The sequence below is a fragment of the Nicotiana sylvestris genome, chromosome 10 (assembly GCF_000393655.2).
Source record: "Nicotiana sylvestris chromosome 10, ASM39365v2, whole genome shotgun sequence".
In the NCBI taxonomy this organism is placed as follows: Eukaryota; Viridiplantae; Streptophyta; class Magnoliopsida; order Solanales; family Solanaceae; genus Nicotiana; species Nicotiana sylvestris.
In genome coordinates, this window is record NC_091066.1 from 107,683,293 (window position 1) to 107,827,471 (window position 144,179).

A 144,179-nucleotide genomic window follows, 5' to 3' on the forward strand; every position below is an offset into this window, starting at 1 on the left:
CTAAAGCAAGAAATGTGAGCAAAGTTCAGCTTAAGGGACTATATGTGCCAGTCTTAGTCACCCTTGTGAGTAAAGAATTTTGTTATCCTTGGTACAGAAGGATTACCACAAGGTGAGTAAGGGTCATCGATGATGTGAAAGGACGCCAAAGATGAAGAGGTAAAATATCTATAGGTAGGTCGTCATAGCTCTAACTCTTAGTACTCCCCTAAAGGGGGGAATATGGAGTGATGTGGCAATAAGTCAGAATTAAGTGATTCTAGTAACTATGGAATGATAAATGGAGAATACGATAAAACTGAGAAAGGGATGAGATTGCACTTATTCAAATCCTATAGATATGCTACAATTCCAGAACATTGTGCAAACACGACGGCATGGGGAGGCAGTAAGGGTTCTCGCCTAGATGTTATTAATAAATAAATGCGAATGAACACTTGATATATAAGGAGCCGGTGCAAGAGGCACGTTAAGACAAAGGAAATAACCCAAGAAATGTTACGCGGAATATCGATATGAGAATGAGCCAACGAGTAGTTAGTAGTTGATTCATGAAGAGCCTAGTTATGGCTAGACAAGAGGATACAGACAAATCAACAGATTGTGCAAGATAAACATAGTGAACCCCAACATATGAATTGAGTCTCGCAGATATAGCATCATGATTCTTGAGAAATATTCAGATAAGAGTTGGGATAGTAAAAGGTACCATATGAGTATTACGGAAATAATAGAGAATGGCATTGGGAAGACAGTCGAAGTATTAGTTCAGAAGCGACCCTACAAGCACAAGGGTGTGGAGGTAAGTACCTACGGATAATTAGAGGTGAGGAAGAACGTCAAAAATTCCATCAGGTATACGATGTAATAAGCTCGCATCTTTACAAGAGTCAGAGTGATAGAAACCAAGCGTCCACGAGACTGTATAGAGAACCAGATTCTCTATCAGTTCCCACTGTAAGCAATATACTGTAAAACCAACCAGTATAGGGAATCAAGTTCTTTAATTCTTCCCACAGTAGCTCGACAGTAAATAAAGAACACAGAGGATTTTTACGTGGAAAATCCCACTCAATGGGACAAAAACCACGACCTATACTTGTAGGCTTTCAACTTCACTAACTTGTAATCTCACTATTACAAGCCACTTTGTAATGACTCTATTACAAAGACTTCAACTTAACTAACTTGTGATACTCTAACCACAAGCCACTTTGTCACTCTCTAGTTACAAAGACTTTAACTTAACTAACTTGTGATACTCTTACCACAAGCCACTTTGTTACATTCTAGTTACAAAGACTTTAACTTATGACTAACTCTAGTCACAACACAAACTTAGAGGGTTTGTGATTTTGGGTTTCCTAAAACACAGCTTGTAAGAAAGCAATATAAGAGTTACAAATGAAGAACAAATAACAAAGACTCAACAAACCTAAGGACTTAAGATATCTTCAATCTTGGATCCGGTCCTTGATCTTGAGTGATGTTGTGGCAAGCACTTGAAATAATATTTTCCTTTTGATTTTGCAAGTGTTGGGGAAACTGAAATCCTTTGCCTCATATTGATAATATGTGTGTGTGATGTCATCAAGGATGATGCAATAAAGTGCCCTTTAGTTTGACCTTAGTAAGCTACAGTTGTGTTGTTGTACTGCTACAGACGGTACAATGCAGTAGTCTGCCAGACGGTACAGTGCAACAGCTTTTATAACTATAGAGTTGACTGTACAACGACGAGGGAAACTGATCCCTATCTGGTCCCTCTGTTGTTTCCTTATTTGATTTCATTGAGAATTGAACCAGACATCTCACTGATTATTCTGAATGCAAGGAACTGAATTGTATCAGATTACTTATCTTGTTCGCTCATAAAGTAAGTTGTTTTACCTTCATTGATTGTATTTATACATGTGTGACATCACTTATAATGATGTAAGCAAGGTTGGTAAAAAGCATTCCACAAAAAGTTGACTGTTGCATTGTTCCTGTATAGTAGCGTATGCAGGCAACAACTTTCCAATTGGAGAGTTGACTTTATACAGTCTCCTCGAGAACTGGTAGGGACCTGTTCCCTCAGCTGTTCCTTCCACTCTGAAGAGTTTAGTTATATCTCACGCTAGATCCCAACCTAGAACTTTGTAATGTATAACAAGTTCCTTATCTGGTTCTGGATGGTAAGTTTGTTAGATCATCAAAACATAAAGTAAAGTACTTATGCCCAAAGTACTTGTAACCTATCAATTTCTCCTTTTTTGATGATGACAATCATAGAATTGATATTCCCCCTGAGAGCCGGATCTCCACATTATTCCCCCTATGAATCTGCCATATCCCCCCTAAGAACCAAACCTAAGGAACTGATCATAACTGGTTCCTCAAGACTGTTTGGCAAATCATCAAAACTCAAGATACCATAACTTATCATTTCCCACTTTTTGATGATGACAAACCCAAAAATAGTATTCCCCTTGAGAACCAGATTCCTTAATGTTTCCCTGCAGATCAGAACTATAATCAACATATTATCAGCAGCGTTCCCATTGCGCATTCCCCCTACGAAGCAAAGCTATCTTTAATGCACAAAATAACATATCAATTTGATTTTGTTCCTCCCTCGTGTTGACATTATATAACTTCCCCCTTTTGGCATCATTGAAAAGAATAACAGAAGAAGCACAACCAGAAAGAAGTTCAGCAACATTAACTCATGCCACTTGGGCAACACAGCATAAACAATAACAAGAACAACAAGTGAATGTCATTGCACAAAATAGAGTGATTGCCCATAGTATAGTAACTTCAATAAAAGCACAGTAGTTTCAACAATACATAATACGACAATTTAAACAACCAAAGTACTAATGTCATCAAATATATGAATCAAAAGAAGATAAGAATTCAAGGGACTTTGGAAGGAGTGAAAGACATGGATCACTAGGCAGGAGGAAAAGTAATGGGATAAGGAATGGACAAGCTCATCTGCTCTCTCAATTCCTCCACTTGTTACCTCAAACTTTCATTCTCACCCTTCAACATAGCATTCCATTCTGCCAAGGGTCCACGAGGACCCGGTTCTTAACCTATCTGAGTAGGCTGAACCATCAATCAAAGCACTAAGAATCTCCCCAAGCTTCTTCTCATTAAGAACAAACTCAGTCCCATGCACATATAGCATCATAATATCACATAAAACATAGAAGTTTTTACTTCTTCTTCATAAATGTTGGGACTTGGAGGAACAAAGAGGTGATTCTATTTTTGGAACTCAACAATGTCAAGAAGTTCCTCCATTTTTCAGCAATATCAGAGTCAACACTCTGCCTAACAACACTTTTTCGAGACTTCAGAGTCTTCTACCTCTCCAAACCTGATAACTCAACCTTTTGCTTCTGTAAGGAACCAGGTTCCTCATTTACACCACCCTTTCTATCCCTGAGCAGTCATGTCTCCCTCTTTTTCTTCTCAATATGTTTACCCTTATCATCTGCTGTTCTTTCTTAGTCAACTTTCTTTTCCCATTTTTTTTAATTCACTCTTTCACAATCACATCATCAAGTCACACCACTTCATCATCAATTAGCCTACTTTTCTGGATTGGAAGTTCGTTTAAACACAGAACTCAAAAAGAAAAAGATCATCATTAAAACTGACTTCCTGAGAAGGACTTGAGGGATTAGGTTCCTCATTCAGTTCTCACATTTACCAATTTCTCCATCCTTCAAGACTTCCACAAATCCAGCAACAATTTCAGCCTCACGCTCTAGAATATTAGATCTACCCTTTTCCTTTTCAGTTAAACTTCAATCAAAATCTACCAAAGACTTCTTGGGGTTTCGATTCAGATGGAGTTAGGATTTTGGAAAGTGACAGAGTTGAGTTCACTTCTGGCATATTTAGAGAGAATGATTCTTTTGAGACAAGGTTGATTTTGGTTTTGAAGAAAAGAATCGGTTTTGGTTGGGTGTAAGATAAAAGTGGTTTTTGGGGCAACGGGTCAGTTCAGAAGAGGTTTAACATTTTGGACTTCAAAAATTAGGAGCGAGGGAGGAGAAAGGCGGGAATAAATTAACGACATGACACTTTAGTAGCTTAAAAAGGCATATAAGTATTGAAGAGACCACTAACCTGAGTCGCAGGAACCAGGTTCCTTGATAGTTTTTTGAAAATCTAAGCAAAGACTTCTAGAAGTGCAATGTCACTCTTACTTGTTTTTATCCTGAAACTACCATATGTGTATACCTGTAACAGTATAGATTTGAGTTAGATGTCGTCGAAAAACACTTTTTAGAATTGTACTTTCTTCTTAACATAGCCAATCATCGAGGGACCGGGTCCTTAGTTGAGCTTGATTAACCCCAACTCCAGACGATTTCTTTCAAAATGTTCCCTGGTCAGCCCCTTGGTGAAGATGTCTACTACCTGGTCCTCCATCTTCCAGTAATTCATACAAATTAGAACCTTTTATACATTATCCCTCAAAAAGTGAGGTCGCACATCAATGCGCTTTGTCCTCTTGTGTTTTACCGGGTTCAAGCTGTAAATGCACCAAAGTTTTCAAGATGTTGCTTGATCAGTAGTAGTTGAGCACAACAATAAGCAGCAACCACGTATTCAGCTTCAGTAGTAGAAAGAGCCACACAGTTTGTTTCTTTGTACCCCATGAGATCAAGTATGACCCTAGAAAATGTGCCATTCTAGAAGTGTTTTTTCTGTCCACCAGATATTTAACATAATCAGCATCAACATATCCAACCAAATCGAAAGAATCTCCTGAACAATAGACGAGGACCAGGTTTTGCGTTCCCTTAGGATACCTCAAACTTCCTTTGGCACCCTTCAAGTGAGAGTGTTTTGGGCCAGGTTCCAATCACTATTCTGTATAAATGCCTAGGGACCAAGGGCCACACTTGGTTCCTCTCAACTGATGGAGTTCTTCTTGCATAGCAGCTATCCAGTTAACATTTTTCAATGCTTCTTTGATGTTCTTAGGCTCGATTTGAGACAAGAACGCTGAGAGAGGAAACATAAAATTCAACGAAATTTTCTATGGGGATCCACCACTACTAAACATAAAATTCATCTTGTTAACTGGGAACAAGTTACGCTACCTTGTGCCTATGGTGGATTGGGGATCCACAAATCCAGGGGTAAGAATTTAGCTCTTATTGCTGGATTAGCTTGGCGTTTTTACCGTCATCCCAAATCCCTGTGGGCCCGAGTCATAACTGCTAAATATAATCTCCTTTCTTCAAATTGCACATCTAATCTTCTACAGCGAAGAACCTCCTCCATTTTGCGAGCTCTTCTTCAAGGAAACTCTTTCCTTGCACAAGGCCTTAAATGGCACATCGGCAATGGCACAATCATTAACGTCTGGAATGACATTTGACTTCCAAATTCTCCTCTTCGCAATCTTATTTACGGTCCTTTACTCATACTAAGCAATCTCTTACACTATATCACCTTCTTCATAATGGAAATTGGAATATTTTTGTCCTCTCCTTAGAACTACCCGCAAATATCTCACTTCTCATCCATAATACTTGCTTTAATCCCACTTCATCACACACTGATGACTTTTGTTGGTTTCCAAACCATTCAGGTTTCTTTTCTGCTAAATCCGCATATCAATTATATCTTAACACCCGTTGCAATATGCCTGCTAATCCACCAAATATTCAATGGGTTTGGTCCCTCCATATCCCACCTAAAATTCAAACTTTTCTTTGGCTAGTACTTCTAAATAGACTACCGATTGTTCCATACCTTTCATTTATTAATATGCTTCCCCACCCTTTCTGTCATTCGTGTCCTACTAAAATCGAATCCCTCCAACACTTATTCTTTGAATGCATCAATTCTCATATTGTATAGAACTTTTTCCCTATTAACTTGCATGCAACATCTTTCTCTGAATGGCTTAAAGAGCAGTTTACACGCACCCACCTTCCATTTATCTACCATGGAATTGAAGTTCCGACAGCTCAACTTGTCCCTTTCATTCTATGGCACATCTGGACTACTGGCACATCTAGACTACTCGCAACCATAAGCTTTTCCACAATTTATACGATCCTGTCTCGGTAAAAATATTATGTTCCATGTGATAGAATTTCACTATCTAAGAACACCCACTGCCTTACCTCATATATCGGCTGCTCAATATATTAAATGGCACCCTCCCACCCACATTTACTTAAATTAAATATTGATGGTGCCTTTTACTCCAACACCAAAATTGCAGGTGCTGCGGGAATGTTTCGAGACCATCAATGTCAATGGATCCGAGGTTTTATTACTCATCGCATTTGCTCATCCGCACTTGAAGCAGAACTACATGCTTTGTTAGTAGGATTGCAAATTGTTTAGGACTTTCACTTCTATCCACTACAGATAGAAACAGATTCCCAGGTACTGCAAATAATGATTGACACAGGTTCTGATCTTTACTTACCTCTTATTTTAGATTGCATGTTATTGATGATACAATTGCGACAACCGAAACTTAAGCATATATATCGCGAAGCAAACAATGTAGCGGATCTTCTGGCAAAACATGGCATGACCTTAGCTCCTTGTACTTGCAAACACCGTTGTCATCCGCTACACTACGAAGAACCACCGTCTTATGCTTTACTTGCTTTCAATAAAGACTGTTCAAACACTTGTATAAGAAGAACTGTCCCCACATGTACAAACTATACTACCTGTTTTTCTTAGCTTTTAATAATATTTCCATTTTAGCAAAAAAAAAAAATATTGCATAAAACTCATAGCCGAGGTGTGATTCGTTTCTCATTTTCTATGTAAGGTGGGTATTCTTCATGTAAAATATATTTGCTTTTAAATTCAAAATTTCACAAAATTTTGTAATCATCTAATAAGTATTAATGAGGTGGGTGGGCTGGGGTGGGGTGAGAAGATGCCGACGGCCTTTTCAACACCAAAATGAGCTAAATCGTAAAAACCAGTAAAAAAGAGGAATTGGGAAATTTCTTGACACACCATTTTCTCTGAAACCCTAGAGAATCACTCTCTGTCATGGAAAAACCCTCAAATTAGGGTTTGGGTTTTCTTTTCAATTCTCAACGGCTTTATCTTCTTAACCAGCAAAGCTAGTACGGAAAGAATGTCAGTTTCAGGTTTGGAGTTTTTGTACGTTACAGAGGAGTGCATCAAAGAGTTGAAAAATGGCAACAGCAGCTTCAAGTTCTCTGAACCACTTCCCACTCTTCGCTTTCTCTATGAGCTCTGCTCCGTTATGGTATTCTTTTATTCATGTTTGCTTTTCTAGCCCCCCAAAAACTTCCTCATTATTATGTAATTGGGTAAAAATTTCATCTTTTTGTTTTGTTTTGAAATATTAGTTGCCTTTTTGCTAACAAACTGATATTTTACGAATGAAACAGCTGATTATTAGATAATTGATTCTTGAATTAATAGATGGTTATTTCCTACAAAGTAGTATTTTCTTTTTGTAAGTTTACTGATTTAGAAACATACTGATTAGATCACGTAAAAGAATTCAAACCAAACAGGCGCTTAAAGGATATTTTTGTTAACGTTGATGGACTTTGGTTTATTACTTTGAGGAGGTTTGTGGATTGATTGTTTTGGGCCGTTTTAGGTTTGTGGTGAATTGCCCATTCAGAAATGTAAAGTGGCATTGGAGTCTGTGGAGTTTGTGGATTATGCTTCCCAGGAGGAGCTAGGGTCGAGTTTGGCTGATATTGTTAGCCAAATGGCTCAGGATGTGAGTTTTCATATTCCACTTTCATCTTTTTGTTCTACTGTCTTAATCCTGAAATTACTGTCCTTAATTGTGTACCTTTTCAAGTCAATTTGACCATATTTTGGACTTGTTTGACATTGATACGTCAGGTTAGGAAATGAAATGTTGCGATCTCGAAACTAAATGAGAAGTCCTATTAGTTCCAAGTACTCCAATCCATTTAAAATGATATGTTAGTACATTTAAAAAAAAGATATCTTAGTACATTTTAAAACCTTAATGAGCACTAACCCTACCGTAGATAAAAGTCTGGTATTTAAGCGGAGAAGGCGTAGAACCCTGGTCCCGTTATCCACCGAGTTTAGAACCATACCCCACCCAGCTCTTCGGGATTTCTCGGTTGTAAAAAAAGTAAAATCTTAATTATCACTTTCTGTGACTTAAGAAGCGAAAATGGATGAATAAAATGCGATGAAAGGGTTATCTTTATATGCATCACGTGCATTTTCTCTAACATTTATTGCCGCATATTTACTTAATGCTTTAGACATTAAATAAACACCACTTGATTTTGGCTTACAAACTTCAAACACGAAACATAAAATTTCTTATAAGAGTTCTATGAATTCTATTTCTTCGGACTAGCTTAGTTTGATGAATAGCATATTCAGTCGAATATCGGCTTTATAATGGCATTATATATTATTCTGAAGGTTCTGCGTTATCCCAACGAACTCCCCCCTCCCCCGCGGGTAATCTTAAGCTCCCTTGTGCTATATCTCCATCTCACTCGAGAAACTGCAGAAGGGACTGCGAGTCTCAATATCTATTCCTTGCAAAGGTATCTGATTCTGCTTCCATCCCCTCAATTTCGCTACTTTTACCATAGAATTTGGTTGCTACTTTGTCCAACATGAGGAGCAATATCTTGGGCTAGCAACTCTGTTTGGTTAAATGATTTTCTTATTATTATAACACAAATTTCCGGTATTCCTTATCCTAATTACAAGAATAAAATAAAGAATGCAAGTGTCAATGTCTATCTCTTGGACGGTTAACTTCTTCTTGTTCGAGATACTGAAATTTGGGAATTCTAGTCTCGATTTCTATTCCCCTCACAGTTAGCTGATTCTTCTTACACCCCCTCTATATAGTGCTACTTTTACCACAGAAATTGGTTGCTACTTTGTGCAACACAGGGAGCAATATCTTGGGCTAGCAAAGCTGTGCTTGTTGAACGATTTCCTTATTAAAGTAACACAAACTTCCTGTATTCTTCATCTTAATTATGAGAATTTTCCTTGATTTTTCATACTATAATAATTGCCACATTTTAGGTTGTGTAACTTGACTAGTTTTGATGATGTGAATGGACTAATTTTTCTGACATTTGAAATGCATAGACATTTTTTTGAAGGAAAATTATTCAAATTTCACTTGTCATAGTTTCTAATAAAGGATTTTAAACATATAATTTTTCTTGAAATACAGTTTTATTATATAGTCACTCTACTTTAAAAGGTAGAAGATTTTCTGAAAAATCTCTTTTCAATAATGTTGCTACAATACATAATTTCAATTGAAAATTATTCAAGGCAATCATGTAAAGGACTTCTCGGAAGAGCTAATGCTCTCCCATATCATTTCATTTCTGGTAACTCCCCCCCAACAAAAAAAAACCCTTCAATTGAAATAACTTCTATTTTTCTATTTCTAGCGTTGTTTCTACATAATAAACTTTCTTGCATACATCTTTCATCCACATGTTAGAAGGATATTGAAATTATGGACTGCATGTGAAATCAGTTAATTTTACTTTTTGTTAAAGAGCCCTTAATGAATTTAAGAGGAGGTGGCAGACCTACTTTCATAAACTTCTAAGTGAAGAAGGGGATCAGGATATTGTACTAGGGTAATTGAGGAATGCCGACAGTCCCATGAATTAAGTAATTGTAGGGACATTGAGATCGATGAGGTCATGGAGGCAATGCGTAAGATGAGAAGAGGCAGAGCTACCGGGCCAGACGAAATTCCAGTTGAACTTTGGAGGTGTGTGGGTAGAGCAGGCTTGGAATGGTTTACTAGATTGTTTAATGTTATATTCAAGACTAATAGGATGCCTGAAGAGTGGAGGTGGAGTATAATGGTTCCGTTGTATAAGAACAAAGGTGATGTCCAGAGCTGTAACAACTATATGGGTATCAAATTATTGAGTCATACCATGAAAGTTTGGGAGAGAGTGGTAGAAATGAAGTGCGAAGGACGATGTCTATTTCAGACAACCAGTTCGGGTTCATGCTGGGGTGACCTACCACAGAAGCTATCCACCTTATTAGGAGAATGGTGGAACAATACAGGGATAGGAAGAAGGATCTCCACATGGTGTTTATTGATCTGGAGAAAGCGTACGACAAGGTTCCTAGGAAGGTCTTATGGAGCTGCTTAGAGGATAAAGGGGTCCCGGTTGCGTACATTAGGGTGATTAAAGACATGTATGCTGGAGCTAAGACTCGGGTTAGGACAGTAGGAGGCGACTCCAAGCATTTTCCAATTGTTACGGGGTTGCACTAAGGGTCTGCGCTCAGCCCATTCCTATTTGCCCTGGTGATGGATGCACTAACTCATCATATTCAAGGGGAGGTGCCATGGTGTATGCTATTTGCTGATGACATTATTCTAATTGACGAGACACGAGGCGACGTCAACGAGAGGCTAGAGATTTGGAGACATGCTCTTGAGTCTAAAGGTTTCAAGTTGGGCAGGCCGAAGACGGAATACCTCGAGTGCAAATTTGGGGTTGAGCCGACGGAAGCGGGAGTGGAAGTGAGGCTTGACTTTCAAGTCATTCCCAAGAGGGGTAGTTTTAAGTACCTTGGATCGGTTATTCAGGGGATCGGGGAGATCGACGAGGATGTCACACACCGTATAGGGGTGGGGTGGATGAAGTGGAGGTTAGCGTCGGGAGTCCTGTGTGACAGGAAAGTGCCACCGTTACTAAAAGGTAAGTTTTATAGAGTAGTGGTTAGGCCTGCCATGTTGTATGAGACTGAGTGTTGGCCAGTTAAGAACTCACACATCCAGAAGATGAAAGTAGCAAAGATAAGGATGTTAAGGTGGATGTGCGGACATACAAGGATGGATAAGATTAGGAATGAAGTTATTCGAGAGAAGGTGGGCGTGGCTCCCATGGAGGACAAGATGCGGGAAGGACACATTCAAAGGAGGAGCACTGATGCACCGGTGAGGAGGTGTGAGCGGCTGGCTGTGGTGGGCACGAGAAGAGTTAGACGGCGACCTAAGAAGTATTGGGGAGAGGTGATCAGACAAGACATGGCGTGACTTAGGATTACTGAGGACATGGCCCTTGACAGGGAATTGTGGAGGTCGAGCATTAAGATTGTAGGTTAGAGGAAAGTTGTGAATATTTCTACAGCACAATAGAGTGAGACTAGCCAGTTAGGAGTTAGTCTGAGGATGCTACTGGTCGTCTACTGATGCAGGGCGTTATCTGCTGGTTTTACTATACCATTTATCTATTTCGTATTTCGTATTCCGTATCTCGTATATTGCTGTTATTTTATTATGAGTCTATTAATGGTACTCATATATCGTCTCTTGTTGCTTTCTTGAGCCGAGGGTCTCCTGGAAACAACCTCTTTTCCCCTCGGAATAGGGGTAAGGTCTGCGTACATATTACCCTCCCCAGACCCCGCTTGTGGGATTATACTGGGCCGTTGTTGTTGTTCTTGTTAAAGAACCCTTAGCTCTTGCAAAAATGCAGGGTAAGACTGCGTACAATAGATCCTTGTGGTCCGGTCCTTCCCCAGACGAGCTTATTGCACCGTGCTGCTCCTTTTTTTTTTTTTTAGAGAAGGCTTCGTAGTGAAAGTACAAAATAAATTATAAATTCAAATGACAAAATGATAACTCTAGCCAATATTTGGTAAATCAAAAAAAGGAAAAAAAAGTAACATGCAGTACTTGTAAAAGTAAGACTAGCATGATATCGGATAGTTTTGTTACACATTTAGAAGGTACGAGATGGCCATGTACTTTGAATTCCACAGAGTTATCTGCAGAGGAGATTTAAGTAACTAGTCCCCATAAGTATAGTGCAGCATCTTGGTAACCATAATATCTACCATATATAAGATAGAAAAGCATTCAAAAAGTCCGCTATGTGATTTTGTGTTTTTTTTTCCTATTGTCTATTTGTACTCTAAAGCCTTGCAAATCTTTTATATAGAGAGTAGTGGAATCTGTGCTCCGGATAAAAGAATGAAGGAAGCATGATTAGTAGTAATTCAAGTGACACTTTTCTTTGAAATGTTCTCAAGATTTGTGACACGTATGTATGGGCGATATTCTGTACAACTCCCACAAATTACAAGAATCAGAATTCATTTAATGATACAGATGTAGACCGTGATGATTTTGGTATTAAACCAACTATCAACATGTCTTATTCTTTTATGGAAAATTTGGCTTTCGGATTCAGATGGCCTCTTCATCTAAGGATCCTTTTAATTATTAAAGGGACCATTTGGTTCAGAAACCAAAATTTGGTTTCTAAACAAACCTGCAGCTTGGCTAAAAACGAAGGAGTCGTCCATTATCCAAAGAAGGCCCCCTTTTCAATTGCAATGCTGCCTGTCTTTTTTGACAATTGCAAAATTGCAATACTATCCTGATTTTTTCTTAAGCTAAAACCTGTTCTTCTAAAACTATTTCCAAATGCTTAATTGTTTTCCAAGAAAATCAATCCTTCGAAATCAATCCAGATTCCAGAGCAAAGGTTCTACAGTTCAAGTTCCGACCCTAGTTTCGACATAATTTTCATAAAATTACTCTACACATGTTAATATGGCTTATATAATTCTTTTGGTTTCACATATCAAACAAGAGAAAAATTTGGATAAGCCTCTTTTTTTTTTATTTGTATGGGAGATCATCATTACTTCATAGTATAGTTGCCTCTTGTTCCTTGTCAATCCACTTGCTAATTTATGCAATGAAATTTTTAAAGTTCTTTTACGGCACTTATCATACTGATATGTTGGGAATATTTTGTTTGCAGCTTTTGATGCCGGGAGAAAATCGTCAGCGTCTTATCAAGCTGGTTAGCCAGAGATTTCTCCCTTTATTCTTTTGTGTGCCTTAATCGTGTCTTTTTTTTTGTTTTTGAGACGGTTTAGCATTTGAGGCTATAATTATTATTATTTCCTTTTTTTTGGATAAGGTAGGTGAAATGTCTTCAAAATGCATCAAGAAGATGCTTAAATTGCAAAAAAAGAAAAATGTCAGCTGTAATACAAAAAAGACTATCATAAGGCTAAGGAGCTGACAAATCCAGAAACATATCAGAGTAATTTACAGGAGAATGATTCACCCAACCAAAAAGGTTAACCAAACATCAAGCTTTCAGATAGCTTGTAGGAGTTGAAATACCATCAAGACATCTGTGGTTTCTTTCAATCCAAATGCACCAAAAGATATAGGCTGGCACCATGAGCCAGATGTGCTTGATGGCTTTGTCAGCTCGCCTGAGACCCCATGCTTCATAAAGCTCTCCGACTGAATTGGATATAGACCAGTTCAGTACAAAAATGGTTAAGAACTTCAAGATATCTGCAGCTAGGTGGCAGTGAATGAACAATTGTGGGATGGACTTTGAACTTGTGTGGCACATGTTGCATCATTGGCTAGTTGGAAACCTCTTTTAGTTAGGTTATGCTGGGTTAAGCATGCTCCATTTAATACTTCCCAGCAAAAACACATAACCTTAGTCCTCCCAATTAATTTCCAAGGCCATAGGTATGTTAGAACTTTGTTGTAGCTCATCTCTGCATCGACTGCCTTAACTGAGTATACTCCTCTAGTATTACCTCACTTCAATCTATATATGAGACTCCAAAGTTCCAAGAAGAGCCATTAAGTCATCAATTTCCCAATCCTGCAGATGCTTCTCAATGATGGGCTCCGAGTGTTGCCCTCCCTGTTTTGTGCTATGGAGGAGTCAGGGTTATTTACAATAAGAAACAGACTGGGGAAGGTTTCTTTTAGTGGTGTTTTTCCTATCTATTTGTCCTTCCATAATTTTATTTTGACCCCATTTCCCGCCCGGAAAGAGTTGTTGGATGAGAACTGATCCAGAAGGGCAATTATACTCTTCCATAGCCCAGTACCATGAAGTGTCCCGACAGGTTTGGTACACTAGTGGTTGGAGCATCCATACTTAGCTGTGGTTACATCTTTCCAAAGGCCAACCTCTTCTTGATTGTATCTCCAGTGCCATTTCATTAGCATGCTTCTACTGTGAACTGCCAAGTCCTTCATTCCAAGCCCTCCCAGTGATTTAGGAAGAATAACCTTGGGACATTGCACCGGCTGAAACTTGTGACCCTGGTTATTATCTTCCCATAAAAAGGATCTCCTGATTTTGTCTAGCTGCTTCTGCACCTTAGCTGGAAAAGGGAAGAGTGACATAAAATAGGTGAGGATGCTATCCAAGATATTGTTTATGAGAGTCAACCTGCCACCTAAAGATAGATACTTTCTCTGTCATGATGCCAACCTTTTTTCCATTTAACTTGTCAAAAACGTCTCAAGCTATCGAAGTGGGTCAAGTCTCCGGATGGAGGAAATAAAGAGTACTACATCGTTATTGTGTGCTATTTTGTTATGAAACCCATTCTTTAATTTAAAAAAGTTAGAGGTTTGCCATTGTTGACTTGGGAGAAGTATGGTGCTAGATAGGATTGAGACTTTAATGGTGGATGTGATTGTTTTATCTTTGTAAGTTTCAGCAACATAGTGGTTGCTGTTGGTACTCTTAGCTGGTACTTGTTTAATAACACAATTAACATCTATTATTTCAGAGACCTCCCTCATGGCTCTTGAAAATGAATCCTCATGGCTCTTGAAAATGAATCCTCATGGCCCTTGAATCAAATTTGTGTTGAGCTACTTTATGGAGGACATCATCTCTATCATTGAAACTGACTTTGCTTGTGTAATTGCTCATTTTGTTGAGGAACGTTGACAACACAAAAGGATGGGAAGATGCACGAATTGAGGAAATAATTAAAAGGAAATGCGGAAGCGGTAGGGGCAGGTACTACAAAGCAGCACCCAGATGAAAGTCAAAGTTCTCGGTTGGAACATTAGGGGACTTAATGACAAGAATAAAAGGAGCACTCTCGGCTCATTAGTTCGAGAATGGAGAGCAGACATTGTGTGTCTTCAGGAAACTAAAATGGAAGACATTCCTGCAAGTATGTTTTATCAAATATGGGGGAATAGATGGGTTGAATGGGCAGAACTAAAGGCATCTGGAACCAGGGGTGGTATTGTAGTTATGTGGGACAGAAGGCTTTGGAAATGTAATGATTCGCACCAAGGCAGCTTCTCAATCACATGCTTTCTTGATAGTTTACAAGAAGATTTCAGATGGGCTTTCACAGGTGTGTATGGTCCACACACCAATGCAGAGAGGAAGGAATTGTGGCATGAACTAGGAGCTGTTAGAGGTATATGGACTGAACAATGGGTGATTGGAGGGGATTTTAACGTATGTAGATTCGAAAATGAAAGACTCAACTGCACTAGAAGATCTAGGGCTATGAGGAGTTTTTCAGACATTATTATGGACCTGCAGCTACTAGATTTACCTCTCCAAGGGGCACAATACACTTGGGCAAGGGGGGAGGATTGTTTACAGGCCTCTAGGATTGATAGGTTCCTTATATCCTCTGAGTGGAATGAAAGCTTCAAAGCAATCAATCAGTTGGCCCTCCCAAGAGCTCTATCTGATCACAAACCTCTTCTGCTGGAGAGTGGGGAATGGGACACAACACCTTCTTATTTCAAGTTCGAAAACATGTGGCTGCAACAAGAAGGGTTCATTGACATGGTGAAGGAGTGGTGGCAGAGTTACGTCATAAGTGGCAGCCCAGATTTTATACTAGTACAAAAATTGAGGAATTTAAAAAAGGACTTAAGCAACTGGAACAGAGATGTCTGTGGCAAAGTGGAAGCAAAAAGAACCAAGGCCTTGGAGGAGCTCTCAATTTTAGATCAGACAGCAGAAAACAGAGCTTTAACACAAGTTGAGAAGCAAATGGTAGTGAACCTGAAAGCGGAGCTAATGGAATTGGCTAAAGCTGAAGAAATCTCATGGATGCAAAAATCAAGATGTTTGTGGCTCAAAGAAGGAGACAGGAACACAAGATACTTCCAAACAATTGCAAACTCACACAGGAGGAACAACAATATTGACAAGCTCAAAGTGGATAATGAAATAACAGATGATAAGGAAGTGATCAAAGAAGAGATTTTGAACTATTACCAGAACCTGTACACTGAGAGTGAAACCTGGAGGCCCAGTGCTAATTTTGATGATGTAGCCAGATTATCGAGTGAAGACAGGGAGATGTTAGAAAAAGCTTTTGAGGAAGAAGAGGTGCATGCCGTTGTCCAGTCATGCGCTCCAGATAAAGCACCTGGTCCAGATGGATTTACTATGGCCTTTTTTCAAAAGACATGGGACTTTATCAAGCCAGAGGTGATGGGGGCGCTCAACCACTTTCACCAGCAGTGTTACATGGTGAGATCATGTAATGCATCTTTCATCGCTCTGATCCCCAAAAAGAAAGGAGCAATTGAACTCAGAGACTATAGGCCAATTAGTCTCATTGGAAGTGTTTACAAGATTACAACAAAGATACTAGCAGAAAGGCTGAAGAAGGTAATTGGGAAGCTAGTCTCCAACCATCAGAATGCCTTCATTAAACACAGACAAATAACTGATGCAACTCTCATTGCTAATGAGGTACTAGACTGGAGGATTAAAAGCGGTGAACCTGGGGTTATGTGCAAACTAGATATCGAGAAGGCCTTTGATCAACTTAATTGGTCTTACCTTATCTCTATTTTAAGGAAGATGGGATTTGGGGAAAAGTGGATCAAGTGGATCAGATTTAGTATTTCAACAGTGAAATACTCAATTATTGTTAACAGAGGACCTGTGGGTTTTTTCTCTCCGCAAAAAGGGATAAGGCAGGGAGATCCACTCTCACCTTTCCTTTTCATCCTAGCCATGGAGGGACTGAGCAAAATGTTGGAGAAGGCCAGACAAATGCAATGGATTCAGGGTTTCAGAGTTGGTTTAAATGCTGAGAACACTGTCAAAGTATCACATCTACTGTATGCCGATAATACTTTGATCTTCTGTGAGGCAGAAAGATCTCAAATTCTATACTTGAATCTGACTCTTCTGCTATTTGAGGCTTTATCAGGGCTACATGTCAACAAGTTGAAAAGCATCATCTATCCGGTAAACAATGTGCCAAACTTAGAGGAATTGTCTAGTATCATGGGCTGTGCTATTGGAGCACTTCCTACGACCTACCTAGGTCTCCCATTGGGGGCTAAATTCAAGAGTTGCGAGGTATGGAATGGAGTCATTGAGAAATTTGAGAAGAGATTAGCATCATGGCAGATGCAATACCTATCAATGGGTGGTAGGTTAACTCTCATAAATAGTGTGCTCGATAGTATCCCTACATATCACATGTCTTTGTTCCCCATTCCCAAAAAGGTGCTAAGTCAACTAGACAAGATCAAGAGGAATTTCTTATGGGAGGGGAACAACAACTCTCATAAGTTCCACTTGATAAAGTGGAACAAGGTCATGCAACCAAAATTCAAAGGAGGTCTGGGTATCAGAGACTTAACCATCCACAACAAAAGCTTGCTAATGAAATGGCTATGGAGATATGGCACAAGTGATTCAAGCCTCTGGAAGGAGGTAATCAATGCCAAGCATGGAAAGAGAGATAATTGGAGCACTAAAATTGCCATTGCACCTTATGGGGTTGGGCCATGGAAGTACATTAGCAAACTTGGACAGGACTTTGTCCAGAATGTTCACTACAAAGCAGGGAATGAAGCACATATCAAATTTTGGAAAGACAAATGAACGAGCAACACCCCACTCATGTTTGAATACCCCACAATTTACCAGATTGCCCTTGATAAGGATTCCTCCATTGCCCAGAACAGAACTGGCAATATTTGGGATGTGCACCTCAGAAGATCTATACAAGATTGGGAAATGGACAGCTTGATGGACATGTTAGCCAGAGTGGAGGTCTTCACCATCGATGAGAATCTACCCGACACTATGAAGTGGGGGAACAAGGGCATCTTTACAGTGAAAGAATGCTATAAGCACATTTGTACTCAGAACCAGGTATTTGACGCAGACCCTTGGCCATGGAGACTTATATGGAAGACCAAACTACCCACCAAGGTTATTTGTTTCAGCTGGATTGCTCTATATGAAGCCTGCTTAACACAGGATAATCTCAATAGAAGAGGCTTCCAACTGGTCAACAGATGCTACATGTGTAAGGAAAGCTCTGAGAATGTCAGTCACCTGCTCTTGCATTGCCCAGTTGCCACTGATGTGTGGAACATGTTTTTTTGTCTTTTCGGCTTGAACTGGGTCATACCATCGCATATTAGAGAGGCATACACAAGCTGGAGTCTTTGGGAAGTTGATAAGGCCATCAAGGAGATCTGGTTAATGATTCCTGCAGTTATTTGTGGGAGTTTGTGGAATGAAAGGAACCAAAGATGCTTTGATGGAATCTCAACTCCAAATCACACTCTTAAAGCTAATTGTTTACTTACCCTTTTTAGGTGGGTGAAGTTAACCCCTGTAATTAGCATTGATCACCTTTTGGACTTTGTTAGCTCCTTAGTTATAGTTTAGCACATCTTAAAGGGGCTTACAAACTCTTATTTTTCTGTAATTCTGATTTTGTAACTATTGCATCTACTTGATGCCTTTCTAATGAAATACCTTACTTCATCAAAAAGCAATGGGTTTTTGGCTAAAATCATCCTTGATCTATGCCCCAAACTTAAATTACATGCGTGTATTAACATATTGAGCAAAAAAAAATCCTTAAACTATCAAAAAACGAACAGCTTTCATCCAATGGTTAAGAAATGGTAAAAAACTAACGGTGCACAACCAAAAGCTCCTAAAAAGCCACCTTCTCTCGTGTTGCTTTCAGGATTTTTAGGAATTATCCATGGCTTGTCTTCTGGTAGTGAAGGCTAGAAAAAAACCACCCAGGTATTTGCCGAGAAAGCATAATGAGCATTAGACTTTTAGAATTCATCGCACTCTATACGAGCTGCACAGGAAAGAAGGTCGCGTTGAAATCTGTCAAAGCAACAATAAGAAGCTCTTCATCTTTCCAAAAAACGGCGTGTTCCAACAGAAGCAAAGGCAATAATAAAGGCTTTGTTCCCTCTCAAGGTAGTACTGGTGTAACCTCCTCATCCTCTAAATAATCTCCCCATATCTCTTCTTCTTCACAATGAAGAGCAGTGGCGGCAAATTTGTTTGTATCTAGATTAGTTAGTCTTAAACAGTGCTGCCTTCAAATATCCATCTTCCCCTTTTCAAAACATGACATTGGAGCATCGAATATGTTCGAAGTCCAGAAGGCTTCTCATATAGACGTAAAATACGCTGAATCATTTTCAACAGAGAAAAATACTCGCATCCTTTATTCTGTTTTTTGTAATAACAAGATTTGAATGGCTTTTTTTATGGGAGAAGTTTATTAGTTTCGCCGCGCTGCCACTGGTGAATTCCGTAATGGTCGAACCTTGATGTTCAGATATTTCAATTACATGCCAATATACAATCGACTAACAAACTCCATGACATAAAGCAATTCGACGTCGTCCCTTCAACTGTTATTTCTGTCAGCAGGGAATAAATCTAACACGATGGTCTAATGTCACTTTATCTAAAAGGAAAGACTGATTAAGATAGTTCTTGATACTGATCAATGTGTTCTATTGCCATATTCCTCAGAGATGGAGTAGAAGAAGGAAAGATTAATATAGTTTTTTATGCTGGATTTCTCGCTCTTTTTTTTTTCTTTTTTCTTTTTTCGCTTTCATGTTATCTCTGTCTCAAATCAAAGAAAGAAGAAAGAAAGAAAAATTGAAGGAGGAGAAAGGAAGGAAGAAAAGAAAGAGATTTGTCATAGTGATGATCCCCCAGAAGGAAATGAGAGAAGATGGGTTTACGAGTTAGGTTTTTGTTGTGTGCTGTTTTTAACATTTTCTAACGGTAGATGAAAGTTGCTAAATTCTTATATAGTTTAGGGATGTTTTTTGTTTATGTGATAGTACAAGGATGTACCTTAGATTTAGGGCATAGTTCAAGGATGTTTTTAGCCTAATACTCTGGAAGCAATGAAGTAATATAATTAAAACAAGAGGATGTGTGGAAATTCAAGCAAAAAGATCCAAAAATTCCAAGAAAATAGTTAATTTAGGGTTTGAGAAGATCCAAGTACGACGTATTGGTTATCAAAGGAATCAAACGCCTTTATTTGAGAGATGAGCCAAAACTTAGATTCCGACCTTGACAGCTTCGTGAGTAACATTAGAAAACAGTTAGTAATGGTGCTACTGCCTTCTAAGAATACCAAGAAGAAGGAATCAGAGATATCAAACACGAATTTATCTTAAGAACTCTAAATGTAATATCATTCACCGAAGTTAAGTTTTTACACTAAAAGAAAGCACTCCTCTTTATAGGAGAAAAAGAGGTGGTTGCCAACCCTATTAAAAAGACAACTAAAAAATACCTAGAAGGATAATATAGAACTAGGAAATAAAAAGGGCTTTTTCATTTTAGTCCCGTCAGCCGAAATTAAATACAAACGCCTAGCCAATATATACAAAATATATACACTAATTATGTACTCTCTCCGTTTCCTATTAGATGAGGTAGTTTGACTCGGCACAGAGTTTAAGAAAAAAGAAGAAGACTTTTAAAACTTGTGGTCTTAAAAGCTTAAGGGGTAAAAGGTTTGTGGGGCCATGACATTTGTGTGGCTATAAAAGCATCTCATTAAGGGTAAATGAGTAAAATGAAAGAGTTTAAAGTTGAATTATTTCCAAATTTAGAAATGTGTCATTTGTTTTGGAACAGACTAAAAAGGAAAGTACCTCATCCAATATGAAACGGAGGGAGTATATAATATATGTATTATATGTGTATTGATGTATGCAATATGTATATTATATGTGTATACAAGATGTGTATTATATGCATATTTTATACTTATTATTCAATACATGTACATTTTTGGCTATTATTTTGGATGGCACCCAATATGGTATTTATCCCAAATATTTGGGTGGCTCCAATTCCCTAGGTAGGTGGCTTCAAATCCATGGGTAGGGTGGCTCGAAATTCCTAGAGATCAATATGAGGGTGAAGATCAACTATTGAGTGTGAACTTCAGTTACAATGCTGATTCAATTATATTTGATTATCTTCTCTAACTATTAAATCACTAAATTGATATAAGAAGCGAACTATCACAAAGTTAATTCAAGTTGGGAAAATACCAGAGTTGTGTCTCAGCCACGAGTTCTAATGTCTAAACCAATATAACTAGTTGCTTAAATCACTTGATGCTTCATCAATGGTTATAATTCCTCGTTACCCACTCCCACTGTTGACTTTCCAATTAATAGTGAGTTTATCCCCAAATTAGCTTTCCCAACCTCAAATGAGGTGCTTTAAAACCAATGACCACAAGGAGAGATTAACACTATTCCTAGTCAGTTTCAACAGATTGGTTTTGCCTATTCCTAGATTTTCCCAATTCCCCGTCAATTGATCAATATCCAGGTCCAATATTACCTTCCCAAGTAATTATTAAGATAAACGGGGTGTAAATAATTGTGGCCCTCACTCATTCAACTATCAAGCATAGAATCAATTGATTGAAGATAGAATCAAGCATAAACAATCAATACGTTATCAATTTAAACATTAGCATTTGGTGTTGGGATTTCAACTCTAGCTAAAAGATTAACTACTCATACTGAAAATGAAAAGAAAACACAAACTAGTAATGAAAACCTATGTTGCACAGACTCTCCAAAATGTAGCCGCACCCGTGTCGGATCCTTCAAAATGCACTACTTTTGGAGGATCCGACACGTATCCGGTCACATTTTTGGAGAGTCCGAGCAACATAGATGAAAACATAATGGGTAAATTGAAAATGAATCAAACTAGTAAATGAAGATCAATTTGCTATGAAGCTTTATTAAAGATGAAGAATAAGTGCTCCTTTTAGCTTTCGAGCTGAAGAATCACCTACCAATTTATATATCTGCTATTTATACCCCTCCAAAAATCCTTGGTCGAGTTTCCTAATCTGTCCTTCTAAAATTCATTTGAACACAAGGTACGATATCGTCATGCTCTGGCAATCACGATTTTAGTAACTTCAGCTCATTGGTTTGGCCAGTCTTTAGACACACAATCGCATATGTCTCTCTGGCAGTCGCAAATTTGAGAACTTCATTTGTTTTCCAATCTTTCAGGTACTATCGCATATGTCCATTCGTCGATCTCGAATTTTAGAATTGAAGCTTACTGTTTTCAACTATTAGCCCTCCGCTGATTGCGATATTGCTCTGACATTCGCTAATTTTTGAAACTTGACTCCATAACATCTGATTTCAGCTTGTTTTTACTTTAATCACTCCTTCCAACAATCAATCACTACAAATACCTGCATAAAACATTTAGTCATCAATTTATACTTCATAACGTTGCTCTTAACATTAAATCCCATAGATTTAGGCATTGATAAGGTGATATAAAATCAACTTATCAAGGGGTAATGGTAGTAGTAGCTGTTGCTGTATCTTTCTTCCTGTTTTTCTTCTTTTCTGTCAATTCTTGTTCTTCAGATCTTAGTTCGAAGTCGAAAGTCATCATGAATTATCATGCTTCTTTTTTGTCTTTACATAAATTTGGTTTGTCTTCTTTATAGGCAAAATGGCTCGTGGAATCTGCTTTGGTTCCTTTGAGATTTTTTCTGGAGCGATGTGAGGTACCTTTTTACTTGTTGCCAGCTTAAGTATGTGAGCCATTTTGCTCCTGTTAAATACTAGCTTGAAAAATAAAAGCTTATAAATGCTCTTTAATGTGTGAAGGAAGAGTTTTTGTGGGAATCTGAGATGATCAAGATAAAGGCTGCAGATTTGAAGTCGAAAGAGGTATAGTTTTCTTTTTATTTTTTCAAAATAAGTAAGAGGTGCATTATGATTAAAACAATTTTTAGGTCTAGCAGGTGGATTGTTTATTTCAGCATCTCTAGCCATAGCAAAGTTGCTTGCTCTGGGTCATCCCTGCTGGCTAGTTTTTAATACATCTCGTACTGCAGTGTCTTGTCAGTTGGTGATTTATTTTTTATGGTTGAAATGCATAAAAATGACTCGGAGTGTTGGCAAATTTCCCAGCCTAATATGAGTTAGTATGTATGAGACCGACAAAATGAACCCTTCTGTCCTTTTCTCTCTTCGCTTGTGTTGGTGAATATTCAATAGACACCAGCAAATTGCTTTTGTGGCTGAAGATACTTTCCTTTAACTGTAATTTCATTTTGTAATGATTTTCAGGTTAGGGTAAACACTCGTCTTCTTTATCAGCAAACAAAGTTTAACCTTCTCCGGGAAGAGAGTGAAGGCTACGCCAAGCTGGTAACTGTTTCCTCTCCCTCTTATCTCTCTCTCTCTCTCTCTCTTTCTGTGTGTGTGTGTCTGTATGTCTTTCTAGTTTCTGTCCATCTCCCCTACTACCCAATCACTGTGTGGATGCTCTTTCTGTGCCTCCTTTCGGTGTTTTTATTGCCATTAAATCTAATTCTGCATATAGAGGAGGCAATAAGAAAAAAAGGAGCTTGGCTTTGAGCTGGTTATGGTAGCTTCAACTTTATCAACTTCAAATTCATAACATCCATATCTCTATGGGAGGGTAAGCAATAGCTAGCGCATATCTTAGCATGTATAAATGGCCATTCATGGCTGCCGTATGCTTAAATTGAAGGTCTCCAGTGGAGCATCTTTTTTCACTTCATTCTTTAGGTGACATTGAATTGTTCTTTCACATCCATGTGCAATTTTTGGGGTTTTACTAATAAAAGATGTCGTAAATGACTTGTTTTTTTTTTGACTCACTATTCTGTTTTCTGATTTATCTTAAAATGTCTTGATCCCTGACTTTCTATCCTGATTCACATTTTATTGTTGGTTTAATTTGTTCTAATGAAAGTGCCTCAATTTAAGGAGCCATATTTGTTTGTTAGTCACTGATTAATGAACAATTGTTCTAGTCCCGGTTAATACTTCCCTAATAATTATATAGTTGAGCAGGTTGTTCCTTTTGGGGAGCTGGTCTGATTGGTGTGTCGTTGGAAGTGAGAAGTGACTATTGTATTGTAGTATTCTTGATAAAATTCTTAGGACTCTTGTTTGCTGCTTGCAAGTCACTAATAGATATGCCTTTTTGACTTTTTCGATTAGTCAAGAACGACCCCCACCCGAAACCCAAAATAATTAAAAGGAATGACTTGCATTCTGACCTCCCTAAAGGCCATGTTCTAGTGTCAGAATTTTGGATAGCTTCAAGTTATGATTAAAGGTCAACACATGAGCAAGATCATCTTTCTTGCTACTTATTTTTAAAAAAGAATAGCACTATCTTCCTTTCTATCATTTAAAAATCTGAAAGGTGAATGTTCCGAGATGAGGAATTTCCAGTTTGAACTACATAATACAGAAATTGGAGCGCTCCTAAAAAGGAGAGGCTCCCAAGTTGGAAGGTGACTGGAGGACTTTCACCTATCCACTGAAAGCTGGTTGCCATTAAACACTGATGGTTGCAGATGCAGGGAGTGTCTGGTGCAAACTTTCCTCCTTTCCCCTACAGCTCCGTCTCATTTTCCCTTTGTTAGGTGTTCTTTGAGGGTGATGAAATTATCAAACACTCCTAGTATACGGATCAAAGCAAGGGAAGAAAGACCGAACTCACACTTCCCATTCGGTTTAAAAGGATTATCCCCACTAATTTTTACTTTGTACAGAGCAAAGTTTTCAGTGCGCTTGTTCTCCGAATAAGGAAACTTTAAGTAGTTCATGCTCGCTGTTGGCAATGTTGTCCTCTTGTCCTCCACTTCTTTGTGGCTCAGCTTTTGTTTTTTCCTTCACGTTGACCCTCCTTTTTCTGTAATTGTAGGTCACGCTCCTTTCTCAAATGCCAGAGGGGTCTACACAAAATGCTTCAACCGCTACAGTTGGCATAATCAAGGTTTAACTTCAACTCAGCTCTCTAGTAGTTGAATTATCATTTTTCTGTATTTCTAAATCGTGGACCACATGCAGTCATTGATTGGGCACTTCGATCTGGATCCAAACCGAGTCTTTGATATTGTATGTTCTTTATCCATAATGATATCGTACATATCCAATCCTTCTTATAAGTTTTTTGATGAATTCTATTCCTTTTATACTTTTGAAAGCTTAGTGCAGTTCTGTGTTTGGCTGGTGATTTATTTGACAGGTTTTGGAGTGTTTTGAACATCAGCCTGGTAATACTACATTTTTGGACTTGATTCCCATATTTCCCAAGGTACAATTGTGGTTGTCTTATTGTCTTGTTTCATTGTTGAGCTCTTCCCAGTCTTTATTATGCATATCTTTTTTCATTCTCTCAATTATTTGCAGTCCCATGCCTCCCAGATTCTGGGGTTTAAGTTTCAATACTACCAACGACTGGAAGTAAATGATCCTGTTCCAAGTGGTCTTTATCAGCTAACAGCCTTGCTGGTGAAAAGAGACTTCATTGATGTTGACAGCATGTGAGTATATCTTGAATACCAGGTTACCTCACCCCACTTTTTTCCCCTTTCCCATACAACTTTTCTTAAGTACTCAAGTTTTTCCCCCAAAAAGGGTTACTTAAGTTGCCTATAAGCAATAGGCTTTGATCAAGGTCTGAATAGCTGGTGTGCTTGAAACACTGCACGGATATCCATCTTTCTCGCTAGAGAGTATTGTCTTTCTTCCTACTTGAGTACTGTCTCCTACAGCATCGTGAACCAAAATTTGGGAGTTGGCAATAATGGACTTTTTTGTTTATTTTGCTCTCATGGAAGTGGTTTTTGGCTATTTAATCTATTTCACTAACAATAGATGGTAACTAAATTGTGTTATCAGAAATCCTCTTTATGTATAAAAAGAATTGTTTTTTCCTCTCTAAAACAAAGTAAGAGTTTGACTACTGATTTTGTTTATTATCTTTTGCACATTGACGCAAGTAAAATCATGAGATAAAAACACCTTTTGATGCTGGTGACCAATGTAAAATATGACAGTGATAGAGAAAAGGTAGTCAAGGGCAGCTGGTTTTCGTTGGACCAAATAGTAAAAGTTTTCTTTAAGAAGTTCAGGAGCATCTCATGCAGGGGTAACATGGATGTGATCATCTAAAAAACGTTTAATATTTAAAAAAGAGGTTGTTGCCCCGAGATTGGTTATGAAAGTTTGGTATCAAAGTGTACTAGATAGGTAGTGTTAAAACTTAAAACGCAGACTTGTAAGCTTCTCACAGATTTCTTCTTGAGAAAACAATACAGGGAAGTAAGTATGACTTATGTGTCCTCCCCTGTGGGAAAATAATAATCGATCTTTGTATCCTCTCTTCTTATTGATATAAGAAGATGCTTATTCTAAGCAAAAGCATATACTGCTTAATTTGAGTTGCCAAAAGCCCAAAGCAAAATTTGGCTTTCTTCGTAGGTAACTGGACTGTCGGATTTAATTCAACTTATGGTTAATGGCGACCTCGTTTTTGTTTCAGTTATGCACATTTACTTCCCAAGGAGGAGGATGCTTTTGACCATTACAATGCATTTTCAGCGAAGAGACTTGATGAGGTTCCAACTTTTTTGTAGTGTGGATACTTCCGTTCAATGCTGGTATTTTAGCTTAGGAAGTTATTTTAGCTGTCCTCTTGCTCATGTAGGCTAACAGAATAGGGAGAATAAATCTTGCTGCTACTGGGAAGGATCTCATGGATGAAGAGAAACAAGGAGATGTGACAGTGGATCTGTATGCTGCATTGGACACGGAAACAGAGGCAGTTGCTGAGCGTTCCGCGGAGCTAGAAAATAGTCAACCCCTGGGCTTGCTTATGGGATTTCTTGAAGTGGATGACTGGTAAGTTTGATTTCAAAGTACCATGATTATCATCTAACCTTTGCATTTGCTGGTGTGCGTGTTCTGGCTATCGTTCACCTTTACTTAGCTCTGACTGGTATTATGTATGTAATTATTGTTCAACCATCTGTTCTCTTAGTTGGTTTTATATTTTTACTATAATTCTTTCAGTCTCTCGTCATCTTCTAGAAAGTAAATATCAGTTCTTTTGTCCAGTGAGACAGCAGCTTACTTTTGTCATGGTGTCAGCATTAGGCATATAATGTGCATTCTTTAATCTGTCTGTTAATCCTTATTCGTTATTGCAGATTTGATCTTCGGATGGGACATATGCTATTTCTTCTTGATTTATTACCTCTTACTTCTGTGTTTTAATTAATTTCAATCCTTTCAAATGTGATTGTATGGTCAGTATGCCTTTATTGTAGATGTGTGGGTAGAACTTACCTTCAGTGTTATATTTTTTCACTGTTTTCTTATCTGGTGAGAGTCTCCATTCTGGAAGCCTTCTTCAAATGAATACGAGGAGGCACTTTGTTATTCATTTATTTCCAGCAGCAGTTAGATAGGATGATGCGTTTCACTTGGCTTGTGACAGTTTATCGGCAAATGCTTTGTATATTTCTTTTGCTTTTCGAATTTATCGTTAGTAATCATAAAACTTCTATATCTTGAACATCAAGAATGACCATATGCTGGATTTTCATTGGTGAATTAAGATGTTAACCCAGTGTTGTGAAGAGTGTGAGGCGAGGAAAAGCGACAAGCCCCTTTTTGCTTAAAGCGAGAATCGAGAAGCGAAGTGCTCACTTTTTTGAAGCGAAGCGGAATTTAAAAAAAAATATTAAAATAAATACTGCATAGACAACACATGTAACGGTAAAGCCTCCTTCTGCTTCTCAAAAGCCTCAGTAATGCTCTAGATCCATTTGAATCCTTCCTTTTTCAGTAATTCTGTGAGTGATTTACTAAAGATCCCATACCTTCCTGATTATGTATTCCATGTAATATAGACGCTCTCAGGCACACTCCCCGAGGAGCCTGAGAACCCGGAATTTTGAGTTTCTACAAGCATCATCGGAGGGCCCCCGGAATCGCGAGCCTACCCCTGAAAAGAGCTCCGACAATCAGCCACACACGCGCGGCCAAGCACCGGCGAGGCTACATCCACGCGCCGGCGCGTGACACATCTTCCGGGCCAGATTTCAACTTCGTTCTTTTGGACAGCCTGTTTGCGCAGATCTCCGACAACATCCATCCTTGAAGTTCAAGATTCCGACCACTATTATTTTTTCCGGCGACCGGAATCACTATTCCGGCCAGATTTCAACTTCGTTCTTTTGGACAAACTGTACGTGCCATATTTCTGACTGCATCAATCCTCGAAGTTCCAGATTCCGACCACTTTTCTTTTTTCCGGCTACTGGAATCACTATTCCGGCCAGTTTACACTCAATTCCGGCCAGTTTTCACTCATTATTCAGTCAGGACAAAAAAAACTCTCCTCTTCCTTCTTCTTAAGATTACAGATTCCCGAGGAACTTTTCAATGTTTGTTATTACCCCCCTCTAATTTTCTTTACCATGGAAGCCAAGATATTTTTTATTTCAGGTGAGAAATCTTTTGAGATCATTGACTCCGGCGAGGGGTGGTTTACTATAGTTAAAAGGGGAAGAAGATTTTCGTGTCATATTAACATAGATGAGGAAAGTCTCAGGCGAGTTTGCACAGCACTCAGACAAGCAACTGAAAGAGAAAGAAATTATTACAGACGTTGGGGGTGGAGTTCACAGTCCTACTATTACAGAGCTTTTGTCAATTTCAACAGTTATGGTAGATTCATACGTATTGAAGCATGTTTGGGGAGCAGGACGAAAGCAGTGATTATTCCTGAGGTAGATTACAACTTGGGATGGGCAGATATAGCAAACAAAATTTTACACTTTCTGGGGAAACAAAGTACATGCAGATCTAGGCTGCCTCCTACACTTCAGTCTTATACAGAAACAACAAGAATTCATCGGTTGCCTGTGACAAAGCTCCCGGCAAGGATGGTTAACACTGTCAAAGCAGTTAACCAACGCACAGATGACGGGAATCACTATTTCCTCTCAAGGTGCTTAGTCGACACGTTCAACGATCCCTTCAACTATAACCCCAACCATGAGGTGATACAAAAATGGTTTCTGAATAGATGGAAGGTTTGCGAGGGTCTGAAAGTAACTCCAATGTCTCACAATCAATTTCTCTTTGAACTCCCATCAAGGAAAGAAGCAGTGAGAGTCCATGCTGGAGATTGGTTCTGGAACGGTCGACGTCTTTCATTGGAGTGGTGGTCGCCGGTGGCGGGCACTGAGTTAGCCTCGCAAAGATCTGGTCAAAAATGGATTAAGGCTTTCGGAATTCCCATTAATGCTTGGCACCTCGAGACATTTAGAATCATTGGCGACATGTGTGGTGGCTTCATAAACATTGACGAAGATACGAGGCACCAGAATCACTACCTCTGGGCAAGAATCTGTGTAAACAATGGTAATATTGAATGTCCAGATAAGATAGAGCTCGATGTGGAGTGCTGGTGTTTCGGAATTTCAATTCTGAAGGAGGTAGCAAAGTCACCAAAACCTTTCCCGCCAGCAAATGCAAAAACAGCGGCCAAAACTAAGGCGGGGTGTTTGGAGGTAAATGATAGGGTTGCAGTCAATTCAGAGAACGTGGAGGGACAACAGTCAAAGGGTCACCTTTTGGGCCCTCTGCCATCTCTTCTCCACACACGGGCTAATAATAATATTAGCCTATGCAGGCCCAATAAAGAAAGCACCTCAGGAGTCATCAAAGAGAAGATGGTCGGCCAAGCTTTTAATTACTACAAAGCCCCAAAAAAGAAGTTCCAACAAAAGATGAAGGCAACTAAACCCACAATCATTCAGGAATGGCGTGCTAAAGAGCCTCTACAGGATCAACGCCTTAATTCCAGCATTGCTAGTCCTTCTTCTTCTTCAACCTTTTGTCAGCAGTCTCAATCCTTAGTGCCATTCCATGAAGCAGTAACGCATGAAACACCTGTGACACACTCAGAAGCTGATGATGAATCGGAAAACTTTCTTTCTGATGTTAGTGGTCTTCCTCAACAATTGGGCTGGTCCGATGCTGCCTCTACTGCATTAATGTGCTCAGGAATAGATTCATACACAGAGTCACTTTATCTACCATGGAATGATGATGAACATCTGGAATTACACGGATTCCAACAAGGAATTCAACAGCCTACAGCAGTAGAAACCTCGAAATGGACCAAATTGGTGTTGGGTAAAGTATGCAAGGCGTTCGGGATCAACAGTGCTGGATTTGAGCATGAAATTTTTGACTTAATCATGAGAATGGATCAGAAAAGACAGGTTCAACTACAACAAAAGGGATCATCCTCCTCAACTAGTAAGAAGGGGAAAGGGAGAAAAAAAGGGAAACTGAGGTCCACAACTTAATATGTGACATCAACTATGAGGGAAGGAATAAAAAGGTAAGGGGCAAGCAAGGCATGACTCTTTCCAGATGAAAGTTAAAATTCTTAGCTGGAACATTAGGGGCCTCAATGACAGGGATAAACGGAGCACTATCACATCACTAGTTAGGAAGTGGAAAGCTGATATTCTGTGTCTTCAAGAAACCAAAATGGAGAATATCACAAACAATATGATTTACCAGATTTGGGGAAATAGGTGGGTTGAATGGGCAGAGTTGAAGGCTACTGGCACTAGGGGTGGCATTCTTATTCTATGGGATAAGAGATCGTGGAGGTGTATTGACTCTCACCAGGGGTACTTCACTACATGCTTTCTTGAAAGCCTCCGTGAGGACTTTAGATGGGGGTTTACGGGTGTTTATGGTCCTCACTACAATGCTGCAAGGGAAGAATTTTGGCAGGAATTGGGATCAGTCAGAGGTATTTGGGAGGAGCAATGGGTTGTTGGTGGGGATTTCAACGTATGTATGTATGAATCTGAAAGATTGAATTGTTATAAAAGGACCAAAGCTATGAGATGTTTCTCTGAAGCAATTGAGGACTTACAACTAATGGATTTACCATTGCATGGAGCACAATACACCTGGTCAAGAGGGGAGGATATTTTCCAAGCCTAAAAAATTGACAGGTTCTTGGTCTCCACAGAATGGAATGAAAGTTTCTGAGCCATCAAACAACTCACTTCCAAGAGTCATCTCAGATCACAAACCTTTATTGCTAGAAAGTGGAGAATGAGATTCAACAACATCTTACTTTAAATTTGAAAACATGTGGCTTCAAAGAGAAAGATTCATTGATATGGTGAAAGGGTGGCGGCAAAATTACACAATAAATGGCAACCCAGACTTTGTGCTAGTTCAGAAGTTGAGGAGCTTGAAGAAGGACCTCTCCAAGTGGAACAAAGAAGTTTATAGCATGTTAGACACTAAGAGAAGCAGGGCCCTTGATGAACTCTTAGCCTTAGAACAAGCAACCGAAAGCAGAACTCCAACTCAAACAGAAAAACAAAGATTTCTGTCTCTAAGACTGGAGTTAGAAGAGATTGCCAAAGCTGAAGAAATTTCCTGGAGGCAAAAATCTAGATGCTTATGGTTAAAAGAAGGGGACAGGAACACTAAATACTTTCAAACATTGGCCAACTCTCATAGGAGATGCAACTCAATAGACAAGCTCAAGATAAGCAATGAGATTACAGTAGATAAAGTATTGATCAAAAGGGAGATATTAAACTATTACCAATCTCTATACACAGAAAAGGAAGAGTGGAGACCATCTTCCAATTTTGAAGATGTTGCCAGACTATCAGAGGATGAAAGTGAAATGCTTGAAAAAGGTTTTGAGGAAGACGGAATTTATGCTATGATTCAATCATGTGCCCCAGATAAAGCCCAGAAGTCTTGGGATTTCATCAAACCAGAGATTATGGCAGCTCTAAATAATTTTCACCAGTACTGTTACATGGAGAGATCATGCAATGCCTCTTTCATTGCCTTGATACCAAAGAAGAAAGGAGCTATTGAGCTTAAGGATTACAGACCAATAAGCCTTATTGGTAGTATTTATAAGATTGTGGCCAAGGTGTTGGCAGAAAGAATGAAAAAGGTTATTGGAAAGCTGGTTTCTTCTCATCAAAATGCTTTCATTAAACACAGACAGATTACCGATGCAACTCTCATTGCTAATGAAGTGTTGGATTGGAGGCTTAAAACTGACACACCTGGTGTTATGTGTAAACTGGATATAGAAAAGGCATTTGATCAATTAAACTGATCTTACTTGCTTTCTATTTTGAGGAAGATGGGGTTTGGAGACACATGGTTAAAGTGGATCAGATACAATATCTCGACGGTCAAGTACTCAGTCTTAATCAATAGAGGTCCTGTGGGTTTCTTTTCACCTCAGAAAGGAATTAGGCAAGTATCCCCTTTCCTATATATTCTAGCCATGTAGGGTTTAAGTAAAATGTTGGAAAAAGCCAGGCAAATGCAATGGATCCAAGGATTCAGTGTAGGCACAAACACTAGATACTCAGTCACTATCTCCCATTTATTATATGTTGATGACACACTGATCTTCTGTGAGGCAGATAGAGTCCAAATCCTGTACCTGAATCTTACACTCCAGCTATTCGAAGCATTGTCAGGACTTCACATCAACAAGCAAAAACGTATTATATACCCCGTCAATCGGGTGAGCAACATTGAGGAGCTGACAGGGATCATTGGTTGCAGTATAGGGTCGTTGCCTACCACCTATCTGGGTCTTCCACTGGGAGCCAAATTCAAAACAGTGATATTTGGAATGGTGTAGTGGAAAATTTTGAGAAAAGACTAGCTTCATGGCAACAACAATACCTCTCTATGGGAGGAAGACTCACCCTCATCAGTAGTGTGCTTGACAGTATACCCACTTATGTCATGTCACTGTTTCCCATCCCTAAAAAGGTACTTAACAGGCTGGACAAGATCAGAAGGAACTTTCTATGGGAAGGAAACAATAGTTCTCACAAGTATCATTTGATTAAATGGGATAAGGTATTGCTACCTAAATGCAAAGGTGGATTGGGGGTCAGAGATCTAGACAAGCACAACAAAGGTCTGCTAATGAAATGGCTCTGGAGATATGGCACATGTGAACCAAGTCTATGGAAAGAGGTGATTAATGCAAAACATGGGATTAAAGACAATTGGAGCACCAAAACTGTCACTGCATCCCATGGAGTAGGGCCCTGGAAGCATATTAGCAAAATGGGGAACGAATTCTTTCAGAATATTCATTTCAAATCAGGCAGTGGATGTCATATTAAGTTTTGGAAGGATAAATGGCTAAACAACAATGCTCTCACGGAGGACTATCCTAGCTTATTCAACATCGCCTTGGACAAGAATTCTTCTATTGCTCATAACAGAGCAAATGGTAATTGGGATGTGCAACTCAGAAGATCTGTTCAAGATTGGGAGATAGAAGATTTGATGGAAATGCTAGCAAGATTAGAGGCCTACAACATTGATGAGAATGCTCCAGATAGCATGAGATGGGGATCTAAAGGTCTCTACACTGTTAAAGAATGCTACATACAACTTAACAATCAGAATCATGTACTACATTCATGGCCTTGGAAACTGATATGGAAGACAAAGCTACCTGTGAAGGTGAAATGCTTCAGCTGGATTGCACTTCACGGAGCATGCTTAACGCAAGATAACCTATGCAGAAGGGGATTTCAGCTGGTCAATAGATGCTACCTGTGCAAGGGACACCTGGAAACAGTTAATCACCTACTTCTACACTGCCCAGTAGCAACAGACCTCTAGAACATGTTCTTTTGTATTTTTGGTCTAAGCTGGGTAATGCCACAGTCCCTGAGAGAGGCACATATGAGCTGGACTCTTTGGGAGGTTGATAAGATCATTAAGAAAATTTGGCTTATGATCCCTGCAACTATTTTTTGGTGTTTATGGAACGAGAGGAATAGAAGATGCTTTGATGACACCTCAATACCGAACCACTTACTGAAATCCAAATGCCTTCTCAGCCTTTTTTGCTGGACAAAGTTGTCACCAATAAATAGTACAGGACAACTTTTGGATTTTATTAGCTCACTTGTCCTAGTTTGAGACTTTGATTTGGGGCAAACAAGTTCTCCTGTAATTTTTTGTTTATGTAGCTCTTATGCTTCTTGTAACTTTGCATCTTCTTGATGCCTTCTTAATGAAACATATTACTTCATCAAAAAAACAGATCCCATACCTTTTTGTGAACCTCCTGCTGTAGCCAGCCAACCAAAGGAAACCCCTCAACTCTTTCACAATTTTGGACACAGGCCGTGATTGAACACACAACTATTTTTTTAAGATCAGTGGAAACTCCTTATGAACCAATAAAATGTTCCAAATACTCCACCCTATTGGCCTCAAATGTGCATTTTGACTTCCGTACAAATAATTGATGTTTGACCAATAGATCAAAAGTCATCCTTAGGTGTTGCAAGTGCCCTTTAAGGCTGCTACTGAACACCAAATTGTCATAAAAAATGACTAAAATGAGCTTCCTTAAATATGCTTTGTTTTTTTTTTTTTGATGAAATAAGGTGTTTCATTAGCAAAAGGCATCAAGGAGATGCAAGTTACAAAAGTAATGAAATGCAGAAAAAAGAAAAAATAAGAATTGTAGCTCCCTTTACAGTGTCAATCTAAGACCAGGGAGCTAACAAAGTTCCAAAAATTGGTTAGCGCTAATTACAGAAGCTAATTTAGTCCAACAAAAAAGATTGAGTAGGCAATTAGCTTTGAGAGTGTGAATTGGAGTTGAGATTCCATCAAAACATCTTCTATTCCTTTCATTCCATAAACACCAAAAAATAGCACCAGGGATCATCAACCAGATTTTTTTGATGGTCTTGTCAACTCTCCATAAACTCCAGCTCAAGTGTGCCTCTTTCATATTCTGTGGCATGACCCAAATCAAGCCAAAAATGCAAAGGAGCATATTCCAAAGGTCAAAAGCCACAGGGCAATGCAAAAACAGGTGGTTGACAGTTTCTGCATCTCTCAGACATAGATAACACCTGTTGACCAACTGGAAACCTCTTCTGTTGAGGTTGTTTTGAGTTAAGCAGGCCTCATTGAGGGCAATCCAGTTGTGGCAAATGACTTTGATAGGCAGTTTGGTCTTCCATATTAACTTTCAGGGCCATGCATCTAACACCTGGTTCTGGGAATCAGTTTGCCTGTAGCATTCTTTTACTGTGAAGGTGGCCTTGCTTCCCCAGCATATGGTATCTGGTTGGCTCACATCAATATTGTACCCCTCCACTTTTGCTAGCAAATCAAATAGGCTATCAATTTCCCAGTCTTGCACTGCTCTTCTAAAGTGAACATCCCAGTTGCTACCATTTCCTTAAATATGCTTTGTACATATGGTTCATGAGTCCCTAGAAACATGACGGAGCATGGTAAGCCAAAATGGCATTACCAAGTACTCAAAGTGGCCTGAATGGTCTGGAAAGCTATCTTTTGGACATCTGCAACATGCATCCTTATCTAGTGGTAACCTGATCTAAGGTCAAGTTTAGAGTAGATCCCTGGACCCTTCTAGTTCATCCAACAATTCTTCAATTACTGGAATTGAGAACTTGTCTTTAATGGTAGCCTTATTGAGTGCTCTGAAATCAACATGGAGTCTTCAAGACCCATCCTTCTTTCCAATTAGCACCACTGGAGAGCCATATCAATTGGAACTGGGCTGTACTATTTCCTAGTCAAGCATGTTCTGCACCATGCCTTCAATGACATCTTTTTGCTTGGAGGAGTATCTGTAGGGTCTGACATTAATTGGATTCGTGCCAACTTGCAAAGGGATCTTATGATCAAACGAGCCCCTGGATGGTGGTAACTCCTTGGTTCTTCAAACAACTGATGATACTCTATTAAGGCCAAAATCTAAGAAAGAATCTCAATTAGACGAGGTTCTCTTCCATCTCAGTAGGCAGAACTCTGATCATGAACATTTATGCTCCTTCTCCCACCAACTTGTCTAACCTTTTTGCACCTACAATCTTTCACTTGTCAGTGGTTCCCTGCAGCACCACTTCTCTGTCCTGATAGATGAACCCAAGGGTTAATTCATTGAAGTTAAGCTCGAGATCCCCTAAAGGCCACAACCACCGTATACCTAAAATCATGTCTACTGACCCAAAAGGTAACAAGAACAGATTAGCTGTGAATGTCACTCCTTCCAACCACCATATGATCCCCTTATGCAACTAAGAAGTCTGCCTGTTGCTACCATCATCTACAATAACATTCCGAGGAGTAATTGCCATTATATTACCCCCTATTTAGATTTTACCTCTTTATTGATAAACTTGTGAGTACTGCCAGGGTCGATGACATTACTCTAGGGTTTCTTTTCATAGTATTCTGTCACCCTTATAGTATGGAACCTAGTGATTCCATTCAGGGCATGAACTAAGATCTCACAAGCTTCCTCATGCTCTTGTTCCACTTCTTCCACCTCTTCCACCTCTTGATCATCTGGAGCTTGTTCTACCACAGGTTCATTGTTTTCCTGAACTTCTGATAGATGCAACTGCTTAGAGGAATTGCATTTGTGACATGGAACAAATTTCTTATCATAGAAGAAGCACATCCCCTTATGTCTTTTCTCACTCATCTCAGCGGGAGTAAGCCTCCTGGTAATGTTCCTTCCTGTTTACATTGGCAATTGGTTCCTTCCTGAACTAGACACCCTCCTTTTTGTTCCCTACATCTCTAACCACTGGAATTAGGAAGCACCCTTGACTAAGAGTACCCACCACTATACAAGGAACCCCTGCTTTGCTTTAGTTGTGCATTCACCTGTGCCGCAGTGTTTCTAGCCAGTTGGTATGCTTGAGGTAGTGAGTATGGTATGTGGTTTTTGAGTGAAACCAATCTCAGGTTTAAGCCCAATAATAAAAGTAGTAATGTCATATTCAGGGAGGGTAACCAGCTGGTTATGATTCTATCAAACTTCCTTTGTAGTCTTCCACTAATCCATACGACTTAATCAACTTAAGATCAACCATGGGGTTTGCATACTCATACCCAAACCTATCCATCAAGGCTTGCACATACTTTTCCTATGTAGGATAAGGTAAATGTGGTCTCTTCTTAAATAAGCAAGATGTCATTCTATAGCTATGTCATCAAAATATATGGAAGCTACCTGAATGTATTCTACTTCGTCAAGAGAGAAAAACTGTTCTACCTTATTCAGCCAAGCCCTCAGGTTAGTGCCATTGAAATATGAGAACATCATATTGGTCATGTTAGTGCCTCTAAGAGAGCTAGCAATATGCCCCCCTCCATTAGCACCGCCTCCTCCTTGGTTACTAGCTAACGTTTGCCCTTGAGCATGACCTGTAGGCATCTGCACTTGAGGAGAAGCAACACCAATAGGACTAGGAGCATGAGATTGAGCATAAAGCCTAGTCCTAAGTGGTAACCAGTTGGAGTTTGTTGTGGAGCTGAAAAACCTCCTTAGCTGTTAGGTACCTAAGCTACTGGGTTGCCTGAAGGAGTGTAGATCTCCCCTGGACCACCATCAGCTTCTCCACATTCTTTCTTCGGTTATATTTCTTCACAACATCTATTGATTCCTTCAGTTCAGCAAAGGCCGTCTCGTGCTACTTTTCAAGTTGAGCTTATCTGACTGCGAAATTTGTGATTTCAACTGTCATCCTTTCGGACATAGATTTAATCTCGTCCATATTTTCCATAGATTCTACCCACAAAGCTCAAGAATCTAAAGTGCTCTGATACCAAATGATACAAAACCAATGAAACTGTGTAGAAAAAGGGAGAAGACGACAACATGCGGCTAAGAATCTAAAGCTTACTATGCTAAGATAATACTAGGTTTGATTTCATTGATATGCTACTGAAATGCAAAAATTTACAACTTATACCTTAGCTAAGCTACTACAGACAAAATAAAGGATAAGGTTCATACATTGTCCTCACAACTTTGACTAGGACTAGATGATGACATTTCGGAAAATTAAAGGGGCTAATCTGAAATAAAGAAAAATAAACTGAAAACTATTGAGAGACTTAATTATTTAGCTAATAAACGTTTTTTAGAAATAACTCCCAATAGTAAGGCACAACTCTGGAAGCAAAGAGTACCATTTCCATAACAAGTATCAACTCGATTTGTACCCCAAAGTATGAAAGTACTACTTTAACGACCTACCTATATGCTAGATAATTTTTTTGGCGTTTTCCCCTTTTTTGGAGGCACCATATTTTCAGCCTTTTTACTTTATCTTAGTTCTAGTTTTAGTAGATTATTTACAGCGTGGTCTAGCTAACAGCCTAAAGCTCTTCAGAGGATTTCACAAACTTATGAGGCTTAAATGTTTTTCTAATTTATCTTGGTAGATTTGCGAATTTTACTCTTGAGGTTTGCTTCGGGGGCTCACTTTTTGTTTGCGTTCAAAAAGTAAGAGTTAAGCAAATTCAGGCTACATTTAAGTTTTTAAATATTCACCGTTGCTAGAAGTCTTTTTAAAGTAGGGTTATATCCTTTGATTGTTGTTAGTGTTGCTTTCTTTCTCGGATGTTTTCCTAGATAATATCATCCTATGAATGTACATGATTGTTGAGTCCATTTGTAGTCTTATGATCTCTGGCCTTCTCTATTTTCTGTTTATAATTTAACAGATCTCGATACCTTTACATATAACATTTAAAATTGCCAGGTATCATGCTCATGTGTTGTTTGACCGTCTCTCACATCTTAATCCAGCAGAGCATATACAAACATGCAATGGATTATTCAGGTAAATTATTATTTCTTAGAAAAATTTTAGTCGTTGAAATTTTGGGAGCTAATGGGGATAAATGCATAAGACAATCTTCGTAGTCTATCATCTTTTTGTTAGGAATATTATATAATTTATATTGTGTATCAATTAAGATTAATTAGATTTGATTCTGTCCCGTAATTATGTAATATATTTATTTTCTTCTCTATTTTCGACTTTATTGCAATAAGAATAATCATCCCAAAAAATATCAGATATATAATCAAGATTTTGTTCCTTCTTCGATGCTATATGCAGAAAGGAGATCCTTGTTGCAATGCGGGAGATTATTCACACCTCATTATTTATGCCACGTAGATTGAGGGATTAAATTGAGTTTTCGCATCATTGTTCCATTCTTTTTCATTGTATGAGAGCCCTTGGGTTAAAATTCATGTTGCGCAATCACCGGAGCATAAGGGAGGAAAGAATGACCGTCAACGCGTATTTTTCATTGAAAGAAGTAGTTCGTTGAGTGGCCTTAAGTTTCTTGCAAAAATCAATAGTATCACAAGGCGCGCAACCCTTCGGTGGACAAAACCCAGTTAGACTCGCCAGACTCGCCGGAAAAGCGCACGTGCTGATAGAATATCTATCAACGACACTTCAATTCACGTGTCTGGGATCGTGAGACATTCCTCCATTTTCCAATGAGATATGTCTTTTTGTGTGTGGGTTTATCTCTTTAGTCTAACTAGACACATACATTTTCTGGTGCATTCTAGCCATCAGAACCGTAGTTCAAGAGGGCCAATCTATTTCTCGGTGTGATTTTTTTTGGGACATTTCACTTTATTTTTGGCACTTGGGTTCAATACAAAACTTTGGTAACGTTTTTCTTTCATTGCTTTTGAGGATATTTAGGACCTACTTGGACGATACTTAAGTGAAGTTGAAAAATAGATTATTTGAAGTTGAAGGAAAAAAGGAGCATTTGAAAGTTGAAGTTGTGTTTGACATGAATTTCATTTGGAAAAATTGAAGTTTTTGAGTGAAAATAATATTTAACTTGAATACTCAAACAAGTTTCTCAGACTTAGTATGTAAAAATGGATACTAGAAAGAGAAACTCTTTTCTCCAGAAGCAGATAAATTCAAACTTTAGTCATACAAAAATACTTTGGACTGGCCAAAGCTTGACACAGAGGGAAGCTTCTGGAAGTTCGAAGTTGGAAAGGATCCCTAGTTTAGAATGTTGCATGAATACACATAGAGGAGAGATTTTATGATGACATGCCTGGTGGGTAAGTTTGCAAGATGGGTGGGCTCATTAGAGATGATTTTTGCTTGGGTTGCTGAGGCTTGAAGTGTGGACAAAGGTTGAAGCTGGTGCAACTTTGGGATATCACTTTCCCTTTTCATGTTAAATTTGAGATGGAATCTACGAGTGTTCAAAGAAGGGTCAAAGTTGGATGCACAATGATTTCTTGAGTTTGGAAAGGTGCTAGATAGGTCAGGTTGTGTAGAGGGAAGTGTTAGGGATGGGATTGTTGTGATTAATATCGCCGGCATCCTAATACATTTCTGGTGCATTGATTTGCTTAGAAAGGTTGTAGACATTTTTGGAGGATTTGTGGATTTGTGGATTTGTCGTGTAGTATAAGTATCACTTCAACAATTAAGGTATATGTGAGGAAAGGTAAAAATATTCTTGTGTCCATGGTTTTAGAGGACGGAGATGTAAGTTTTAGAGTTTGGCATTATCCTGAATCTTGCCGGGAGGTGTTAGAGGCGTCGAGGGAGGATTGGGGAAGGGGTGAAATGAGGGGAAGAAGGGGTTGGGAGGGGGAAAGTAAGACTGAAGCAAGGAAGGCGAGAAAAGAGATGGTTTGGCCAGAAAGTACGACTCCATAGCCAATAACGAATAGTTGCAATGAAGAAGGGGAATTCAAATTTGAAAGGAATAGTCAATGAAATAATTTTATTAGGATGAAAAGACCAAAATACCTTTGAATAAATGAAATTGTATAGAGAAGAAATCTGAACTGGTTCAAAACGGGTGAACTTGCTTGCTAGACCAAATCAAATCATATGAGACCCTCTCGGACTTTAGATAGCGGGAGTGGCTGGACAAATCAATTTAGTGCCTAAGAAATTATTCTAGAGACGATGAAAACACCCCTTGGTGGCTCGTAATCCATTTCTAAGAGAAATACGATTAGATTTCTAATGAAATAAGAAATGAGAAAGGGTAAAAGGGGCTGAGAACTTGTTACAACATTTTCGACAACTTTGTAAGTCGAAAATATGGTGCTATTGACTGCGGAATGGATGGACAAAAATGGGTACTGGTTGAAATGGCCCGTTAGGCTTGGAATCGAGTACAAACATGATAAATATGAGGGCTTTGTCACCACAACATATCCGGCGAGCCTGCCAGCATCGTAAACAATGCTTCTCAGATTTGGCAGTCGGTTAATGGTTTAGAAAACTAAGAATCAAGTGGAGATCCCAACAAGGAGATATAGGGGGAGCCAATTTGCGAGAAATAATTGTTGAACCAAATGTTTCTTTGTCCGTCATAGCTGTGGGATCTGACATAAGCTCTGGTGAACTAAGCCATAAAAGAATGAAGGAGGGGCTAAAAAATGTTAGGATATGACGGGCAAGGTTTGTAATGGCTTGAGTAAGGTCAGATCTTCAATTATTGTAGATGTTGATGTCTTCGGTACTTCTTAGGTAATCTCGTTGGCGACAGAAATAGACAATCAATCATCCCAAGATGATTGTTTCAGTTCTTGATCAGTTCGATGAAGCGGGAGGGGAGCGGGGAATTTAGGGGTGGTTGTAACAAAGACGGGGAGGGCAAAATACTGGTGTACGAAAGAAGAGATAGGGAGATAGGAATGTGAAGTAATGTGGGCAAGGGGAATTGGGGGGGGGCAAGAAATTATTGATGGATATTAAGATCATTGGTTGGAATATGAGGGGGATGAATGACCCAAACAGAAGGGTCACCATCAACACATGGATGAGAGAGTGGAGGGTCGACTTAATTTGTCTGTAGGAAACTAAAATGGAGTCAATTGCGGATAGTATTGTGGGAAAGTGGGTGAAATATGACAGTATATTGGCTTGGAAAAACACTAGAGGAATCCTATTACTTTGGGATGAAAGGAAGCAGTATTTTTATAGAGGTACAAGAAAGGGAGTTCATGTTAGCTGCATGATTTGAACACCGGGAATGAGATAGATCCAGTTTTGAGGGTGTTTATGGTCCTCTATGGGGGAAGGGTCTAAGGTGCCAGAAACGGCAGCGGTTTTGGGAGAGTGGAATATCCCATGGGTGTTAGGGAGAAATTTTTTACACCATTAGATTTCGGGGAAATGATGAATGACCCAAGCAAAAAGGGCCATCATCCCGACAAGGATAAGAGAGTGGAGGGTCGACCTAATTTGTAAAGAGTGGAGGGTTGATCTAATTTGTTTATAGGAAACTAATATAGAGTTAGTGGCAAGTAGTATTGTGAGAATCTAGTATTGTGAGAAATGTGTGGGAAGGTGGGTGTAATATGATTATATATTGGCTCGGGGCGAGAGGAATCCTACTACTTTGGGATGAAAGAAAGTTGGAGAGTATGGAGGAGATGGAGCTTATGTTAGTTGCATGATTTAGAAAACTCGAGAATGGGATAGAATGGAGTTTTGGGGGTGTTTATGGTTCTATAGGGGAGGGGTCAAAGGTGCCTTCTTGGAAGAGATGATGACGGTTTTGGGGAAATGGAATATCCCATGGGTGTTTGGGTGGTGGGGATTTTAATATACCATTAGATTCCAGAGGAGATGGTAGGCGGTAAGGTGATGTCTCGGGCAATGGATGGGTTCTCTGAGTTTATTAGTAATTTACTTATTAATCTCCCATTGACACGTGCTAATTTCACTTGGACCAGATCTGAGGACTCAACTTCAAGTTTGAGACTTTATTGATTTTTAATGTGCCACATGGGAGTAGTTGGCTTTTATTGTGTTACTGATTCCCCTCCCGAGGCTGACATCAGATGATTCACCTATTATGTTGGATGGAAGAAGAGGAAGAAGCACCAGATCTACTTTCAAATTTGAGAATAGGTGGTTGCGAGCGACAGACTTTGGTGAAAAGTGACTAGTTGGTGGAGTAGCTACAACATGTATAGAAGCATGTTTTACATACTTGCAAAGAAGTTGAAGCTGCTAAAAAAAGACATAAAGGTGTGGAACAAAGAAGTGCTTGGAAGGGTAAAAGTGGAAGATGAGTTGGGTTTGGGGACATAGAAAGGGCAGAAGAGGGGAGGGAGTTGGAGGAAAGTGAGAGAGAGGAAAGAGCGTTTGAAGAGTAACTAGCTTTTTTGGCATTAGCCCAAGAAACTAGTTGGAGACAAAAGTTGAAGGCATTGTGGTTAGAGGAAGGTGATACAGACACTAAATTCTTTCATAGGGTTGCCAATAGCAAATTCAAGGAGGACCTGCAGAGTCTGTAAAGGTTAATAGGGATGTATATATGAGGGGGGAAAAAGGAGTAATAAGGGCGATGATAGACTTTATGATGTTTAGCGGGTTGAAGACCTAATTATTTTTGGGGGGGGGGAGGGGGAATGAACAAGGCGGTAGAGTGTTGTGCGTGGATAAAGCTACGACAAAAGACAAATTAGCTATGAAACGTGTATTTCTAGGTTGTGGGAAGGTGTAGAAGGGATATTTGTGCTGCTCGCTTAACCTTTGACAGTACCTTATGTCTCCCGATATTACTTTCTTTGAGATTCAACCTCGCACCCCTTTTTCCGAATGCCTAAACATTTATGCGATTTTATCATTTTCAGCTTTTGGGGATTCTACTATTATCTTTCCCTTGACTTCTTCCATAGTTTCACCTCCTATAGCTCCACCACTCTTGACGTAACATTAATGTCCGCGCTTATCGTTTAATCCAGATGATTCTCACTTGGAGCCAAGGTTCTTTGCCTGTTGTGGACTTGTTTCCCCAAAAGAGTTCTCGTGTTGCTATTCAGGAATGTATTTGCTCTACTTGTAACCCTATTCCTAATTATACTTGTCTGAGTTATTATTGCGTGTCACCATCTTATTATTCCTTTGTATTATCTCTATCATCTTGTTTTTCCAAAGCTTATAGATGAAGATCTTTGGCAACATACTATGATCGAGGAGACTTTTGCGTTACACACTATTTATATTTTGAGGCGTGTTTCTCTACCTTGAAAACAATATACTAATGATTGTTTAGTGGGTATACATTTTGGCTCAGATGGGCAAATTGATCGACTAAAGGCAAGCTTGATTGCTAAGGATTATATATAAATTTTTGGACTTGATACTGATGCATTTCTCTAGCGGCTAAGATTACTTTCGTCGGTTTTTCCTCTCTATGACTAATGTTCGTCATTTACATCTTCACTAGTTGGATAATAAAATATACTTTTTGAAGGGATTTAGAAGTTGAAGTATGTACAGAGTAAATGCGCGATTTGTTGCTCGGAGGGGTTAAAATATATGGTGTTGCTGGTTACTATGATCAATTAATGGCCTGAGATAGTCCCCACGAGCATGATTTTGTAAATTCAGCACATTTATTTAGGAATTTGGTATGACTTTGAGGGAAACTAATTATTCTATGTGCTATCATCATCCTATGTGGATATATATATAATGGTTTATGTTAAAGGTATAGTAATGATAAGGAGAGAATCATAAGCTTGAAGCATAATCTTTTTTAGCATTTGTAAAGCAAGAAGTTTGGTCTATTGAGGTACTTTTTAGGTATGGAGGTTGCTCAATCTAGATTCATATTGTCATTTCAAAAAGGAAGTATGTCCTCGATATTCCTAAGAAGACGTGAATGGCATATTGCAGGCCTACTGATACACATGGGTTTGAGTGTTAGCCTTTTTTAGTTCATGGGAAGCCTTTCAGTTATCCTGGAAGATGTAAGAGATTAGTTGGGCTAGTTAAATTATTTTACTGTGCTCCGACCTGATATTGCTTTCTCAGTAAGTGTCATTAGTCAATTTCGGGATTCTCCTTGCGATAGTTATTGGATGTTGTGATTCCTATTCAATGTAGATATCTCCAAGGAAATGAAAACACTATGAGGATCGATGGCATGACAAGTGCACATTAGGCGGCAGAGCCTCTCTGTGATCCGACCTGATATTGCTTTCTCATTAAGTGTCATTAGTCAATTTCGGGATTCTCCTTGTGGTAGTTATTGGATGCGGAGATTCCTATTCGTTGTAGAAATCTCCAAGGAATTGAAAACATTATGAGGACCGATGGCATGACAACTGCACAATGTGCAGGGGAGCGTCTCTGTCATCTCGAAAGATTAAGCTTTAGTGGTAAGAGTTACATGATACTTGTATTGGTGGGAGGTAGCGTGTTCTCGGTGGCATAGTCAAGATACATGCAAGCTGGCTTGGACACCATTGCTGTACCAAAGAAGTAGTTGCAAGATCGAGTTGAAAAACAAAATGTCAGGACGTGATAGTGTCAATCTGATCATTTGGATTTTGGATCAAGCAGGTCTTGAAAGAGTTTTAATTTGGAGAGATTAGTCAAATGGAGCTCGTATGTGATAAGTAGGTTGGCTTCATTATTGAACTAGACCAGTGTTTCATGGGAGGACCAAACATATAGAAATTGATATCAGAAAAGATACTCCAAAAAGTTCATGAAGTGAAATATCAACTTGTAGATATATTCACCGATTACCTCGCTGGTCCCATAACAAATTTATATATTTAGCAAGTTTTGTACTTGCGACTTCTATGCACTAGCTTGAAAGGTGAGTGCTGGGAATATTGTAACATTGTGTATAAATTAGGAACAAATGGATATAATTCGTTGTGATTACGTAACCTATGATATCCTTCCTTTTCTAGACTTGTACACTCCACTCTCTAAATCCAGTTAGCTGAGAGAATAGTCAACCTGAGCTTTCTCCTCCTAGTTCCATTCTCTTACACTCTTCACTAGTTCACTTACCTAATTACTAACATATCTTTCTTTCGCAAAAAGTGCACAAATCAAAATTGTGTAAGAATCATTAATATATGGATTTGTATATTCCTATTGTTTCTTTATCTTTGCCTTGGCCATCGTACTCATCTGGCTGGCTGATACTTCCATTTTTCATTCATGTGATCAGGCTCATTGAAAGATCAATATCTGAACCGTATGACCTTGTTCATAAGATGCAACTTTTGGGTTTACTTCCTGGAGTCGTCACTGACTCTATGGAAGTGGCAACTTCATCCAGCAGTAGATCTTTTATCAATCTTCCAAAAGAGCTTTTTGAGATGCTTTCTTCTGTTGGACCTCATCTTTATCGAGATACATTGTTGCTACAGAAGGTTTGGCGCCCCTGAAATTTTGTGTATTTACCAGGACTCTAATACAAGTGTTTGATACATTTCCTAACGTTGGCTTTTCTTATTCGTGATAATCAGGTATGCAGAGTGTTAAGAGGTTATTACATTTGTGCACATCAGCTTGTCGCTAGCGGTGTGTCAGGTTTTATCTCCCAAACTGTTACAATTGGAGATCAAACTCCTCGTATACACCTGAAAGATGCTAGGTCAAGAATTGAAGAAGCATTAGGAGGATGCTTGCTTCCTTCCTTACAGTTGATACCAGCAAATCCTGCAGTTGGACTGGAGATCTGGGAACTAATGAGTCTCCTTCCATATGAGGTTGGTTTAAGTAACCTTCATATTACAGCCCTCACTGCTATTTGGTCTGATAGAAAAGTACTTGATCAGGCACGCTATCGTTTATATGGTGAATGGGAGAAAGATGATGAGCAATTTCCAATGCTTTTGGCGGCAAGGCAAACAGCAAAGGTGTTATTCTGCTGTCTAGAAATAAAGCCTTTTGTTTTTGTTGTCATGTCGATGTGTTAATTGCAATATCACTTTGTGTGACAGTTGGACACTAGGAGGATCCTGAAGCGCCTTGCAAAAGAAAATCTAAAGCAGCTCGGTCGAATGGTTGCCAAACTTGCTCATGCTAATCCAATGACAGTATTGCGAACAATCGTTCACCAGGTATCATTTAATTGGAGCCTATCAGCCTATATTTTTCAAGTCCTGCAAGATTTTTGGTTGTGACGTGTAAGATGTAACTTGCAATTCATCTGTACAGATTGAGGCTTACAGGGATATGATTACACCTGTTGTAGACGCTTTTAAGTATCTGACTCAGGTTAGTAGACACTTTTAAGTATCTGACTCGGGTCCGGGCATTGTTTCTTCTCACATTTCTGCTTCTACTTTTCTTTATGAATTTCTCTCATGTGTGCTTGGCGGCATGTCTTCGACCTGTTAGAAAATCTTAAATGTAATGCTAAGCAGTATGTAAATGGGTTGGTTTGTGTCAGCAGTTTTGAGATTCTTGTTAATCTTTCATATGGTTTAAAGGCATTGATTTTTGTGAATTCCTAGTTTGATGAGGAGTACTGGTATTGACAATGATGTTTATACTGATGCGTATCTAGTGGGCCTTGTTAGTAGTTGAAGATCGGCCAAGATAATTCCTCAATTCTTTTTCTTGTTCTTGGCCCAGCTTTTCCCCCAAATATCAGCTACTTTCTTGAAACCAAGCCTTATTTTCTGATTTGGATATGCACCACCACAAGGATATCATAACCCCAAAATAGCAAACAACAATAACAACAACTACGCCTCAGTCCCAATAAGTTGGGGTTGGCGATATGAATCTTCATTCCTTTCATTTAGGTCAACCCAGATCATGATAATTACTAAAATAAAAGTGCAAGTAAAAAAGATAAATATATATAAATAATAGTTATAATAATAAAAATAATAGAAGTTCTCTACCAAGTCTAAGACCTATTCCAACTAGTAGGTATCACCTATATGGGGTTTTCTCTTTCATTGAATCCTATTTTTAGTCAAGTCTGCATTGATTACAAGGGTTTGTAAGTCTTTTGAGACAACTTCCATCCATGTGGTTTTAGGTCTACCTCGTATTTTACACCTACCGACTGGTGCATCTGTAGGTGACGTAGGACATGACCAAACCATCTCGAGCGACCTTCTCTCATTTTATCCTCAATGTGTGCTACTTGCACCTTCCGACGAATTGGTCATTTTTAATCTTATCTAATCTAGTGTGACCGCACATCCATCTTAGTATTCGCACTCTTTAAAATAGCACAGATTAAGAATGTCCTATTTGGCGGTGTGTTGCTGAAGGCTGAAATAAAGATAGAAAAACTCAGTCGGAATCTGTTACTCCCGCCATTCCAATTTATATGATGGATTTTATTTTAATCTGTCCTAAAAAGAATGAGACATTTCTATATTTAGAAATAATTTCACTTCAAACTTTCCATTTTGCCCTTAACGAGATGATTTATAGCTACACAAAAGTTCTATTTTGCTGAAGCCTATGGTTTGTTTTTGACCACAAGTTTCAAAAGACTCTTCTTTTAACTCTTGGAGTAACAGACAAGCAACGCAACAGAAAACCTCCAGAATGAAAACCTGTAAAGGCACTTGTGAATTGACAGTCCTAGTCATGAAGTGAGACTTCTGGATACTTGCTGAACTCAGCCTACTTCAGCAAGATCATAATTTTAGGATAGTAATGTGTATCGCTGGTGGCCTTTGTTTTCCTTATCTTCCTTTTTTCTTTTTGTCTTTTGGATGAGTAATTTATTGATCCCTCCGTTTCAATTTAGATGACACACTTTCTTTATTAGCTCGTTCCAAAAAGAATGACACATTTCTATATTTAATAACATTTTAATTTTAACTTTTCATTTTACCCACTTTATCCTTAACGAGAAGTTTTTATAACTCTACAAATGTCATGGCCCCACAAAGCTTTTGTCCCTTAAGCTTTTAAGACCACATGTTTCAAAAATCTTCTTTTTCTTCTTAAACTTTGTGCCAAGTTAAATTACATCATCTAAATTGAAATGGAGGGAGTAAATGACCGTGTTAAAGAGGTAGTAAAAGCTTTCAGAAAGACTTGGCTCCTTTTATATGCTTAAGAAGTCTTAATTGTCTAACAAGCCACATTACATTCTCTGTTTCATTCATAATGTTCCTCTTACATGAAAGCATAAATATCTCGAGAGCCTGCTTGAAGTCTTCCTAGCATCAACCCCTGGAGACCAACTATATTTTAAAAATATACCAATATCTGCCATGAATGTTTGCAGTTCAACATCAAATTATTAATTGGTTCTATGGAATCATCACCTAAAAAAGGCTTGTACTACCAAGTATGTAACATCTTTATAAGTTGTCTCGAGTCAAGCATGTTCCATGCATAATCCACACAAAGTAACCTACTCTGGTGCTTCTTTGGTCTTCCAAATCAATTTCAATTGGGTGTCTTCACCTTTTTCCTGCTTCCGAAGAACCCGATAATAGGGTTTAACGGTGAATTTGCGATCTCTGCTGTCAGTTCAAATTATTTAATTAGATTTTCAAGCACTCGTTGACTCCTTTTCCTGAGGCAAAGAATTAACATTTCCTACATCCCAATCATTAAATTTCCTGTTGAACGGTAAGTGCCGTTGTCAGATCTGCTATCTGAATTCTTGAATTCTTTCTCAATAAATCTAAACTGCTTAGAAACAATTCTTTCGAATTAGCACTTTTAAGAAATAAACCTTGGGTTGAACTCAATTCTAAAAGCTAACCCATGAGGTAACGATTGCTCAAGATCATATAAAGAGGCGCATAATCCACTTGGTTTTCGATCAACCCTTACTTCAGTCTCTATCTATGCATGTCACCTTTCCTTAAGAGATGGGTTGATAATAAAATAGAATCTTGGGTCACGAACCGTGATTCGATTGAGGATGAAGAAAGAGAATTCTTCGTTCGAGTTCTCCACCTGACGGCATAAAATAGGAGCTCTGATTATGAAAGAAAGAACTTAGAACAAGGTATCGGTAACAAGTGGATTTATTACGGGGCAGCTCATGATGTTCTTATCGATTTATTGTGCGCTTATGAATCTAGCATTGGGTAGACCTCCTACCGTAATTGTCCTAGCTCTACTTGCGCGTTCTTTGTTTTTTATGTTGACATGTCAGCGATTCTTGTTTCCACAACACAATAGATTTCGACGGTTGCTTGCAAGGCCGAGAGGGGAAAGGTTATTGAGATGGGGACATGTGGTCAATTTTTTCTCCTTTCTAATTGATCCGTTCCGTGTCACGTCACCCTATCCATAGAGGAAGAAGGAGTATGTTCAAGTCTATAATCTTTCCTACCAATTGTATAGTCAAGTTTGAGTGCCTCCCTTTTGATGATCTTGTCACCCATCAATGTGGGACTCAAGAAGTACCATTCAATTGTTTGTCCACCTCAGTCTTATCTTTCTTCCATTGCCAACCTCAACCTTAGTATGCCTAAGACCTCATCCCAAAGGTTTCTAGTTGAATTCCATACTGCTACTCCGTGTGGGGCGGTCATTGGTTAGTGCCATCGTGATTTTTCTTCCCATACTATATAGTTATGCCGTTTCTACACTGAGTTTCTCTTTCATAATATCTCCAATGCCCCTTCAATAAGAAGCAAGCTTTCATTGTGAAGCTTTAAGTTCTTCACCCATTCCTCCTTCCTTTTTATCTTTCACAACTGTGCTCCGTATTAGCAAGTGTATTTTCTTCTTCTTGGTGTTGCGTGCACTGAGAAAAACATTTATTAATTTATTGAGCTATTTCTCCATATTTGGTGGAATAGGGATTAAGGACATCAAATAGAAATAGGCAGGAGTACCATCGAGTACACTGTTCCCAGAGTTTAATCTACCCCTATATGACAAATATGGCTTCTTCCTTGGTCCCTGTTACCTTTCGCACTTCTCAATGATATTGTCATATTCCAGTGTCCTGTTTGGCACCCAAGGGTAAAGCCAGATATACTTTAGGGAACTTCTTGTGATTGCACCATAAAATCTCAGCCAAATCCTGTATAATATGGTCCGCGTTAACCGAGAACAAGCTACTTTTATTTGAAATTATGTATAAGCCATAAACTGTCTGAAATGGAAGTATTATCCCTTTTAAATGTAACATGTAATCTTGTCAGCTTCACAAGGATTGACCAACCTGTGAAACACATCACCGTGTGGGGGAGAATTTGTTTTCTGAATTTGTCTCCAAGGTCAAAAACTACCTTGAAACCAGCAAAATTCAAGAAGCATAGCAAGATTTCACTGTGAATGTCCACTACTGTAAGATTTCCAAATCAACCTGTCCTGGGGAACAAAGGTTCTATAGCTAGAAGAAAATCAGCAGATCGGCCTATCTCCCAATCATTTACGTGCACCACTTTAATATATCTCTTCTGTCTTCAATTATGAAGTCTTTTAACCATATACATTATGTTACTTTTGCTATCATCAAACTAAAGGTCTCCATCACCAACAGGGATAAGAAAAGTGAAATTGGGTCTCTTGCCTCAATCTCCTTTATTGGGAGAAGAATCCCTATGGTGATCCATTGATTATTACGTATAATTTTATAGCAGCTCTCTTACCTCACTTCTTTATGGGGAGAAGACCCTATTGTGATCCATTGATTGGTATTGGGGTACATGTCTTGTTCCATTGAATCAGCCTTTCCCTTAATCCTAGTTCTTTCAATGATCTTCAGCAAGACGGCACATACACATGATCATAGGCTTTCTCCTCTTTCTCCTAATCGACCTTCCTCAAGATCAAACTGGAGATTAGCTTTTCAAGATCTTTGCCCTTTCAGATAGGACTTCATCTATGATCTTATGTATACTTCTCGAATGACTGATTGGTCGAAATTCTAATTTCCAATTTCTCTCTTCTTCGGAGGTAGGGGGATTAATGCTGCATTGAAACTTGATGTTGAAAATGAGTGTTGCATTCAAATTTTCTTGAAGGTACCCTTAGTGTAAAAATGCTCTTAATTATATCTCTTGCAAGATATGCGAACCCTATTGAAATAATGCTATGCTGACCCATCTGGTCCAGGAGCTTAGTCTCCTGGAAAATAACTTTAGCCACTATATCCAATCCCTCCTCTTTTAATGGTATTTGCAACCCTTCCGCTGTTAAAGTGGTAAAAATTTACTGGCAGAGCAGCTTGGTCTCCATTTTTCTTCCTCTTTGAACAGATTTTCATTAAAGCTTAAAGATGTGGCTCTTGATATCTTCAGTGCCTTAAATCAGATTCCCTCCAGCTATCAGCTTAGTTCTTATAGCTTCTATGTGCATTGGACATAACCTGAAACAACTTGGTTTTGGTTTCGCCTTGTTGTATTCAAAAAACATCTTGACTTTTGCCTCTATGATATTTTTCTGTTTTTGCAAAAGCAAAAACATTTTGTTGTATTCACAAACATCTTGTCTTATGCCTTGATGTAGAGATGTCAAAATGGCTTGGCTGAACCCAGCACTCTATTTGGGTCGGGTTGGCTGGCATTTTTCTAGCCTATTTGAAACTGTGGCATTTCATCCCAAATAGGAGAAAAATAGAGGCACCATGATATGGATGAGGGAACCTTGCTTGAAATAATTCAGAATAATGAGCAATTGCCATGGGTTTCACGGTCATACATGACATACACGACTGTATTTACTATTCAACTATAGATATGTCCTTTTAATCAGCCTTCAGGAGAATTCCATCGTTTAGGAGAGCAGACATCAACTTTTGATTGGTAACAATTGTGTCCTTGCGAGAGTAGCCTATTGGTTAGCCCATGGCCTGCGTAAGGCTGGGTTAAAGCCGCTTCAAATGATGGGTTGAGCTGATAAAATGTACAGCCACATGGCCCATTTTGTCGGCTCTACCTCCAGCAAATTTTTTGTTCCTTTGCGATTTCGTCCAGCTCTTTGTGCTATGTATCTCTGATTAATAACTCATTTGCAGTCTTGCAGAGTACTTCCTTCCGAGTCATGATGGTCCATTTCTTCAATATGTATCGTTATCACTGGTTTCCATTCTTCTTGCATAAAGTTTGCAGTTTCGTTTTTTGATATCATTTTCCATCATCTTCAATTACTTTGCTAGCGCTACAACTGGTCTGCATTGGACCCAATAGGATGTCCACCAATTCTTCAATGACTCCACAACGTTCTAGCCATGTATTTACAAATTTGAAGTAAGATTTGACATCAGTCAAGAAAAAGTCACCACATTCTAACACGATTGGCAGGTGGTTTGAAGAATTCTTGGTAACACTAGCTTTAACAGACCAACAGTCATTGCATTAGATTGAGACCATAAATCTGTTAATTCTTGTTTGCAGAGAAAATGCTGGTGCTTTCAGACTGCATCTTCTTCCATGTACTGGGTAATCTATCATTGGTAGCTCCTGAGCGACTTTTGAAAAATCTCTCCATTGATGTGGATGCTCTTACCACTTCTCCAATATATCCTACCATGTTAAATCTCCACCAATTACTCATGGTATTCCAAAGGCCTCTCATGGCAGCTAATTTATCCTGTAATTCTTTCATTTCCTTCCTCTACTAGAGGACCATAAATTTCTGTTAACATCCAGTTGAAATCAGTGTTTATTTCCACTAAAAGATTCTCTACTAGTCGCATCCCTTTTCATTTGTTAAGTACCAAATGGCAATCCCATTAATTTCTCCTTGCAGTTCTATTCTTCATTTGTCTCATAAAACAATGATTCCTCTACTTAGTTGTGCTCCCAATACTGTCCATTCTGCCACCTTTTACCGTATGCTTACAAAGTCATAAGTAAAAATTGAACCTTTCTTTCTTGCAGACAGATATCCATTTTCTACAACATCTTGGCGACTCTCTTCTATCTTCTCTGTTATATCTTTATAACCAAGTGGCTACTAATATGCTGTAACATTTTTGCCGGTAGTTGCTTTAGACTCTTAACTCTAATGTAAATTACCAAGAAACATCGGTAAGCTATAGTGGTGAAAAAAAAAAGATTCTGTTATAAACTAGTGCTTTTCTTGATTTTATGCACTGGGGACATCTTCACCTCCAAATTTGTTCCTTTTTTGAAAGTAAATTTATTTATTTGGAGCTCCAAGAAAGTGGTAAGATGTACAACATCAGTGGACCCCTACTTTTCGGACGAAGTAAGTGAATTCATTAAAAAGCATGCAGAAGATGAAAGCAAATGATTACAAGAAAGATATTGTGCCTGCGCATATTCAAAAAACTAGTCCATCAGTATGGAGCTGACCCAATCCAAAAATTGAACATAGCTAGTTACATGGGCCTGATTAAGCCAGCTAAACAAGTTCAGTGCAAGCATTTTGCTTTGGGTGCATGTTGAGATCCCATAAAAACATCTATGATTCCGTTCATTCCAGATGCACCAAAAATAGCAGCAGGTGGCATTACCCAAATTCGTTTGATGGATTACCTACTCTCCGTGAACGCCGGCTTTCATATGCTTCCTTGATGCTATTAGGCTTGACGCAGGCTAGTCTAAAAATAGAGAAAAACTTGTTCCAAATATCATATGCTACTATACAATGCAAAAAGAAGTCTTAACGCTTTCAGAATTCAAATCACACATGTAGCACCTATTCACTGTTTGTATACTCCTTCTGCTGAGGTTGTCTTGAGTTAGGCATCAGCTAAAGCAAATCACTTTTGTAGGCAATTTTCTTCTCCAGATTAATTTTCATGGCCAGTGGTCTATCAATCATTCTTGGAGCAGAGATGTGCATATGCTTTCTTAGCAATAAATGCCCCGTCGTTAGAATCCCCTTATTTCGATTTATCTTTCAACTGAGGGTTGACAGTTATCCCTGCTAGGTTAGCTAACAACTCCATTAGGTATTCATCTACCAATCCTGAATATTTCTTCTGAATTGCGGATCTCAAGAGCCATTCTGCCAACACTGTCCTACAGAAGACTCTTGATTGCTTGCCAGTTGATACTAGTTAGGATATTCATCTTTTAGTGCCATTGTTCTTAGCCACTTATCTTTCCAAAACTTGATGAGTATTCCACTCCCTAACTTGAGCCTTGAGTTAAGTTGGAACTCTTCCCACAACCTAGATATATGCTTCCAGAGGCCTATAGCATGGGATGATCTGCTTTGTGCTGTGCACCAGTTGCTTCTCATGCCATATATCACTCCTCTCCACAATCTAAGATTCTCCATATTATATCTCCAATGCTATTTCATTAGTATACTCTTAGGGCATCTCCAACCTTTACCTCATTTTTTGTCCCCAAAATGGGGATTTCCCCATTTTGAGGACAACTTACTCCATCCCCATTTTGGGGACAACTTACTCCAACCATTCCCCCATTTTCCCTCCAAAATTTTTAATATTCTTCTCTCTCTTCTATATTATATTATTATCTTTCATTTTAATTTTTTTTTAAATTTTCATTAAACAAATTCCATCTTTTATTTTCATTAATTTGTAATTTCCATTAAAACAATTCCATAAAATTTTAAATAATATAATTTGTAAGCAATTATTATAGATTAACTAATAATTCAAATAAAAGTGAAATCATTGCGATACAAGATTAATTAAATACATATTACATAACGATAAAATTCATTCGAAATACTAGATAAATATTCAACTTCAACCTCTAGTATTCTCCCATAAATGATCTATTAATGCATTACGAAGTGCAAAATGAGCATCTTTGTCCTTAATTCTTCTATGTCGAGCTAAAAATTCTTGAAATCGTTGATTTTCATCTGCTGCCATTTCTACTGTTGGAGGTGGACCTTCCAAATCATCTTGAATTGGTGCATTAAGATCACACTTATTCTCGATTATGCGGCAAGAACAATAACGAATAATGTATAAAAGAAGTCAAGAATATCCACAGTCACAAGCTCAACAATCCTCAACCCCATTCACTCAATACTATAATGATTTTGGTGTATCTGTAAACGACATACCTCCCTACTAAGTTATTATGCTATTTACCGTAGTTTTAATTTTTATGTATTTTAATTTAATGTATATTCAATTGTCATGTATTTCCAAATTTAATGTATTTCCATTTAATGTATTTTCAATTTTCACTTTTCAATTTTAGCAACACCTAATATTGTATATTCGCACCTTTCAATTTTAGCAACATCTAATATTTTATATTTGCACCTTTCATTTTTTGAGATGATTATATATTTTTTGTACAATTATAACTTATAATAAAATTAACTTACAATTTTACATAAAAATAATAAATGCACGAAAATTAATTTATCAAAATGATACGCCAAAGTTAAGCTAAAATTAATATTATAAAGATATTACATAAACATATTTAGGTATATATAAAGAGATAAATTAAGATAAAATAATAATAAAATATACATGAATAGTAATGGGGGAGATGAATAGTGTACCCCCATATTTGAGGGAACACTATTCATCCCCCATTTTGAGGGCAAAAATGGGGGAGGGTTGGAGCTTCATTACCCCAAAAATTGCCCCCATTATGGGGAAATGGGGTAAGGTTGGAGATGGCCTTATTGTGTAATGCCAAATCTTTAACACCAGTCCTCCATGCTTTTTTCGTAAGATGAGTTTTGTCTATTTAACCAAGTGAAATACATGACTTTGATCTTCATCAAAAAAAAAAAAAATTAAATAAAAAATTTATGACTGATTGTTGCCTTCCCATAAGAAGGGTCTTCTAATTTGTTCTAGTCTCTTCTGCACTTTAACTGGTACTGCGAGTAAGGACATGAAGTATGTAGGAATATTATCTAGTACCAGTGTTATCAAAGGCGAAAAGCGCAAAAAAACTGTAAGGTCTATTAAGGCTTTAAGCACAAAGAACAAATAAAGTGTGGTCTTTAATGAATAAAACCGCAATAACAACAATTACAAACCTAGTATAATCCCATAAGTGAGGTCTGGGGAGGGTAGTGTGTATGCAAACCTTACCCCTAGCCTATAAAGGTAGAGATGCTGTTTTCGATAGACCCTCGGCTCAAGCAACGGTAAAAATGAAGCAACAAAAAATAGCAGGAACAATGAAATAGCTTAACATAAGCGAATGACACATGTAATAAAGAACTAGGAATAAGAGAATACAAGAGTAGCTGAAGCCATTCCTATTCCTATTCGTTATTGCTATGGAGGGATTGGATGATATGTTGAAAAGAGCCTAGACAAACAATTGGATAATGGGCTTCAAGGTGAATCGCATGGCTGATAGCAACATGATGATTTCCCACCTTCAGTATGCCGATGGCACTATGGTGTTTTGTGAAGCTGATAGAGAACAATTGAAAGTATTAAGGGTGATTTTCATTCTTTTTGAAGCCACATCTGGACTATACATAAACTGGCACAAAAGTTTCATTTATCCGGTCAATGAGGTAATGGAATTACAAAATCTTGCTGATATTCTTTGTGGGAAAGTAGGTGAACTGCCTACTGTATATCTGGGGATGCCATTGGGAGCCAAGAGCATGTCAAAAGGAATTTGGAATGGTGTACTAGAGAAATGTAAAAAGAAGCTAGCAAATTGGAAGAATCAATGTCTATCTGTGGGAGGTAGACTAATTTTGATCAACTCTGTACTTGATGCCATGCCTACTTATATGATGTCCCTATTCCCAATTCCTGCGGATGTAGTGAAGAGAATTGATGCATTAAGAAGAAATTTTTTATGGGAAGGCAATAGTGAGAAGGAGAAGTTCTATTTGGTTAAATGGAGTTCTCTTACTACTAGCAAGAAGACAAGGGGATTGGGAATTAAAAACCTGAGAGTTCAGAATCATAGTCTGATGATGAAGTGGTTATGGAAATTTGCTGCGGATGAACAATCACTGTGGAGAGAGGTCGTTAGGGAGAAGTATGGTATAGAAGGAAAATGGACAACTAAACTTGTAAGACGTTCATATGGTGTTAGTTTGTGGAAGTCAATTAGGAATTTGTGGCCAAAACTTGTTAACAAGTCCAAATTCAAAGTAGAAAATGGTATGAAGATTTCCTTTTGGGATGAGAATTGGCTAGGCCAAGGAAATGGTATGAAGATTTCCTTCTCTGTAACAGTGCAGTACCTTGATATTGTGCTGCCTTTGAATTTGGACTTGTTAATGAGTGTTAATCTACCCCTTATGGAGGTATTGCATTTTCCATGAAACCAATTTCTTTTTTCAAACTTTCAATAACCCCACTTCAGATTTCTTGTGATTTATATGTAGCTCCTAGTGGGAGGCCTAGGTGTGTTGCGGGGAAGTTCCAACACTACAACACATTATATCAGATAGCTCCTCCAAATCAGGAACATCATTGACTAGATAGATCTTTTTGACAGGTTCATATATAATGTTGATATGGCTTCAGATTCATCAGTGTAAAATTCAGGTACATCAGTTGTGATATCTTAGCCCCATATAATGTGAGGGTGTCATTTGCATAAAGAAGATGCGAGACTGAGACTGAGTTTGTGCATCATTTTCCACCTTTAATCCCTCCATCTAGTGCAGTTGATTTGCTTTGTCAACCATTTTGCTGAGCTCCTCCATAGCCATAATAAAAAGAAAGGAAAAAGAAAACAATTGGCCCACCATTGATCAGAATAGAGTATTTAACTATGGTGATACTGAATTTGATCCACCTACTCAAGACTTCTCCAAATGTTATTTTCTTCAAAAAGAGTGTGTGTGGGGAGGGCGGGGGGGGGGGGGGGCTAAAAGGACGTATGTGCCCCTGGGTTAGTGAACCGGTCTGGAAAAGAAGTTTGACCCGATTTAATAACCTTTATGGTCAACAAAGAAGTAGACCAGCTCATTCTTCTGTTTCGAACCTGTCTATGGGGATTTGACGTCAGTAGAGCCTCCAACAAACATCCCTCAGTGTCAGATTCAAGTCAAAAGATGACGGGGAACAAGGGTTTTCAGGCTACATGAGAATTTGAAAAAAGCCTCAATGCTTCCTCCATTGTTCTTATTCCGAAAAGAGATGGTGTTTCTAGCATCAAGGACTTTAGATCCATTAGTCTAATGGGAAGCATTTGCAAGGTTATATTTAAGATGTTTTCTGATAGACTAAAAAAAGATCTAGATGAGCCTGTCTACTTCAAAGAATGCTTTTGTGGAAGGTAGACAAATACTTGCTGCAGCTTTGGTAGCAAACAAAGTTAGTTGAGTCAAGAAGGAAACAAAGGGAACCCGGATTTTGGGTAAATTAGATCTTGAGAAAGCTTATGATCATGTCAATTGGGAGTTCCTTGATTTCATTATGTTGAGGATGTGGTTTGGTGCCAGATGGAGGAAATAGTATTAGGAGTGATGGATATTGGGCCTTTAGTCTGCCAGAATTGTTACTCTGTCCCCCTTCCTTTTCCTCTTTTTAATATCTTTTTGTTTTGGGTCTGTAAAATAATAGTTCTGACTATAGACTTTGTGCTTGATAGGCCGGCTAATTCCCTCTCTGCTTCCTTTTTATTTTGCTGGGTCAGGTTTCTCCTGGGCACTTTTTTATTTTGAATTTGCTTTGCTCCCCATGTGAGTAACCACGTGCCTATCAACTAAAGGGATAGCTGTAGGAGTGCTTAAGAAACACCATTGTGTCAGAAGTTTTAACACAGATTCTTTCCCATAGAATGAGATTTTTCCTTTGTATCTACGTCAATTCCACAAAGTCACCACCGAGGTTCCAATGGATCGAAAAGTATTTTACGACCATGTGTAGAGTGACACCAAAAGCTCTCACCCATGTATGTTCCTGCTTGTGACTTGTCATTTTTGTGCCGGTCATTGGCGAGCACTGTTCCAACAATAGTCTTCTTCCATTCCAAAACCACTCCCCGACTTTGACTCTCGTTGCTTCTTGTTGAGGTGGAAGGATAAATAAGAACTGATTATGAGCAGTCTAAGAAACTCTGATTTCGGCAGTGACTTTCCATCTATTGGTAAACTAAGTTTGAATCACCTCAGATTTCGGGTTAGGGCTAAAAGGGTCATTGAGGGTTCCAATCAAACATTTTGAAAGAAAATCTGGGTTGTTACTCTTGTCCAGTTTATTAACTTTGATCATATTCCCTATCACTTCTACTGCTGGCTCCTTTGACTACGTCCATCTAAGGACATTGGCTGCATCAATAGACGATTTCATCGGAGTGGTGAAATGTTGATTGACATGGGGCTTATCCAGGAATTGTAGAATTTTTCCTGCAATTTCTCTCCAACCGGAGTTGTACCCTGTTTTCGGGGTAATAATTAAAGACTCTCTGTCCTCATGAACCGCCCATAGCAATTGGAATTCTGATACACCATAAACATAAGTTTGGAGCTTCCTTCCCCATCTTCTACAAAGGCCACCAATCCCCAATGAGACTTGTTGGAGTTGTTCAGACCCTTATGAGATTCGCTTCCTCAATCTTCAGTCTGCTCGTCATCAGCTTTTCTCTAGGAAGATACCATGGATTGACCTTCTCGCTAATGTCTATGAGCTCAAAAGATTTCTCTTAGAGAAGTTTTCTGGCCATAGTTAAATAAAAAATCATCAGGAGATGGCCATCGAAAAGGGGTAAAGAGAGAAAAGGGTTTTTCTCGTTTCCAAAGAGAGCTTTTAAGAGAGAAATACGAATGCATCATTTATCAGTGAACCACTACATTTTAACACATCAAGGAGTCGATGAGCCATGAGAGAATTAACATTATTTATGTAGTTCATTTTGCACTAAGAGCCCAAAATTTGAGAGCTCTAAATTTACCATACAGATCCATGTATTCCTTCAAAGAGTCTGTGAATGTGTTGCGTGCGGAGATTGTCTTCCAAAGCGTTTCAAAGACTTCTTCAGTCTTTTCCTTAGCCAGCTTTTGCACCTACCTCACACTGTATTGGCATAGCCAACTGCATATCGGACAGCTTCAAAAACAAGTTAGAGATATGGCATCTGAACTTTGGAGAAAAAACAAATGCTATGCTCACACCAAATATTACACAAATAACAGCAGTTGTAGCCAAAAAAAAGCAAGACAGTTTTCAAGGAGCTTTAATTCTCCAAATTATTTCCTAAACTATTGCAGCCCCTTGCGCTTGCGTGGAGGAGGATATTGTAGCTTGATTCGACTGAAGACCTGCCAGTTTGCGAACTTTCCGTATAAAAGTGTTAGGTTTTATTCCATCTAAAAAAAAAAGTGTTAGGTTTTATTAGTTCTTCACTCCTTTGAGTTTTTTTGTTTTTTCTAAAGAATTGGATTATAATCCCTAACTCCTACTCATGGAAATTCCTTGTGACCCTTGCATTTTGCTTCTTGTTTTAGTTATTGCTGCCTCCTGGTTAATTACAATGCTATATAAATGTCGAAATGTATCTTCCTGGGGATTCATCTAGCCAACCTTCAAGAAAGAATCTTGTCTGTTTTAACATTTTCCTCCTTCAATTGCACTAAGTTTTGGTGCTCATTCCAGAGATACCTTACATTTACATATTGCCGAAAGTTGTGCAGAAGTTACAAAATTTGTGTACACCATTCAACATGCATCCCATATTTTGCCTCGACTAGCTCTTTGCTGGTGAAACTTCATGCCAAGTTTTACACTCTTACTATCACTTGTTTTTAGTTTTGCTCTCTATTCATGTTTTCTATTAAAATTGTCCATGAAAGATATACTTAGTTTGTCAGAGTGCATCATGAATTGATACACTAGATATTTATCTGATTTACTTGTACTTTATCTTATTGATGTTGTTTTTTAAGCAGCTGGAGTATGATATTTTGGAATATGTTGTTATTGAACGGTTGGCACAAAGTGGGAGAGAGAAGCTGAAAGATGACGGCCTTAATTTGTGCGATTGGCTTCAGTCTTTGGCATCATTTTGGGGTCACCTGTATGTATAGTTTCTTCTTGCTGGTTAGAATTATCTCCCTAGTTTGAACATATTCTGTTGCATATGATGTTACTGCTTACTGTTCTACTTCCTTAAAGAACCAAGAATATGTGACTTTTGGGGATTTTTGGCAAGCGCTTCCACCTTTCATCATGTGGTTCGTGGTTTTGCATAATATATACATATATAATGTAGTAAATATTTTTGTATGTAGACCTTTTTGTAAATTAATATTTGTCGTTTTTGCCTCCGGAATTGGTTGGGCGGGATGATCTTTCTTACTGACCAATGCTAGTCAATCATAGTTCTGATATTTTAATTATGGATGTTCCATTTACTGTAATCCTATTTCACATTCTGGTTTTACAGAAAATATAGTTCTTCCTGTGGCACGTTGCCCAGCTTCTGGTTGCAGATTAACTTCTGAAGAAGCTGGGGAGATCTTCTTTGGTGGCTTAGTTGACAAGTTCGTCACCTTCAGCCTAACATTCAGCTGTGAAAAGAATGGGAAATAAGAATATAAAAAAGGAGAGATAGTACAGAATTTTCATCTCACATTCTTCCCATTTCTTGTATACCTCAGGGTCTCTTGTTTTGAGAGGATTTGAATAGAATCAATTGGGCAGTCAAAAACACTATCTTCTCTTGAAGTTTGCAGCTATCTACAAAGAGAAGCCTGAGATCTTCTTTATGTGGAGATACAATTTGTCTAATACTTAAAGATTAGCTAAAGAAGAAGATTAGCTAATGGAATTGTTTGAACAGTACAGAAGTATTCTGAAATGTTGATGAGCAATTGGTTAGTTTTCCTGCCTGCCTAGTTTGCTATGTCGAAGTGCTGCGGTTCTTAGTCAGTCATTCCAGACTAAGGTTGGTTGTACAACAAAATCATGTGGTAGATCTGAGAACATGGCCTGTTGGAGGTGTAAGAGCAAGAGTTGGATCCCGTTCGATATATATGATAATCATAATGATGGCCATCATCCTTTGGACAATCTTTAGATTTATTGATGATGAATCTTTACTTGATAAGGAAGAGCTGTGTTGGCTAGTATGTTGTTTTCAGCATACCTCCTTTTCTGAAGATACTTCAAGAGTTACACCTGCTCTTCTCCTCATGGAAGGATAGTGAGACCTTAAAAGGAACACAATTTATCTGTTAACTTGGTCTCTTGAATACAGCAAGTGAGGGGTTTTGTGCTTGGATGGAAATAATTCAATTTGTTTGTGAGAGGGAGAATGACAGCATTATTTGGTGGTGATTGTTTACTTGATTCGTCTGACAATGTTTTCCCTTAGTATCGCTCATTAGATGCAATCCTGTGCTTGGTCTTCCACTGCTGCATTTTGTGGGAATGGCATGTCTTGGAAACTGCTGCTTCATCTACTCCTCAGCAGGAGCTGTATAGAGTAATTATTCACTCTTTCTCGGGGAATTATCTCTAGGTAGAATATTTTCTTTGTTGGATTCCCAGAGCTCATGATTTACCAATTCTGCAGAAAACATGAGCAAGAAGTTTCTCATTGGATAGACAATGAGTAGTAAGACTTCTGGTATTAAGAAAACAATAACATTACAGGCACATTGAGCAGGATGCGCTCAGGCACATCTAAAGAGGCTAGAAAAGATCACTTCTTTTCCGGTGTTATCTAAACAGTTCCGGCGTCCTTTTCAGAGTTTTACTGTTAATCATCTATCAGTGGTTAATCCTAAAAATTCTTTTATTTCATTATGGGGGAAAATAGGATTTATTTCGCAGCAGGATTTAAATCTTATGATATTACACGACTCAAGTTAAGGGAACAAACATGGTTAGTAGAGTGATGCCATATAAAAATACTAATTAAAAGTTCAGAAGAAATGAGTGTACGGCTAATGCTGAATTTAATTTTTGTTTGCAACGTGTGGGAGGGAAAAAAGCACGCAGAAGGTGGAAAACTAGCTATAGTATTGTGATACATTGTGATCTTGCTCTTAATAAAATTAGAGCAGCTAGCGTCAGCTTTAGATGACTGCTATTTGTTGTGCTATTTGTTTTCTGATCCTGGATTGTTACATCTCATTAGCTTACTGCCAATACTTTGTAATCTGGTTATGTGTCTTTGTGTGACAGAGCAGTTGGATTCTGCTTGATCTAAGAAAGTAGATAATCAGCATTCTGTTTTGTCTCACTTTCAGAGTTCTTGAACTCCTTTGTGTCCAAATGTTTACAGAATCTCATTAACTTTGTGAGATCTTATTTTGACTATTGGACCTAATTTGCTTATAATATGCCAGCACTTGCCTTCTTTAGTGTCTATCTAGCTCAACCTCGCTTGTGTTTCAAGTTGAGATAGATTCTTTGATCACATGTCCATGCTTGCCAGTTGAAATGAAGTTATACCATTTTTTCAGAGGTTGGGCATTTTTCTGTGTAGCACTTATTTAGTATGAGCATCTAATGTTTTTAAGAGTGAGTGATGTCAACCTACCATGATACATTCTGGCATAGTTTGAGTCTTAGTTGTAATCGTTGGTAAATTCTCCAGGTGTAAAAAGTACCCGTCAATGGAATTGAGGGGCCTTTTTCAGTATCTTGTTAATCAGTTGAAGAGAGGAAACGGTATTGAGCTTGTTTTCATGCAGGTACTTATTTTATTATTTTCATTTGTGGCACATGAATACTCTTTCGGCTGAAAACTCACCTTTTGTGGAGTTCCATTGATTATCTGCAGGAGCTCATTCAGCAAATGGCTAATGTACACTATACAGAGAACATGACAGAGGAACAATTGGATGCCATGGCTGGAAGCGATACTCTACGCTATCAGGCTACCTCATTCGGAATAACCCGGAATAATAAGGTGCTTAAGAAACTGTCATTTTAGTTGCAAGTTTCCAGAAATTTATTCTTTGGAAATTGTATATTTGAACCTGCAATGGCTCTGGAGCATGACACTTTCAGATAAATGTCTTCGACATGATTGCTCCGGAAAGGTTTTCATTTCCATGTTGATTTCCCTTTTGCATATGCAAGTACTAGTTGTAATAGAAATCTTTCTATGTTGGAGGGAACATCCGATAATATTATTGATTTTGATCATTCATTCTGCAGTTTACATATTTTGTAACATGGAATCTCCATCTTGGTATTTGTTTCCCTCCCTTTCTCTCTTTGTGATACAAGACTAGAAGGGAGATATTGGAGAATGAGAAAGAAGAATAGGGAGAGGAGAGATAAATAAAAAGAGAAAGAAAGTGGAATAGCAGAATAAAGGAAACGAAGAGATAATAAGAAAGAGGGACTTTCAATATGAAATCAATTCTTATTATTCAATAGAAAGAGAGATTTTGATATCAAATCATTTTTGTGAGAATGCACGGAAAAAAATCTGTTATTGATATTCTATTAAGTCTTTTACAATAGCCTATTTATAACTATACCCAATACATATTCTACTCCTATTCCATGTGGACTAGAGTTATTTACATAACTATCTAACACTCCCCCTCAAGCCGGTGAAAATATCTGCAAGCTGATCATTCGACTTCACAAACTTTGTAGCAATATCTCCTGAGAGTATCTTTTCTCTGACGAAGTGACAGTCAATCTCAATGTGTTTAGTTCTATCATAGAACACCGGATTTGATACAATATGAAGGGCAACTTGATTATTACACACAAGTTTCATCTTGCTGATCTCACCAAATTTCAACTCCTTGAGCAAGTGTTTGATCCAAACTAGCTCACATGTTGTCACAACTATTGCTCGATATTTTGCTTCTGCACTATACCGAGCAACAACATTTTGTTTCTTGCTCTTCAAGACACCAAATTACCTCCTATAAAAATACAATATCTAGACGTAGAATGTCTATCAGAAGGTAATTTTGCCCGGTCAGCATCTGAGGATCCAACAGTTTGCTCATGGCCTCGATCTTCAAATAATAATCCTTTGCCTGGAGCTAATTTTATATATCGAATAATGCGGATAACTGCATCCCAATGACTATTAGAAGGAGAATCCATAAACTAACTCACCACACTCACAGGAAAGGAAATGTTAGGTCTAGTCACTGTGAGGTAATTTGATTTACCAACTATCCGCCTATATCTTGCAGGATCGGTAAGCGGCTCCCCCCCTCCGATCCTGGCTGAAGTTTAGAATTCAGATCCTTAAGAGTATCAACAGGTTTACAACCTGTCATTCTTGTCTCCTAAAAAATGTCAAAGGCATACTTCCGTTGCGAGATCACAATACCTGAGCTAGATCGAGCGACCTCAATACCCAGAAAATACTTTAATTTGCCCAGATCCTTTGTCTCAAAGAGATGTTGCTTCAACTTAGTAATACCGTCCGGATCATTGCCAGTAATAACAATATCATCAACATAAACACAGAGATATGAAGCAGAATGCCGATAGAATACTGAGTGATCAGCTTCACTACGAGTCATGCCAAACTGCTGAATAATTATGCTGAACTTACCAAACCAGGCTCGACGAGATTGCTTTAGACCTATGTTGCTCGGACTCTCCGAAAATGTTGATGGGTGCGTGTCGGATCCTCCATAAGTAGTGCATTTTTGGAGGATTCGACATGGGTGCGGCAACTGTTTTGGAGAGTCCACACAACATAGCTTAAACCATAGAGGGACCGATGCAACAATGACACTAGACTTCCCCTGAGCAACAAAACCAGGTGGTTGCTCCATATAAACCTCATCCTCAAGATCACCGTGAAGAAAAGTATTCTTAATGTTCAACTAGAGAGGCTAATGGCGAACAATAGCCATGGGTAGAAAAGGCGGATTGATACTATTTTAGTCGCGGGAAAGAAAGTATCACTGTAATCGAGTCCAAATACATGAGTATACCCTTTGGCAACAAGACGAGCCTTAGGTCGATCAACCTGGCCATCTGACTAACTTTGATTGCATACGCCCAATGACAACCTACAATATATTTCCCTGAAAGAAGAGGACGAGGAACAAGCTCCCAAAGTACCACTCGTATCTAATGCAGACGTCTCGTCAATCATAGCCGGTCGCCATCCTGGATGAGACAATGCTTCACCTGTAGACTTAGGGATCGAGACAGAGGACAAAGATGATACAAACACGTAATGGGATGCTGACAGGCGATGCTAACTTAAACCGACATAATGCGGATTAGAATTAAGTGTGGACTGTATACCTATCGGTTGACTACAGGGTCAGGTGCAGGAAATGAATCAATTGGGCTTGATGTTGGGCGCGAACGACGATGATAAGTCTGGAGTGGTGGAGTTGTAGAAGATTGAAGGAACTCGAGCTATAGGTGGTGAAGCTGGAGCTGTAGAGGAAGATAAATGAGAGATAGTGACTGAATCTCCAAAAGATGGAACTGGTAGCATCTAAAAAATATCTAAGTGATTACTTGGACTTGTGAAGTATGATTGGGTTTCGAAGAAGGTAATATCAACAGACATAAGGTACTGCTAGAGGTTAGGTGAATAACATTTTTATCCCTTTTGCGTTGTCGAGAAACCTAGAAATACGCACCTAAAAGCACGAGAAGCTAACTTATCTTTTCTTGGAGTAAGGTTATGAATAAAACACGTGCTCCCAAAGACACGGGGTGGAAGAGAGAACAAAGGTGAGTAGGGAAACAAGACAGAGAATGGAACTTGATTCCAAATAGCTGAGAATGGCATATGATTAATAATATAACAAGATATAAGAACTGCATCCCCCAAAAAACGCAACAGAACATGGATTGTATGAGTAGGGTACGAGTAGTTTCAATAAGATATCTATTCTTTCTTTTAGCTACCCCATTTTGTTGAGATGATATGGACAAGATGTTTGATGAATAATCCCATGAGAGTTCATAAACTTCTGAAATGGGGAAGACAAATACGCTAAGGCATTATCACTGCGAAATGTGCGGATAGAAACCCCAAATTGATTTTGAATTTCAGCGTGGAAGGTTCGAAAACTAGAAAATAACTTAGATCGATTTTTCATCAAAAATATCCAAGTGCTCCTGGAATAATCATCAATGAAACTGACAAAGTAGCGGAATTCCAAGGTAGAACTGAACCGACTAGGACCCCAAACATCTGAATTTACTAAAGTGAAAGGTGACTACTCGATTATCATGACGCCGAGAGAAATGGGAGCGGGTGTGCTTACCGAGCTGACATGACTCACACTCTAGAGTGGACAAGTGAGATAAACCAGGTACCGTTTTCTGAAGTTTTGACAAATTGGGATGTCCCAACCGTTTATGTAATAAATCTGGTGAATCAGTAACAAGACGAGTTGTTGAAGGACGGTAAGATGCGAGTCCATGTGATTTTGCAAGGTTAAGGTAATAAAGTCCATTTAATTCACGCCCGGTACGAATGATTCGCCCCGTATTGCACTATATAAAAACAAGGTCATCAAGAAGTAAAATAGAGCATTTAAGTGATTTAGCTAAGCAACTAACGACTATGAGATTAAAAGGACTACCGGGAACATAAAGAACTGAATCTGAAAGTAAGGAAAAAAGCTGGCTTGCTTGACCTATCCCAATTACCATGGTTTGAGATCCGTTGGCCATTGTGATTGTTGGATGAGATTGAGAACATGAGTTAGTAGTGAAAAGAGATTTGTTACCAGAAATGTTATCACATGCACCTGAATCAATGACCCAAGACTCGAGGTTGAAGATAGAGAGAATCAAGTCACGCTACTACCTGTTTGAACATGGAAGCTATCCTTGAAGATGTCTGTTTACATGGTTTGTACTGAAGGAACTCAATATAATCCGGTAAAGAAACCATCTCGATTGGATTCAATGGATTGGATCCAACGGATTGTGTGAAAGGCTTCTGATACGAATGACATTATAATGTTCACGCCGGAAAAATCAGAAGCTTTTATGGAAATTACTGTTCACACCGGAAAAATATAAAAGTGGTCGGAATTTGGTTTAAATTGGATGTGTAGGTTCGGAATTGCAAGGGGGACAAGCTGTCCCGAAAAGTCGTCGCCAAAAAATGGCCGAAAGTAGCCCCATGCGCCAATGCGTGACGTCCAAACTTCACCGGAAAATTCTCTTTCGGCAGCGCGTGGACGATGTTCTGCCGAAGAATTTTTTATGGGTTGGTCGCCGGAGGCTAATCTGCTTCTTGGTGGTGTTGGGTTTTGCACAACACTGGCGAATATTGGTTATTTCTTGTGGCAGACCTGTGTTTGCCGGAAAAAGACTTCCGAATGACTGATTTCTCTTCCTGGAGTCGCTGGAATTTATGCACATCGATAAATCTCTCACAAATGCTCTGATACCATGTGAGAATGCATGAGAGAATAATTTATTATTGATATTCTGTTAAGTCTTTTACAACAGTTCTATTTATAGCTATACACAATACATATTCTTCTCCTATTCCACATGAGACTAGAGTTATTTACATAACTATCTAACAATTTTATATCATTTAAGTTTGCTCCAAACAAAATACTTTCGTGCAATCTGAACTCCTAAAACAAAACAAACTATATGCATAACTTGAATGAACAGACTACCTCAAACTAGTATATAAAATATTATCGCTACTAAAGCATAAGAGTAGATAAAGTTTATATCTAATACTCTCTCTGTCTTTGTTTTATGTGACACACTTCCCGTTTTAGTCTGTCCCCGAAAAGTAAACACCCTTCCCTATTTGGAAACTATTTAAAAGCGAAAAAGTGTGAATTATAAAAGTTCCATCAATTAGTTGATTAAATATTAAATTAAAATATAAAGTATAGGCTCCGGTGTATAACTCGTCTTTATTGAAAAATCGAAGTAAGAGCCCTTTCATTAGAAGTAAGAAAAAACTTCCTAATAAACCGGGGTAGGACTGGTCAAATAAGCAGTAATTCATCTTTGTGTAGATGAAGAATGGGCTACTTTCTCACAAATTGAAGACTTTAATACCAAGAAAGATCCTTCTGAAACATATTATTAGAATCCCAATTTTACCCTTAATGACATTTCTTGTTTGGACCCACTTACTATAGAAATTCATTCTTTTAAGGAGAGAAAATGAAAAGACTCATGGAACTTTCACCAACACAACAATAACAATTCCAGTGTAATCCCACAAGTGGGGTCTGGGGAGGGTAGTGTGTACGCAGAGCTTACCCCTACCTTATGAAGATAGAAACTCATTCTTTTAAGGAGAGAAAATGAAAAGATTCGTGAAACTATCACAAACACAACAATAACAATTCCAGTGTAATCCCACAAGTGGGGTTTGGAAAGGCTATTTCCGGTAGACCCTCAGCTCATAGAATAGTGAAACTAAAGCAGACAATTGCAACAAGGTAACATGGTAATGAAAGTGAATAACACAACATGTACTAATAACGAACTATGAATAAGAAAATATAACAATAGAACTAGTATTACTAGCATGCAAACTCTCACCAACACATATTTAATTTTTTGGTAGTTAAGGCAATTTTGGTACTTTGGTAGTTAAGTCAAAGAAGTCTCATGTCTAGAAAATGAAAGTAGCGGAAATAAGGATATTGAGATCGATGTGTGGGTATACCAGGAGAGATAAGATTAGGAATGAAGTTATTAGAGACAAGGTGGGTGTGGTTCCTGTGGAAGACAAGTTGCGGGAATCGAGGTTGAGATGGTTCGGGCATATGAAGAGGAGAGACACTGATGCCCCGGTTAAGAGGTGTGAAAGGTTGACCATGGCGGGTCAGAGGAGGAGTGGAGGGATTCCTAAGAAGGACTTGGGAGAGGCGATTAGGCGGGACATGACACTACTTTAGCTTATTGAGGCCCTTGATAGGAAGGTATGGATGTCGAGTATTAGAGTTGTGGGTTGACAGGTAATCAAGAGTTTTCACTAGTCTCACCAACAGTATTAGTACTGGTTTTAGTTTACTATTCCTAGTTCCTTGTTGTACACAGTGTGTCATTTTACCGGTAGTATTAGCACTATTCTTGTATTTTCCTATTCCTGGATCTTTGTTATTACATGGCCATTTGCTTTCGTTGTCAATTACATTGTTATTTCTATTGTTTGTTCGTTGCTCCCTTTTCTGTTCCCGAGTCGAGGGTCTACCAGAAACAACCTCTCTATCCTCATAAGGTAGGGGTAATGTCTGCGTACACACTATCCTCCTTAGACCTCACTTGTGGAATTTCACTGGTTTTTTTTGTTGTTGTTGTCGCATATATTTAGCATTCCTTTATTTCTTGAACTTAGTACCCAGTCAAACACCCTCACATAAAATGGGACGGAGGGAGTATAAAATTAGTTTTATTTTTTTGGTTGCTATTAGATAAACATAAATAATGTTCTGATCACAAGAAAAAGATAAACGTAAGTACTGTATTTACATCATTTTGTAGTTTTTCCCTACTTCAAACATTTACATAAGCATCACTTTTACCACTTAATGGGTACAATGTCATTAAACAGCCTTGGGTACATGCATATCTATCAAACTGAACTCTGTGAGTAATTTGGCAATTAACTTTTTCGAATTAGAATATTTCAAGCCTGAACTACCCGGGGGAAGAATTATTTTAGCTTAAAGTGTGTTTCTGACATTGTATTTTGTCTGTTTTTTTTTTTGAATGGTAAGCTCAGTTTTATACAGAATCTTTGACATAAAGTATTGCAATCCATTTGGGATTCCTCTCGGACACTGGAATTGTGCCAGCTGTGGATCTCTAATCTTGCGTTTAGAATCCTAATTTGACTTTGAGGACCTAACATGTGGCTCTCCTTGCAGGCATTGATTAAATCGACTAACAGGCTGAGGGATTCTTTGCTCGCAAAAGATGAACCAATGTTGGCAATTCCACTGTTGCTACTCATTGCTCAACATCGTTCTGTGTAAGCATATAACATTGTTGAATGTCTTAGAAAAATTCCACACAATAATGTAAAACTTGTATGCATGAAGAATATGGATATTTTCCTATGAAAATCAAGTCCAACTTCTCTCCCTGATTCCTAGTGTAAGGATGCTGGATATTCTGCATCTGCAAGGGTGGTGTTGTCGCCTTCAAATCAAGGGTGTTGATGTTATTTGTTTTGGGCCCATCCAATTTTATTAGATATTCTATTGATCAAAATCCATTCAAGAGCCTGGAACTACTTCTTGAACTTGAACTCAGATTCCTCTTTATTACTTGTTTAAGAAACTGTATCAATTGATTTCTCTTAATCATTTTGCCTTTTGCTATGCAGGGTAGTTATTAATGCCGAAGCTCCATACATTAAAATGGTCAGTGAACAGTTTGATAGGTGTCATGGAGCCCTTCTTCAGTATGTTGAATTTTTGTCTAGTGCGGTGACTCCAACAGCTGCCTATGCTCTTCTCGTTCCAGCTCTGGATGAGCTTGTACATGTGTATCATCTTGATCCCGAGGTTATCCCAAATTCTTTGGATGTCTTCAACTTTTCTTGTGTTTCATGTGATTCTTCATTGAATAAATCTGTTGAAGTCTGGGGTCCGTCACATGAATCATTTTGATTTAAGAGGGAATTTCAAATTTGTATAAATGTCAAAGGACATGACTATCACTTGAAAAGCCAAATAAAAGCCCCTGCGCTTTAGTTCAGTGTAAGAGCTCAACACATGATGTGTGGGTCAAGCACGTCAGGTATTCACCTTGCTGCGGACTAAAGCTGGGTATATAAGTGGAGAATGGTGGAGGGGAGGGCCCATTATCCACCGAGTTCGAACTGTGCTCTGGCTAGCTCTCGGGGATTTCTTGGTTTTAACAAAAAGCCAAAATAAGTCTTGAAATATTGTTATCTAGTTTGTATTACAAATCCAGAACTACTTTTATGTATATCCAAACAGACGCAAAGAGGTTGATGACCTCCATTGCACTTTCAAGAGGCGCCTGCCCAAAGTCTGCCCACGTGGCAGAGTCTACATCATAATTTGTGGCAACAGGGAGCCTTAAAAAAATTTGGCACCAAATCTTTTCATCCAAATGGTCTGTATAGGTTTTCCTTAGGTCTTCCCTATTCTAGTCTTTTCACAGCATCATAAGTAATACGCTTCAGTACTTCCTGTAACATTTGTGATGTTTTACCTCAGGTAGCATTTTTGATTTATCGGCCTGTTATGAGGCTCTTCAAGTGTCAGAGAAATTCAGATGTCTTTTGGCCTTCAGATAGTGATGAAGCAGTGGGGCCAGCAACTGCTGAAAAGGAGTCTGAAAGCTCAGATTTATCTGCCTACTTACTCCTTGATCTTGGTTCTTCTCGGAAACCTATTTTGTAATACTTTCTGACCTCTTCTGCTCGAGTAGTTAGAGAATGTCATTATATAAATATGACGCATCTACCTGTGTTCGTAGCAGTATATAAATATGTCTTTTCAGTATTATTTTATTCTGTTTGGCTGCTTATTCTAATCAGCCTTTCTTATCTGCATGTAGATGGACAGATCTTCTTGATACCATCAAAACAATGTTGCCTTCAAAGGCCTGGAATAGCTTATCCCCGGACTTGTATGCCACATTCTGGGGTCTTACACTCTATGATCTTCATGTTCCTAGATCCCGTTACGAGTCTGAAATTGCTAAGCAGCATGCTGCTCTTAAAGCTCTGGAAGAACTTTCTGATAATTCGAGTTCTGCAATCACAAAAAGGAAAAAAGATAAAGAAAGAATTCAAGAGTCACTAGATCGGTTAAGTATGGAGCTCCAGAGGCATGAAGAACATGTTACATCTGTTCGTAGACGACTGACTCGTGAAAAGGATACATGGCTGAGTTCGTGTCCTGATACTTTAAAGATCAACATGGAGTTCCTTCAGCGGTGTATATTTCCACGCTGTACGTTCAGTATGCCAGACGCTGTGTATTGCGCCGTGTTTGTTAATACTCTTCATTCCCTTGGAACACCCTTCTTTAACACTGTGAACCACATAGACGTTTTGATATGTAAGACAATACAACCCATGATTTGTTGTTGCACCGAGTATGAAGTGGGTCGACTAGGAAGATTTTTGTATGAGACATTGAAGACTGCTTACTATTGGAAGGTACTCTTCAGTATATCTCTTGTGCAAGATGCCTTCAGTGGATTGAAGTAGTAGTTTCACTAGCAGTTTCTAATAATTTGCAGTTTTACTAGTACCGTTTTTAATTTCTTTTTTCATTTTTAAATTGAAGAGTGACGAATCAATTTATGAACGTGAATGTGGAAATATGCCTGGATTTGCCGTCTATTACAGATATCCAAACAGCCAGCGTGTTACATATGGCCAATTTATTAAGGTTAGTCTGTGACATTTCATAAACGTACAATGGGGGAGGCAGGAGTGCACTTTGATCTTTTGGGAAATAAACTAACCTCAATTCCTTGCTTCCCCCTTAGTGTGATAATTTGGAGAATTACTTCACTTGCAACGATTTTCTCCTTAGGAGCATGTCTCAGCAACAAAAACTCGTTATAGGACTTGACCAAACAGTTTGGATTATCTACCTAGTGTACATGTAAATTTGTGGTTGAATTTTACCTCACATCACTAATTTTCTCAAACAAATCTAGTCAATGTTTTCTCTTTTGCATGAGGTGGTCCTCCTTTTCTTCCTGGTCTCTACTTCGCTTATTTATTTATTTATAAATTTTTATCTGGTTTATTTTATCTATTAGATTTTTGTTGCTTTCACCTTTGCCTCCTACTGTGTGATACAAAAAGTTATGATTTGGTTTCTTTAATCCCACAAGTCATTCATTTGTTTTTTAGTGGTAGATACTCTGTGTTTACCTTATAGTTGCAATTTTAGGTGCACTGGAAGTGGAGCCAAAGGATCACGAGGTTGCTCATACAGTGTCTGGAATCAACTGAGTACATGGAGATCAGAAATGCTCTTATTTTATTGACAAAGATCTCGAATGTCTTTCCAGTTACTCGGAAGAGTGGAATAAACCTTGAGAAGAGGGTATACCTGATTGAATGCAGGATTGTATCTTTAGAACTCTAAACCATCAAGCTTACACTTTTTTTTTACTACTTTGGTCTTGTTCTAGGTTGCCAAAATTAAATCTGATGAAAGAGAGGATCTCAAAGTATTGGCTACAGGGGTTGCTGCAGCTCTGGCTTCTAGAAAGGTAAAACTAGGAATGAAGCCTAATCGTAGTTTTGAAGTGATTCTGAAATAGTGCCTGTCTGACTACAACAATCAAAAACCATATGATATGGCTTATTAAGAGTTTCTACTTCTGCAAGCTTGGGTTTTCTTTCCCTTTTGTTTCACTTGATGTTGTGGTTATTTTATTCTTTGTTATCATTTTTTTTCCCTCTTCCTGCGGAGGGCAGGATGGCATTGGCTGGCGGAAGCCTGAGCTATAGTATTACTCACTTCATGCCAGTTTGTACCAAAACATTAGCACCTTTTATATATTTAGAAACTATCCATTTCTTGCAGTCCTATTTACTCTTAGTGACATGCTCTTGTTAGGGGTTGATGTGACTTCATAATGATAAGGGTATGTGTAGTATCCTTCTTTTCTTTCTTAAAGTCCGCGTTCAGTGAAACATCAACAAACAAATTGGGACGGAGGGATTATTTCTGTTTGAGGTTGAAATTAGCCCTGCAGTTTAAAATGTTAATTCATGGACTTAATTGATTATTTTCTGCAATTTGTTTGCCTTCTTTTTTCCCAGCCATCATGGGTGACAGATGAAGAGTTTGGTATGGGTTACCTAGAACTAAAACCTGCGGCAACACCTGGTTCTAAATCTTCAACTGTTAATTCAGTAGCCATACCAAACGGGAGTGGCCCTAGTATTTCTCAAGTTGAGCCTTCTGTTGGAAGAAGTGTGGCAGCAGGAAGAGTAGTTGATGGCAAGTTGGATAGGCTGGAGAGCTCTATGCCAAAACCTGACTTAGGTCAGGTAAAACTGAAATGTAGTCAATCAGTTAATGGGCTGGATTTGCAATCTATGCCATCTGCTGCCCTGCACTCTGGTACTCCAAGTCAGAGACATGTCGATGAGTTTATGAGTAGACCATTGGAAGAGAATACCATAAAAGCTGCTTCTAAGATGTCTGGCGAGCAGGAGGTATGTTCACTACTGTATTTATCTGTCTAACACAATCTCATTAATGTTGATTTAGCAAATATCACATCTGTTGTGGACGTGTTTGGCGTTGTTATTCGAATATAATTTGAATTGTTGTCAAATTGTGTTTAATCGATCATTGTCCTTGTAAATAGAAATACTTTGCAGTAGATTACATCTGAATGCAGTTGTATTTCACTTTGCTGAATATTTTTGTATTATCGAACAGAAGCCAGCACTTATTATGTCACAATATCTTAATTAGAGAGCACCTTACAGAACCACTTCTGCTGATTAGCTATTGAACCTTGAGACTGAAAGCATTATAAACCTTTCCTAGCTTAGTACCCTAAGCTTTGTTCGTTTCTGAATCTTTGTTCTTTAAAAAGCTTGTATTCTGTTGGAGCTTGTATGTTTCTTTGTTGTTGGATGTGTTCTTTCACTTCTTAACTAACTCTGTGTCTCTTAGCTTGCCAGTTATTTCTGCACGATTTTTCAGTCTTGTAGCTAAACTAAAATTTTAATGCAGTTGTTTTTGTTTGACTACTTAGCATTTATTGTCTTGTAATTAACAACTTGCTAGCACTCCTTTTACTAGATATTATCCCAAAACTTTTGACTTGGGAAGGCTAATATCATGGAATAAAATTTTGGTCATTGAAGGGGAGCCTTGGCGTAACTGGTAAAGTTGCTGCCATGTGACAGGTCACGGGTTCGAGCCGTGGAAACAGCCTCTTGCAGAAATGCAGGTAAGGCTGCGTACAATAGCCCCTTGTGGTTCGGCCCTTCCCGGCACCCCGCTCATGGCGGGAGCTTAGTGCACCGGGCTGCCCCTTTAAAATTTTGGTGATTGTGGTTCCATAGCATAAAAGTTGTTTTTAATATCATGCCAAGGTTTAGGCCTACTTGATATTTTATCTTCCAAGGTTAGAACATTATCTTCACTGAATATTGTTAGTGTAAGATATGGATGATGAAGTAACCACTTTGCCTTCCTTTTCGATGAATTCTTATGCAGATGGAGCAAAATGGATCCTTTATTATTCAACTGAGCATTTCTCTTTTGTCAATTGTCTGAACTTAATACACAACACCCTTTTTTGTAGGGAAGAGCTACAGGTAGGCGAGCTGCTCCTGCTGGATCTCTTTCAAAGCAACAAAAGCATGATATTGAAAAGGACGACAAGTCTGGGAAAGCTGTTGGAAGAGCAACTGGAGCTACTTATGTTGATGTTGGTCATCCTTCTGAAAGCAGACCAAGTGGGAATGTCAATGTTTCTGCTACAGTTTCAGGAAATGGTAGCTTGTTGTCTGCTGTACCTAAAAGTGCAGCTTCATTAATGAGATCGCTAGATCTTTCAAGTGAATTGAAAGCAGAACTTGCAGCTACCAAATCAGCTGAGCTGATGTTTTCTGCTGGAAAAGATGATGGCAATGAAAGCTCTGATCTGCATAAGCAGTCCTCATCGCGTCTGGTCCATTCGCCTCGGCAGGATGCTTCTAGAGTTAATGAAAAAGTACAGAAGAGATCTAGCCCCACGGAAGAGCTTGATAGACTGAATAAACGCCGGAAAGGTGAACTTGACAGTAGAGATATTGATGGTGGTGATGTTCGTTCATCTGAGAGAGAGCGGTTAATAGATGCACGAGCTGCTGATAAACTTCATGCAGCAGATTATGATAAACATGGATCTGATGATCAAATATTGAACCGGGCCTCGGAGAAGCCTCTTGATAGATCCAAAGATAAGGGTAGTGAAAGACATGAGAAAGACCACAAAGAAAGAGGGGACCGTCCTGACAAGTCTCGTGGGGATGATACGTTGTCTGAAAAATCAAGAGATAGGTCGACAGAGCGGCATGGAAGAGAACGTTCTGTTGAAAGAGTACAGGAGAGAGGTGCTGATAGGAACTTCGATAGGTTAAGTAAGGATGAAAGAATCAAAGATGATAGGAGCAAGCCGCGACATAGTGAAGCGTCTGTAGAGAAATCTCATACGGATGATCGGTTTCACAATCAAAATTTGCCTCCACCTCCACCACTTCCGCCTCACATGGTCCCCCAATCCATTAATGCAGGCAGAAGAGATGAAGAATCTGATAGACGTTTTGGAACAGCCAGGCATAGTCAAAAACTTTCTCCAAGGCATGATGAGAGAGAGAGACGACGATCAGAAGAGAATAATGCATTATTGCAGGAAGATTTGAAGCGAAGGAGAGAAGAAGATTTTCGAGATAGAAAGCGGGAAGAAAGAGAACTTCCAATGAAGGTAAGTTTGATTTACATTTCATGCACAGTCATTCAAGATACAGCGGACAGTATTGATGTTACTGGCATTTGTTATCTTCTTAATTACAAAAACAGATTTAGCTGCTATTAGTATGCTTACGATTAGTATTGATCAACTTCGGACAGGTCGTTGAAACTGAATATACTTTAAGGAAAGTTTAGATTTTATACTCCTTGATACTAATTGCTTTTCCTGTGCATTTCCTGTTTGTATAGAAAATAAACATTCTTCTGATTCATTGCATGCTATTTTGAATTCTACGTTCTAAATTTGGCAAATGCCATGTGGAAGTTTTTCCTAATTGCTCTTACTTTTTACTTTTCAACTCAATTAAAAGACTTATTTTGGCTATCTGTCTATATAATATTTATGTTTCATGCTTCATTGTCAGGCTACTTTCTCCCATTGTGGGAGTCATTTATATTTGGTATCCAACGCATCTATTTGACATGTGTTCTTAAATTGGAGAAGCTTTTGATCTCCGAGAGCCCAGATTTTTCCAGATTAATTGCATCATCTCTTTCAAAATTTGTTTGACCTTAGTTGCCAATGTAACTAATATTTTCCCTAGGTTTGAAATCGTTTGAAGGTGCTTAATAAACTTTGAAACTTTTTTATTTTAATTTCTATTGTGATAGCATATCCAGACATTCATATTTTGACCTTATCAACAGGCAACTAGGTTAATTAAGTATGGAGGGAGTAGTTTCCCTTTTTAAGGTTGTATTTTTTGTTCCCTGTAACTCGGGTCTGAGTAATGGCCATCCATTTTACAGTGTTGAAAACATTCACTGGTATCTCTTTTTTTAGTCATTTAACCTTGCAACACTTCTGAGTTCTCGACTCTTTCCCCGTAAGAGCTTTGCTAGATTCTGTATCCACCAATGACATGTTGCATTATTGAGATGTAGCAGCTTGAATATTCATTCCATACACCCTTGATTGAGGCGATGAGAATGGTAGAAACTCAAATTTCGTGGTTACTTTATGTGTTGGCTTAACATTAATACTCAACCTTTTCCTATGCTATCCTGGCTTAAAGTCACTTTCTGTCTTCATATTGGCCAGATGAACTTGGTTATGAATAGGTTATATGGTCTCTTGGATATTATTTTACTTGTACTTTTATTTTTATTTTTTATTGTACTTTTATTTTGTACAATATTGGCCTGACCATCCAAGATGAGCTTAAATGGAGTGACATTGTCAGTGAGGTACATATATAGGCAACTCGAACTTGATTGGGATCAAGGCTTATTAGTTGTTTTAACTAAGTTTTGTAGTTCACCATCTTGCTTCAAGGATCAGAATTCTTTCTAGTAAAACCTTGATTTTGGAGTAGAGCTTTCTTGTTGTCTGTTAGTAGTTACTTACGTTTCAGTTGTGTATTGCAGGGAGAGGAGAGGGAAAGAGAGAGGGAGAAAGCAAGCCTCGTGAAGGAGGATTTGGATCCAAATGCCTCAAAGAGGCGCAAACTTAAGAGAGAGCATATGGCTTCAGAACCTGGCGAGTATTCACCCGCTACTCATCCTCCTGTCCTTTCTATTAATATGTCACAGCCCTATGATGGAAGAGATAGGGGAGAGCGGAAGGGTGTCATTGTTCAGCAGCGTCCAGGTTACTTGGACGAGCCTGGTCTTAGGCTTCACGGAAAAGAAAGTGCCAGCAAAGCACCTCGTCGTGATGTTGACCCGTATCCTTATTGATACTCATGCATACAATATCCTCGAGTTTTCTTTTGAACATCTTCTGCATAAACCAACAAATGTCATGCATTTTGTGACTGGAAGATTTATGTTTCTCTTATCAGCATGCATTTTGTGAATGGAAGATTTATGTTTCTCTTATCAGCATACATTGTCTTCTAAAATACAAGTCTCTGGCTAGAATTGCCCAATGCCACCAATCTAGTTTTGGTGCGTTTTTACTATATTTCAATAGTGTACCCAATATTTGCCCCTATTTTACTTTCAGGGATTTTTGTTCGAAGTCAATTTTGGTATTAATGTTCAAAAGCTTTTATGATGCTATATTACATGAAAGTACAATGTTGTGTTAATAATCCTTTTAGTACTAACTCAAGATGGGAGTGTGCCCTTTGAAGTCTGCGTATATTTGATTCCTTAACTGTGCTACGCAGTATATATGATAGAGAATGGGATGAGGACAAGAGGCAAAGAGCTGAGCCCAAGAGGCGGCATCGCAAGTAATTTTTAAATGAAGGGAGGTTCTCACTCTAATTGAAACTGGTGGGGGTTTGCCTGCCTTGTGTCATAGATCAATTTTGTTTAGTCAACATTTTTTTTTGTTTGCCTGCCTGGTAGGGTCTGAATTACAAGAAAGACTATCTGTGTAGGTAGAAAGGATGTGTTTCTTTGTGCAAAAACTTGGGAACTCTAAATTTTCATTGTTACGATGAATCATATGCTTACAGTTTAAGAGAGATTCTTCATTTTCTAAATTAACGTAGATATCACGCTGACATTCACCCCTCCCTTTTTATCATACTAGTTAGTGCATTTCACGTGTATGCTGGGTGATGTAGCACGTTTGTGTATAATAATATCGATATTATTGAAATCAAAATTTTTGTAAATAATTATACATGAAAGAACAAATACAAGTTTCTATGAATAATCAAGAGCTATAACATTTTTTTTAACAAATACAACTTCAAAAATCAAATTAGTTCATAGTTTATTTCACTACAAAGAAAGACCATTAAACTTTTTCAACTTTAATATATTTATTTGTAATTGAGCATTGGTCTTCGTTGTATCTTTCTCTCCCTCCCTTTGAATCTTTGCTGCTTTGTCTTCCTCATCTGCGATTGTATCAGACATGTTTAAGTTCATGTATCTCTTGAACACTTATACTCCTTCCTGATTTTTTATTCTTCTTATTAATCTTGACAAGAAAAGTAACTACTCAACACCAACTTGCAATAGTACTTAGATTCCTCTTCTATAGCATTTAGAAACAGGCCATATCTTAAAAATTAATTTATGTCAAAAAGAAACTTATTCAACTTATTCTTTTGATTAAAAGACTTTCAAATTCTTGATATACTAAGAGGGTTGGATTGGCTTTTAAGCTAGTAAAACCAGTTTAAAAGCACTTCTAGCCTGTTTGAGTGTATAATAACTCAAAAAATAGTTTGTTTTTATAGAGAAAATGGCACTTAGAGCCCCTTTTAAAGACTTAATCACCAAGATGCTCCCCTCTTTGAATAAAGACAAAATATGCCTCTCTTGAAGATTTTATGACAAGACTACCCTCCTTTTTATGCCTAGGCAACACCAAGGTCCTTCTCCTTTTTTTTTTTTAAAACATTTTTTGTCTTTTTCATTCTTTTATTTTTTTCGTGTTTTGCTGTATTTTTTTCACTTTGTCTTTTTTCATTTTAATAATGTGCACTCTTGTTTTATTTTCTTTATTTTTGTAGTTATTTTATCTTTTTATTTTTATTCTTTTTTTTTTGTTCTTTCTAATAGTAACCCCTTACTCTTTTTTATTTTACTTTTTTTTATCTTAATGTTTTTAGTTTTTGGTGTTCCTTGTTATTTTTCTTAATTTTTTACTTTCCACTAAAATCTCTCCATCCAATAGTTTGTCAGTTTTTTCCTTTTTTATTATTATTTTTCATCTTAATTTTTCTATCATTTTTCAGTAAAATTCTGCCGCCAAATTTTTTTATCACATTCTTTCACTTTTATTTGTATTTTTTTCTAAATAAATAATCGAGTCTAAAATTTTGTATTGAGAAACTTTCTACACAATCGCTAAATGATTATGATTACCGAGTGTTATCATGTTACTCTTTATGATTCTTTTAATTTTTTATTTAATATTTGTAGATAATTTTTATTTTTTTGCATTTTTCTAAGAAATTTTAGATTTTTAAAAATAAAATTTATCACTCTTTTCATCTTTTTTGCTCTTTCTAATTAAATCGGTAATCCTAAAATTTGGTATGCTATGCTAATCATGATATACCATTATAAAATTTGGAAGTATATGTTGTATACCAAGAGTATTGAGAAATACCATCATTCAACAGTGATCACAGTATAACAAGTGTCACACCTCCTTTTACCTACACCCCCGGAAGGGAATATATAAGGGAATTTTTTCAATTAAAGGACAATCGAAACGAGATTTATTATTAAAAGATTTAGAGTCGCCACTTGGGAGATTTATGGTGTCCCAAGTCACCGGTTGAATCCCGAATCGAGAAAAAGCTTGACTCTGTTTAACAGTTCGCGAACCAAAAATCCGAGTAAGGAATTCTGTTAACCCGAGAGAAGGTGTTAGGCATTCCCGAGTTCCGTGGTTCTAGCAGGGTCGCTTAACGACTTCATTATCTGATTTTAAAACAATTTTCAAACCTGTGTGCATTTTTAACTTTTAAACCGCTTTTATTTAATTAAATAAAAGAAGATTATAACGCCATTTAAAATATGTTTCAAACCATGTCACATAAATGCACCCGCAGTCCGCAACATATTTTATCTAACATTGAGATTTTGATTTAGGTCACATAAATGCGCACCCGAGTTTAAGGAGATAAATTATTAAAATAACGCGCCTAAAGCAACTACGCGTTTTTAACTTTGCGAGGACCATGGAAGATTTGCTAAACGGCATGCCTCGAGTTCCGAAGATTAAATCAAAATTAATTAAACGAGGGCCATGCAATTGTCATTTTTGTTTGGCATGGCGCGCCTCAATTCTAATTTAAAGGGTAATTCAAACTAAATTCGGAGGGCCATACACTATTTGTGTTGTCTAATATGGCACACCTCCATTTATCTAAGACTAAATTCTAACTATGATCGGGAGGGCCAGGACTACAATAATGAGATCATAATGAAAATTAACGGAATCTGAAATTGCGACCAAATGAGGTCTAGGATGTATCAGGCCCAGAATTTAGCTGGGCTTAGAGGAAGGCCCAACGGTTCAATGAGATCATCGTGCACAAGGTGCCGGGCTCCGAATTTCATTTAAGCCCAATCGGCTAGCTTAGCTCCCATTAAACACGCTCAAGTCAAGTGTCACATGGGTCACGAATCGAACCCATGTAACAGCAAAAACCGATAGGGTTCAGAATGTGGTCCACAAGATAAGATTGCCAGTTAACCGAATACAACGATGAGGAAAGTATTAAGCAATGAAGCAGACAAAACTGAGATGGGCATAAAAATGAGAGTGCAAACAAAGAAAAAGGGGATTTCACATTCATGCAAGTCATAAACTATTGGGAGTACTCAGTACAATAAATTAAGGCAATCATTTGATTGAACATTTTCAGAAATTATCACATGGTTACTTACTCACAGATTAGGCTGGTTCGACCAAAACTGAACAGACACGCATTAGCAAATGTTTCTTTTCAACTCATTCTTCATACTTTGAATTTTTATTCCAAATGAACATTAATTGAAAACTAACTTAAGCAACTAGAGAATATCATGTTCCTGCCCACATTCCACATACAGGACTTAGCTAAAAGTCATTTGACAAACTTAGCCTAACTTATTGCACTAATATAGGCTGGACTCAAAGAAGAAACAGATGAACACACAGAGGGAACTCCAGCACTAGTTACGGAAATACTAGAAAAGAACTAACATGGTCTAATTCTCAATTACAAACCATTCTTTGACGAATACACTAATCAGAACATTCAAAGCTACATGGTGATTATAAACTGAAAGAACAAGAGGTAAGTCCATTAACAACATCATATCCATCTCATTCTCAACTCATACTTCAAATTACACATCAAATGACACCCATAAGGATCAAAATGTACCTGGGAAGAGAGAAGAAACAAAGAAGAAGTGAGTGTCAGTAGCTCAGCAACAGTAGTAGCAGAAAAATAGCCTCAGATTCACATGACCCAGTGTTGAAATTAACCCAGAAACCCAATGGAAGAATAACCCCCAACCAGCTTGAATCAAAACTTCCGACAACCAAACATCAATCCATTTTGAATATCATAATAGGAATTTTTCAGAAATTAAGAAATCATTGAAGTTCAATGGAATAGTAAAATTTTTGGTCTTTTGTATTTTTCTGGATTTCTGATCTCTGAATCTCTCTTCCGCCTCTTAGCTATTTTTTCTGCCTTGAAAGGCAAGAAATGATGCCTTTATAGGCAAGAAAGTAGGGCAGCCTCAGCTTGCACTTTGCCCCTTTTCTAATTTTTGTTTTAGCTTAGGTGCCCTTAGTTAAATTTTCAGAATTTAAGATAGCCCCCCACCCCAGCTTCCTAGAAGCTTCCCTATTCAGTTACAACAATATTCCCTACCATAGAATTTCCTATTTTACCCCTTAAACACCATGTTATTACCCCTGAAATTAGACAGATTTGGGTCATGGGTTGAATTGACCCAGTAGTTAAGCCCAATGTGGGCTCAATGCTGACCCAATGGCCTAAATCAAATCCCTTGGAGGAGGTTCTGATTTTGGCTTCAAATCCCAAACAAAATGATCCAAATCAAATTAGTCAACAAATGAGGGCAGTCACTTAAATGATTTTGAAGCCAAACTTGCACTAATTGAACACAAGTAAGCAGGAAGTTGACTAAATTATCAAAATGAACCTAATTAAATTAACTAAACGACTAAACAAGAGACGAAATCAGAACTTTTATTCATGCTGTTACCGAGAAAAACTGAACCTACCAAGAAAAACCAGGGGATAGAATTTTTGAAAAACAAAGTTAAAAGGGAATAAAAAGAACACTATATATTCTCGCCCAGAAAATTTTGGTCGAATTTCAATTGACTTGACCAAAGAAGAAAAAGGATAGATGAAGAGGAACGAGACTGAAACAATGCCAGAAATGAATAAGGAAGGAAAACTCACCGACCAAAACTCAAACTCGTGACCGATATTTCGATTTAAATCCCCGACGAACGTCAACTGCTCGTTCTTTGTCGAATAGCGTTGTTTTGTGGTAAAACCGGCCCTGAACACTCGTGAAGACTGGGGAAACACCTTTGCATGAACGAACCCGGACATGACTTCCATGGCTTGAACCCTAGATTTGAAATTCGAGAAGCATCAGACAGATTCGAGGGAGACCAATGGTGGATTAGGAACAAGGGGTCATGGTGGTTAGGTGGTGTAAATTTGGTGAGGATTGGAGGCGTTAGGGTTTTGGTTGTTCTCTTCGATTCAAGATCCGAAGAGTTCTAGTAAAATTCGAGGGAGGGGGTTTGGAGATTTGGAATGGGGAGGTGGAGAGGAATCAGGGGTGTAAATTTGATAGTGTTTGGACGCCGGCCGCCGACGTGGGCGATTTCCGGTGGGCGGCAGGCGGTGGTTTAGGGCGGGGCAAAAGGGGAAGGTCTCTGAGATGGTGGGAGACGAAGATAGGGGGGGTAGGCAGATTCGGACACACACACACACACACACACACACATATATATATATATATATATAGATATATATTATTAGATCCCCAGTTCCGAACTGTTGGATTAAGGAGATCCAACGGCCGTGATCAAAGGGTAATCAAACGGCACCGTTTTGGTTACTGGGGGGTGGACCGGTTGGACCCAGGTTCTAGGGAGGATTCTGGGCTTGGACGGGGCGAGTTCAATAATGGGCTGACTGATTTTCAAATGGGTTGAGGTAAATTACCCAATTTCGGCCCACAATTCAGCTCCTTTCTCTTTTGTTTCAATTTTCTTTTAATCTCTCTTATTTCTTTTTAATTCTTTTTCTTCCCCTTTTTCAAAACTAATCTAAAAATCAAAGTTAAAACCTAAATCCAAATTAATCCTAAAAAAAACTAATTAGACCTAAAATAAAATTATCACATTTAATTAAACAAACTAAAAGAAGAACTACTCAAAATCAAAGTTAAAATAAAAAAGGTGCAAATTAAACTATTTTGTGATTTTTCCATTTTTATAAAACAACTAATTTGTTAATAAATCCTAAAATGTAGAGTTAAATCCTAAATGCAAATGAAATATATTTTGTATTTTTTATTAATTAAATAAAATAAATATGCATAAACAAATGCAAACACTTAACATAAAATGCCACAAAATCCGCAAAAATTGCAAATAATGGAAAGAAATTATTTTGTTTTGAAATTATGGGAGTAATTCATATAGGACAAAAATCACGTGCTCATAGCTTCCCCTCTTTGCCCGGAAACACGAAGAGTTTTCGTGTAAAGATAAAGTGAGCGGATGTGAGCAATATTTGCCCGTTTGAATACTCCGTGGGAAGCATTTTGAAAGAGTTGACCGCACCCTGCTTTTGAGGTTGCCTACATATCCTTGGCTGAAAAGGAATCAGGTCAGTGTAGTTCGAGAAGTTTTGGTCATGAAACTGTGGTTTTACTGTTGCTGCTACTGCTTACTGCATCCCCTTATTACACCATGATAAAATAAAAAGAAGCTAAACTATACTATGGTCTATGCACTACAAAATCCTATCTATAGCTTCAAACTTGCTCTTGTGGTTCTTGTTGCCTTGTTGACTTGTATTCTCCTGGTGGAATCCCTTTGTTTCCGCCTTGAATTGTAATCTGAGATGTTTTCCTTTTCTCCAGGTGGATGCCTGACTGCCAACTACACTTTTGAGATGTTTTTCTTTTCTCCAGGTGGATGCTTGACTGCTAAATTTGAAATGTAATCCCTGCTCTCCAGGCGGGCTCCTGACTGCTGAACTTGAAATGTATTCCCTGCTCTCCAGGCGGGCTCCTGATTGCTGGACTTGAAATGTATTCCCTGCTCTTCAGGTGGGCTCCTGATTGTTGAACTTGAATGTATTCCCTGCTCTCCAGGCGGGCTCCTGATTGCTGGACTTGAAATGTATTCCCTGCTCTCCAGGTGGGCTCCTGACTTCTGGACTTGAAATGTATTACCTGCTCTCCAGGCGGGCTCCTGACTTCTAACTTGAAAGTATTCCCTGCTCTCCAGGCGGGCTCCTGACTTCTAACTTGAAATGTATTCACTGCTCTCCAGGCGGGCTCATGACTTCAACAAAACAGACAAAAACAAAGATAATTTCCTGCCCCAGTTTGGTGGCTGGGCACAGATGTGAGTGTAAAAGTGAATCATATTACTAAGTATTACTAAGAATATGAAATCTAGGTCCCATTATTCAGGGGGGAGGGGGGTCCTAACAACTCTTAACTAAATGACAATTTTAAATCTAAGTTATATCTTCTACAAGTGTGAGTTTTGCTAAATCTTGCTATCTAAGAGGATTTTTAAACTACATCCCCATTATCCAGGAGGGTCCTGAAAATCAAAAGTCAAATTTTATCTTAAGAGCGACGCTTTTATGGATGAATTATACTACCCTAAAACAGATTTTACGCTAAATGTTGTTATCTAATCGAAATCTTAAAGCTAAGTCCCATTATTTAGGAGGGTCCTGAGAACTCCTAATTGAATCCTATCTCGAACATGCAAACTTCTAAACCTGCTTATATTCCTTTGGGATACATTTATGCTAGATTACGCTATTTTTAAACTTTACGCTAGGTCCCATTTTCTAGGAGGGTCCTGAAAATCAAAAATCAAACCTGTTTGGTGACTGCCTTTCTCCACTGAGGGTTTCTTCGAAACAACCAAAATTTTTTGCCCCTGTTTTAATCAAAGAAAAATCTTGTCAGTTTAAAATGTGGTGGTTGGTTGATGGTATTCTTTGCTGAAGGTCTCTCCGCTGCATTGTTTTGTTTTGACTGGCTTCCCCGAACTGGCCCTGAACCGCTTGACTTTCCAACTGACTTTCAAAACCCTATGACCCTGAATGACCCGAGTGTTCTATACCTGAACCGTTATTTCACATCTATGACCCCTTTAACGGAACCTCTGCATCTCCCATGAAATTACCAAATCATTTTGCCGATGGAACTCTTACTGGAACTTTACCCCACTTTACATCATGCTATCTTCAGTATGCTCTAGCCACACTGTGCTTTGTAGTCTTGAAGCTGGTAGTGAGCTTTGAAATTCCTTCTTATTTGCTTAAACAGAACTGACATTGGGAACATCTTAGAGAAATAAGCCCAAAAGAAATGAAATGCAATGACTTTCAGAATTAAGGATAAAGAAATCCAAAACTGGAAGTCTATCTGAAGAGGAAAAAGAAAAAGGACTTATCTGAGTGGAACAGCCGGCACCAATGATCATGACACGCATTTTGGATTAATCGGCCTAATCTGTCCAACCTATCAACTTTCAGTTTCCATACTTTGTTGCCTCGGAATTTCCATAATCTGATTTCTTCACCCAAATTCTGACCTTGTTCAACCTGCGGTGCCTTGAAAGGTTTTCACCAGCAGACCTCTCTCACTCGTCCATCCGTCAACTCGCTTTCACCTTAAGGTGCCCATAAGAGTTTTCACCAATAAGACTCTCTCATTTTTATTTCTTTTTCCTATTTGGACCAGAGTGTTGCCCCTGATATGAATCACCTCTACATGCTTGACTTGACATTTCTCGAAGACTAATCGGAAGGTCTTTCTTTGGACCATAATGTGGCTTTTGGATGGGGTTAGAAAGAAAGGGTATTAAAAGCTCAAAACAATTCGAATGGGTTCAAAATTACAACTTTCGGAATCAGATTTCTGATAACAACCACAACTTCTGCCCCAGTTTCTTGTTTGAGGAATTTCTAGATTTTTACTTTGATGAGACCGAACCGTGAGGCTGCCTACGTATCCTTAGAAGGAATCAGGTCGAACGTAGTTCATGTCATAGAAATTACTTTGTTGTTGTGATTTTTCTTTTCTCTTTCTCTTTTATTTTCTTTTCTTTCTTCCTTTTTCTCTTTTTGTTTTTTTGTTGTTTTTTCTTTCTTCTTTTTCCTCTTTTTTTTTCATTTTTCTTTTCATTTTTTTTCATTTTTCTTCTCTCCCTTTTCGTTCTTTTCTCTTCTCCTTTCCTTTACTTATATTTCATGCTTGTGTTTCTGATCTTTGCTACTGATTCCGAAGAGGGGTATGAAAGAAAACAAATAAGGCTCAGAAGGGGTGACAAGGGATAAAGTGTTTAGATAGCAGAACAAAATGCCTTCGTCATTTCAATATTCGAGACATGCCAAATACAAACAAGTACAATCAAAGAAAGAAATCATACATAGTATCTCTTGACTGCATCAGAATTGATAGCCATTTCTACATATTTGCCTTCTACATCTATCAAATACAATTCACTATTGGACAACACTCTAGTTACAACGAACGACCCCTGCCAGTTTGGGGCGAACTTTCCTTTTGCTTCAACCTGATGAGGCAAGATACATTTCAATACTAACTGACCCACTTCAAACTTCCATGGATTCACCTTCTTATTATATGCTTTTTCCATTCTCAGTTGATACAGTTGGCCATGACACACTACTGCCAATCACTTCTCATCGATCAAACTTAATTGCTCCAGACGGGTTTTGACCCACTCATCATCATTGATCTTATCCTCTGCAACAATTCGAAGGGATGAAATTTCCACTTCTACGGGTATCACTGCTTCGGTGCCATACACCAACAAATAAGGAGTCGCCCCTACTGAAGTACGAACAATAGTGCGATAACCCAACAATGCAAACAGCAGCTTCTCATGCCATTGCCTAGAACCTTCCACCATCTTTCGAAGTATCTTCTTTATATTCTTGTTGGCCACCTCAACTGCTCCATTTACCTTAGGGCGGTACGGGGTAGAATTACGATGTGTAATCTTGAACTGCTGACATAACTCTTTCATCAGATGACTATTGAGATTAGCCTCATTGTCTGTAATGATCACTCTTGGTATCCCAAACTGGCAAATAATATTTGAGTGCACAAAATCAACCACCGCCTTCTTGGTTACAGACTTGAATGTTTTAGCCTCTACCTACTTGGTGAAATAATCAATGGCCACCAGAATAAATCTGTGCTCGATGGACGCTGCTGGCTCAATTGGTCCAATGACATCCATCCCCCAAGCAACAAAGGGCCATGGTGTAGACATCGTGTGTAATTCAGATGGTGGAGAATGAATCAAATCTCCATGCACTTGGCACTGATGACATTTGCGCACGGAACTGATACAATCTCGCTCCATGGCTAGCTAATAATAACCTGCTCGGAAAATCTTCTTTGCCAACACGTACCCACTCATGTGCGGTCCACAGACTCCAGAATGTACTTCGGTCATAATAGTTGTAGCCTGCCTAGCATCTATGCACCTCAGCACCCCCAGATCTGGAGTCCTTTTATATAGAACCCCTCCACTGAAGAAAAAACCACTTGCCAATCGCCTAATTGTTCTCTTTTGATCACCTATGGCTTGTACTGGATACACCCCTATCCTAATGTATTCCTTGATATCATGGAACCATGGTTCGCCATCGAGTTCTTCTTCCACCACGTTATAATAAGCATGCTGATCGCGGACCTAAATATGCAACGGGTCAATATAAGCCTTATCTGGATGATGTAACATTAACGCCAGAGTAACCAAAGCATCAACAACCTCATTATGAATCCTCGAAATATGCCTAAACTCTATTGATTAGAACCGCTGATAAAGATCATGTAAACATTGTCGATACGGTATGAGTTTTAGATCCTGAGTTTCCCGCTCTCCTTGAATTTGGTGCACTAGAAGGTCCGAGTCACCCAAGACCAAGACTTCCTGGACACCTATGTCTATGGCTAACCTTAAACCCAAAATGCATGCCTCATACTCAGCCATGTTGTTAGTACAGTAGAACTGAAGCTGAACCGTAACAGGGTAGTGATGCCCTATTTTAGAAATAAGTACTGCTCCTATCCCAACGCCTTTCATGTTTGTAGCCCCATCAAAGAAAAGTTTCCATCCTGGATTTTCAATTTGTTCCAATTCATCAATGTGCATTACCTCTTCATCAGAGAAGTAAGTCTTCAAAGGCTCATATTCTTCATCTACAGGATTCTCAGCCAAATGGTCGACCAATGCTTGTGCTTTCATTGCAGTCCTAGTCACATTGATGATGTCAAATTCTGTGAGCAAGATTTGCCACTTTGCGAGCCTCCCTGTGGGCATAGGCTTCTGAAAGATATACTTTAACGGATCCAAACGAGAGATGAGGTAAGTAGTGTAAGATGACAGATAATGCTTCAACTTCTGTGCCACCCAAGTAAGGGCACAACACGTCCTCTCAAGATGAGTGTACTTAACCTCGTAAGTTGTGAAATTCTTGCTGAGATAATAAATGGCCTGCTCCTTCCTGCCGGTAATATCATGTTGGCCCAACACACAACCAAATAAATTGTCCAGGACTGTCAAATACAGAATCAAAGGTCTCACTGGTTCTGGCGGGACCAACACAGGTGGGTTTGACAAGTACCCCTTTATCTTATCAAATGCTTCCTGACATTCATCTGTCCACTTGACTGCAGCATCTTTCTTTAACAATTTGAAGATAGGCTCACAAGTTGTCGTGAGCTGAGCAATAAACCGGTTGATGTAATTCAATCTTCCAATAGACTCATCACCTTAGTCTTGTTCTTTGGAGGTGGCAATTACTGGATGGCTTTGATTTTTGACGGGTCTAATTAAATACCTCATCGGCTGACTATGAATCCCAACAACTTTCCAGACGGAACACCGAACGCGCATTTTGCAGGATTGAGCCTGAGATTGTACCTGCGAAGCCTTTGGAAGAACTTTCTCAGATCTCTGACATGGTCAGACTGCTTTCTAGAATTTACAATCACATCATCCACATAAACCTCGATCTCCCTGTGTATCATGTCGTGGAATATGGTCGTCATTGCCCTCATGTAGGTTGCCCCAACATTTTTCAAACCAAATTGCATGACCTGATAGCAGTACGTACCCCATGGCGTGATGAATGCTATCTTTTCTGCGTCCTTCTCATCCATTAAGATCTGGTGGTAACCCGCATAATAATCCACAAAAGAATCAATTTCATGTTTGGCACAATTATCGATCAATATATGGATGTTCGACAATGGGAAGTTATCTTTGGGACTCACCTTGTTGAGGTCTCGATAATCAACACACACCCTGGTCTTTCCATCCTTCTTCGGCACATGCACTACATTGGCTAACCAAGTGGGATATCGAGTGACCCGAATGACCTTGGCCTCAAACTGTTTGGTGACCTCTTCCTTAATTTCACACTCATATCAGTTTTAAATTTCCTCAGCTTCTGCTTGACAGGGGGAATGCCGGATCAGTGGGCAATTTGTGAACCACCAAGCTAGTGCTTAGACCTGGCATGTCGTCATAGGACCATGCAAAAACATCTTTATATTCTAATAGTGTTTTAATTATCTCCTCTCTGAGTTGTGGTTCAAGATGGACTCTTATTTTAGTTTCTCGGACATTATCTTGGTCCCCCAAATTGATTGCTTCTGTATTACTTAGGTTAGGCTTGGGTTTTTCTTCAAAATGGCTTAATTCTTTACTAATCTCTTCAAAGGCTTCATCCTCGTCATATTCCGATTCAACATCACACTCTATTTCTTGAATTTCTATTTCAGAATTAGATTGGCTTTTAAGACTTGGCCGGAGATTCCGCATGCATGTCATATCATTGAAGCCAGCATAAAAAGAACTGTACAAGGAAGAAAAGAAAAACAAAAATAAAACTATCAGGAAGGGAGCAAAAGGGAAATTGCATTTCATTGAAATTATAGATAATAGGGCTTATACATCCAAACAGACGAAACATAGAATCTGAACTACAACCCTCGGATAATCCAGATAAACTGAAAGAAAATCAAAGCAAACTACCAAAACTCCTTCCTGGTGGGGAGATGAGTAGCTTCCCAATTGTTAATCTTTGCACTGGGCCCAACAAATTGCACATCCGCCTTGCTAGAACCCTCTCCAACTTCCACCGTGTTCACTTCGTCAAATATCCTCTCGAACGTTTCCATCAAATCTCCATCCATATCAACCACCGAACTGGGAACCGTTGTCACTGGGCGCTTTCTGGTACCAGGTCTAACAAATGATCTTGAAAGACGCGGGACTGGCTTTGGAAGGGCCCATGCTCTCTATTTCATTTTTTTGGCTTTTCTCACGTCTGCGACTGTGGGCTTGAACCCCAGACCAAATGTATCCAAGTTTTTAGGAAGAGAAACCGGCTGTACGATACCTTACAGAGATGCACCCAAACCCTTGTCCGGTACAAAACCATTTTCAACATTTCAACGGCTACCATGACTGATGCAGAAGCTACCCATGGAGTCGGCACGCATTTTCCTTCAGGAATTTTCTCTACCGATACCGTGTCAAAAACCTAATAAACCCATGGCCCCTTGTCATCTTCAAACTCTATGAACGGAACAATGGCATCACTGGGAACACACAAATTATCTTCGCCATACACACCAATTTCTTGTCTATCCCATTCAAACTTAACCATTTGATGCAGAGTGGACGGGACCTCTTTGGCAGCATGAATCCAAGGTCGACCTAACAACAGATTGTAAGAAACAGCCACATCAAGCACCTGGAATTCCATAGTAAATTCAATTGGCCCTATTGTAAGCTCGAGCACTATATCCCCGACTGAATCTTTCCCTCCACCGTCGAATCCCCGAACGCAGATACTGTTCTTGTGAATTCTTTCATCATCTACCTTCAACTTGTTCAGAGTGGAAAAAGGGCAAATATTTGCACTGGAACCATTGTCAACCAGTACCCGAGTAACCACGAAATCTTCATATTTCGCCGTCAGATAGAGGGCTCTATTTTGCTCAGTTCCCTCCACGGGCAACTTATCATCAGAAAAAGTGACTCTGTTTACCTCAAATATCTTATTAGCTATCTTTTCCAAGTGGTTTACTGAGATTTTGTCAGGAACGTAGTCTTCGTTCAAGATCTTCATCAAAGCCCGACGGTGCTCGTCTGAATGGATCAGTAATGATAAGAGCGAGATCTGAGCCGGTGTCTTCCTTAACTGCTCCACAATGGAATAGTCCTGTACTTTCATCTTTCTCAGAAATTCTTCTGCTTCTTCCTCGGTCACAGATTTCTTCACCAACACCGGGTTATCTTTTGAGGTCTTAGCTTTTCTCAACTCTTCGGGGGCAAAGCATCTCCCCGATCGAGTCAAACCATGGGTCCACACACTTCTTCTTTAACCTCTTTCCCCTTGTAAGTCACTGTCACTCGTTCATAATTCCATGGGACTGCCTTGATGTTGACTATGGGTAATTGAGTTACCGGTTTGATAATGATAGGATCTGTGTGGGCGCCCTTCACATTTACTACAGGCTTGTTCATCACTCCTGGCACAACCACTTTTGCTCTTTCATGTTTTCCTGCAACATCACTTGAGGACCCCTTCTTGACCTCCACAAATGGTTCATTATTTTCCCGTTCAACTTGATCACAGACTTCCCACTTGTTGACTTTTCAAACGGCTTGGCTTCACTAGCCCGAATCATCATGACAGTTTGCGAAGGCTTCTTAGGCTCCCCTCCCTTATGCACTATATCAATCATATTTGTCTCATGATGGACCGACAACAGGTTCTGGTTGATATTGGGTAACTCTGGGGCTTGGACCTCAATCCAATTAGTATCAATGAGCTCCTGAATAGCTGTTTTCAATTTCCAGCATTTCTCTGTGTCATGACCCGGGGTCCCTGAATAATACTCATAACTCACCGAGCGATCAAGATTTCTGGGAGGGGGATTTGACAGTTTAGCCTCGATCGGGTTCAACATACCCAACTGTCTCAATCTGTGGAATAGACTAGTATATGATTCTCCCAATGGAGTAAAAGTCTTCTGCTTCTGCAACCTCTCATTCTTAAAGGCTTGATTTGGCCGAAAACCTGTTCCAGGGGGATTTTGTAGGCCCTTGGGGGTGGATGGGCATTTTGTAGAGCTAGGTATGGACTTTGTGGAGCTAGCGCCCGCCATTGTACATGAGCGGGAGGTTGGGTATAGGTTTATACATGATGGACGGAAAAATGGGAATCGAGCGGTGGGTAATAGTGTAGTGGTGGGCTATATGGAGCATGGGGGTAAGTTTGGTGGTAGGGTCGAGGCGGGTTGTAGTAACGTGGAAGGTTCGGATCCAACCCAAGCTCCTGACTCAATTGTAGCAATATCCTCTTTCTTCTTCTTCCCGAGTACGCCCCAGTACCGTTTTGAATAGCCTGGGTGGTCGCTTTGATTGCTGAAAAACTCATGATTTTGTTGGACTTGAGTCCCTCCTCAACCATGCCTCCCATTTTTACAACCTCATTGAAGGACTTGCCCACTGCTGACACCAAGTGACCAAAATAAGTGGGCTCCAAAGCCTGCAAGAAATAATCAACAATCTCACTTTCTTTCATCGGAGGGTCAACCCTCGCTGCCTGCTCTCTCCAACGGAACCCATATTCTCTGAAACTCTCACCGGTCTTCTTCTCAATTTTTGTCAATGACAGACGGTCTAGGATAATTTTAAGATTGTACTGAAAATGGCAGGCGAAGGCTTGGGCCAAATTGTCCCATGTGTACCACCTGCTGTGATCTTGTCTGGTATACCATTCTAATGCCGATCCACTCAAACTTTGGCTGAAATATGCCATCAGCAATTCATCTCTTCCGCCTGCTCCTCTCATCTTGCTACAAAATCCTCTTAAGTGTGCTACTAGGTCACCATGCCCATCGTACAGATTAAACTTGGGCATTTTTAACCCTGCGGGTAACTGAACATCTGGGAACAGACATAAATCCTTGTAGGCCATACTTACTTGACCTCCTAACCCCCTCATATCTCTGAACGATTGTTCTAAGCTTTTGACCTTTCTGATCATCTCCCCGTGTTCGGGATTCTTGGGTGGCTTCTCGGTTTCTACCGTGAGACAAGATGAGGGGTGTAAGAATATGGTTCTAGAACTTTGAAGGTGGGTTCAGGGGGATAATACTGGTTGTCGTGAGTTTGGAACAAAGGTTTACTGGAAGATCGGTGTAATGTAGCAGGTGGAGGTGCCACAAAAACAGGTGTGATTGGTGGGGGAGGGGTGCGAGACTTGTTTGGGTGGGGGAGCTTGTGATGTATGGGAAGTGGTGCCATGGCATTGTTGGTAGAGGGGAAAGGCCGGAGATGAGTTCACAGTGGGAGGTTCTTGAGGTTGAGCCAATGGTGGGATATAAGTAGGGTTGGCGGAATAAACCGGTGGTGGATGCACCTTTGCCCAGGCTTGGTACATTTCAGCCATTTTTTGCTTTAACTTATACATCTCTTCCCTCATCGCATTACCATCCAATTCTTCCGCTTCTTTTGACGGGTCGACAATACTTGTCTCCGGTTCTTGGTTGGCCATATTCAGTCTGTCTTTTGATTGGGTGTTGTATGGGTGAGTTGCCAGAATGCCAATCAACTAACCACCTGCCTGAGCTCAATACATCAACAACAACCTTGTTAGTGGTTAGGGCTTTAACAAATTGGTAACCACACATTTGGGGAATGAATGCACCTAAGCAGTTAACCGTTTCTATCATGCATTCGATCGGCTGCTTGTGTCATCCCGGCTTTTCCATTTACAACTTCCCTTATTTTTCTCTTTCTTTTCATTTTGGCCTTTGCTCTTTTTTGTTTTTATCCTCTCATTTCCCTCTTGTTTTGCCATTGTTTCTTTCTCTTGATTTTTTTATTCTTCTTCTTTTTCCTTTGTTTTCCTCTCTTGTTTTTCCTCTCTCTTTTCGTTTTTCTTCTTTTTCTCTTTTTTTTTGGTTATGGTCGAATCCTATGGAGATTGCCTACGTATCATGATCCCGCATGAATCAGATCGAGCGTAGTTTTGGGAGATAAGTGTGAAAGTAAACATTTTCTGGGATTTTCATTTTTCATTAAAGCAAATGCTTTGATTACAAAGACTCCAACCTAACACACTCCAAGAGAAACTAACAGACGCGGATGAAGAGACGGAATACAGACTCCAAAAATAAACTATCATACTCCAACAAAAGAAAATACAGACTCGAACACAATTAACAGACTCCAACGGAAAAGGAAATACAGACTCAAATGAGAAATCATGAATACATTAATGCTCCTGGTGCCCGCGGGACATCATTCGGTCTTGCCGCGGGCCTATAAGAAAGATCCCTTTGAAGTCGATCCAAGTCACTCATTATTTTCTTAACAAACGTCATCACTGCCGCGAAGAAGGTGGTGCGAGTCATATCCTCACAGGCTTGGCACTTCACAACAATGTAATCGACGATGGTTCTAATTCTTTCTCTTATGACACCTTTTTCTTGCAATAAACGCCCGATCTGCTGGGTCCTAGCTCCCAAAGTTTGCTCAGCCGCATGATTCTGCTCCTGAAGTTGTTGCAAATCTATTTCTAATTGTGCCAATGGTGTATAACAATGTTCCCTTTCAACCTTGAAGTCTTTCGCCTGTTTTATCATTTTGTTTTCCGTGGCGATGACCCTTTTCTTTAATCCCGCGACCTCATTGTCATACTTCTCTTTCAACTACTTAACCAGACATGCTCGTTCATTTGCATTTTTAGCCAATTGCTTTCGAACCCTGGCTAATTCACTTTCTGCCTTGTTCAAATCAAAACTATAGTCACTTACTTTCTGTCTCAGGTTATTTATGAGTTTTTCATCTTTGGCACTTCGGGCGGGGTTTTCTGCTGCTATTTTCATTTTCTGAATTTGGGTTCGAAGGGCCTCATTTTCTTTGGCTAGGCTTTTCTTTTCACCTTCGTCCGCCGCTGCTTGCAAGCTATTCTCGAATTGAAGTTCTTTGACTTGTTTTTCCAACCTTCCTATTGTGACCCTGTACTCATTCTCCTTAGTAAACCAAGCCCATTGTTCCTGTGACGCCTCAACGAATTCCTGAAGATGAGGTCTTTTAGCCGGCCTCCCAAACTCAATTTCTCACCTATACCAAGCAAGGTACCCTGGTGAAACCTCACCTTTGTATCGATCACGTACACATGTATTGGCTATTAAGTATTGACATTCACTCCAAATTTGGCGGACTGCTGCTTCATAAAACTGACCGTTAGGTCCGATCTCGACTACCTGGTCACTAAGATCTTTATCTCTCGGAACTATCTGGCATCTCCCCAGCTACCTCAAAACCCGATATGGAGCATAAGGCTGGATACGCCTGAGTCCCATCAAGAGGAAATGAGGCCCGGTAGCTGGCATGTATATGACCTCATCCACAGACAGCCATCCAAATGTCCACTTTATTTGGTTTGCAATGATGGAACGGAGGCACGCTACCCACTCTGTGACCCCCTCCGGCAGGCTGATCCCGTTAAGCCTTGTGTAAAATTCTTCTACGCATGTTTTCTCTGTCGACCCATAACTCATAAATTGAGGACGATGGCATAAGTTTTCGATCATCCACATCTGCAACAACACATTGCACCCCTCAAAAAAGTCTCCTCCGGCTTTGTAGGCTGTGAGAACGCGGAAGATTTCAGCTACTATCATGGGTGCGAGGGTGCTCTTGGCCTAAGTAAGCAAAGTGCTGACGACTCCGGTTACTCGTATGTCAATATTCCCATCTTTTCTAGGAAACACCAAAAGTCCCAAAAAGACCACCATAAATGCGAAACACATGTGTTCTTCCCACTTAAGGAGGTTTCCTTTGCTGTAGATTTTATTTTCCATCTTGTTGAACCCTCCTACATGACCATATCTGTTGTATATAAACTGCAAAGTACAAAAACCAGCTACCAAGTCTGGGTTGTGGATCCCCTGCTTATTTTCAAAAAGTCTAAGAACCTGTGTACGGCTACGGCCTTTGGAGCAATCAGGTACTGGTGTGTCAGGGGAACTTTGGGATTCCCAATATATCCGGCTATTTCTTCCAATGTTGGGGTAAGTTCAAAATCTGAGAATTGAAATACGTTGTGGGCCAGGTCCCAAAATGTAACCAACGCCTTTATGATGTCTCCCCTTGGATTAATTTTCAGCAACCCAGTGAGACCTCCCAAGTATAGATTGACCGTGTCTTGTCCCGACTTACCCAGATCATCCCACCACATATGCAACTCCAAAGGGATCTTGTTCACGATTGTTATTGGCAAGTTCTGACTTGTGCTCATTCTGCACATTTATTAGGGTGGTTAAGCAAAAATCACGATTCAATTGACTCAAAAACAAATTGACACTTTTTTTTTTCAAATTAAATAAAATCCGGTTTTACAAATACGGTCTTTCAGCACCTCGGAGACGAGGATTTTAAGGCTGTGTTGGCTAACCAGTGAAAACCTTGAAAAATGGCCACAGGCGGCTGTTCTTGCAAAAGCAGCCTTCCGGCGCCCTTTTAGGGGCATTCGGCTATTTTTGACAAGAATGGCATCACCCTAATTATTTTCAAATAAAAGTAAATTTTTTTGTTTCTTTTGGACTATTTTTGCAAAAGGAAGTTGAACCCGATGAGGGTTGCTTACGTATCTCACAACTTATGAGAATCAAACTGGCGTAGTTCGGGCAAATTTGTCAAAATAAAACCAACTATTTTTCTTTTCTAAAACACAAAGATTTTCCCTCTTTTTCTCTTTTCTTTTAAAACTACAAAATTCTTTTTTTTTTCTTCAAAATTTTGGCAGAGTTTCGGTATGTTTGGGACATTGGTTTTTCAAAAAAGGCGCTTATCCCTCTCAACCATCTAAGTTTTCCTTGTAAGTCGGTCAACATGCAAATCCGAAGCAAATGAATGCGCAAGTAGCAAGTAAGATGCCTCATAATGGTCTTTACATTTCGGGTACACCTGTCCTAGACAGACCCAACCCCTGTCTAGACTTGTGTACCCTGTCCTAAGCTAAAAACCTGGGTATATTATTCTAGACTTGTGTACCCGAGTGGACAACTCGAGCCGAGGAGGGGGCTACGTACCGGGAACCAAAAGGCCATCCGGCTTAGTAACTTATCCGAGCCTCTTTCTTATTTCAAGGTATGACACTAAAAAAATAGGGAGTCTCGACCAGCGAGAACATCCCCGAAGATAAGAAGAGAAGGGTTTCATAGCAGTTTATATATAATTCAGTTAATATCAAAGCGATAGAAGCAACACTTAGCACATCAAGCCCAAACATGTAACAAATCAGATAATAAATAGAGCCAACTATAACAATTCATCTAAGCTCGAATTCTGGTCTGCAAAACCAGAGATTCTGGGTTCGATCCCCAGTAGAGTCGCCAGAGCTGTCACACCTCCTTTCACCTACACCCCCGGAAGGGAGTATATAAGGGAGTTTTCTAATTAAATGACAATCAAAACAAGATTTATTGTTAAAAGATTCAAAGTCTCCACTTGGGAGATTTATGGTGTCCCAAGTCACCGGTTGAATCCCGAATCGAGGAAAAGCTTGACTCTGTTTAACAGTCAGCGAACCAGAAACCCGAGTAAGGAATTCTGTTAATCGGGGAAAAGGTGTTAGGCATTCCCGAGTTTCGTGGTTCTAGCACGGTTGCTTAACTGTTATATTCGGCTTCATTATCTGATTTTAAAACAAGTTTCAAACCTATGTGCATTTTTAACTTTAAAACCGCTTTTATTTAATTAATTAAAGGAAGATTATAACGTCATTTAAAATATATTTCAAACCACATCACTTAAATGCACCCACAGTCCGCAACACATTTTATCTAATGTTGAGATTTGGATTTGGGTCACATAAATGCGCACCCGAGTTTAGGGAGATAAATTATTAAAATAACACGCCTAAAGCAACTACGCGTTTTTAACTTTGCGCGGACCATGGAAGATTTGCTAAACGGCATGCCTCGAGTTCCGAAGATTAAATCAAAATTAATTAAACAAGGGCCATGCAATTGTCATTTTTGTTTGGCATGGCGCGCCTCAATTCTAATTTAAAGGGTTATTCAAACTAAATTCGGAGGGCCATACACTATTTGTGTTGTCTAATATGGCACACCTCCATTTATCTAAGACTAAATTCTAACTATGATAGGGAGGGCCAAGACTACAACAATGAGATCGTAATAGAAATTAACGAAATCTGAAATTACGACCAAATGAGGTCTAGGATATATCAGGACCAGAATTTAGCTGGGCTTAGAGGAAGGCCCAACGGTTCAATGAGATAACCGTGCACAACGTGCCGGGCTCCGAATTTCTTTTAAGCCCAATCGGCTAGCCTAGCTCCCATGAAACACGCTCAAGTCAAGTGTCACATGGGTCACGAATCGAACCCATGTAACAACAAAAACCGACAGGGTTCAGAAAGTAGTCCACAAGATAAGATTGCCAGTTAACCGAATACAACGAGGAGGAAAGTATTAACCAACGAAGCAGACAAAACTGAGATGGGCATAGAAATGAGAGTGCAAACAAAGAAAAAGGAGATTTCGCAATTCTTGCAAGTCAGAAACTACTGGGAGTACTCAATACAATAAATTAAGGCAATCATTTGATTGAACATTTTCAGAAATTATCACACGGTTGCTTACTCACAGATTAGGCTGGTTCGACCAAAACTCAACAGACAGGCATTGGCAAATGTTTCTTTTCAACTCATTCTTCATACTTTGAATTTTTATTCCAAATGAACCTAAATTGAAAACTAACTTATAAAGCAACTAGAGAATGTCATGTTCCTGCCCACATTCCACATACACGACTCAGCTAAAAGTCATTTGACAATCTTAGCCTAACTTATTGCACTAATACAGGCTGGACTCAAAGAAGAAATAGATGAACACACAGAGGGAACTCCAACACTAGTTACGAAAATACTAGAAAAGAACTAACATGGTCTAATTCTCAATTACAAACCATTCTTTGACGAATATACTATTCAAAACATTCAAAGCTACATGGTGATTATAAAACTGAAAAAATAAGAGGTAAAGTCTAGGGGTGTTCATAAAAATTCGAAAACCCGAACCAAGCCGAAAACCAAACCGAACCGACCAAAAAAATCGATACTTTTTGGTTTGGTTGGTTTTGGTTTTGAAATTTAAAAACCGATCAAATTTGGTTTGGATTTGGTTTTAATTAAAAAACCGAACCAAATCGAATATAGGAGTAACTATTTTAAATTTATCATTACACCTATATATATATGTATACCTTTATACAATGTTTTAAATTTTATAGTAAATATTAATCGTCTGCACATTTAGTACAGTTCTTTACCTTTACATTCTAGTTTAATTGGTAGTTTTCTTTTGTTAAATGTAAGAATCTATTTCATGTTAAAAATAATACTCCCTCCGTTTTAATTTATGTGAATCTATTTCCTTTTTAGTCCGTGCCAAAAAGAATGACCCCTTTCCGTATTTAGAAATAATTTACCTTTACACAATGATTTATTGCCACACAAAATATATGTGCCTCATTTTACACCACAAGATCAAAAGTCTTCTCTCTTTTCTTAAACTCGTACCCAGTCAAATGGGTTTACATAAATTGAAACAGAGGGAGTATATTTTTAATTGAGTCCTTAAATTATTCATCACTATTTGATTCAATTATCATCAATATATCTTGGTAAATAATAGATTTCTCAAAGGGAAATTGATTTGATAGTGTTGCATTGAAAATGTGGTCGCCGAAATGTGTGTTTGGTAGTGTATGTCTTATATTTAAGAAAAAATCGACAAATAACCGAAAAAACCGAAAAACCGACATAAACCAAATCGAGAAAAAACCGACTTAATTGGTTTGGTTTGGTTCTAATATTTAAAAAACCAACTTACATGGTTTGATTTCTTTTTAGGGAAAAACCGATCCAAACCAAACCATGAACACCCCTAGTAAAGTCCATCAACAACATCATATCCATCTCATTCTCAACTTATACTTCAAATTACACATCAAATGACACCCATAAGGATCAAAATATACCTGGGAAGAGATAAGAAACAAAGAATAAGTGAGTGTTAGTAGCTCAGCAACAACAGTAGCAGAAAAATAGCCTCAAATTCACATGATCCAGTGTTGAAATTAACCCAGAAACCCAATGGAAGAATAACCCCAACCAGCTTGAATCAAAACTTTCGACAACCAAACATCAATCCATTTTGAATATCAGAATAGGAATTCTTCAGAAATTAAGAAATCATTGAAGTTCAAAGGAATAGTAGAATTTTTACCCTTTTGTATTTTTCTGGATTTCTGATCTCTGAATCTCTCTTCCGCCTCTTAGCTCTTTTTTCTGCCTTGAAAGGCAAGAAATGATGCCTTTATAGGCAAGAAAGTAGGGCAGCCTTAGCTTGCACTTTGCCCCTTTTCTAATTTTTGTTTTAGCTTAGGTGCCCTTAGTTAAATATTCAGAATTCAAGATAGCCCCCACCCCAGCTTCCTAGAATCTTCCCTATTCAGTTACAACAATATTCCCTACCATAGAATTCCTATTTTACCCCTTAAACACCATGTTATTACCCCTGAAATTAGACAGATTTGGGTCATGGGTTGAATTGACCCAGTAGTTAAGCCCAATGTGGGCTCAATTCTGACCCAATGGCCTAAATCAAACCCCTTGGAGGAGGTTCTGATTTTGGTTTCAAAGCCCAAACAAAATGATCCAAATCAAATTAGTCAACAAATTGAGGGCAGTCACTTAAATGATTTTGAAGCCAAACTTGCACTAATTGAACACAAGTAAGCAGGAAGTTGACTAAATTATCAAAATGAACCTAATTAAATTAACTAAATGACTAAACAAGAGAAGAAATCAGAACTTCTATTCATGCTGTTACCAAGAAAAACTGAACCTACCAAGAAAAACCAGGGGATAGGATCTTTGAAAAACAAAGTTAAAAGGGAATAAAAAGAACACTATATATTCTCGCTCAGAAAATTTTGGTCGAATTTCAATTGAATTGACCAAAGAAGAAAAAGGATAGATGAAGAGGAACGAGACTGAAACAATGCCAGAAATGAATAAGGAAGGAAAATTCACCGACCAAAACTTGAACTCGTGACTGATATTTCGATTTAAATCCCCGACGAACGTCAACTGCTCGTTCTTTGTCGAATAATATAGTTTTTTGGTAAAACCGGCCCGGAACACTTGTGAAAACTGGGGAAACACCTTTGCATGAACGAACTCGGCCATGACTTCCATGGCTTGAACCCTAGATTTGAAATTCGAGAAGCATCAGACAGATTCGAGGGAGACCAACGGTGGATTAGGAACAAGGGGGTCATGGTGGTTAGGTGGTGTAAATTTGGTGAGGATTGGAGGCGTTAGGGTTTTGGTTGTTCTCTTCGATTCAAGATTCAAAGAGTTCTCGTAAGATTCGAGGGAGGGGGTTTGGAGATTTGGAATGGGGAGGTGGAGAGGAATCAGGGGTATAAATTTGGTAGTGTTTGGACACCGGCCTACGCCGTGGGCGATTTCCGGCGGGCTGCAGGCGGTGGTTTAGGGCGGGGCAAAAGGGGAAGGTCTCTGAGATGGTGAGAGACGAAGATAGAGGGGGGGAGGGGTAGGCGGATTCGGACATATATATATTATTGGCTCCCCAGTTCCGGACCATTGGATTAAGGAGATCCAACGGCCGTGATCAAAGGTTAATCAAACAGCGCCGTTTTGGTTATAGGGGGGGTGGACTGGTTGGATCCGGGTTCTGGGGCGGATTCTAGGCTTGGACGGGGCGAGTTCAACACTGGGCTGAGTGAATTTCAAATGGGCTGAGGTAAATTACCCAATTTCGGCCCACAATTCAGCTCCCTTCTCTTTTGTTTCAATTTCCTTTTAATTTCTCTTATTTCTTTTTAATTCTTTTTCTTCCCCTTTTTCAAAAATAATCTAAAAATCAAAGTTAAAACCTAAATCCAAATTAATCCTAAAAAAACTAATTAGACCTAAAATAAAATTATCACATTTAATTAAACAAACTTAAAGAAGAACTACTCAAAATCAAAGTTAAAATCAAAAAGGTGCAAATTAAACTATTTTGTGATTTTTCCATTTTTATAAAACAACTAATTTGTTAATAAATCCTAAAATGTGGAGTTAAATCCTAAATGAAAATGAAATATATTTTGTATTTTTCATTAATTAAATAAAATAAATATGCACAGAAAAATGCAAACACTTAACATAAAATGCCACAAAATCCGCAAAAATTGCAAATAATGGAAAGAAATTATTTTGTTTTGAAATTATGGGAGTAATTCATATAGGGAAAAAATCACGTGCTCACAGCTTCCCCTCTTTGCCCGGAAACACGAAGAGTTTTCGTGCAAAGATAAAGTGAGCGGATGCGAGCGATTTTTGCCCGTTTGAATACTCTGTAGGAAGCATTTTGAAAGAGTTGACCGCACCCTACTTCTGAGGTTGCCTACATATCCTTGGCTGAAAAGAAATCAGGTCAGTGTAGTTCGGGAAATTTTGGTAGCTGGGACTACCATGAAACTGTGGTTTTACTGTTGCTGCTACTGCTTACTGCATCCCCTTATTATACCATGATAAAATAAAAAGAAGCTAGACTATACTATGGTCTATGCACTACAAAATCCTATCTATATCTTCAAACTTGCTCTTGTGGTTCTTGTTGCCTTGTTGACTTGTATTCTCCTGGTGGAATCCCTTTGTTGCCGCCTTGAATTGTAATCTGAGATGTTTTCCTTTTCTCCAGGTGGATGCCTGACTGCCAACTACACTTTTGAGATGTTTTTCTTTTCTCCAGGTGGACGCTGACTGCTAAATTTGAAATGTACTCCCTACTCTCCAGGCGGGCTCCTGACTGCTGAACTTGAAATGTATTCCCTGCTCTCCAGGCGGGCTCCTGATTGCTGGACTTGAAATGTATTCCCTGCTCTCCAGGCGGGCTCCTGATTGCTGGACTTGAAATGTATTCCCTGCTCTCCAGGTGGACTCCTGACTTCTGGACTTGAAATGTATTCCCTGCTCTCCAGGCGGGCTCCTGACTTCTAACTTGAAAGTATTCCCTGCTCTCCAGGCGGGCTCCTGACTTCTAACTTAAAATGTATTCACTGCTCTCTAGGCGGGCTCCTGACTTCAACAAAACAGACAAAAACAAAGAAAATTTCCTGCCCCAGTTTGGTGGCTGGGCACAGATGTGAGTGTAAAAGTGAATCATATTACCAAGTATTACTAAGAATTTGAAAGCTAGGTCCCATTATTCAGGGGGGGGGGTCTTGACAACTCTTAACTAAATGACAATTTTAAATCTAAGTTATATCTTCTACAAGTGTGACTTCTGCTAAATCTTACTATCTAAGAGGATCTTTAAACTACATCCCCATTATCCAGGAGGGTCCTGAAAATCAAAAGTCAAATTTTATCTTAAGAGCAACGCTTTTATGGCTGAATTATACTACCCTACAATAGATTTTATGCTAAATGTTGTTATCTAATCGAAATCTTAAAGCTAAGTCCCATTATTCAGGAGGGTCCTGAGAACTCCTAATTGAATCCTATCTCGAACATGCAAACTTCTAAACCTGCTTATATTCCTTTGGGATACATTTATGCTAGATTACGCTATTTCTAAACTTTACGCTAGGTCCCATTTTCCAGGAGGGTCCTGAAAATCAAAAATCAAACCTGTTTGGTGACTGCCTTTCTCCACGGAGGGTTTCTTCGAAACAACCCAAATTTTTTGCCCCTGTTTTAATCAAAGAAAAATTTTGTCAGTTTAAAATGTGGTGGTTGGTTGATGGCATTCTTTGCTGAAGGTCTCTCCGCTGCATTGTTTTGTTTTGACTGGCTTCCCCGAACTGGCCCTGAACCGCTTGACTTTCCGACTGACTTTCAAAACAATGACCCTGGATGACCCGAGTGTTCTATACCTGAACCGTTATTTCACATCTCTGACCCCTTTAACGGAACCTCTGCATCTCCCATGAAATTACCAAATCATTTTGCCGATGGAACTCTTGCTGGCACTTTACCCCACTTTACATCACGATATCTTCAGTATGCTCTAGCCGCACTGTGCTTTGCAGTCTTGTAGCTGGTAGTGTTTGGACGCCGGCCGCTGCCGTGGGTGATTTCCGACGGGCGGCAGGCAGTGGTTTAGGGCGGGGCAAAGGGGGAAGGTCTCTGAGATGGTGAGAGATGAAGATAGAGGGGGGGGGGGTATGCAGATTCGGACATATATATATTATTGGCTCCCCAGTTTCGGACCGTTGGATTAAGGAGATCCAAAGACCGTGATCAAAGGGTAATCAAACGGCGCCGTTTTGGTTATTGGGGGGTGGACCGGTTGTATCCGGGTTCTGGGGCGGATTCTAGGCTTGGACGGGGCGAGTTCAACACTGGGCTGAGTGAATTTCAAATGGGATGAGGTAAATTACCCAATTTCGGCCCACAATTCAGCTCCCTTCTCTTTTGTTTCAATTTCCTTTTAATTTCTCTTATTTCTTTTTAATTCTTTTTCTTCCCCTTTTTCAAAACTAATCTAAAAATCAAAGTTAAAACCTAAATCCAAATTAATCCTAAAAAAAAACTAATTAGACCTAAAATAAAATTATCACATTTAATTAAACAAACTAAAAGAAGAACTACTCAAAATCAAAGTTAAAATCAAAAAGGTGCAAATTAAACTATTTTTGTGATTTTTTCATTTTTATAAAACAACTAATTTGTTAATTAATCCTAAATGCAAATGCAACATATTTTGTATTTTTTATTAATTAAATAAAATAAATATGCACAGACAAATGCAAACACTTAACATAAAATGCCACAAAATCCGCAAAATTGCAAATAATGAAAAGAAATTATTTTGTTTTGAAATTATGGGAGTAACTCATATAGGGCAAATATCACGTGCTCACACCAAGAATATCAAGAATATTAAGAATACCATTTAACAAATACAATATACCAAGAATTTTAAGAATACAATTTAATAATACCCAAAAGGAATACCATGATTCAAGAATAATCATGATATATTACATATTATACCAAGAATTGGGAATATCATTTAATATAATAATATAAATATATTTTGATTCAACAGTAATCATGATATGCCACGTAGGAAGTATATTATTTGTTCAAATATAAACCTAAATAAAAAATATGGTATACTAAATATTTTGATGTTATTATATAAAAATACAATACCAAATGAATTGATGTTGTTATATCAAGTAATATATTGTAGAATTTTTGAGGTCGGATTCTAAAACAAATTACATAACCTGGCTCGGGAGTGAATGGGTAATCGGATTTTGGTCCGAATTTCGGGTTTGGAACAAGCGGGCCCGGGTGTTGACTTTTATTGACTTTTTCAATAATGACCTAAATTGAATTCCTTACAATCGAGGGTAGTTCCTAAGGCTAAATTTGAATCGGTTGGTTGGTAAATTGCTAGATTCTATTGGTTCGGAGGGTTTGAAAGGCAAAGTGATGGTTGAGCTTTGAGTTCGATCGTTGGAGCGAGTTAAGTGTCGTGGTTAGCCTTGACTTGAGGGATTAGGACTTATTTGTCTATTTACTATATGTTTAGATATTGGGTGCAACGTATAGGTGAGGTGACGAGTACCTATGTGTTGTATTCGGGGTAAAGCATGCGGGTAAGATTGGTTTCTTGTAATTATTGCCCTCATTTGATTATGTTATCCATGTTTAGACTAGTATAATCTAGTTGAATCGTTCTTATCATATTTATGGATATTTTGGTGATAATTGAGTATTGATTTCAAAGTTGAGGCTGGTATTGTGGAACCAAATATTGAAGTAAGACTTATTCTTACTATTTCTATCTCCCTGTTGTCTTTTGTTCATTGTTTTATAGTAAGGGAGAGTGTTAATGCATGAAGGGTGATGTCGTTCCATATTATGAGAGAGTAAAATCACGATGGGTGATGTCGTGCCATATTGTGAGTGTTAATGCACGAAGGGTGATGCCGTGCCATGTTATGAGAGTTAATGCACGAAGGGTGATGCCATGCATTCTTATTGGTTCAAAGAATATTGGTTGATCAAGTTCTTATTATTGCTGTAATTCTTTATCTTGTGACCCCTTCAGCATGTCCTCTTTCCAATATTACTTGTCTAGTTTTTACTTGCTATTATTTTGTACATATGCTGTTAAACTGCACAGATTTATTATGTGGGTGTCTTGTCATAGCCTCGTCACTACTTCGTCGAGGTTAGGCTCGACACCTACCAATACATGGGGTCGGTTGTACTGATACTACACACTGCACTTCTGTTCAGATTTTGGTATTGGCCCAAGCTGATCGCGAGGTTAGCCGCTGGATTAATCGACCGGAGACCCAAGGTAGATCTGTTGGCGTCCATAGACCATGGAGTCTCTCCCTAGTCTTAGTGTTTTACCGTTTCTTTTCCTTTAGAAAGTGTATTGCCTTTCAGACTCTGTTTGTAGTTAATCGTAGTAGCTCGTGAGTTGTGACTCCATATCCTAATTATATCAAATGTTATGGGTTTTTATAATATTCCGCATACTCTATTTAGGTTCTGTTTAGCTTAATTAATTCTGTAATAAAAGTGTACTGAAGTTGATTTCAAAATTCTCTAATGTTTGCTTGTCTAACAAGTAAAATGTTAGGCGCCATCACTGTCCCGAAGGTGGGAATTTCGGGTCGTAAAAATAAGAGACCGTCCGTAAGGCTCGCTCATAAACATGAATAACAGGGCTCGTACGCGTAAAATAGTAGACCGTCCGTACAACTCATAATACTGAGGTCTAGCTATGCCTGCAACCGAGACCGTCTATAACCAACCTTCATTACGCACCTATGCGTTTATAGACCGTCCATCGGGCTTCACTGTACACCTACGCGTTCATAGACCATCCGTAGGGATCACCTCTTATATATATTCATTTCATATCACTCATGCAGATATCATTCAATCTTCAATAGATAAACTCGTATTCATAACATATAATTTTGTGAGAAACTTCTTACAATAACCAATCCTTATTCATTATCCACTTGCTACGTCATCCTTTGTATTCTATATTATTTAGTCATTAAGAACGTTGTAACTATTTTGAAATAACACTATTATGGTTATTCACATTACGACTCATTTATGGGGATTACATGATTCTTAAAACTTATGGCTATGTAATATTCTTAGCTTGTGAGGCTACTCGTTATACATATATGCCATTCATCAATACATAGCAAGAGTTGCGGGATTTATGCTCTATCAACTTATATTATTATTGCTAAACTTATCATATTTTATAATTTATGACTCCATAGGTAACGTATATCGTCTCTTAACATCACCCTCATATATAATCAACCTTATTTAACTTGAGAGCAACACAACTATCTTTGTGGGTCTTTATCAGTTTCGTGAACACAAACGTGTAAGTATTGAAAATTGTGCTATTCTTTAGGTCGAGACATTTTTATCATGCTGCAACTATACATTATGCTACCTTATTGAACTAGTTATATATAACTATCCCTCATTATACACATACTATATTGCTTTTAATTCGTCTGACTATTCATACGTAATGTTTAATTAACATCTAGATGTCTTGTTACATATAAAAGACAAGGACCTTTCGAAAGGCTCTATTTACTCCTTAAGAATACATGAAATTGCGACCATCACAATCCATTTCAACATCCATATGATATGGACATTAATCGTCGGTATAGTACGTATACAAAGTTTCGTCCCCTATTCCTTATAAGGGTAGCATAACTTACAAAATCATGCCAAAGAAAAGAAAGGAAAACCTTATATACCTCAAAATATCCCATCCAATCCTCAAGCTAACTTAACCTACATCTCTTGTGTCAACAAGCAATGAACTATACTTTCATCACAATATAAACGCTATAGCTTATCGCATTTGAACGACACACTTTATTCTATGATAAAACGGACAACACTTTCCCTGTTTATATGAGTTCCCACCACTTACAACAATCAACAACAACCCAAACAACATCAACAATACTTATAATAAGCCTTTCAAAACAGTTTAACAATCCCGACGAGCGCCAAGCTTGATTTGTGACTAAACAACTATAGTTTTAAACTAATTCTTCCTTCCAGAATTTATCAATAATATTAACCGCCACATATTCAATTATTCCTACTAATTTTCAGCCACAATACAACTTTAAAATGACCCCATAATAGTCCCACAAGTTTAGCAACTCAAATTTTATTGTTCAGATTACTAAAACACATTTTTGACTTGCCTTTAAAATTGAGACACAACCAACAATATATAATTAATCCTCTTCTCATATAAAAGATCTATGAATTCAACTTAAAATTAAGTTCACAACCAGCAACAATGACGCCACAACAAACATCTTTCGTAGACGCTTAGATAAAGGAAAGAGAAGCATAAACTTATCTTGGACTGAGTAGAACCCATGAAACCTAGTCCATCTTCATCCAAAACCAGTCCTCCAGCGCAGCTACAAGAAGGAAAAAGGGAAATTAGGAAGCTATCTGGGTTTTTTGGCACTAAAATCACTTCGTATCACCCGAAGTCAGTTAGGGTTTGTGTGGGATGTTTGAGGGAGGAGTTGTTGGGTTTCAATCTGATGTTCTTAGTATGAAATATGTGTGAATGTAATGATTTAATTCATCCATTAAAAGGCCCCTTGGCCGCCCCTTTTTTGGGGATTTATTTGGTCCCTTCATTTAAACAAGTGACACACCTACTTATTACCTACCAGTCTGTACAATATTGCGAAAATGTTAATATATCTCTACTACCATATCGTATTGACAAACGGTTTAATGTGTTAGAAACTAGACTCGTAGATATTTAATTTGGTAGGTTGATCATCCCGTAATTCCAAGTATATTAGGAGAAAATCTCAACTACATTTGACCTAATGTTCAGTACATTTATGAATGTAACTTGTGATAACCTTGGTCAACTTTTGTTCAACAACCCGCTTGACTTCAAAACATAACACACGACTATCATACGACTAAAATATCTCATATATAACCTCCTTATTATGTTAATAACCTTAGTCTCACCCCAAAAGTACATGTTATAACATTCCCAACTTGTCTACTTTCAGCGAAACCTATTTTCTTCAATTCATTTAGCTTCTAAGCCTTCCAGCCATCTTGGTACTTGTTATTCATGATGCTAAATATTTGTAATCTCCACGGTAACATGATTAACTTACTTTATGTATTTTCAAAGATAATCTCATTTCTAAGCTTACATCAATTGACTTGTGGCGTATTCTTATGTACGAAAATATGGGGTTTAACATCTAATCATGATTAAGATTCATCACAATATCATAGAATCAACAAAACCATAGGACAATTAATTCATATAGTACAAATAAGGAATATCATAGGCCTAACTATATCTGTCTAAGGTCATAACCTAGTTGCGTATATATGCTCGCCACCTCGCATATACGTAACACCTAAATCAAACAACAAATACAAAATAGATCACATATAGGGAGAATTCCATCTTACAAGATAGACAAGAGATTTACCGTCACCCATCAAGTTTCAACCAACAATAACCGTCTTTCCGTTCAAATCCAACTCTAAACGATTAGAATCTAGCCAAATTTACTCAAACAGATCAAATAATGCTATAGAAATCAATCCTAAACAATAAAGATTCAAACTTTAATCATTTCTCAATATGTCAACAAAAGTCAACCGAGCTCACATGATCAAAACCTGATTCTTCGGGTAGATCTCACCTAACAATAATCGTACGAGTCTAAATATGTGATTAGATTCCAAATTTAAGTCCAAATCGACCCTCAAATCCCCAAAATATACCATCTTAAGTTGTAGATAAAATTTCCAATTTTTCTCTTTACAATATTATGTTTTAGGTGTATAAACCCATGAAAAAATAAGATATATAATCAAATCCAAATAAAACATACGTACCCTAAAAATAGTAGTAAAAATCTCATTCAAAATTGCCTCTTCCTGAGATCCAAATCTAAAATAATGGTGAAAAATGAGTCAAACTCGCAGTATAAGGTCTACCAGGCATTTCACACCTGCGCATACTAAGCCGCAGGTGCAGACTGTGCTTTAGCAACCAAAGTCCCATATTTGCAAACTCACCGCTCAGGATCCATCAATACATTGCGACAACACATGCGCATCTCGGCTATCACATCGCATCATAAGGTCCACAATTGCGATAAATGCTGGCGCACTCAGGCTCTACTTCTGCGTACTCCAACTCTAGGCCTTGCCTTCTTAGGCGCGCGATCAACTTTGCAGATGCGACCTTTGCACCTGCACATATCCAACCACAGATGGGACCAATCACCAGTACCAGCCCCTTCACTGATGCAACTATCCATAGCAGGTGTGCCCATCGCACCTATGCACCTACCTTTGCAGGTGAGACGCACCAGAACCAGAAATGCCAAACAACTCCAAAAAGGTCTGACAACATCCTAAAACTCACCTGAGCCTCCCGAGCTCCTGTCCAATCAGGCCAACAAGTCTGAATACCTTATCCAAACTATTCCAAGGTTCAACACATCACAAATAACAACAAAAACCAAGAATCAAAGATCAAATACATTCCTTAAACTTCCAAACTTTCCAACTTCTCCCATTACGTATAAATCATACTTAGACATTCTAGATCACAACCAAACTTTACACATAAGTTCCTAACCACCATTAGGACCTATCTAAGGTCTTAAAATCACTATAAGAGTTTGATAACACTAAGGTCAACTACCGGTCAAACCTATTGTCATGACCCAAAAATTTCACTAAATCATGATGACACCTAACCCAAATTGCTAGGTAAGCCTGACAATATAAGTTACAACTAAATTGTGAAATAAATAATAGATATTATAGAAACTATAATTGATTTAAGTACAACTATCCCAAGTACTAGTAGTACAAGTCATGAGCCACTATGAATTAGATTTACAAATTTGATGTGAAGAATAAATACAATATCTATTTGAAGTTTACATAAACAGAGCTTAAAACCAAAACTACCATAAATAAGAGGTAGCTTGAATCTGAAACACGGGTACGTCTTCAATGTAAGGTTTCGTTCTCCATAGCACGCAGCTCCAAGATCTGCACGCAAAGTGTTGAAGTGTAGTATGAGTACAACTGACCCCATGTACTCATTAAGTATCTTGGCTAACCTCGGTGAAGTATTAATAAGGTATTATATTAAATATACTCACTTACTATGTACCTATGCAGATAATAAGTAGGAGAAATAAGGTAAGAGATATGTCGAATAATGGTAAGAGCGTCAACTAGAGAGCTATGGAGTAGTTAACAAACATGGCAACAAGTCATAACCTCACACCCATTTCTACGAATGAAACAATAATCATGAGGTGTGCGCAAGGATCATAACCAAATATCATAAACAAATATTGTTGCAGCATGTAACTCGATTCCAATCTCAATTAACACTGTTACGGCGTGCAACCCAATCCCAATATCAATTAAACTCTACTACGACGTGCAACCCAATCCTAATACCAATAAACACTATTGTGGCGTACAACCCAATCTCAATATATAGTAATATCATATAAAACCACAACAACAACCAAACATGGGCTAAGTTCACAACGTAACACTAAGAAAACGAACATCCAATATTCAACTAGGTAATACAACTCAAAAGGAGTAAGATAAGCAGTCCAATATCAAAATCTAGTCTACTGTGTATAATGACAAGGTTTCCACAAAGCATACACACAACTAATCTAAAAAATCACCCAATTCGGTTAAGAAAAGAAGAGTAGGACATGAAACGAGTAAAGATGCTTGTCAAGTAATAACAAGAAACAAATGAAGGCATTCAATATATGAAATCATGTAGCAAGTAGAAACGTGAAGCAAGTAAAGGCATTTAATAAGTGAAGACATATGATAAGTAAAGGCATATAATAAGTGGAGACGAGTAGTAAGTGAAAGTATGTAGTAAGTGAAGACATGTAGCAGGTTAAAACATCTAACAAGTAAATCACGTGATAGTTAGAGGCATGTAACATGTATGGTCTAACAACAAGTAAAAGCATGAATTTGAAGAGGACATGTAGCAGAAATAAATCAAGTAAAACCGTAAGTGTAACAGTAATAGACAAGGTAAGGACATAGCTATAATAGTAACATGCCAAAGGGAAACCATAGAGGTAACTACATAAGAAGCTCAAATGGAAGGTATCATACAAAACAAATAAGCATTAATAGAAACCAAAGTAGAGGGCATGTAAGTGCTTAACAAATGAGTAATTATAATAGAAATCCAACTACCTTTCTTTTTGCACGGTAATAACCAACAAACTAATCTTATTTCAAACCGTACTGAAATACTCATCGTGCCAACATCATATCAACCACACATAATTACCCATCATGCCAAACATAGCCCTACGACCCTAATCATTATCTCTTATTATGAATAAAGAAGCTCAAGTAACATGACACAGGGGAATGCCGCTCAAATATACAAAACGACCGGCCAGGTCATTACACCTGCGTATCATGACACCGCATTAATCATACCATTACATAGTTTAGGGAAACATAATATACAAAAGAGAATCTTTTTGGGTTTACATAATTTTTTTTGATGTTTCCATTATATGACTCAATACAAAAATACATAAAGGAAAATACAATAAAGACATACACTAAAAATCAACTCCTCTTACATTACACAACAAATGACTCAAATTCAAAGTGGAACACAAAAGTAAAAGACTCTAAAACCCTGATCTCGCAAGCAACCCTTCGACTATCTCTTCATTCACTACCCCGACCTATTTCCTACCTCACCATGGAGAACCTAAAAATCTATCTTGATTTGGCATATAATTCTCATCACTAAGATGACAAACATATCTTTACTCATTTTTTTTACAACCAGTACACCTTTAAGGGGTATACTCAGCTATCTCCAGGATTCTCCTCTTAGTGTGCCCTTGGTCCTGAAACATTCTTCAGATTTGCTGCTCACGGGCTTGGACCAACTCTGAAGCCCTTTCTTTTTTATTCTTCACATCTACCAAATCATTTTCCAATCAGTTGAGTAGGTCATAAAAATGGTTCTTCTTGGCTTCAAACTCTGTGAATTAGCGGCTCATGACTTCTTCAATGGCACTTAACTCTTTTCTCAAACTTGGGATTTCATCATCATGACTCTTCTTGGACGGCGAGCCAATCTTACCCGACTTTCCGCGTCTTCCCCCCAATTGTATTATCTTTTCTATAGAATTTTTTAACTCTTTCTGTTTGTTTTGCAAAATATAATTGTATTCCTTCAATTTTTCCCTAAGGTTTACAATATTAGAGCTAGCCTTGGAAGGCTTTGTTCTCATGGATCAACCTATTCCTTTCTCCCTTAGACTCTTGAGCTTGTAAATATTTTTCAAAACTGAGTACTCTAAGCTTTTCTGCAGTGATCTGATGGTAGTCCGATACTCTTGTTATTTTTCTCCCCAGGCCTATTTTTCTTGCATTTTATCAATGAGTCCCTAGACATCTAGACTTTTATTAGTTCTCACAAGATCATCATTCACATAAGGTATATTATCGTATAATTCAATATATCACTGATCCACTTCACCCTTTGTTGGAATTAGTATTTGTTTATCAGACTCCAAGAACTGACATCACTCCAAGTTTGCGGAAGTGAATCTTTGGGAAATGAGGCTTCTGGGTGTAGCTCAATTGCATGAATGCTAAGATACTTAGATATATTAATTTAGTTGATTTGAACTTGTGAGCAATGTTTGGTTGTGATCCAGAATTTCTAATTGTGATTCGACGTGTTTCGCAAAGTTGGAGAGTTTAGAAATTAACAGATAAACTTTGATCTTTGATTCTTGGTTTTGATATTATTTATGATTTTTTGAGAATTTGGATAAGTTTGATTAAGGTATTAGGACTTGTTGGTATTGTTGGATGAGGGCCCAGGGGGCTCGAGTGTGCTTCGGGATGGTTTCAGACCATTTTGGGATGATTTGGTATTGCTAGTGCTGGTGTGGCGCACCTGTGTTACCTGTTGCGCAAGTGAAAGGTCACAGATGCGATGCCTCAAGAGCGCCTATGAGGTGTACATTTACGGAGATCAAGGTGCATTTGCAAGGTTTGGCTGGTAGGCAGGATTGCACCTGCAAAAGTGATTGTCATACCTGCGGTACCCACATCTATGGAAGACGGGCTGCAAATGGAAGGTTGGTTTGTGGCCGAAATTGTGTAGAAGCGAGTGGTGGCTCGCATATTTGAGCATATAGGGCATTGATGTGAGAATTCCTAACACACTTTATATTCCGAGGGTTAGCAGAGTTTTTCACTATTTTGAGTTTTGGAGCATGGGGAGAGGCGATTTTGGAAGGAATTTTCACTACATTGTGGATAAGTAATTCCCACTTGGATTTGATATATATATATATAGATACATACACACACACACACTTAGAACAAGATATATCTATATCTTGATTCCCCGTGAATTTATACACTTAGAACATAGATTTTTAAAGAAAAACTTAGGTTTTTGTCTACAACTTAAGAGAGTGTATTATGGAGATTTGAGAGTCGATTTGGACTCAATTTTAGAATCTAATCACATATTTGGACATGTGGGATTATGAGTAGTTGGGATCTACCCCTTGACTTGGGTTTTGATTATGTAAGCCCAAGTTAACTTTTGCTGACATTTGGGTATTTGATTAAAAATTGAAGCTTTATTTTTTAAGAGTGATTCATATAGATTTTTTTGACGTTATTGAGTTGTATTTAACTAGATTCGAGTTGTTTAGAGTTTGACTTGAGAGGAAAATCTATTTTGGAAGGTTGAAGTTATTATCGGATAGAGGTAAGTCTCTTGTCTATACTTGTAATAGGGAATTCTTCACATACGTGATCAATTTGCTACTTGCTACTTGAACTAGGATCCACGTATATACAAGGTGACAAGCATATATTTATAGCTAGGTTATGACCATATCCGGTAGAGTTTAGCTTATTATTATCACTTGTTTGGACTATGTGAATTAATATCTATGTTTCATTGATTCTATGTCTACACGATGACTCAAATTATGATTTTGAAGCATGTTTAAGGTTATGACTTATTGAATTGGGCATGAAGGATTACTTTGCCATGTTAAGATTTATAATAAATCTGTAGTCATACACTTATCTTATTTTCTCCATGATTTGATGGTTATATGACTTAGTTTATTAATGTTAAATAATATGGTTAGACTTATGCATGTTGAATTATGTTATTGAGTCGTTGTGATAAATTTAATTACATGATTAGCTATAGCCATCTTTTAGCCGTATAAGCAGCATTAGAGGATTGTGCTTTAGATTCTGAGGGAGAAGGTATTGTATGAGATGGTCTCTAAGTGCGATTTTTGGTTTAACCTGGAAACATTCTTGGACCACGTGATTTTTTAGTGATGGAATCAAGGTGGATACAAAGAAGGTTTAGGCGGTTCAGAGTTGGCCTAAACGTTCTATAGCTACAAAGATCGGGAGGTTCTTCGGTTTGGCTTTCTACTATTGTCGCTTCGTGGAAGGACTCTCATCTATTTCAGCTCCGATGACAAACTTCACTCAGAAGGTCGCTCCATTTAGATGACCTGATGAGTGTGAAGAGAGCTTTCAGAAGCTCAAGACTAGTTTGATTACAATTCCAGTTTTCGTATTACCCTCAGGATCGGGGATGTATAATGTCTATTGTGATGCTTTGAGAGTTGGCATTGGTTGTGTGTTAATGGAGGACAATAATGTGATTGTCTATGTGTCACGATAGTTGAAGCTCCATGAAAAGAATGATCTAGTTAATGATTGGAGTTAGAAACTATTGTACAAGATTTAGAAGCATTACTTGTATAGTGTGTCATGTGAGGTTTACATTTATCATCGGAGACTTCAACAATTGTTCGAGCAAAAGGATTTGAATTTGAAACAGCGTATGTGGTTGGAATTGTTGAAGGATTATGATATCACTATCTTGTATAATCCAGGGAAAGTGAATGTGGTAGCGGATGCTTTAAGTAGAAAGGTGGAAAGTGTGGGGAGTTTGGCATTTATTACAACTGTGGAGAGGCCTTTGGCTAGGGACGTTCATGTCTTGTCCAATAGATTTGTGAGGTTTTATATTTTTGAGTCTAGTAGAGTTCTTGATTGTGTTGTTGCGCAGTCATCCATGTTTGAGCGTATTAAGGGTCGCTAGTATGATGATTCTCATTTGCTAGTTCGTAAGGACACAGTGCTATGAGATGGTTCTAAGGATGTGGTCATTGGTGATGATGGTGTACTATGACTTTAGGGTCGGATTTGTGTTCCTAATGTGGATGGATTGAAGGACTTTATTCTTGAGAATACTCACCATTCGATGTATTCTATCCATCCAGGTGCGAGGAAGATGTATCATGATTTGAAGCAACATTATTGGTGGTGGAGGATGAAGAAGAGAATTGTTGGGCATGTTTTGCAGTGTTTGAGTTGTCAGCAGGTCAAATATGAGCATAAAAAATTGGGTGGTTTGATTCAGAGATTAGTGATATTAGAGTGGCAGTGGGAGCACATTACTATGACTTTGTAGTAGGATTTCCATAGACCTTGAGAATGTTTGATGCTATTGAGGTCATTATGGATAGGTTGACCAATTCTGCATATTTCATTCCTGTGATGACTACTTACACTTCAGATATATTGGCTCAGATCTACATCTAGGAGATAGTTTGTTTGCATGGTGTGCCTGTTTCTATCATTTCAAATTGGGTACTCAGTTCACATTACACTTTTGGAGAGCTTTTTAAAGAGAGTTTGGCGTGTGGGTGGAGATTAGATATGCATTTCACCCATAGACGGATGGACAGTCCGAATAGACGATATGTTGAGAGCCTCAGTTATTGATTTTTGGGGATTGTGGGATAAATTTCTATCATTTGCAAAGTTTTCTTACAACAATAGCTACCAATCCAATATCCAAATGGCTCCATATGAGGCCTTATATGGGAGGCAGTGTCATTCTCTGGTTAGTTAGTTTGAGCATGGTAAGGCTAGGTTGTTGTGTACATATTTGGTTTGTGATGCTTTAAAAAAGGTGAAGTTTATTTAGGAGCGTATTCATACAACGCAGTCTATGCAGAAGAATTATGCTGTTAGGAAGATTCGTAATGCGGATTTCATGGAGGGTGAAAAGGTTCTTCTTAGAGTTTTGCCTATGAAGGGAATGACAAGATTTGGAAAGAAGGTCAAGTTGAGCCCTCGGTATATTAGTCCATTTGAGGTTTTAGAGAGAGTTGGAGAGGTGTCTTACATGCTTGCTTTGCCACCCAGCTTGTCGGGAGTTCATCTGGTATTCCATGTTTCCATGCTTCAGAAGTATTATAAAGACAAGGCAGATGTGTTAGATTTTAGTTCAATGCAATTGAGTGGTAATCTAGCTTATGAAGAAGAGCCCGCAGAAATTTTGGATAGGCAGGTTCCGAAGTAGAGATCGAAAGAGATTGCATCCATGAAGGTTTAGTGGAGCAGCTCCGATCTCTCGCGGCTATAGCAAGGGGCGCAAGTGTCTGATCATCGGATTCAATGGTGCATGTCCTTGTCACACCTGCTTTTTTACCACACCCGCGAGAAGGGTGTATAGGGGAGTTTTTTCAATTAAAGGACAATCGAAACGGGATTATTTTATTTAAAGATTCAGAGTCGTCACTTGGGAGATTTGTGGTATCCCAAGTCACTGATTCAAATCCCGAATCGAGGAAAGATTGACTTTGTATTACAGTCCGCGAACACAGAAATCCGGGTAAGGAATTCTGTTTACCTGGGAGAAGGTGTTAGGCATTCCCGAGTTCCGTGGTTCTAGCACGGTCGCTCAACTGTTACAATTGGCCTATTATTTGATTTTAAAATACTTTTGACCCTATGTGCATTTTAACTTTAAACCACTTTTAATTACTTTAAGGAAGTTTCAATGCCATCTAAAACACGTCTTGAACCATGCCAAATGAAATGCACCCGCGGTCCACGACATATTTTATTTAGCGTTGTTGAGATTTGGATTTGGGTCACATGAAATGCATACCCGAGTTTTGGAAATTAGGCATCATAACTATGTCACGGGAACCATACCCATAGTCACGATGATTTATTAATCACGCTTAAAGCATGCTACGATGTTCATACCTTGGAAACCAAATTTCCTTTTTCATTTTTCATAACGTCCCTGCGATAATTCGATTAACACATGAAGACAAACTTTTTAATACTCCTCTAAATGTGTGAATATATATTCGGACAACAGTGAGAAGAATTAACCTCACTCTGCCCAAAAAAATTCAAATTAGAGGAAGACTAAATGCATGTTTAACAAAATTTAAGAGCAGTACAACAATCCGAGATACAAAAAGAGCTACTACTATAAAATAAATGGATTAACATGTTCAATAAATATTAGAGATATGATCAACAGTGAAATATGCAAAAGTTGTATCATGCACAATAGCAAACTCCATCCCATACCTCCCCACCTAATAAATTGCACTGCTTATAAATAAGACGAAAAAAGAATAAGTTATATCTGAAGCAACAAGCTGAAAAAGATAAAGATGAACCAAGTAAACAACAAAACCTACTAATTGGAATAACCATAACTTGAGAAATACTTTACTATTCCATTACACAAAATTCGGTACTCAGTCAAAACCAAAAAGAAGTGACTTTATTTAATGGTGATGAAGTAATTACAATGAGTGACCTTTGCAAACTTACGTAATTTGACTGTGGACATTATTATTAATACACAAAAAGAGTAGAAGGGAAACAGATAAAATCATAGGATCTGCATTTTATTTGGAAGTCGACGTGTATGTAACTGGTGATAAAATTTTAATATTCAACAATCAACCATAGATTTCTTATATTTTCTCTTTTGAACAAGTTTTTTATTCGTTTTTCAGCTACAACCAACAACATTTGCCAGAAAAGTGGAAAACAATCCATAAAGCAACGCAGAGAAAAACATCAAGGATTTGAATATGTCAAAACAAAATTCTATTAAGATATTTAAATATAAGAACCTGCGTGGTCTTCATTTTTAGCTAACATGAAAGAAGCAGCAGCCGAAAGTCAACAACAATCAACAATGAATAATAATCTAGTTTTTCTGAAATTTTTCTTTTGAATTTTTGAAGACAAGACCTTGGATAGAACCTCTCGCTGGCGGTCAGATCTGGAGGAACCAAACGGCGTTCATGAAGGTTGCCGGAATTCTTAGGGGGCTTTTTTTAATTTGGTTAGAGGGAGGGAGTAGCGCTGATCTCTTCGTTGCTCCTGATGGGATATTTTGATCTTCTTTTTTATAGAAGAGGCAAAGTCTTTTTTGAAGAGATGGTCTCCTTCTCTGTTGAAAATGAGAGATGGTGAGAAAGAGAGTAGTCTCCTTTCTTAGGAGGTAACGAGGGATAGGTGTATTTTAGCTGGGATCTTTTTTAGGTCTCCAAAATCTGATCTCTTTTGTGCCTTAGCTCTCCTTTTATGTGAGGGATTAGGGTATAAAAAATAAAAAAGGGGTAATGGGTCAAATGGGTATTGGTATTGGAATTGGGTTGGGGTTTAGAATTGACTTGAGCCTTTAGGAATTGACCCAATTTTAGAAGAAACAAGACCAAAAATACATTCTTCCTAATTTCCTTTTATCCTTTTTCTTTTCTTTAATTAATTAATTAAAAATCCTAGATTATCTAAAAATGTGAAATTAAACTAATTAATTAACTATAAAAATTATAAAAGCATGCTTAATCCTAAATTAAAAGAGAAAAAATCAATAAAAGGAAAAAGTGTAAAAATGAAGTATTTTTGTGATTTTTAATTTTTATAAAATAAGTAACTACCGATTAATCCTAAAAATATAAAAATAAAGCCTAAATGCCATGCGTGATATTTTTGGTATTTTTCATAATTTAAATAAGACCTAAACATGCAAAAAAATGCAAACAATTAATAAAATTTCTATGAAAAATCTACGAACATTGCATATAGTGGGAAAACACTATTTTCTTGAATTTATGGGAGTAAACTCACATAGGGCAAAAATCACGTGCTCACAGCTGCCCCTATTTGCCCAGAAACACGAATAGTTTTCGTAGAAAGATAAAGTGAGCGGATACAAGCGATTTTGCCCGATTGAATACTCCGTGGGAAGCATTTTTGAAAATTTGACTGCACCCTGCTTCCGAGGTTGCCTACATATCCTTGGCTATAAAGGAATCAAGTAAGTGTAGTTCGAGAAGTTTTGGTAGCTGGGACTACCATGAAGCTGTGATTTCATTGTTGCTGCTACTGCTGCTACTGCTTACTGAACCCCCTTATTACACCATGATAAAATGAAAAGAAGCTAGACTAGACTATGATCTATGCATTACAAAATCCTATCTATATCTTCAAACTTGCTCTTATAGTTCTTGTTGCCTTGTTGACTGGTACTCTCCTAGTGGAATCCCCTTATTGCCGCCTTGAATTGTAATCTGAGATGTTTCCCTTTCTCCAGGTGGATGCCTGATTGCTAAAACTTAAATGTATTCCCTTGTTCTCCAGGCGGACGCCTGATTGTTAAACTTGAAATGTATTCCCTTATTCTCCAGGTGGGCGCCTGATTGGTGAACTTGAAATGTATTCCCTTGTTCTCTAGGTGAGCGCCTGATTTCCACAAAATAAACAAAACAAAGAAAACGTCTGCCCCGGTTTGGCATGTTACCAAACATCAGTAAGAACTTTGAAAGCTGAAACTTGAACTATACTCCCTTGTTCTCTAGGTGGGTGCCTGATTGCTGAACTTGAAAATGTATTCCCTTATTCTCCAGGTGGGCGCCTGATTATCAAAACTTGAAATGTATTCCCTTGTTCTCCAGGTGGGCGCCTGATTGCTGAACTTGAAATGTATTCCCTTGTTTTCCAGGTGGGCGCCTGATTACCAAAACTTGAAATGTATTCCCTTGTTCTCCAGGTGGGCTCCTGATTACTGAACTTGAAATGTATTCCCTTGTTCTCCAGGTGAGCGCCTGATTTCCACAAAATAAACAAAACAAAGAAAACGTCTGCCCCGGTTTGGCATGTTACCAAACATCAGTGAGAACTTTGAAAGCTAAAACTTGAACTATACTCCCTTGTTCTCTAGGTAGGTGCCTGATTGCTGAACTTGAAAATGTATTCCCTTATTCTCCAGGTGGGCGCCTGATTATCAAAACTTGAAATGTATTCCCTTGTTCTCCAGGTGGGCGCCTGATTGCTGAACTTGAAATGTATTCCCTTGTTTTCCAGGTAGGCGCCTGATTACCAAAACTTGAAATGTATTCCCTTGTTCTCCAGGTGGGCTCCTGATTACTGAACTTGAAATGTATTCCCTTGTTCTCCAGGTGGGCGCCTGATTACCGAAACTTGAAATGTATTCCCTTGTTCTCCAGGTGGGTGCCTGATTGCTGAACTTGAAATGTATTCCCTTGTTCTTCAGGTGGGCGCTTGATTACTGAACTTGAAATGTATTCCCTTGTTCTCCAGGTGGGCGCCTAATTACCGAAACTTGAAATGTATTCCCTTGTTCTCCAGGTGGGCGCCTGATTTCATCAAAAATAGACAAAAATGAAGAAAATTTTCTGCCTCAGTTTGATGCTGGGTGTATTGAATCATGTTACCAAATATCTCTATGAATTTGAAATCTAGATCCCATTATCCAGGAGGATCCTGAAAACTCCTAGTTATATGGCAGTTTTAAAGCTAAGTTATATTTCCTAAAGGTAAGACTTCCACTAAATCTTGTTATCTATGAAGACCTTAAAAATAAATCCCATTATCTAGGAGGGTCCTGCAATTTAAAATCAAATCTCATCCTAAGGGTGAAAATTTCGGAGCTAAATTCAACTTTCTAACGGTGAAACTTATGCTAAATCTTAGCATCTAAGGGAGGTATTAAACTAAGTCCCATTATTCAGGAGGGTCCTGAAAATTTCAAATTGAATCTTATCCTAAGCATGAAAACTTCAAAGACAAACTTATATTTCCTCAAGGTAGAGCCTATGCTAGTTCTTGTTACTCATGAACGTTTTGAATTTTAACTAAGTCCCATTGTCTAGGAGGGTCCTGAGAATTTTTAAGATTAAATCCCATTATCCAAGAGGGCCCTGAAATTTTAAAATTAAATCCCATTATCCAGGAGGGTCCTGAAACTTTAAAAACTAAATCCTATTATCCAGGAGGTCCCTGAAAATTTAAAAACTAAATCTCATTATCCAGGAGGGTCCTGAAAACTTAAAACTAAATCCCATTATCCAGGAGGGTCCTAAAAATTTAAAATTAAATCCCATTATCCAGGAGGGTCCTGCAAACATAAAACTAAATCCCATTATCCAGGCGGGTCCTGAAATTTAAAAACTAGATCCCATTATCCAGGAGGGTCCTGAAAACTTAAAACTAAATCTCATTATCCAGGCGGGTCCTGAAATTTTAAAATTAAATCCTATTATCTAGGAGGGTCCTGAAAATTTAAAAACTAAATCCCATTATCCAGGAGGGTCCTGAAAACTTAAAAACTAAATCTCATTATCCAGGAGAGTCCTGAAAATTTTAAATTAAATCCTATTATCCAGGAGGGTCCTGAGAATCTAAAAACTAGATCCCATTATCCAGGAGTGTCCTGAAAACTTAAAAAAAAAACTAAATCCCATTACCAAGGAGGGTCCTGAAATTTTAAAATTAAATCCCATTATCCAGGAGGGTCCTGAAAACTTAAAACTAAATCCCATTATCTAGGGGGGTCCTGAAAATTTAAAATTAAATCCCATTATCCAGGAGGGTCCTGAAAACTTAAAACTAAATTCCATTATCCAGGCGTGTCCTACAAACTTAAAATTAAATCCCATTATCCAGGAGGGTCCTGAAACTTCAAATGAAATCCCATTATCTAGGCGAGTCCTGCAAACTTCAAATGAAATCTCATTATCCAGGAGGGTCCTGAGAGTTTACGGTCAAACCTGTCTGGTGCTTGCCTTTCCTTGCGGTGGGTTTCTCCGAAACAAATGAAATTTCCTGCCCCTGTTTCAAATCAAAGAAAAATCTTGTCAGTTTAAAATGTGGTGGTTGGTTTGTGTCCTTGACTTTGAGGGTGGTTGCTCCTCCACTTCCCATGATAACTTTGACTTCCACTCGAAGACCTTGCTAACCACTTTCTCTATCATCCTTATCACAGAAAATACCTCTTCTCCGTTCAGACCCAATACCCTCTATCTGTTGCATTTCTCATAAACTGACATTTACCAAACTTTTGTGTCTCGCATGAATCCCAAAGCATGTCAATTGCCACCCACTCAGTGCGTATGCTGTTCTTTCTTGACTTAAACCACTGGCCTTGACCTTGAGGCCTATTGCTCCTTCACTTGCCATGATAACTTTGATTTCCGCTTTGAAGACCTTGCTTGTCGTTGGTTAACCACTTTCTCTGTCAACCTCATCACAGAGAATACCTTTGATCCGTTCACCCAACATCCTCTATCTGTTGCATTGTTCATGAATTGATATATACCAAGTATTTGTATTTCACATGAATCCCAAAGCATGTTGATTGTTAACAACTCAGTGCGCACGTTGTTCTTTCTTGACTTATGCCACTTTGATGTGCTAGCCAAATTCCGTTTTGTACAATTGAAAAGTTGGTAGCAAATTTTGAAGTCATTTCTCACTTGTTCTAACATAGACTCAAGAAGGGGAAGTAAACAAAACAAAAGGAACAGAGTAAGGACAATGGAAAGAGATGATTCCTAACAAGAAAACTAGACACTTATCAGATGTAGATACCAACTCTAATGACTGTGACATGCACCTTTAGATTAAATGGCCTAATCTGCCAAGCAAGTCCGATGTTCAACTCTTATTGTACCTCTTCGCCGTGAAACTGGGCTTCAATGCTCCAATTTTCCAATCTGATTCATGATCCTTACTTGACTTGTATTGCCCGAAGGGTTTTCACCATCAAACCTCTCTCATTTTGTTCTTTCTCTCAACTTACTGTCGCCTTATGGTGCCTGTGAAGGTTTTTGTGACGACCCAACCCGTCGTCTCGTGAGTTACCGCCCCGTTTCCCCTATTTTCTATTTCTTTGTGCTTCATTATCAGTGTTGGGTGTGACCGAGTTGATTTGGATTGGTTTTAGTAGGAAATGAGACACTTAGTCTCTTTAAGGAAGGTTTGTTTTGGAAAAGTCAACCGGACGTTGACTTATATGTTAGAGGGCTCAGATTTGAATCCCGATGATTCGGTTATCTTCAGGGGATGATTTATGACTTAGGAGCACGATCGGAATGCATTTTGGAAGTCCGTGGAAGGATTTGGCTTGAATTGGCGAAGTTAGTATTTTGGCGAATTCCGGTTGATAGGTGAGATTTTGATCCGAGAGTCGGAATGGAATTGAGAGAGTTGTTGTAGCTTCATTAGGTGATTTGGGATATGTGTGCAAAATTTCAGGTCATTCGGACGTGGTTTGGTCGGGTTTTTGATCGAAAGTGTATTTCAGAAGTTTTTAGAAAATTAGGTTGTATTTCGAAAGTGTAATTTGATGTTGTTTGAGGTGTTTTGATGATTGGAAGAGGTTTGAATAATGTTATGAATTATGTTGGCATGTTTGGTCGGGGTCCCATGAGGCTCGGATAAGTTTGGGAAGAGTTTTTGGAAGATTTTTGCTGTTTGAGCAGAAGCATGTAATGATCCAAAGGTCCAATTTATAGTTCTAGAGATCGGAATTTTATTTTGAGATTTCCAGAATTTATATAATGAATTATAAGAGTGATCTGGAAAGTTTGGTCTAATTTCATCAAGTCGCGATTGAGGTTTTGACACGAAACATGAGTTAATTGTTTAACGAGGGAAATGAATATCGCACTGAGCAAACGAGCTCCGAATTGAGTTTCGATTGAAGGACTATGTTCGTATCATTATTTGTGACTCATGGAAACAAAAATCATCGAATTCTGAGTTCGTATGATGGAGTTAGAGCCATTTTTAGCGAAAAGCAAAGTACTGCAATTGTTTTTGGCTGCTGTAATTTTTTTAGCTACATGAACAGTAACCGCCCATGAACAGTAACCGCGCGGGTAAACCGTACTTCCGAAACAAAATCTGGGCAGTGAATTTACAAGACGTTTCATCCGCAAGCTAAGTCATTTCTTTCACCATTTTTGGGCATTTTGAGAGCTACTTGGGAGCAATTGAAGAGGGATTCAAAGAGGATTGATTGGAGGTAAGTTTTATGAGTTAAAAACATGATTATATTGTGAAATCATCCTTGAAATTCATGAAAATATAGCCAAATTGTAAAAAATTAGGGCTTGAAATTGAAATTCTAAATTTGGGATTTGAGGGGTCATTTGTGGTCCGATTTGAGAGATTTTTGTATGTATAGACTCGTGGCGAGATAAGGAACCCGATGACGTACAAATTTTTGAGTTTCGAGACGTGGGCCCGGAGCTCGGGTTTTGTCAAATTCGTGAATTTTAATATTTTTCGATTGCTTTCGATTGGGTATTGTATCTTTAGCATAATGCGACATATTCGTTGTGATTTTGGGCAGATTCATCGCACGAGGAGGGTAATTTGAGAGGCAAGGGCATAGCGAGCTAGACTTTGACCGTCTTGAGGTGAGAAATTGATGTAAATGATGTCCTGAGGGTTTGAAACCCCGAAATTTCACATTGTAACGCTATATTGAGGTGACTTGCATGCCGGATAACGGGCGTGGGGTAGAGCACCATTGGGGATTGTGACTTGGTCCGTCCCGAGAGATTTTTTTACCATGTTTTCTACTTGAACTAAATTGAGAATCATCCTTACTTGGATTTAATTGTTACATTTGGGCTTCTTGCCAATTCTTTGAATCCTTCAGGGATTGACATCACTATTTTCGCATACATGCATATCATTTGATCTCAGTCCAAGGTTTAAAATACTGTTTTGCAAACTCAGCCATCTTTCTAAGATTTGAAAACTTAAATGATATTTCTAAATGATATTTCGGGCTGAGAACTACTGTTTTACAAATGCCCAAGAGGCTTATGATGATTTCTAGACTGAGCATGGATCGGGCTGCACGCCGCAGCAGTGTTATATTGATATTGAGGCCGAGAGCCTGGTTGATTACATTGATATTGAGGCCGAGGGCTTGGTTGATTACATTGATATTGAGGCCGAGAGCCTGGGTGATTATACTGATATTGATATGAGGTCGAGGGCCTAGATTTGATGCCACGAGATGACTTGATATTGTGCTTGGGCTGTAGGAGCCCCTCCGGAGTCTATACACACCTCCAGTGAGCGCCGTCGACGATAAATAAAATGGATGGCTTGGGCTGCACGCCGCAGTGGGTACTAGAGAGTACCATCATATGCATTGCATTGCACTCATGCATAGAGTGTACCATCATATGCATTGCATTGCACTCATGCATTTGTTTTTATATGTTATACCTGTCTGAGTAATTGGTACTCTGATTTAATTGACTTGTTGCTTCACTAATTGTTGTTCTAAATTGCCAGTCATAGTTTACTTTGAATTTTTCCATGATTTCTTATTCTCAGCCTTTATTTATGTTTATTACTCACTGGGTCGGAGTACTCACATTACTCCCTGCACCTTGTGTGCAGATCCAGGTACACTACAAGCTGAGTGAGGATTTGTTTAGCTGAGCAGCAGTATCCGAGAGTATCGAGGTAGCTGCATGGCGTTCACAGCCTTGATCTCTACCATCTATCTCTATCTTTTATTCCGTATTTTTCCTAGACAGACTTGTAATAGGTAGATATTCTGTATTTGAGGCTCATATTCGTGACACCTTATTCTGTTGGGCTATGGCGTGGTATTTTAATTGAACTTTCGCAGATTTTATTATTAATTATACACTTGAATGAAATGACTTAGTAAATTCTCTGTGATATTTATCTATAATCTGAATAAGAATTTGGGATAATGTTGTTGAATGGTCGGGCTTGCCTAGCAGTGTGTTGGGTGCCATCATGACCGAGGTTGGGGTCGTGACAAGTTGGTATCAGAGCCTAGGTTACTTGGTCTCGCGAGTCATGATCCAGTTTAGTAGAGTCTCGCGGATCGGTACGGAGACGTCTGTATTTATCCTCGAGAGGCTGCAGAACCTTTAAGAAAACTTCACATTCTTTAATTCTTATCGTGCGTCCTTGATTCATCTTGAAAAGAAACTTATGAAATTCCTTCCACGCGTTCGTATGCGCTTATGGGCGCTCAGTATCAGATGTGCCTCGCTGGCTTGTGATTCCCCGATCGAGGGGCGAGGTGTTATCTCTGTGAGTTTATGGTGGGCCAGTCTGGAGGACTTGAGGTTGGATATTTGCCTATGGCGGGAGCGCCGAGGTGCTGATTGTGTAAACAAGTGTTTTTGAACTTATATGTTCGGTAGTGTCCTCGTTAGTGAAAATGACGGCTGTGGCTATGTGAGGAGTATGTTAGTACAACGAGGCATATCCATAGGAATTGGAAGCGACGAGAAGGGGTCTGTTGAATGATGGAAGAATTAGTAGATGCTTGAAGTCTATCTTGATTCAAGTTATAGCCCGAGTTATGGGCGTTTGAAAAATCTTTTCATGACTCCTAGTTGGGAGTGAAGTAAATTTCATGTTGCGGTATGAGTACAGACTCAGGAAGATCAAGTGACTGCGTAATGCTTATGGCGGTGGAAGGTATACGAAAATGTTATATTGAGGCGAAGCAGGTGGGTTATCTCCCGTGAAGTGTGCTGAGGCGGTGTGATCCTCATGTGAATGACAGAAGATCTCATGTGCAAATGAATTGTAAGTGTTGAAGTTTGAAATATTTGGTTCACTTAAGAGAGTGAGTTTAACTATTGCAAGATTGCCAAAGAGTTGAAGTACTAGATGAAATGTGTTTACACAAGCTTACAGAGGATTTGAGTTTAACCTCACTAAGGTATTGATGCAACAATGGAGTATATGCGTTATGAGTATAGTGTGTTGTGATCTATGGCTTCGAGCCAAGTTGGGGAGCTTGCTATTGGTTAGCGGATTGTGCGGTTATGTACTATGTTAGTTCCGATTTGATGCATGCTGGTGAATCAGTTCTGGTTGTGGAAATTGGGCCAAGAATGGCACGAGTGAAGGAAAATTTTGACAAGATGTCATGAGCTCGGACGAGCAGGAGATAAGTTTCGATGTTTACGGTAAGTTGGTATTGTCTTCAGCGTCACCTAAGATCGGTGTTTGTAAAAAGGGTTTTGCATCTTGGTTAATGATTCTTGATCGCTCTTCAGTGTTACCGGGTTTGGAGGTACGCTCCAGATATTGTTGTGGTAGGTTGTGGAATGTTTCCCACGGGAAGATTATATAAGTGTGGCATGTGATCACTTGATTGATTAAAGATGTAAACCAAGTATGAAGTTTGTGATGATGTCGTTAAATTGAAGATTCATGCCTGGAGGGCACTTGGCTTATTGGGTTGTGAACTGGGGAGGATTACTCCGATTGTGATGGTTGTTCCTGTGTGTTATGAGAAAAATGGGAGTTATTATGGACCTTTAAAAGGTTACCAGACTAGTTTAGTGTGATCAGAATCTGCTTGCAGTCGGTGGATAGATTTAATGTGAATAATGGCTCTATATCAGGCCAGATGTGTGCATTTTAGTAACGCGGTCCTCATGGAGGAGTAGGTAGGTTGATGTTTCATTGTCAGATATTTCGCGTAGTAATGCATTGCACCGTGTGAGTTGTGAGACGGCTTGAGAAATTGCTATGTGTTGAGAATTCGCGTAGAAATGACGTTATATGAGCATCTTGGCTCTTGAAATTCAGACTATACATCGCACCTCAGTTGTGCTTGAATTTTGTAGCTTATAACGCTATATATCCCTCAGAGATATTATTACGCACTTAGCATGCTTACGATCGATACTCAGTATTTTATTGTAATGAGCAAATTTGGCTCGATGTGCATCTCCTTATGCGAGATCTATGTGTGGATCGGGTGGCACGCCGCCATGGGTATGTTATCTGGATCTGGTTGCACGCCGCAACAGTGTGATGTTGAGTATAGTTTTCTATATGCTATTTTGTATGCCTTGTTTCCTATTTTCTAAGGAAAGTCCGTATTAGTGCGTGGGATTGGTAATTCCTTCCAGAGTTCGTTTTCTTTTTGTATCGCGTTCGAATTGGTAGCCTATTGGCATATTGGGGCATCATATGCGGCTTTTGATTATGTCTGTGGTGGCTTATTGCCTGAGCAGTTCGTAATGGGTGAGACGAGATCATTGTATTCAAGATCAGTGCAATCAGAGTATATGAAGTAAATTAAGGGGCTAAGACCATTTTTTGGTTCATAATGAGGTGATAGTTCTTGCCAAAAGTATAGACCTAATGAATTGTTGATTCGGCAGTGTTATGAATTTATACAAATCTCATCCGTCGTATCAGTATTGTAAGAATTTAAATAAGACCTATGTATGTCATGCAGAGCATGGGATGTGTAATGATTTTTCTTCTAGATGGGATCAATGGAAGTTCTTGACTAGTTGAGTACGTAAACGTTCATGGTTCGGAAAGGAGGTGAAGTCCTCATGTTACCTTAGGATGGTATGGTATATGCGATATGTTGTGAAGGATTGAGATTTGCATGTGTAAGGTTACAGTTCAGTTCTGAATGGAAATTCATAACATTCTTAGGCGGTACGGGCAGCTTTAGGTGATTAGAGAAATGAGCTTCAGATGATTAGGGTGAATGATCTTCAGATGATTAAGGAAATGGTATTGCTAATTGGAAGTGATTTGACGAGAGTATATGTCTCAGAAAAAGGTAATGTGATTAAACTGATGATATTTCGGTAGTATTGCAGCATGTTCTTGGTGGGTCTACTAGTGGTATTCGGGTTTGCTTGGTAGCACAGGAAAATTTTGAGTATCTGTCGCGGGATGATTGGGTATCAAAGGTGTGCATTTATTCGCACAGTGGAAACTAGAATCAGGTATGATGATTTGTGTCCCATATGGAGTTGGAGACTGGGAGTTCTCATGTACAGGCTAGGTTGTGGTGGTGGATCGTGTGTATTCGGCACAGTTTAGCGGCAATCGGGATTTGGAGGCTCGAGTGGATCTTTGTTTGCTGGTATGTTAGATTTATGATATGATGTCATAATTCAGGCTGATTGTCTTAGTTTTGAGTGATTCTGAACTATTGTGCTACGGGCAGTACCAAAAATGCCACGGGTTGAGTGATGGAGTGCGTTGGATTATGTTCTAGCAGAGTGGTTTATATTTCAAAGGACCAGCAGACGGTTGGGAAGGACTGCTTTCTTAATTGTGCATTCGTGATGGATGTCAGTGCAAAAGTTGCTATCATTAATTCAGTTCCGGTGTTGGGGGACTTTTCAGATGAGTTTCATATGGCTAGGCATGTCGCCGGGCGAGGTTGTTGATTTTAGTATTAATTTGGTGCCGGGCACCGGATTGTCTGGCTCCGATAGGAGTTGTAGTAGTAAAAGTCGAGCGGGATGAGTAATTGGGTGTTGCTCGGTGGATAACGTACCGGTTATGTTCTATCAGGTTTGTGTGGTGTGTGTAATTTGTTTCACCATGGGTGTAATGATTTGCTTTGGCTCCAGACATCAATTGAGAATGGTTGTCGATTTCAAGCATAGTGACTTGAGGTGTTTCATGTGGAGTAGTATTTGGATAGGATCGCGCATTGCAGCAAAGCTGTGTGGAAACATGACCTTGCGGGTCAAATTTGTGTGTCCTATTTCTATGATGTGAGACAGGGTCTCAGCCTTGTGTTGTGGCAATACTGGTGAGTTTGAGGTACAACTCTCTCAGTTGAGTCATTTTCATGATTTGAGTATGTTCGGACCGTTTCTTATTGGTGCACGTATTATGCAAGTTGTGGCTTAGGCATGTATTGATGTGTCATGTCACCTGAGTAGTGTGTTTGGTCAGAAGAGATCGTTGAAATCATTAATGAATGCGAACGGATTCGATTTCAGTATGTGTGATGGGTAAATATTGAGGTTTGGTTCAAAATTTGCTATGGTAATTACCAGGAGAGAAATGACTTCATGAATGGTTGACATAGGAAATGGTTATGATTTATTGCATGTTTCCTTTATCATTGACAGTATGTGAAAGTGTTGGAATGAGGCTTTAGTTGTTAAGAGGTTTCCTATCGATATTCGATTATTATGTGCAACTACTGTGAATAGAAATTATCGTTTCGAGCGTTTGGGTTATGTGGTATATCAGATAATTGCACCTGATGTTGCAGGTATGGGTTATTACAGCTGGTTCGGGCTTATTCTGAGTATGGATGTGAAGTTCTAATCTTGTGTATGATTTCGGAAGGTGCAGTGTGGTTCTATGGTTTATGGACTAGATGGATTGTGAAATTTCAGCTATGTTGTGTTATCGGACCTATGCGAGATAGGGTAGTGTGGGATCACCCACGGGTATATTCTTGGTAAAGTCGTTCAGCTATTGGTTGGCTTCTAGGACAACTCTGGGTACGCTCGAGGATGAACGTTTATTTAAATTGGGAGGATGTGACGACCCGACCCGTCATCTCGTGAGTTACCGCCTCGTTTCCCCCATTTCCTATTTCTTTATGCTTCATTATCAGTGTTGGGTGTGAACGAGTTGATTTGGATTGGTTTTAGTAGGAAATGAGACACTTAGTCTCTTTAAGGAAGGTTTGTTTTGGAAAATTCAACCGGACGTTGACTTATGTGTTAGAGGGCTCGGATTTGAATCCCGATGATTCGGTTAGCTTCGGGGAATGATTTATGACTTAGGAGCGCGATCAGAATGCATTTTGGAAGTCCGTGGAAGGATTTGGCTTGAATTGGCGAAGTTAGTATTTTGGCGAATTCCGGTTGATAGGTGAGATTTTTATCCGAGAGTCGGAACGGAATTCCGAGAGTTGCTGTAGCTTCGTTAGGTGATTTGGGATATGTATGCAAAATTTCAGGTCATTCGGACGTGGTTTGGTCGGGTTTTTAATCGAAAGAGTATTTCGAAAGTTTTTAGAAAATTAGGCTTGAATTCGATGAGTTTTGGGTAATTTGATGTTCTTTGAGGTGTTTTTATGATTGGAAGAGGTTTGAATAATGTTATGAATTATGTTGGCATGTTTGGTCGGGGTCCCATGAGGCTCGGATAAGTTTTGGAAGAGTTTTTGGAAGATTTTTGCCGTTTGAGCATAAGCATGTAATGATCCAAAGGTCCATTTTTAGTTCTAGAGATCGAAATTATATTTCGAGAATTCCAAAATTTAAATAATGAATTATAGGAGTGATCTGGAAAGTTTAGTCTAATTTCATCAAGTCGCGATTGAGTTTTTGACACGAAACATGAGTTAATTGTTTAACGAGCGAAATGGATATCGCACTGAGCAAACGAGCTCCGAATTGAGTTTCGATTGAAGGACTATGTTAGTATCATTATTTGTGACTCATAGGAACAAAAATCATCGAATTCTGAGTTCGTATGATGGAGTTAGAGCCATTTTTAGCGAAAAGCAAAGTGCTGCAATTTTTTTTTGGCTATTGTAATTTTTTAGCAGCGTGAACAGTAACCGCGCGGGTAAACAGTACTTCCGAAACAAAATCTGGGCAGTGAATTTATAAGACATTTCATCCGCGAGCTAAGTCATTTCTTTCACCATTTTTGGGCATTTTGAGAGCTACTTGGGAGCAATTGAAGAGGGATTCGAAGAGGATTGATTGGAGGTAAGTTTTATGAGTTAAAAACATGATTATATTGTGAAATCATCCTTGAAATTCATGAAAATATAGCCAAATTGTAAGAAATTAGGGCTTGAAATTGAAATTCTAAATTTGGGATTTGAGGGGCCATTTGTGGTCCGATTTGAGAGATTTTTGTATGTATAGACTCGTGGCGAGATAAGGAACCCGATGACGTAAAAATTTCCGAGTTTTGAGACGTGGGCCCGGGGCTCGGGTTTTGTCAAATTCGTGAATTTTGATATTTTTCGATTGCTTTCGATTGGGTATTGTCTCTTTAGCATAATGCGACATATTCGTTGTGATTTTGGGCAGATTCGTCGCACGAGGAGGGTAATTTGAGAGGCAAGGGCATAGCGAGCTAGACTTTGACCGTCTTGAGGTGAGTAATTGATGTAAATGATGTCCTGAGGGTTTGAAACCCCGGAATTTCACATCGTAACGCTATATTGAGGTGACTTGCACGCCGGATAACGGGCGTGGGGTAGAGCACCATTGGGGATTGTGACTTGGTCCGTCCCGAGAGATATTTTTACCGTTTTTTCTACTAAATTGAGAATCATCCTTACTTGGATTTAGTCGTTACATTTGGCTTCTTGCCAACTCTTTGAATCCTTCAGGGATTGACATCACTATTTTCGCATACATGCATATCATTTGATCTAAGTCCAAGATTTTAAATACTGTTTTGTAAACTCAGCCATCTTTCTAAGATTTGAAAACTTAAATGATATTTCTAAATGATATTTCGGGCTGAGAACTACTGTTTTACAAATGCCCAAGAGGCTTATGATGATTTCTGGACTGAGCATGGATCAGGCTGCGCACCGCAGCAGTGTTATATTGATATTGAGGTCGAGAGCCTGGTTGATTACATTGATATTGAGGCCGAGGGCTTGGTTGATTACATTGATATTGAGGCCGAGAGCCTGGGTGATTATACTGATATTGATATGAGGCCGAGGGCCTAGATTTGATGCCACGAGACGGCTTGATATTGCGCTTGGGCTATAGGAGCCCCTCCGAAGTCTGTACACAGCCCCAGTGAGCGCCGTCGACAATAAATAAAATGGATGGCTCGGGCTGTACGCCGCAGTGGGTACTAAAGAGTACCATCATATGCATTGCATTGCACTCATGCATAGAATGTACCATCATATGCATTGCATTACACTTATGCATTTGTTTTTATCTGTTATACCTGTCTGAGTAATTAGTACTCTGATTTAATTGACTTGTTGCTTCACTAATTGTTGTTCTAAACTCCCAGTCATAGTTTACTTTATATTTTTCCATGATTTCTTATTCTCAGCCTTTATTTATGTTTATTACTCATTGGGTCGGAGTACTCACATTACTCCCTGCACTTTGTGTGCAGATCCAGGTACACTACAGGCTGAGTGAGGATTTGTTTAGCTGAGCAGCAGTATCCGGGAGTATCGAGGTAGATGCATGGAGTTCGCAACCTTGATCTCTCCCATCTATCTCTATCTTTTATTCCGTATTTTTCCTAGACAGACTTGTAATAGGTGGATATTCTGTATTAGAGGCTCATATTCGTGACACCGTATTCTGTTGGGCTATGGTGTGGTATTTTAATTGAACTTCCGCAGATTTTATTATTAATTACACACTTGAATGAAATGACTTAGTAAATTCTCTGTGATATTTATCTATAATCTGAATAAGAATTTGGGATAATGTTGTTGAATGATCGGGCTTGCCTAGCAGTGTGTTGGGCGCCATCATTACCGGGGTTGGGGTCGTGACAGTTTTCACCGATAAGACTCTCTTATTTTGTTCTTTCTCTCAACTTACTGGCGCCTTATAGTGCCTATGAAGGTTTTCACCGATAAGACTCTCTCATTTTTGTTTTCCTTGTGAGGAACGGAGTGTTGCCCCTGATGTGAATCATACCTCTAACTCGCTTGCCTTGGAACTACACAAAGATTGATCGGAAGATCTTTCTTTGGACCGTAATGTGGGCTTTTGGATGGGGTTAGAAAGAAAGAGTATCATAAAGGCTCAAAAACAGCTTAAAATGGCTTAAATTTACAACTTTTGGAATCAGATCTCTTATAACAACCACAATTTCTGCCCCAGTTTCTTTTCTTGGGGACTTTTGGATTTTTATTTTGATGGGACCGAACCGTGAGGCTACCTACCTATCCTTAAAAGGAATCAGGTCGAACGTAGTTCATGTCATAGGAATTTACTTTGTTTGTTGTGATTTTTCTTTTCTTTTTCTTTCTCTTTTTTTTTTGTTTTTTCTTTTGTTGTTTTTTTCCTCTTTTTTTTTCTTTTTCTTTTCATTCTTTTCTTTCTCTCTTCATTCTTTTCTTTCTCTTTTCATTCTTTTCTTTTTCCTTTTTTTCTTTGTTCTTTACTTACATTTTGCGCTTGCGTTTCTGAACTTTACCACTGAATCCAAAAGAGGGGTATGAAAAAGAAATAAATAAGGCTCAAAAGTTTAACAAATGATCAAGTGTTTAGATAGCAGAACACAATGCCTTCGTCATTCCAATCTTCAAAACATGCCCAGTACAAACAAACACAATTAAACAGACCAAAGGAATCATACACAATATCTTTTGACCGCGTTAGAATTGATAACCATATCCATACATTTGCCCTCTACATCTGTTAAATACAAAGCACCATTGGACAACACTCTCGTTACCACAAACGACCCCGGTCAACTTGGGGCAAACTTCCCTTTAGCTTCAACCTGACACGGCAGGATGCATTTCAATAGTGTTTCTTTATGTTCTATTTGTCCCAGTTTCACACAATTCGGGCTTGAAGTGATCTCAAAATGCCTTTACTTATTTCCCTCAAATGTCCTTACATCTTCAACATTGTTTCATTGCTTCGTGATTAAACTGACTTTTAAAACCAGGTTGAGAATTACTTGTGCATGTCACATCACTAGAGTCAACAGGAAAAGAACTATAAAAAGAAAAGAGAACTAAACGAAAATGACTAGAAATCACAGAAAACAGAAAATGGCATTAGACAGATGGTGAAAGGGTTTAGACAACAAAACAAACAAAATAAACTGGGGTTACAAACCTAGAACAAACCTAGACAACACTAAACGGGCTATTATGACTAAACAAACTAAGCAAAATAAAACGATCGAAGGGTTTGAGTCACAAGACAATATCCAGATTACAATCCTAAAATAACCCGGATAGCAGAAATGACAACAAAATAAACCACCAAAACTCCTCCCTGGCTAACCAAGAAAGGAGCGTCTTTCCAATCATCAAAACTCAACATCTTAGCCACTGACTTCTGCATCAACGATACTAGGACCTTCACAAGTCTCCATCACATTTTTCTTAACAAATTGCCTTTGGGTTCCTTTTGCCTGCTCGTTCTTAGGATCAACCTCTGATAGCACTGAAAGCTTCGTATCACGTGGACCTCCTAGGATCCCAGAAGAATTCTCACATTCCTTTTCAATATAAATCATCCCCACCATATGCGTCTCATTATGCACAGGTGACGGACTTTGGCTAGTGTCTGCTGCGTCTGGATTTTGCATGACAATGTTGCCTGCATCAATAAGCTTCTGAATCACGTTCTTTAGATTCCAACACTTCTCTATGTCATGCCCCTAGGCATTTGAACAATATGCGCACCTTTGAGAAAAATCAAACTTCTTTGGAAGAGGGTTTGGCATTTTTATCTGGATCGACTTTAACATGTCCAATTTCCTTAGCCTCTGGAACAGACTAGCATATGACTCTCCCAATGGAGTGAAGGTTTTCTTCTTCCGCAACCTCTTGTTCTTAAATGCTTGATTGGGCCGGAAACCTGATCCAGGGGGGTTTCGGTAGGCTCGTGGGGGTAGATATGCATTTCGTGGAGCTGGGTACTGGGAGAGTGATGTACGACTTTGGGAGTTCTGTGGAGAGAAGTGGCATTGGGAAGGATCATCTGGTGCATAAGTATATCCACGGGGACGATGTCGAGGCTGGAAGTGTTGATCGGGAAAGCCCATTGGATTATCTTTTCTGTTTCTCTTTCTTCCACCTAAGCTTACTGAAATGTTCTGAATGTTTTTCGAACAATTCATGATTTTGCCTGACTTGATTCCCTCTTCTACTAGCTCCCCCGTTTTTAACATATCATTGAAAGGCTTCCCCAGGGCCGGGATCAAATGACTGAAGTAGGTGGGCCCCTGGGCTTGTAGGAAAAACTCAACCATTTCTTCTTTACCAATCGGGGTATTGACTCGAGCAGCCTGCTCCCTCCATCTGAGCCCAAACTCTCTAAAGCTTTCCTTCGGCTTCTTTCCCATTCTAGATATGGAGGAGCAGTCTGGGGTAACGCCTGATTTGTATTGAAAGTATTGAACAAAATCTTGAGCCATGTCACCCAATGTAGGCCACTTACCAACATCTTGACGAGCATGCCAGTCCAAAGCTGCCCCAGTCAGGCTCTCACTGAAATACGCCATCATCAAGTCATCTTTCTCTCCAACACCTATCATTTCACTACAATAAACCTTCAGGTAGGCTACCGGATCCCCAAACCCATCATATAAGTTAAATTTTGGCACTTTAAACCCCACGGGTAGTCGAACATCAAGGGACATAGACAGTTCTTTGTAAGCCACGCTTCCCTGGTCTCCCATTCCTTACTTGTTCTTTAAGGACTGTTCTATGCCTTTCAGCCTCCTAGGTGCCCCATAACTTTTCTTCATGTGAACCTTTTATTTTCAACATGAGGCTCATCCCTTGGACCCTGTTTGTATGAGTAGGGAACCTTGCGGGCAACCTCTGAGGGGTAATATTGGGCATCATGAGCTTGGAGATAAGTGGGTGGATTTGGAGAGTATTGAGGATCATCTGGCATTGTGCCCGGAGTTTGGGTAAGGGCAGCATCTAGGAAGCTAGGTGGTGGAGGGGGTGGTGCCTTCCCAGTCATCCACGCCTGATACATGTCAGCCATGTGTTGTTTTAACATCTTTACCTCTTCAACCAACCCATTGTCCCGTTCAACCAACTGCTTTCGAGCGCCGGTATCAACCAACTCAGTTCTGTTGTTGTCTGCATTGCCTTTTGACTTTATGTTGCAGAGAAGAGTTACCACTTTAAAACCACAAACCAACCACCCTTTTGCTATGAATATAACAAAATGAAGCCATCACGTTAACGTTAGGGCATTTAACATAAGATAATCTCACTTTATGTGCAATGCACCTAGCCACATTTAACGGTTCTAAAATGACTTCGAGGGTACAAAGGTCAGTTGGCATCATCCCGATTTGTTCATTTCAACCTCTTTTTTTTTTTTTGCTTTTCTAGAACTTGCTGGCTTGCCCATTTTCCTTCATTTCTCTTTTTTAATCATCACTCTTTCTTTCTCTCATATCTCACATCCCACAATTTCACCTCTTTTTTTTCTTTTCTTTTTTCTTTAAAATAAAAAAATGATTCGATCGAACCCTATGTAGGTTGCCTACGTATCATGACGCCGCATGAATCAGACCTTTGCGTAGTTTTGGAATATCGGAAATAAAGGAAACAAACTAGCATTCTTTTTCCTTTTACCTTAATGACTACTCTGACGAGAAAAGGGAGATAAAAGAAACAAATCTCTTTTTTTTTGAATTTTCTAGACTTAATGTTCTATAACCTATTCTAAACTCAAGCTTAACGTTCATATATATTTTTTCGAAACGAGCAATGAAAAAGATAAAATAAAATGCTTTTGAATTTCAATTTTTATTACCTAAAAAGAAAATTCTAATGATAAACAAAAGATAAAGTATTTTTTTCTATGTACAATATCCTAAAGTTCTAATGAAAATAAAAGATTTTTTTTTCATTTTCACTAATTTCCCAAAGAAATACCTCAAAAGAAAATCTTTTTGGATTTTGGAATTAACACCTTAAAGAAAGCTTTTAAAGAAGTACTAAAAGAAAATTCTCTTTTTTTGAATTTTGTCCTAATATACTAAAGGAAACATAAAAACAATTCATTTTAAGTCCTAGATATTAATTGTCTAAAGGAAAAACAACCTCAAATTTTTTTCATTTCTAGAATTAGTATTCCAAAGAAAATTTATAACAAAATATAAAATGCAACATCTCTTTTTTTTTGAATTTTTGAGTTACAACATATTTTTCAAATATAAAGCAGAAAATACAATAACAAAAGGCTTGACATAATGTACAAAACTAGAATGTAAAAGACGACACAAAATGAAGAACAAACTCAAAACTTAAAAATAAAACAAATCTCCTCAAGCAACTCCTGAGTGAGCGATCCTGACCGGGGTGTCTGTCATGCTCAAACTTCGGTAAATAAATCCACACCTGTATGAGAAAACTTTAAATCAACACTATGTGAGACAATAACACTCCCTACTGGACACATGGAAGACGTGTTGAGGCTATTTTTGCAAACTGGCTTATTTGGCCAAAAGGTGGCTAGAAGTGCAAAATTTGGCTATGACCCCGCAAAGCCAAGAACCTAAGATTTACTAGGAAGGTCGGACCCTATGTGGGTTGCCTACGTATCATGCCCCGAAAGACGAGAATCAGGTATGCGTAGTTCGGGCAGATTGGATACAGGAGAGAATAATACAAAAAACAACTGACATATAGGAAACACATTTTTTTTTCTCTTTTTTTTCGAAAAATGATGAAACATATAAAATCTTTTTGGATCTTCTTTTCTTTTTTTTTGTTTTTTGATTTTTGAAAAATGATAAAAAGTGCAAAATCTTTTTGAAGTTTCCATGCACTTTTTCTTAATAAACTGTAACAAGAAATATAATTGGGCCCTACTCGCTTCATCCTCACACTTTAGCCTCTCTTTTTTTCTCTCTTTTTTTTCTTTTTTTTTCATTCGCCCTCAATTATCATTGGTCCGCCAAATGATCCCTTTTACCCTTGAAGGAATGCAACATGTAGCACATAGGATGCATCAAGATGGTCTGTTATTTCGGGTACACCTATCCTAGATGGACCCAACCCCTGTGTTGAGTCCCCTAAGTCAAATGCACATGATGAAAACAAGCGTTCTACTAAGGATCCGTCATGAAGCTGTGTTTTTCTAGGTTTAAATCTTGGGGTTTATTGTTCTAGACCTGGCTTACCCGAGTGGACAGCTCGAGCCGAGGGGGGCAGCGTACCGTGAATACAGAAGCTTTACTGGCTTTGCAACTTGTCCGAACCTCGTTCTAAATTTGGAATATGACTCTAACAGAAAAGAAGTCACACGAAGTGCACACTTATTCATGATTTAGAAGACTCAGAGAGAAGAGGGATTTCGCAACAGTTTATATACAGTTCACGGAATATCAAAGCGGTAAAAGCAATCAATTAGCACATTAGGCCCAAATCATGTAACAAAATCAGATAATGGATAAAGCCAACTATAACAATTATTCTAAGCTCGAATTCTTGAACCCCGAACTAGAGATTCTGGGTTCGATCCTCAGCGGAGATGCCAGAGCTGTCACACCTGCTTTTTACCACACCCGCAAGAAGGGTGTATAAGGGAGTTTTTCCAATTAAAGGACAATCGAAATGAGATTATTTTATTTAAAGATTCAGAGTCGCCACTTGGGAGATTTGTGGTGTCCCAAGTCACCGGTTCAAATCCCGAATCGAGGAAAGATTGACTCTGTATTACAGTCCGCGAACACAGAAATCCGGGTAAGGAATTCTGTTAACCTGGGAGAAGGTGTTAGGCATTCCCGAGTTTCGTGGTTCTAGCACGGTTGCTCAACTGTTACAATTGGCCTATTATTTGATTTTAAAATACTTTTGAACCTATGTGCATTTTAACTTTAAACCGCTTTTAATTACTTTAAGGAAGATTTCAATGCCATCTAAAACACGTCTTGAACCATGCCACATGAAATGCACCCGCGGTCCACGACACATTTTAATTACCGTTGTTGAGATTTGGATTTGGGTCACATGAAATGCACACCCGAGTTTTGGAAATTAGGCATCATAACTATGTCACGGGAACCATACCCATAGTCACGATGATTTATTAATCGCGCCTAAAGCATGCTACGATGATCATACCTTGGAAACCAAACTTCCTTTTTCATTTTTCACAACGTCCCTGCGATAATTCGATTAACACATGAAGACAAACTCTTTAATAATCCTCTAAATGTGTGAATATATATATTCGGACAACAGTGAGAAGAATTAACCCCACTCTGCCCAAAAATATTCAAACTAGAGGAAGACTAAATGCATGTTTAACAAAATTTCAGAGCTGTACAACAATCCGAGATACAAAAAGAGCTACTACTATAAAATAAATGGATTAACATGTTCAATAAATATTAGAGATATGATCAACAGTGAAATATGCAAAAGTTGTATCATGCACAATAGCAAACTCCATCCCATACCTCCCCACCTCATAAATTGCACTGCTTATAAATAAGACGAAAAAATAATAAGTTATATCTGAAGCAACAAGCTGAAAAAGATAAAGATGAACCAAGTAAACAATAAAATCTACTAATTGGAATAACCATAGCTTGAGAAATACTTTACTGTTCCATTACACGAAATTCGGTACTCATTCAAAACCAAAAAGAAGTGACTTTATTTAATGGTGATGAAGT

The 144,179-nt window shown here is 38.6% G+C and overlaps 1 protein-coding gene across 1 annotated transcript; it reads left to right on the forward strand.

Moving 5' to 3' along the window:
• The first annotated feature begins 6,915 nt into the window (after window positions 1–6,915).
• On the forward strand, window positions 6,916–80,327 carry LOC104212507 (THO complex subunit 2). The gene is made up of 32 exons (XM_009761795.2): window positions 6,916–7,267; window positions 7,631–7,756; window positions 12,813–12,854; window positions 22,633–22,692; window positions 22,796–22,858; window positions 23,261–23,341; window positions 24,876–24,947; window positions 25,022–25,069; window positions 25,200–25,268; window positions 25,364–25,497; window positions 26,499–26,574; window positions 26,664–26,857; window positions 38,626–38,706; window positions 45,869–46,073; window positions 46,170–46,412; window positions 46,482–46,562; window positions 46,647–46,766; window positions 46,864–46,923; window positions 61,390–61,517; window positions 64,047–64,143; window positions 64,233–64,361; window positions 71,275–71,378; window positions 71,736–71,916; window positions 72,598–72,779; window positions 72,941–73,547; window positions 73,678–73,782; window positions 74,296–74,451; window positions 74,540–74,620; window positions 75,177–75,575; window positions 76,682–77,845; window positions 79,261–79,559; window positions 80,007–80,327. The coding sequence occupies exons 1-32, from the start codon at window positions 7,133–7,135 to the stop codon at window positions 80,074–80,076; spliced, it is 5,592 nt and encodes a 1,863-aa protein (XP_009760097.1). The 5' UTR covers window positions 6,916–7,132; the 3' UTR covers window positions 80,077–80,327.
• Window positions 80,328–144,179: the final 63,852 nt, after the last annotated feature.

Bases quoted from the DNA above. Each gene is read 5' to 3' on its own strand.
- LOC104212507 (XM_009761795.2), top strand. From the start codon at position 7,133: ATGTCAGTTTCAGGTTTGGAGTTTTTGTACGTTACAGAGGAGTGCATC. The intron at 22,859-23,260 runs GTATAGTTTTCT...AATGATTTTCAG, and splicing joins CAGATTTGAAGTCGAAAGAG to GTTAGGGTAAACACTCGTCT. The intron at 46,924-61,389 runs GTTAGTAGACAC...TTTTTTAAGCAG, and splicing joins CTTTTAAGTATCTGACTCAG to CTGGAGTATGATATTTTGGA.